This window comes from Aythya fuligula, chromosome 1, assembly GCF_009819795.1.
Source record: "Aythya fuligula isolate bAytFul2 chromosome 1, bAytFul2.pri, whole genome shotgun sequence".
Classification (NCBI taxonomy): domain Eukaryota; kingdom Metazoa; phylum Chordata; class Aves; order Anseriformes; family Anatidae; genus Aythya; species Aythya fuligula.
This window is the reverse complement of record NC_045559.1, coordinates 38,118,633-38,243,636: the sequence shown is the minus strand read 5'-3', so window position 1 is coordinate 38,243,636 and position 125,004 is coordinate 38,118,633. Positions and strand designations below refer to the sequence as shown.

The following is a 125,004-nucleotide window of genomic DNA, read 5'->3' as shown; positions in this document are numbered from 1 at the left end:
ACAATATTTAATTAGTAAACTAGAAAAAATATTATTAAAAAAATATATATACCAACCCATCTGACCTAGTTTGGGTCCCTCCGGGGGTGGATGGGACAGCTTGCGATGGGATTATCTGCCCTGGGGAGATTTGCTGCAGGAGCGCTGTGGCAGATTAGTGCCGAGCAGTGCACAAGGTGCGATGTCTAGAGGGGGGCTGGCGGGCGGGGGGCACATTGCTGGCCCCCTGCCCGCCTGTCTCCTCTAAGGCAGTGTCCCCCCATAGCCTGCTCGAGACCCAAATCCAGCATCCGTACAACCTTGGGGTCATTCGTCGATATCTGAAGACAGGTAAAACCAACGTAGGCTGTCGAATGACTTTGGGCAGGAATTGCTTTTTTCAGGAAGGTATCGGCCTTCATAAGGCAGCCCTAAAAGTGCCCTCTATCACAGAAGGGCTGTAGAAAGGATCCAAGAAAATGCACTCACTTCACAAATAGGGTTTGGTTATTACCCAGCACCACCCACCATGGCAGCTTCTGCAGCACCTCAGTGCCACAAGCGCCTGCCACGTCTTTATTCCGCAGTCGTTATTGCAGGCAGTTCCGCAGAACAAAGTGTGACAATTTCTGAGATGATAGCTGAGCCTGATGATACAGCAGGCAGGAAGGTACAGAAATAATAGAAAAATAAATAAGGCAAACAGCACTTTCCTCTGGCCGCACTTTTCAATCACTTTTCTGCTGTGGAGAGCAACGTCAAACTTTTAAAAATAAAGTTGATCCATAGGTTCTCCAACTGGAATATTGAGCATCGGTTGGCAGGACGGCTATTAAGCATCCACACTGTGACAGGAATATAAATGGATGCAAATGTTGTCCTCGGCTGCACCAGCGTGCTGCTGCTCTGTCCTCAGGCTAGCCGCTCTACGGCAGCCATTCCTAATGCTAGAGGTTTCTCTGGAAAAGTTTGCTGACTCCAAGCATGGGATTTATTTTTTGAACCTGCAATGGGTTTTTCTAGCAGCAGGATGCTAGGTGCAGTCTCTAGTGGAGAAGCTTCCAGCGTGGAGTTCCTAAATGACAAAAAATATCCTTGTGATCAGGTAGGTTTGCTGCTCGCCACCTTCATGATCCTGAAGGCAAGCTCCAGCCCCGATTCCCAATCGTCCCACCTTTAATTCAGATGGGCCGTGACCTCTTGGATACCTTCCCCTTGGAGCAGCTGGTGCCCAGTCTCTGTGTGTTTGTCACTTGGTTCAGCTCTTGGCTGGGCCCCGCACACAAAGTGCCGTCAGCCAAAAATTAACACTCTGGGTGACGCTGTAACCTTGAGAGCTGGCCTTCTGCGTGCATCAAACCCTGCGTCTGAGACCTGAGGAGACAGCGGGGCTGTTTTACCTGTATTTTCACAGTCCTGCACTGATAACTAACTCAGGACAAGTCTTTTTGGGTCAGTTGGAGGAGCAGCGGACCATTAGCACCCGGTTTGGAGGAGCACAAGGCTGGGTACCCGCAGCTTGGGCTAGGAGCAGTCTGGTCTTAGAAATTCAGGAGGAAGGCTGACATCTGTGTGACGGTGCCCAACGTCAGGAAAAGGCCGGTTCTGCAGCAAACACTGAAGCATGCGGCACTTGGAAAAGGTGACTTTCAGGAGACTTCTGAGCTGAAGCCCAGCAACCTTGCTGAAGGACGTGAGCACCTCCACAGCCACCTTGAGGCAGGCCAGGCCGGTTGCTGCCTGCTCGCTGTCAGCCCGTCCTTGTCCTACGACCAGCGTGCCGGCTGACCTATCGCCATTAGCGAAGGGCCCACACGCAACTACAGGCCAGCTTGTGTGGCACACGGCGGGGACGCCTCCATCTTGGGCACGTGTGGGACCTGAGGAGCCGTGTGAGCCTCCCTCGGCAGCAGAAGGCCCACCGCCAACCTGCCCCAGTGGCAGCCCACATTAACCAGCACCATCCAGCATGAAGGAGCAACAGGGCAGGTTCTCCACACCCATCTTTGTGGGAGGTTCTCCTGATGTGTGAACACACGCCGACAAGGAGAGTGGATGGGGAAGAGCTCTGTGAGGCCACGCGCGTGTCCATGTGGAAGCCTGGTGGTGGTGGTGCCGGTGATGTCTGTCAGGGAGCTCTTGCAGCCTTCCTCCATCACGGTGCCGGTAGCAAGCTGCTTTTCTGAACAGCCACGATGTGTATAAACACAACAACAAAACGCCTTTTCGAAAGCACCACCGTGACACCCAGCAGGAAGTAAAGCGGACTTCAAAGGGAGGAAGATGACAGCTGGCTGGTAGAAACACATCCTGGGGCGGGGGAAAAAAACACCACCAAAACGAACCCTTTATCCGAAAAAGAGCTGTGGAGAAAAACTGAAGGGCTTCCAAAAATTTTCAGCAAGGTCTGCATCAGACAGAGCAGCTCCAGGATGCTTCCCTGTGCTCCTTATCAGGATCGTTTTGCAGGCGATGCAGGATGTTGCAGATAACTGTGAAAATCGGCCAGTTTATTGCTGTACAGAAGCGTGGTGCAGAGTCATCTGTTTATTTAAACCAGAGGTGGTTGAAAGAAGTCTTCTTGCAGAAAATTCTGCCACAAACCTACACACAACACTGTCACGTTTATACTGGCAAGGCAGCATGAACTGCAAAAGATAAACCAGAGCCTAGGAAAATAAGATCCAAGAACAGTTAGCACTGCTAACCCTGAAGTGGCTTGAGTCAGTAATGTTCAAAACCACTGCTCAGTGGGTTTTAACACTGGTTTCAAAACATAAACTTCAACCCCAATAGCCTGGTTTGGAGAGGTAAGCGACCAAAGTCATTCAAACCACAGCTAGAAAACAATGCATCTACCTGCATTTCCTCTGGCCTTTCAAATGCACCAAAAGCACTCAGATCTGCAGAAATGAGAGCGTGCATGTTTACTGAGGGGGTGGAGGCATGTAAACAGCATGTTAACCCTGGTACTCTGTGAAAACGAAAGCATCAGCCAGCCAGCCACCCAGATGAGCTGCTCAACCCAACCGGCATGCTTCACCAACAGTCAAATTCCACTAGTGTAATTTTTAGGCAGCAGCAAGTTTTGAGAAACATGAAAGGGTATCATATCTGAAATGTAAGCACATTTAGACACCTTGGTTTAGTAGAAGCAATTGTTATAGTTAGCATCTTAAAACAAAAGCACTGCCCAGCTACCTCACATTCAGCATCCCAGCTGTGCCTTTGGAAGCTCTTCTGAGTGTGGCAAAGAGGAGCAAGCAAATTCTCTTCTTTATTTCAATCAACGTCCAGCCATGGAAATAGTTTCAATCAGAAATTACAGGAGTTATTTATTTAATTATTTTCCTTCTAGATGATATATACCCATATCTTTAAAACGATGTTATTTAGAAACCGAATACCCTTCTTCAAGAGCTGTTGCCACCTATGCACTGTGCAGGATCGAGCTGGCTGCCACACAGCCGATCCAAAGGTGGCTTCTGGTTTCTTTATAGGTAACAGAAAGAGCCTGCCAGCACACTGCAAGCATTCTCAGAAACCAATTTCATGTCTGACCACAATACACGTGTATTTTGTGCAGTTTCTCAAACTTTTTTTTTTTCGCCCCACGGAAACTAAAATGGAAAAAAAAAGTACAAAAAATACTGGCTTAGGTAGAGAGGATTTACAAACTTTAAGTAACAGAGCTCATAGTCACATGCAAAATAGATCAACAACGTGAGCATCTACAGGATTCCCACTAGGGTATTCATTTAGACTAATAAAGCACCTGAAGGTATTTAAGTGTGCATGGCACCAGGCACTAAGGCCTGAGTGTTTTCTTGGTTCTTTTTGAACACTAAGGTGGCTTGTCCTTACCTCCTTCCTCCGGGATGCCCTGGCAATTAGGTGGACTCACAAGCAGGGTGGGTTGAGTAACAGCTGTGAAAATACAAGCTATCGGTGCTCTCTGCAATACTGGTGATACTCAAGTGGGTAAAAACCATTTTAGCCCTGGAAATTAAGGGGAGCGGACTTCTAAAAGAAAAGCAGCTGTTTAATGATTCAAGAAATACTTAAAAACAACGTGCACTAAGAAGAGATGAAGCGAGTGTGTCTGTTCCACGGGCCAGTAGTGCTTCTAGTTGTCTTTTAGTTGTTTCCAAGAATGCTGATTTTATTACTCAGAACTTACCTTGCACAACATTTTAATTATGGGGGGAAACACAAGTAAATGTATTTTTAAAGTAGAATTCTATTCTCTGCCATTATTCATAGCAATAGTGAAAAAGACGTAACAAAAGCCTCAGACGGTAGCTGTCAGTATTAAAAATCTCCGGTTCAGTTCAGACACCCATTTGCCATGTGTAAATGAGTTTTTTCTTCCTTTCAGAAAAAAAAAGGGGGGGGGGGAGGGAGGCAGCATAGGGTTTTTCATTTTGATTCATTGATGTGGTATCAGGCTACCAAGCGCCTCTAATTTGATACCTTCTTTTATATCTAAAACTGTTATACCTGCTTCAGGTAACATGAAATTAGATCAGATTTTACAGTTTCTGTGTATTTAATGACACAAAATACAGGTGATGGATGGCTTGCGTTTCCCCTGGGAAGAGCAGATCACCAGTTCCTTGCTAACAGTTGAATCCCACATCTCACATGTCTGAAGTACGGGACAGTTGAATGTGACTATATCACTGCAGTAACCTGCTGAAAAACTTCTGTCTCAATTTCAGCTTGGTTTTGAAGTATCAAAGATATTTAGCTAATGAGATATTATTTTTAATGTAATTCGCCTTGGCCCCCTTATCACATCTGGCATTAAATTCCACGAGACTAGCTCTGTGGAGAAAACAAACCAAAAATCATAAGAAAAAAAAATAAGTGATTTGAAGCAGTATACATTATTTCCAGAAGCTTTCAAAAATGCTAAGGTCACAGAAAACCTCTGGCAGTAAAAAATAATAAATTAAAAAAAAAGCGTTTATCATGGAGTGATGAGCAAGACACTTTTAAAGAATATCCTTTTTAAAATTTAGAACTGTATGCTTGAGTAGGCAAATACATGCATACATATTCGTATCCACTCCGAGAGATGAAAAAGCTGCTATGTTTTCAGCTGTGTTAAACATCATCTGGATTGTAAACATCCCTTATTTCAAGTTGAAGAAGCAGTTCAGCTAAATAAAAAGATGATCATTGGCATTTTTATGTCTATCATCTTGAATTACACATAGAAGTGTAGAATTTAAAATTGCTACACATCTGAACGGTCAATTTCAGATGTTCACAGTTCAATAAATTCCATGAAGCTATTTTTTATTTTGCACTACACAGAAAAATAGGTTAAAACCTAGAAAGAAGAATAATTCAAAAAATTAATGACTTTTTTTTTGCTTGTATGGTAACTTCAGGTATTTTGAAACAGTTTGCACTACCAGAGGCAACTTAAGGAGAAAAATCAATCACATCAGGAGAAAGAAAACTATCCAAATGGTTCAGGTTTTTCTTCTTCCACTCTAAAGAAGAATTGTGCTTTTTCCACAAACAGTGCATATTCATGTTTGTTCAAGTCTGCAAGTTCAAGTACTAGTGATCATCTAATGAAATGTGTATCTAAAGTGGGAAAGTAGCAGATCAGAAGTAAGGTATGATCAGCTCTAAACCAAGCTTCTTCCAAGCTTTCCTTCTGTGATGAGTTCTTGAAGCATCTTTTTAGTAATATGAAATGCCACCAACCCCCCCATTGTACAAATGACAAATGATGTGTTTTGCTTGTTTGTTTTCTGAGGATTTCAAACCAAGATGACCAAACGTTACAGCCTACTGCAGAAAAAAAAACGTAAATTTCTCTCATAAAATTACTTGTCAGCAGCAAAAAGACTCTTCAACAAGTGCCTTAACCACTGTACAGCTTGATAGTTTTAATACTTCAATTTTTTTTTCCATTTTTCATTGTTGAAGAAATAATTTCACAATCTCAAATCAAAGTCAACACTGCAGTGAGGAGAGCTTTTCTACTTTATTACAAAGAGAAGAAGCCTTTATGTGGTCAGAAAATACAAGATTGATCTTTTTTTTTTTTTCTCTTCCTATGAAACGCTGCTGTTCAAACAGCCAGAGTGAATTGTCTCAGTTCACTTAAGTCCCATCACATTCACTTGGGTATGGATGTCCTTGGCTGCTGAAAATCTGGCCCTTTAGTGCACAGGGCGACAAAGTAGTCCCCTGACCAGCAGTTCCAGAATGTCCCGTTTTCATATATTGCATCCATGCACACCTCCTAAAAATGAGGTACAGCAGGGCAAACATTTTCCAAAATAGATGTCATATATATAATATATACACATTCGTACATACATACCTTTATTCATGTGATGTCCAAAAATTTAAAAAAAATGTACACATTTATTACAAAATCGTAACAAAGACTGGACAGTGTTTTGCTCATTCTGGAAAGATGAAGCTCAGTAATACACAACTCTGGAAACTAACCAGAGATTGTGGCAATATCTTTCTTCTAAACAGTCAGATATTCTTGCATTAAGCTTGGCGAAAACTGCCTTTCAAAAACAGAAGGGGAAGTAAAATGAAGGAAGCAAACCTTGCTCATCTTTCCAAATGAAATACGAGAAGGATCTTCACATAAAAATGCACAAACATTTTTATTACCAATAGTGCTACAATGAACAATGCAAATTTTGTTGTCTAATTTTTTGTCTTTTTTCTTTTTTTTTGTCTTTTTTCTTTTTTTTTTTTCCTCCTTTTTACATTTTGGAAAACTAAGTGGTAAACTTTTGTCAGTGTACTCGCTTGTCTTTACAGACCCAAGCTTGTCTGCTGGCAAAAAAATAAAACAAAAACAAAAATTCAGACCCTGCTCAAACTAAAGAAAAACAATTACAAATTTAGTTGTTGGGCAGCACATAATTAGTAAGGCAGGACCTCAAATGGTGACCCTTCGCATGAGCCAATTGCCAGATCCTCAAGGAATTAAAACCAGGATGCCTGAGCCACATCAGTTCTGCAGTTATGTTGAGTATTGTGCTGAGACAGCCATACCCCAAGAAAAGGGAAGTCTTTAGAAGGCTTGCTGAGCAGGGTTGTAGTTGAAGGTTGATGGCAGATGAGGCCTTTCTTCTAATTTGTCATATTCCAGATGGAACTCCTACAATTAAAAAGAAAAAAGAAAAAAAAAAAAGACAAAGCCAAATAAAACAACACATCATTTAACTGTAAAAAGCTGTTTGCTACAAGCCATGCTTGAACAGCACAAATACAGAAGAGATCAAGTCTTCATCTACCTTAAGGCAAAAAACTCATGATTTCTCTATCTGGGATTCTACATTTTAATTAGAAAAACTTTAACATCCTGAGCAATCACACCTGCAATGTATGGGCTCTTTCTCTCCTTTTAAAAATGAAACAATACGTTACTCTCGGAGCCTTTGGTATGATCACAAACAACCACACATATAGACATGTATACTCATAAAACACATACATACAATCATTGCATGAGCTGAATTATGAATAAAAGTGTACGTCTGAAATGTTGAAAGACAGAAGGAGTCTTACTTTGGATAATCTGAAGTTTTGAGATATTTTGTGGAACACTACCAGGCCCAAGCGTAAGTTAAACTAGCTAGATACAACGTTGTGAAACATGACCTAAAGTGCTAGGGACAAACTTCTGAAACCTACTTAAGCCAGAGTTGAACAAAATATTCCACCACGTTTCGTACTCAAAATTAAGCTTCAGACTTAGCCAACCCTCCTGCACTTGCTGAGTTCCTCGCTATTCTATCACAATTTCATGAGACATTCACCTGGCGTTTTATAAACAACCATATCAAATAGAAACCTTTCCCTATGTGTTCAGATGCCACACAAGCTACTGACGCATAAATAAGTAGCTTTAGTGTCTCACTGGCACAATCACCTGACTTTTGTCCGAGGGTGTCCGCATTGTGTAATTATAAAATCTCTCAGTGATCTAGCAGGAGTTTTTAATCAGACTACAGCAGTTACTACAAATCAGGCTGTAGCCAGCCCTGGTGTCTAAATGCCCCCTGATGACTACACTGAAAAAAAAAACAAAAACATTTTTTCCCCTCTGCGACCTTAATTTGTGCCCACAACCCTAATCAGTATGCTTTGACATGTGGTGCTCGTTACTTCATACATGCGAAAATGTACAAGGACTTACTGAAATCTTACATTTTCAGATCCTTTCAGCAGCTTAACTGTGTCTCCTCCCCATTTTATCTTCATTCAAGAAGCAGTGTAAGTGGAAGTTGCACAATTTTCTTTAAGGCTACTTCCTGTTAATTCAACAGCAGCTATACCTTGGGCACACACAGTCATTTATTCTGTCTAACTGCCTGGTGAACCTCAGCAGATCATCACCTGTATCTACAGAGAAAACTTATCCCACTCTTTTTATGCACCAGTAGAAACACTAAGAGTACCGAACAGATTACTACACTATTTAATCACTTGAGGGAGTGTTCTAAAGTATTGTAGTTTTTGCAGGTAGACGAACTAAGGAAAAAGTCAGTGCAAGATCAGAATTAACATCTAGGAAATCCAGCTCCCAGATCTCTCTTGCAAAAACAAGGTCTATCTAGCACAGAAGGTACACTGACCATGGTAATGAAATAAATCAGGGAAAAATGCTACGAAATCACTGTCTGTACTCCCCAGAGAATACTGTACCTAAACCTGGAAAATCCTAGCAAAGCCTATGTGAGGTTACAGCCATCTGCACTGAAGCGTTGCACGTCTACCTTGTTCTTGCTTCTCTGCTGTCTGCTCCAGACGGGTTTTTCTTTCCTTATTTTTTGCACTATGCCCTTTAAGTTACAGATACAGGTCAATTGCTTTTGACATTCCTGATTAAGACCATGTATCTGCTGGTGTGTGTTCTCCTCTTGTGCAAATCCATACCCATGTGCTGGTGCTGAAGAAATGCCTGCTCTCTCCTTTTGTCAGAGGCAAGATCAAGGCGTACAAATCTATGCAGGTATGAAGCTGGTTTATGTTGGGTGAGTCTTTAGTAAATCTGATATAATTTTATAATCGAAAAATACCTCGCAAACTTCTCTCCCATTCCTGGCTTCAAAGCTTTCATTGTGCACATAACCATGGAAGGGTCTGCGGATTACTAGCAATCTACTGTCAGCTGTTGGGGAATTGCTTCTTTATCAGAATTGTAAACAAAAGAAAGGGTTAATGATAAAAGCTTACATCGGTTACCCGAACCTTCACAGGCTCTGAAACACCCTTGAAATTACACATGGAAAAGACAGTACCAATTACCTAAAAAAGGGGATTTCCAAACTTACTGGGGTTGCATGCCACTGTTGGCAGTAGCTGCTCTGCGTGAGGTGTGTGTCTGAAGGAAATGCTCGGTAGCTTGAGCAGTGCTTTGTGTGCCACAAACAGAAAACCCTTCATTTAGAAGAAGGAATAGGATTTCCTACTGAAGTTGCTTTAGAAGTATGAGTTGATACTTCAAACTGCCATTGATTTTTAAAGTAAGAGGCTTAAAAGAGCCTTTTTCATTTGTATCCCTGCATCAGCAGTGCTGAAGCCCAATATCCAGCAGTGTTTAAGAATACCTAAAGTTATATCTGAGAATACCAAAAAAAAGAACTCATTCACCAAAATTTGTTGAAAACTAAAAGGTAATTATTTATTACATATAGAAAAATACTTATATTACATGTATTTTATGCTTTACTTTTGATTCCAGGGGCCACTATAGTTTAGGATGTGAACAGCAGCACTGATATTTTTGAATATAAACAGATACAAATAAGGTGTAGAAATGCCACTTATCCATGGACAAACATTTGCTAAATTGTTTTATTTTCCACATGGAAGTAATTATTAAAAATTAAATACCTTTTATTAACCAAGAATAATGACTAGTAAGTGCGTGTGGAAACTTCGAGCACATGTGCAACACTAAATAAGAAATTGTTCTGCGCAATGAAATCAATCACTTCTCGTGTCACTCTGAGAACTTATTTTGATGGCAAAGTTACATCAGCCTGCACATATACAAACGATAATAGAATACTAAAGATAAAAGAGAATTGGTTAAGGTGACCCATAGCATTAATAGAGTAAATCAAAACAAAGTTTGCTGAATAGGAAGTGTCCGAGCGTCCAGACAAAATATTCTGGACGGTGTAAATCCATCAAAGGAGATTGTTGACATTTCAAATGGGACCAGAAAAGCAGCATTTCTACTGGATTAAGGGTGGATGCAAAGACCCAAGGTTAAATTAGGGACTGAATTAAAATGCTATGGCACATTTCTATTATAAGAACAAATTTAACTTTCTAGCAATTATAGAAGTATGTAAATTAATATTGATCTTAAAATGATAGAAAGTAATTTAATACAGGCAGCAACCCTTACAAGCAAATAAACACTTGGAAATTTAATCTTCTCTCCCATAAAGAACTCCACGCGTTATAAATACAAAACCAAAGTAGAAGGTTTTAGATTTTTTTCCCTTTAACCAGGATTAATTCTCCTTACTTTTCAAAGGAGAACTTCCAGACAGTTCATACTGCAGACAATTTAAATCAGGATTTCAGTAAATGTGCAATTGTAGAAGGCATTTTTGGTCTCATATCCACTTCCCTTCCTCTCTCATTTGAGTGTCTTTCATGTCTCCTCAACAGCAGCAAACTACAAAGCCAAATCCTCAGTGAAAAATCAAAGTGTCTTTAACCATATTGTACTTTCCACATGCCCTAGGATGAAAAACCATATACAGAGACATATCTGTAGTCAGCATTTTCCTGGGTTTTGTTTGGCATTTAAGGTGAATTTGAAGTTAATTGTCATTCACATTTACAACCACGTATCAACGTGGAATTAATTAAAACTTAACAGTTTAGGAACTGTCTCCTTACTCAGCTATTTTGCTGCATTTCCTTCTTTTAGGAAATCGAATAGAACTAGGAATAGAAAACAAAGCCTATTCTTTAATATAAAAAAAATGTTTTTTTGAAAGAAGTTATGCAGTCTACCTTATTGGGCTTTGTTTTGACAGTATCTAGATTGTTTTTCCCAATCTGCTAAACTATGTTTTTTTTTTGCATTTTACAAACTTAGCTGTAAGATTTAGTAATATTATCCAAAGTAAACAGTTACATGTCACTGTATCAATTATAATGCAGTATAACTTTAAAAATTAAATGTTATTAATTTGTAGATAAATACGTAGGCTAATAATTGCACAATGTAGCTTCTGCAAAGCATAAGACATTAAAATCTGTTGCCCTATATTTGAGCACATACATTAAACAGCAGATGAATTGATAAAGCACCTTGAAAAATAATTTAATTTGCACATATAAATAAGAGAGAGTAATTTACCAGAAATAATTCTTGACTGACTGCTTCAAAAGAGCACTAATTAAACCACTAAAAGAGCAGTCACTCTTATGGCCTTCTAAGGAACGAATATTCCCAGTACTCACTAATAATATAGCTGTTACAGTAAAAAACTGCAATTTATCAGAATTCTCTTTTTTCCCATCTTCTCATATTTTTAATTTCCTGAAACATTAATAACTCCTGTGTTTGTTAGAAAAAATTACTTGGCCATATTTCCCCTCGCTTTAAAGGTCATCAAATATTGCCGCTCTTCTTGTATTATTCCTCTTAGGAAATGTCAATTCGAGAAATTATTATCAGAGGTATCATCATTACCATAGAAAGCCAAGAACACACTTGACGTACATTTATAGAAGTTCTTATTTCCTTATCATAGATGGCAGTCTCACAAAATTACTTCCAATAAGTGATTCTTTTTCCACGTAACAACATACCAATTTTTCCTCAAATCCTCTTCTAGCTTCCTACGATCAATACCCAACTCGTCTGGTGCACTTTGCACCAAACTAAAATCGAAAATACAAAATAACATTCCATTTCCAATTGTTATATTGAGAAATGTGCAAGCATAGAAGAAAAGATACTGGAATTGATATGGATATTGGAAAGAAATCACGTTTCCTGTTAGCTTACTGCAGCAGGTGAAAGACTAGAAAATTATATCCCTCCCCTTACTAGCTGTCAGTTGCTTTTTAATGTTAGGAAAACTATTTTCAGCATGGAAAATAAAGAGAAGAGAATCTGTATAGATCTCGGGCAAAATCATTTAGAGAATAACAATGTTTTGTGTACCTGTGTCACCACTACCTCCATGAATGCCTACTATATGAAGCAAGCTTGACTTTTTAACAGAGGAAGGGATGTAGAGGGCCAAAGAACAACTCAAGCACTGGCTGCTGAATTTCAGGACAGCTCTTACAAATCCAAATACAGAAAATACCATCTTCAAAAGCAGCACTTAAGCATCAAGTAGCTGCTTGGTACGTTTGCTACAGGTAGAGAAAGAAGCCACGCTAAGGGGTTACTATCCTTATACAATGGGCACCACTTCCATCTAATAGAAGAAATTTTTTGTTTCCAGATATGGTAAAAACTCAATCTGATCCTCTGCGTAGGTACCTACATGAGGCTCTTATTGTTCTTTAATAAACAGAACGTATTAAGTTGACTCCAAAGAAGCAATCTGTTCTTTCAAAAAGTAACTACTTCCTCTCTGAATATCTAAAGTAATAACAAAATAGTTTTAAACAGTGCCTTAGGAAACCTAAGTTTTACTTAGGGTATACCAAACAACAAGTAAATAATTAAAAAAAAAATAAAATTTTGCTTTTGTTTGTGTTCTCCTTTGAGGTGAGCAATGTCTGCTTAAAGGTCTTGGAATCACCTTGCACATACCCCCAAAAAGTTAAATAGGCAAGGCTGGGGCTATTAAAACCTTCCATTTGGAAATCTTAGCTTTGTTATGACCACTGGAAAAGTAGCAGAGACAACAAATCACATGTGCAAATGGATTGAAGAGCTCCCCACATCGTTTGAAACAATTAAAATGTAAATTTCTCAAGGGGTTGTACAGACTAAGAGAATTTATTGGGTGAAAAGAGATCCTACCTAGTTAATCTCTAGATGATGGCAAACTTCAACATACTGGGTAGGAAGAAATTTAATGCACTTAATGGAACAGGAATACTCAAGTGTAACCCATTCAATTTAAAGTTGATGTCTGAAAACACATCAACCAACGCACAAACAATTCAATGGAATATTTCATCATCTCAAAGCATGTAGATGCGATTTTATCACAGGAACGAAATGCTTTATCAGAGAGCAATGCAGAAGATAGGCTCCAGGTGAAAAGATTTCAATTTAAAAAAAAAAAAGACCTGAACATGCAGAACCACAATGCATAGTTCCAACATGTAGGAATCCCATCTGATGATTTCAAGGCTTCAAGATTAATTTAGTCTGGTTAGTGAATGACAATACTCCTGATCACTCAAAAAATGTTCTGGCACGTATCCTCATTAGAAAAATATTTGCTTTTGTGGAGTAAAGAAATCACAGAAATCGTGATCCAGCAAGGAAAAGACACTGTACAAGATTGCTTTAAAAGTTTGAAGATATTAAAATACTGAAAAAGAATTATCTTTGGGGGAAGGTGGAGAAAATCAAGCACAATTCCATACAATGCAAGTAAATGGTGAACATTATGGACAATATTTATGATCAGAAAGAAACAAATTATCACAAGTGGAAAAGGGAGAAGACCGTTGTTCTTTAGTGTTTTTTTAATGCCTCTTGGCCTAGAATACAGAAAACAATCATGAAAAATACACCTCCTCCCTAAAAGAAGTGATCTATTTCAAAATACTTGGACGTTCAAACAACAGAGCACCAAAGTCCTATGTTATGCTCAAGGATAGACAATATCCGGAAAACAAATATACAAAAAAGCCTCCTCCCATACCAAGCACCTATTTTTTTTAATTTATTTTTTTATTTTTTTTTACTTCCAAAGCGTGATATGGTAGCTTCCTATCCAATTTTCTAAAGAAAAATAATAAAGTATTTATTTGCATGCATAATTTCTAAAATGCCAAGTAATCCTTTATATTCTATAATTTTGTAGTTGGGGAAAAAAAAAAAAAAGCTTTCAATCTCAACATATTTTACAATGAAAATGACAAGTTCTAGCTCCTTGTACTTCCCAATGAAATCAGGACATGGAGAGAAGCTCCTCCTTCTCTACAATCAAGCCATTTGTTTTAGGCAATCTTTGTTCTTGCACACATCAGAAATTAAGATGATGAACTTAAACGATAGGAGGATGATAGGAGGTTAAAAAAAAACAACCACAGACTTTTGGGAGGAGCTTGGGTTTCTGTCCGTCTAAAAATACATGGTTGAGAGACTTAAAATATCCTCACAAGGGAAAAGAGGTACCTTAGCTACTTTCCTCCAGTTAAGACAGTCAAAGAAGTAATATGTTCCCCTCTCGTATGTATTGGTTTTCATTGTTGGCTCCATGCCGGGTGCCCTGGTGATCCATACTCGTTCTTCTTTGTGGTATCTCCAATCTCGGTTAAATCTTTTATTTTCAATAGGAAGGAAAAAATATTATTTAGTATTAGTTCAATTCGACCTCATAAACTAATTTTTTTTTTTGTAAAGTTTAAATCAAAATTATACAATGCATTTAAAATCAAAACAATATTTCTAAGATATCGCTATACCTGCTATCTCACACCTCTTCCATACAATTATTACACGTCAACCTAATCACACATGAAACTTCAAGAAGTTCAAGCAACAAACTCTTTTTATGCTAACTTATTGGTTTTCATTTTGCTAAAGATGGCTAATTTCAATGTTTAACAACTACTGGCATCTGCATACCACTTTTTCACGTTGTTTTATAAGAATACCAAATGTATGAGATAGACATTTGATTTCCACTATACGAATAAAAAAAGGTACAAAATGGAACCAATGTTGGAGGAGGTATTTTAAAAAAGAATTCCAGTTTTAGATTGTCTAAGCTTCTGTTTTCCATGTCTTCTGTTTTATTACACATACTACTTCATTACTGCAATAGATTAAATCAAATAAGACTGACAAAATAGTTTGAACGTACAGCTCTACTGCTGCTAATAGCTGTAATACATCTCCTCCATTCATGTAATAGAGATAAAACAGGAGATCTTCTCCATATCGGCCAAGTTTTATTGCAGCCAGCTGCAAAAGATTGAAGAAAATGAGGATGAAAAATCACAATAGATAAAAGTTTAAAGACATTACTATCCCACTTAAATAACACAAGGATACATCCAGAATGTGCTTCCACCCTAAGTGTGTTGCAAACAATAATCTAACACAGCAAGAGTAGCAGTTATTAGAACAATCATTTCTTCTTCACTTTGTTAACCTTTCCAACTAACAGGATACAGTAGGAAAATAAATAGAAAGAATGAATCAGCAAGATAGAATTTTAGCTCTGTACCTGTGCCCATCATCTACTTTTTTATTCTTATTTTTTTAAACCATTTGAATGTATTTGCTCACTTTACACTATATTAAGTACCACCACTACAATTTCTTACCATATTTCACAATAATCCCTCTTAAGGAACTACAGTACTTGAAAGAAAACATACCTAACAAAAATTCCTATTCAAATATACATGGGAAGCAACAGATAAACGTAAGAATATCTCGATTCACAATTCTGATCTTATCTCAAGAAGAAATGTCTCATTTTAATATGGCATCTGAATATTATTACAGTATATGGTTTATAACAAACTTGTTTTTTGCATGAAGGGAAGAGTTGTAAAAACATAATGCATTTGTTAACTAAGCATGCCCATTCTCAGTTTTATTTTCCCTTTTTCTACGGTGGAATGGGTACATGATACATATAATTAACTGGTTAACGCATCACTGATCTTAAAAAGATTGAGAACATCCATAAAATGCACTGATTTTGAAGAACATTACCTATCTGAAAGAAAATTCAGAAAATTACTGGTAATAAACAAACAAAAAAATATGCACACACACACACACGTACTCACCTTATCCCTAATGTGAATGTTAGTTAAGTATTCAGATGGAACATGGAAGTCTAAAAGAGAATCGGAATTGATGCAACTATTAAGACATGTAAATGAATATAATTTGCAAATATTAATATTGAACTGAATAGTCATTTCTCTCTTACCTATGTCTTGAGGTCGACAAGGTGATGATGCCCAGGGTGATGCAAATTTGGGATAAAGATTTCTGAAGAAAAAGAAAAATAGGAATTTACTATTTTTTTTTTAATGTAATAAACATACCACACAACCAACATCACTACACCTGGGGTGAGAAGTAAGGAGAGGGGGAAACTTCCAGCCCATTTTCCTAGAATAGCAATGTTTATTCATTTTTTTTAATATGGTTAATATGGTATTTTTCAATAAAGGTTGCATTTAAACTTCCTTAGGAATCTACAGGGCCAAGATTTCCTTCCTAATCTATCATTCCTTACTTATCATTCCAACTTCAGTGCCAGGGATCCCGGCCCTTTTTAGGGACCCATTTTTACCTGGTGTTTTAACTTGATCAGGAACAGTTCATTTATTTCTCCGACCACAAAAACGCACTGAACCCCATGCACAATATTAAAATAAATTTATGAAGACGTAATATTTTGCTTTCAAATAGATTTTACTAACATGTCATTAAAGTCATTAGTTCAATAAAGAGAATATTATGAATCTTCTAACTCTGCTACAATGACTGATGTACCACGGAATGGAGTTTTCCAATTAACAGGTAAAGGACTGAAAAAAGGACCAAGTAAAATACACTTTTGGCGTGCAGCTGCAATGTGCTTTGACTTATCCACAACTGCAGGCTATTATTGCATGTTGTGGAAATGAAACTTGTGTATGGTACGCTCTATTAAATCTTTGCTTCCTTCTTGTCAAAGGCTTAATAGTTGCTACAAAATAGCTGAAGCCTACAAAACTACCTGAGCAAAACCAACTCCCAGCTGAGCTACATGGGCCAAAAACTACACTGATAAAACTGTGTTAATCTTGTTCTAGGTTAACTAATCTTCGTGTTAGCTAAAGCTTGTGCTATAGAATTTGAAGGAGTGAAATTTGCAGATGTTGAAAATCACTAAAATATTCTGCAGGAAGCCTAGAGAGGCACTGCCCAAGAAGAGGAGTTTCCTGCAGCTCCATCACATCATGCATGCCCTAGAGATCTCATTTCCTAGGGTAAAGAATCCAGGATTGTTACAGACTCCAACTGCACTTAATACAATAAAAACTGCAGGGTCTGTGCACAGCGTTCCCTATGTGACATAAATAAAACTATACTAATTTAACATTTTTTAAGGAGGTATTGGACAGCATACAACCTATTTGATTAACATTTCAGAGTGCTTCTGAAAATGAGTGAACTACTACATGATCTCTAAAGAATTAAATGAAGTACTGCCATTTGTATTTTCAGTTTTGCTCATGCAGAATATTAATTTGTCTTAAGGAATGAAAAGCATTTCTCTTCACAAAGAAATCAGGACTGCACAGGCAATACATAACCATTCTTTCAACAACTGAATTGAGTGTTAACCTACCTGTACAGAAAACATTTATAGAACTAGGAGTTACAGGGGTTAATTCAAATAAAAATATATACAGAATTCTAGAATTGTGTTTCTAAAAGCACATTTATAAGTGTTTAAGTGGTATAGGTGGCTCTAACATCAGAAGTACGTCATAAGGCAGAAAAAAAATCCAAAAAACATGTAAAGCTTTTAGTTTTTCAAATGACAATTTGTTAACCAAACAAAGGATGTCTAACGTAAGAACATTTTCTAGAAATTATCATTGTTAAAAGTTATACCTCTAGAAAGAAATATGCAATTCAACGCCAATAATTTCAAGATAGCAAAGATCAGGAGCCATTTTTCCTGTGACTTCCCTCTCACCTTGATATCCCCATTCATGTCTTCCCTAAACTCACATATCCAGGGTGCAGCTGTGCATAAATTTATGAAACACAAACCGTGTATGTATGCTGTTAGGCCTTTGTTTATATATATATTATACAGAAACCCTAGGATGCACATACTACACTGCCAAAAAGCCTAATACAATGACAATCTCTGCTGAAATAAAACATCACAACTCTTTATCCAAGGCAACTAAGTATCTTGTTTTGTTTGTTGTTTTTTTTTTTTTTTTTCTCCCACAATTTGTGCAATTGCACAAATATGATCTCAGTGAAAGCTTGTAGCTGCACTACCATGGAAGTAAGGTAAGTGACTGAGTTCTGCTTTTTATTTGCCAAAAAAATGAAAAAATCCATTTACATAATTTAACACAGTAAATCAGGATACGGAAAGATTTTAGCAAAGGATATGGTAAGCACTAGGTGTGCTTCCTACCACTTGTATCTTCATAGATTAAAATAAGTCAGCAGCCTATAGTCTCCCTCAGAGACTCCCTCAAAGAGAAAGGTAAAAAATTCTTCAAGACTCTAAAAGAGTCATGACAGCACAGTCTTAGCTGAAAGGGTACCAGAAATTCAATTTATCTCACACAACTGCAGTCCCCAAGACAGGCATTTTTCCCGAAACTGATCATCTAAGTTCCATCTGTAACAGGTAGAGAAAAAGAAGCACTCTAGGCTGGTGATTCACCTTACTATCTTAAGAACTTCTCTTACCATCGTGCAGTCACCAATTGCTTTTCTCTCCACTGCCTCTAAAGGAAGCCTGGATGACTAAACTTAGGTGAACTGAATGACTGGAACTATAACACTACATTTTCATCTTTGGTGCAGAGTAAACACTGTAAATGTACTAATATTTACCCCAAAATTAATGACATCTAAATGCAGGTATCCTCAAGGAATAGTATTATTTGAAAAATAATGTATACATGAAATTTATTAACAATACACTGTTGTCAATTCCTTGAAGAAAGTCCTGAAGGAGTTAGGAGAATAAACAAAGCCACTAGGTTTATTGAAAGCTTGCAAAACAAGATCTCAGTATGCCTTGAAGCACAATTCTCTTGTTTATAAAAGTTTTATTTTACTGTCATTACATTTTCAAATTTCATTTGGCAAAATATCTTGTGGGTTTGATACTTATGTGAGCTAAGTGAGCCTATTATTATGAATGACAGCATAATAAAAACAAAACTGAAGAGAGTACTAAAAACCAGAAACTTACTCAGGAGAGTTGAGATTGAGACCTAGTGTTGTTAAATCACTTCCTAATGCAAGATGTACCATTCCTGGATCTGTCTCTGCTGCCCTGATGAATGTTAACAAGCCAATCATTCCAAACTGGTCCGTCACCATCCCTTGAGGAATGTTGGTAACCCGACCTGGGCAAGAAGAACAAATTAATTTTCTCCTTTCAAGAAGGGGAGAGATCAACATGATGTTCTAAAGGATTGCCAAAACCTCTGAAGAGGACAAAGTGGAACAATACGTACCGTCAGGTAACACCTGGATCCCTTTTTTCTGCTGGTTGTTGTTTTGCGTAGTTGAACTTTTATCTCCAGGAAACTTGGGCCCATCTGTGCTGGATGATGTTTTGCCTGATGTATTCAAATTCTATTAAAAATAATTGGTAGAGTTGGTATGATGGAAACAATCCAGAATGGAAAGACTGGTTAACTGTATCTTTTGGTCAGGAGCTCTGAACAGTAGAACATCAGGTCACTCTAACATATTAGGCACTAAAATGGAACAAAGCTGAAACTCCTGTGTTCTGCTGACAAACCTTATGAAATATTCAACACTTCCTAAAATATACCTCCCATTCAAAAAGGGCTATTAATGAGCCTATAGCTTGCAATATAAAAGGATAAGAAAATATTTTACACCTGTGTTTGAATACACAATGGATATCCCAAGTGCCTGTGGTTAGCAAGTATTTTGGACTCATCACATCATGTATTTTTCCGACAGTCTTGCTCCTGCAGTCCATTACACTCCACAATGTAGCAATAAACAGTAACTGAAGCCAATTTCAGGTGCAAACAACATACAGTTGGCACCTTTGCAACTATCAAGAAAGAGATGTAAACACTGTCTGGCAAGAAAACTCTCCCTGCTCTCCAGGAGCTCATATACTGACAAAAGGCATTTTCCATAACCCTGATTTCTTATTCTTTAATGTGCTTTAGAACAACTCTGCAGTAATACAGTATAATCACATCTACTCCCTTTTTCCTCACTGTATTCAACTCTAAGCATATCAGAATGTTTTCCATACCATAAAACTGGTGACAAAATTTGCGGACCAGGCTTCCCACCTGGTCCCCACCTTTTCTGAAGTCACATTTTTCAGTTTTCACAGGAGTTTGTAGTTGCATATAATATCTACTTATCGGTACTTTTGGCACCCTGATTAACATATTTTTGCAATTATAAACGATAAAACAATTGTAAACTAGAACATTTTGTTAAATTCGGTAGAACACTGTTCTCTGCCACCCAAATTTTAGTGTATTTACCTTTCATTTGTAATAAAAAGAAATTATTACACATTTTTCAGAGTACATAGTGAAAAAAACACAGTAATTGCAGCAATATTTAAGATATAATGTATCCAACTAGTCTACAACATACCCATGAATGCAGTGGTCTCTATTAAGAGAGCTTGTTCCCTGTGCTTTCATTTTCCCATCAAGACTTTTACCTTGACTAGATATTGTAACACCTAATATTTAAAGGATTTGACAGCTTTGAAAAAAGATGTTATAATGTGTAAATTACTACTACTGATGAGAGGCCTCAACGGTGAAAAATGAACTGGAATTGGTAGAAAAGGAAGTTATAAACTGCTCAACTTAAAAGAAGTTTATGTCAGTTATTGAAAACAAGTTTCTTGCAAGTTCCTCCCTGTCGAGCCCCGCTCCAAATACAAAAGGATACACAGAACTCTTATGAAGCTAAGACAGCAAGGTTACAGTGACTGTTGGAACAAAAGATCTTCCTGAGAAATACTATCTACATGGCCACAGATGAAAACCTGCTTATTTAAGATTTCTCGTTAATTTAGGGGAGCAAATTTGAAACTCTTATAAATTTCCACTGTGAATTCCACTAAGATTCCACTGTGCCTTTTGTAACATAGCCATCACGAAAAGCACAAACACTTGAAATAAGAGCAGCTTCATGGTTTACTTACAGATTTATTGTCATCGTTACTTGATGTTGGGTCTTTGTAGCTGGAGCCTGGTAATGCTGGAAAATCTTCATTGTGTATTGAAAAGTCCTGGGACTGCTCACTTGCTGGTTTTGTTACCATTCCAACTATCACCAAAATGAAAGCAGGAATAACATTAAATGACTGCTAAGAAAAGAATTTTCTGCTGTTGATCTTGCTTACTGCACATTTTCATTACGTGCACGTTGTACAGCAGCAATGACTTTCAAAGAAAACGGGTAAAACAAAACAAAGCATATTCGTTTACAACATCCACACAGATTAGACTAAAGCCTCTATTTAAGTGTGAGCTGAGAAACACTCTGGGTTAAATTCATAGACAAATTCACTGCTTTAAGAACGAAGCCCAAAACTTTTACCACAAAAAGCACCTATTTTGCATCTCTAAATAATTAAACAATCTTTACAGGCATTATTATAATGGTGTTTAAGGAAATCTACTGATGGAGGAAGGATGTACAGCCTTCGTGATTGCACATTTTTCCTCTATCCCCTAATTGTATGTAGAATTTCCTAGCATAATCTCTTTAGAAGCAGGTATTCTTAAGACGATGCCCAGCTGACTTGCAACAGAACATATCACCAATGAAATACTTGCCTGTGACATAAGACCGACTCCTACTTTCAGTATGAAAACTGAAAGCATTTAGCCTGCAACTCTCAGTGCTCTGACCCTAATTTAAAAAAAGTAGGCCAGTCACATTGGAACATGGATTCTGACTACTGAAAAGCAACATTTTTTCTATGCCAGTTCAAAACCAAACCAACCAAACAAACAAAAAACCCACACCAGGCACCCAAGGGCAAATACTCATTGCTGAGATAAGTGATACAGTGACTTGTTTGCAAACTACACGACGAGTAAGCAATGGCAGAGGGAAGTCCAGGGCCTGTTTTTCAGTATCTCTTAATAGATGGGTAAGATCTAAAATGGTTCAGCAGCTGACAATATGTGTGACTTTGTCTAGTATTCTTAAGTTAAAGGTCAAAGCTCCTTTAAGAAAAAAGAGTTAATCTTGTTTCTGCTGTAACCCCTTTTAATCCAGAGTTACTACAATTTTCTCCAGTGGGTGAGTAGAATAATGAATTAACTCTATTGCATTTTTTCCTTCTACATAAAAAGCGTTTGAAGGCTTATTTTCTTGAATAAGATAAGCATGACGAAATTATGCCTCTGCTCAGAGTTTCAAACCTTTTTCTTCACCACAACCAAAAGCACTCTCCACTTTTTGTTGGTGGAGACAGCGTCCAGTGCATCTCATATCCCTGTGTCTTAATTTTTTCTACGACACCTATCCCCTGCACTTAGCAGATGCTGAAGGAAACTTTTCAGACAGACTTTTATTGCCTGGTTCACCACACAGTCACGCAAACAGGTATGGTAGCACCAAAATGGGGAAATGCTGTAAGCAGAGGAGCAAGTGGTTATTTTTTTTTATTATTATTTTTTTTAATGCAGCAATGCTGCTAAATGTTAAACCCGAGACCCACGCTCCAAGTACACCTGCGTGGACCTCTCTCCTACTTTCCATCACTTTTCCAAGTAGAGGCTTCTCTTGAGGAAAGAGAAAATCGTGTGTAAGCTACGAGCCATATTAGCTCTCCACTTTCAGTATGACTTTCCAGAGCCTTTATTTGGGGAGTGACTGTTGCCTGTGTTCAGGAGCACTTCAGTTTAACTTGTTTAGCTGTTTCTCACAGCTATCTTAAGCAGAGGGCCTTGGTTACACCCAATCCATGAGGCTACTTTCTCCTGATAACGCAGTATCTATTATTTCTCTCCAATTAAAATTGGAGCTATCTCCTAAAAACACTAGCTTTTTTTAGATGGAAAAGACTTAGGTATTTTTAGTTGGAAATTTGACAAGTGTCACGAAAATAAGTTATAAATGCAACTTTTCAGAGCAGCTGATGCAACATGCATGTCAAAGTCTACTAAAGCAGTAACAAAAAAAAGTTTTGGCCTTCATGCTAAACTTACCTAAATTTTTTCCAGACCCAAATAGCAAGATTTGTATCCACCCTTAAGTTTTTCCTTTTATTATTTTTTAAGCTGTTCAGCAAGAGTTATATAAGACACAGATTTGGAATCTGACTGATAATAGTTGATGCTTACAGGCTATTTTTTTTGAAATCTGATTCTCATAAGAGTGACAGTGAACAGTGCTAGAGCAAGTACTATCAATAAACAATGAAAGTAAATGGTATGATTATAACTGCTACAAAAATATCTCTAATAATTATTATTTCTAAAACATACTATTCAGAATTCAACAGGTTTTGTATGCATGCAACTAGAAAACAACCTATTGCTCAAGACATTTCTTGAGGTTGAGCAGCTTTAGAGTTACCAAACAGACTGAAAACCCCAGCAGCCTCTATTGGTGGTGAATCTAAAACAAGTTAAGTCCTAATACTTCCAAAAAAAATGAGGGAAATCTCCAGTCATAGAGATATACTGATGGTTTATTTCAAAAAAAAAAAAAATCAGACTTTGGAGATGGCATTTTAGAAAAGGCTACCCATTGTCTTAAAACCCACAAAAGATGAAACAAGCAAATACATATTTCATTCAAAGAGTTTTCAAATATATAACCTTACCATAGGGAGCCCTTCCAGCTAAAGGGTTTATTAATGGAGTTGGATTGCCACTTCCTTCCCTTCTGTTTCTGTCTGCTAGCGCTGGAAAATCTGAGAGGTCCAGTCCTGTCACATTTTCACTTCCATCTATAATAAAAGCAGGCATTTTAAATTTCCATATTTATTTTTTTTACTCAAGGACTTCATTATACGCAATATAAATGTTAGATATAATTTCTTCTTTCAAATTCAACTTTTTTCTTACTATAATTATCACAAATAAATACAACTTCTGTGTTACGGGACTAGGTGAAAGAGCATCAAGTTTTTATTTAAACAATATCAAGTCTGTAGGATTTAGTAACAAGGTTTGCTCATTTTGAATTAAAAACTGAATGTGTAAAATCCAGGCAGACTAGCAAAACCACAGGACTCAGATAAGTAGCCCATTTAAAACGTAAGGAGCCGTCAAGGAAAGATTTCAGAGAAGATAATAACCCATATCAGCAACAGCATCAAGGAGCTCTTTTTTCCTTAGGAAAGGTAAGACACGATAAAGCTCAAGCAGGTACGGTGCCAACACAGGACAAGTAACATGGGAAACATTTTTGTAATGGCGAACACACGACATGGGCAAGGTGAGCAGGGCAGCTCCGTGGAGATATCAGAAGGTGCCGGGGACACCAAACCCCTCGGCTGAGCCTTCCGTGCTGTGACATCAGCGGTGCCCCCGGGTGGGTGGCCACCAACAAACTGCAGCACCCATGAGCCTATGGCACCATCGAGCAGGAGCATCTCCCTCTCTCAAATCATTAAAATCAGGTGAGAATGTAATTTCCTGGGAAAAATCACAACTGAAACAACTGATTGAAAGGATCACTTCATAAAGCAGCTGCTCAAAAGGAGTTTGAGGTCTCTAAAAGCGCTGTCCTGCTGTGTTTATCCTCTGTAATGCTTTCATAGGAACGTGAATCTTTTCTTCTCTGATTTCCTTTCTGATTCCGTAGGTTATTTTGGATTTGTAGCCAACCAGGTGTAACTTATAGTCACGTGAGGTACAGTGAGTATCTGCTCACAATCCATTGGCATGAAGTAGTGACACTGGGTGTCATAACACTGCTCTTATGTTGCGTTACGCCATGAGAAAAAACAAACCAACCATTAATACACTTGTATCTCCACTGAATCTTCAAACTAAAATAACAAAATACTTTTCCCACATTAACGTCAGGGTTACAGACTCTGCTGAAGATCACAGTGTTATTTTGTAAGGGCAGCGCTTCTGTGCAACAACTGCACTCCAAGTACTTCCAACCAGCCTTATCCAATAATAAATAAATAAATCTTTCTGCTGTACTTCAAAATCAGCATAAATGTGAGTAAACTCACCTGTTCCATTAAAAATGTTACTTGATAAGGAGTTATTCATTCCGAACGCCTGATTTCTGTTCATCCCAAATCCAGACATACTGTGAAAAAAAAAATCCAAGAAGTCAGAGAAAAAGGTATTGAGGCTTCCTAATTCCCAGCTGAAGGCATTATGGAAAAAAGCCTAAGACACTTAAATTATTTCAGCTAAAGCAACACCTACTAGCCTAAACTCATTTTTTAATTACTTTCCTTTATACTTTTGAAATTTCTGAGCAAGCACTGCTGAATCAATACAACCAGAAATGACTTCAAAACTTGATTTTTTTCAATAGCCACAATATCTTAGATATCTGTCAACCAACAAACTATGACAAACGTGATCATTACTGAAAAATTTCACGCTGAAAAACAAAACAGCAGGAAATAAACTAGCAAAAAGTCAGACTAAAGTATTCGCTTGCAGGTGGTAAGCTGGATCACAGAAGTGATCAAGTTCATAAAGACTCAATTAAAAGCTGGAAGTTATTATGTGCAATCACCACAATGTACACACGGCAGTATCAGGAACACTGGTGTGGTTTCTGCCACACAAGGACACCGGTTAAAATGAAGTTTCATACAGTCAAGCAAAAATGTTTGAAGACATCTAAGAATTAGATAGGTCTGACAAACAATCCGCTCCATCCTATGCAAGCTGAAGATGTTGAGAAGTTACAAGGTAGCCCAGAACTGAGTGAAATTTGGAATTTCTGCCCTATGGGAAACCCTAACACTCACTTCTCCCTGTAACAGGACGTAAGTTGATATTTTAGAAGTTTCCGTGCATAAAAGTGCCAAATGTTTTCCTAGTGGAAATTTTATCCATATGAGTTTTTCGCAATTCCAAATCTGCAGCATTTAATTTCAATTTGCAATAACCCTAAATGCTTCAATTTGGGCAGAGACATCAAGAAAGGGAACAGTTAGTCAGGAATGGTCCTATCCTGCTTTGCTCCAGCAAGATGGTGCATTTTTTTTTGAAGGATAAAGGACATTATCCTATCCATTTTGAAGGACATCCAGATCTCTGACATTTCATGCACTGGAAGGAATACATTGCTGGTATCCTCTGTGAATCTTAGACCTAGTGAGAGCACCAACTGGACACAATTTGATCTTGAGGGTATATAATCTAGCTTGATAGCAGACCATGTTTCTCATACAAGGTTTTTTTGTTTTTAAGGCAATTAGAAATAACCAGGTCAAGAATTTAAAGGGTAAGAAAGGGGTTAGGCCACAAGATGCGTACTTCCCTACAATTATTTGCAAACTGTTTGTTAACCCGCATCATCTCAGCTTCCAACATCTTTTACTGATAGCACTAAGAAAGGCAAAGTGAAGTATTTTATGTATTCAAAGTATTAAAAACATTCGTTGCTCCAACTAAGGCATTAATTCACAAAATACTTCATGGAAGTCACATAACTCATGCACATCTCACTAGGGAACAAACTTTTTGCTCCCTCCAAGTATCATTTCACCATTTAATCAAATTAACCATTGGATATATACTATTTTGACACTTGCAGACTAATAAATTGTGGAATAAGAACTTGTCATTGTTCCAGTGATATGTCCTTCTCTACTTGTAAAAGCTGTAGCAGCATTAACATGAACTATACAATGCAAACAGTGAAAGATGAGGATTTTAATTCAAACGCTCCTACACACTAGGATTTCATTATCTTTGTCCTACAGCTGGATGTTGTTTAAACAAGTACTTCCTCTATATACTTATCAATCCCCAAATTCATTATCCTCTTCATGTAGTTTTCAAATATATTACCATTTCAAACTTTTGTGATGCTCAAGTTTCAAAAATATCTTAAAATATAAAATTATCTTCTGAAATTATCATTTCCTTTGCTTGCTGCTACATTACAGGAAAGAAAAGGCAAAATGCAAAGTCTTCTCATGCTCCAAGAACACAAACTACTACCACCAAATCTCTATTACTTTGATTAAGAGAAGTTTTATTTAATGCCTATATCATAATGCAAAGCTCCAAAACTGAACAGATTGGCCAAGTTTCAGATAACTTTGACATTCATTTTTCTTCATCTGTTTTGAAAAATTCTAGATTGGGTAAGAGGTAGCATCTGACTGTAACGAGCACGTTTGTGCTCAGTGTAGCAGTCAGGCCCGCAGGTAGGACCTAAAGTGAGAAAAAGGAAGAAACTGAGAGCACAGGGATCACGAGGCTGGGGAATGAAACCTGGAAAATGGTCAGTTGTGTGAAGCTGTGACTACGTGATATGTAATTAGAATCAACACACTTTTTACTACAATGTAATCAATATAAATTAAGCATAACCATACCAACAAATCATAGTTTAAAGCCCAGTGATTTCTGATGCCAGAATCTTGCCCAAAGATAGAAAAAAAGATTGAGAAATTTCTAGCAGCAAATGAACACCAAATCCTTAAATGAGTGGTAAACCACTGCTCTCCATGTTATTCCAGAATTCAAAGAAGTAAAATACAATGTCCCTATTGTGTCCAACTCAGTTAACAATTCTTCCAGAATAACTATTATTGTTATTGTTAAGTAGTTATTCTGTATTATGTCTTGCCTTACTTCTTCCCAAACTCATAGATGAATAGTCTTAAAATGGAAGGATATACACAAAAATCAGGGTATGTTTCCAGAACAAACTCAGGAACCCAATAGAAACATCACATATTTTGTGTAAGTAGTGGTAGAAATTCAAAAGTCAGAAACAGAATTTAGCTGAAAGGCCTCAAAAAGTCTGTACGAGTATTAAAAGCAGCTTCAAAGCTTACTACTGACTGGAACACACAAAGCAGCACTTTCAAGTTTTCTTCTGATGGATAAGAATCAGACTTTGAGAGGAGTACTAAAGAATGAGGATGTCCATCCATGGCTGTAGAGGGATGGTCTGACCAAACAGCCTTACCTGTTCACAGTAAAAGGTTGTCGAGAGGGTTGCTGCTTTGGCATACATATTATGCTTGGAGAGCTTCTGTTGGGGCTGCCTAACCCTGAACTGCTCATGCTGTTTGTCCTGCTGGGAATTCCAATGCCCTGACCAACCTGGGAGTGGTTCATCATATTCCTAGGATTCATAGGCAATATCCCCCTGAAAGAGAAAAACCATCCATAGAGATGAATCTATACAATACTATTTGGTTACTCATTTAAATTACTAACATAGGATGGACTTCGAGCTGTTGCAACTTAATTTATGCTTAGATCAACACAGCTTGTTTGGGTTACTCTCTATAATTAACGTAGTTTGGGATTTCTTCAGAAACACCAGATGACCCATTGTGTACTAATCAAGTCCTCAGTCAGGTTTAGATAAATACTTAAGTATTATGCATTCGAAAAGGTGTTACAGCTCTGTATTAAAGAGCGCTTCAGACCTACTACCTTAATATTTTCAGACTGTATGACATCCATTTAAAAACTTTAACCATTCAATTTCCAGAATAGCCAAAAAATCCAGTCTCTTACATTCTGAAGCAGGATTTGCCAGCAAACTGTCCTTTACATACCGAAATACTGTTTTACAGTAAGCCTTATCTTACTGTTTTACAGTATTACTTACCTAACACAGACAGTGGTCAATAAAAACTATATATGTTTTAATTTAATCAGATTAAAGTAGCTGAGGCACAATATGCAGAACATTTAATAAGTGCTCTGCAGAAAGACACAATTGCAGAAACATTGGCTATCAATAAATACCTGCTCGGAGATGGAGGCGTGTGAAGTGACATTGTTGGTACCCCTGTTGTTGGCGTTACGTGGCTCGGTAACTGAGTGCCTTGTGATAAGCTGCGATTTAACTGAGGGGTATTGTTGCTCATTCCCCTCATTGGAAGGCCTAGTGCACCTATTGAAAAAAAATTCAGAGGGGTGGAGATATATAGCAATCCGGAACAAAGTCTTAGCCATCAGGTAGGTGTGGGTGGAAACAGTTTACGCTGACAACCTAAAAAAAGTGCAACGACTGAAGGAAAAGTGCAGTGTAAAAGCTAAGTCCTTCTTTGCATAGTAGAAGCCCCGTTATCACACAGATAGCCCTGTTTTTGTGAAATTTGAGCAATTTCAGCCTCTGAGTCACTAACAGCATTTTGTTGCCTTTGGGATGTATACTGAAGAGAACAGGATGAGTTTTGATTTGTTGATGAGGACATGGAGATCTATACATCATCTTTAAAAAAAAAGTACCGTTTTGCAAATATATAATAAAAAATAAAATTTTGAATTTTAAGTAACACTGCTTTCAGGACAACAAAATCAACCTTTCGGGAAACTTCTTCGTAAACTTTAAGTTTCCTTTAGATAAGAGTTATGGTCAAGTTAGATTTGATTTTTTGAGGAACGAAAGCAAGCAGGAATTTAACTGCCCTCAATTAGCAATTATAAGCATACAGCAGGGTTTTTGTTATTTTTTTTTTTTCTGCTTTTTGAACATTGTGATCAGGAGTATTTTCTACACAAGGATTTTGGTGCAATAAAGTTTGCACTTTATTAAATATATATACATATCCATATATACATATGTAAATCACCTTAACTCAGAACAACAAAAAATAGCCAGTTGGCTGCTCTGTCTCAAAATACCAGAAAACTTCATGAAGTTTGTCATCATTCTCACATTGCTTTTCTGTATTCATGAAGTTTCAGAGTGATGTCCAAAGACAAAAGAAGCCATTTAGTGCAACATATCAACAGAAGTACACTTGCATATAAACCCTGAGAGCTATAAATAACAGCCCTATCACCTTAGCATAAAGCTGCTGAGGTAGACTCGGAATTCAAAACCTTATGTGGTAGACAAAAGGAAAGAAAAATTAGGAGGGATCAGCACTCTCTGATGATAGATCACCCCTTCAGAAGAGCTGAATATGCCAGCGTACGACATGATGAAGTACGAGGAATGCAAAGAACGGACAGAGCATACGCTCAGGTTATTGGTACGGACGCGGTCTGAAGGAACCCCGCAGCTGTTCAGCTGCCATCCTTGCAGCACTGCCTGCCCAGTGTTTTACCCTACAATTTGCAGCCCAAAAAGCGTGCAATGAGGAATTTTGATACCACGAATTTCTCTCTCTACGCTCAGACTAAGAGGTAGCGTGACTCACTGTAACAAGCCTCGCAAGACTTCAGTAATTGCTGATTGTATCAAGGTGCTTGCTGTAAATATTTTGGCAATTTGCTGCATCAGAATAATTTCAATGAGCGTGTTATAAATATTTCACACTAATTAACAATTAGGTGGAATTTTAAAAATAAAATGGTAAAGAAAATACATTATTCGAAACTAGAGACAATACACTGAAAAACATAATTACTGCATTTAGGTTAATTTTGTCAAGTACTTGCTCCAACAAAGCCAGTTTTTCACTAATAACGTTTTTTTTTTTTTTTGATGTTGGCTTTCTTTAGATCAGATTTATTTTATTTTATGGATAGTATTGTTAATATATTTTTACGTCTGGCAAGTACGGGCAGTTGAAATATTCACCATTACAAAAAAAATCTTCCTTATGCTTCCCTTTTTCGCAATTTTTAATCTGAGACAAGAGATCTACACGGGCTACATCACAGCCTGATCAATGAAGTGGCTTGTTTTGTGCTTAGAAAATAAGTTTAATATTGTGCTAAATGATTGACACCTATGAATTTAAAAGCATATGGACATGAGCTGCTTTGTTTTTCCCCAAAATATTTAATCAGAAGCATTTACTCCCCCTTCTTTCTCAGTACTTGGAAGAAAATGAACCTTTACAATATTTACTTCCTAATTTTCAGCCATGCATGTCTCCACGTGAGATTAAGTCCTAGAAAGAACATACAACTGGCTGAACAGCCAAGTTTCATGAAAAAAAATATTTGCCAATAAAAATAATCAACAAATAACAGTGACAAACAGAATAAATCACTACTTCAGTATCTTTGAACAGCTGAGCCTGAAAGGTTCAGCAGTGCCACATTGAGGACCCAAGCCAAGATCCAAACCTGACCCTCAGACTGGCCAGAAACTGACTATAAGGTCTCAGTAGCATAATCAAAAACCACTTGGTGTAATGTGGTCACCCATCAACAGCCTCTGAGAGGGTCAAAAATCGCTATAAATTTTAAACTATTTGAAGAAAGCCTAAACAAAAACTTTTACCTCTGGTCATGTACCTAAGAGACAAAGCTTTTAGTTTGTCCTGATTAAAAAATCCACACTCTAAAATATCCTGAAGACACTTTTCCTTAGTATCTGAGTGGGAAGCACTTGGCTAGAAAGCTGCAAACATTCAAAAGCACAGTGATGAAAGGCGTTCACAAACCTGTTTTACTTGTGTAACTCTATCTAACTCAGGTGCTCTGACTCACTCTGCCTGTGCCCCTCTCAACTACAGGGAGGTTCAGTTCTTAACTCTGGCACTTAGGTCTGATCCAGCACTGCACACTGTGACTAATTCTCTGTATCTTCAGCAGCAACAGTATACACAAGACTGGCAGATATGGGAAAAAAAATCCTCAATAGATGGAAAGAAAACGAAACAGAAGGAAACAAAACTTACTGGCGTAATTCTTTGCCAAATGTGAGCTGCCAAACATATAGACAAGACTTAATTTGCTCCTGCAGAGCATCAAATATCAGTTATAATTTGTTTTCTTCTATTCCTTACGTGTTTTTCTGAAGCAGGCTCATTTTGGCCCAGCTCACCTTCCATCATTTTTTTTTCAGAGCCAGTTAAATCACAGACACTCTTAATAGGTTTACTGTACTTAGATATGTAACAGCTATATGGTGTCAATACATGACACTTTGCGTACTAAACACTGCAAAAAATGGATAATAATGCAAAAGTTTATCTCGCAAAAATAAATAAATAACCAAAAACCGCACACACTCAAGCAGACAGCCTTTACAATCAGCAAAAAAGCCTAAAGAGCTAGGAGTTATCTATCCAGAGTGTGTAACTAGAACATCTAATAAAATCAAGAAAAATAGTTCTTACTTTGTTGCCCGTATAAACTTGCCCCAAACTGAGACAGCTGACCTGATGTTGATGGTGATGCCAGCATCTAAAATTTAAAAGAAAGAACAAAAGGTTAAAGACACAAAGATATCATGTTACCTTGATCCGAAAGTTTGCAATAGCACATTCTTTTGCCAATCAAGCAAATGAAAACCCCCTCTTCTTCAATCATCAAGTTTTAGAAACTCCCTAAAATATCTGCACAATAAAAACTACACCAGTACATTACATGTCAATAAGAAAATCTATGACTTGGAATGTATAAAAACAGACTTTCTTTAACTTGCAACACTTAGCACAGAGGAGGAAGATAGAGAAATAATTTAGAAATAACGTGTATTACCAGGTATTTCCATTAAAACCTTTTTTTGCCCGCTTCCAGGCACTACACATGAAATGTGATAAACTACAGACTCTCAAGAGTAAGTATCTGAAAGGTAAGAGTAAGATCTAAAAATCCATGACCCATGAATAAAGACTGTGATTTGCACACTGACAAAAAGAAGGCAACTAAGGTAGGGACATGGACACCAGTCACAACTGTGAGAGAAAAAGAAGGAACTCTCCATCCTGCTGCAGAAGTGGAATGCATTGATAATATATTTGAGGAACAGGAGATTCAGGAAAAAACAAAACAAAACAAACACTTTGCAATCTTAAGGATAGTTAAGCATTAGAACAGATTACACAGCTTCCTTCAGCAAGCCGCCATTCCAGGATACATATATTATATAAATATATATATAAACATATATATATATACACATATGTATATTTATATAATATATATATATATAAAACAAAACAAAAAAAAAACAGGAATACCTGGATTCCTCCAGGTAATGGGATTTCAACCTTGCTCATCTTGAGAGAAAAAAATTCCAATCAAAATCACTTTCACTGTGATGAACTGCAAAGTGTTTTGTTGACTTAAACTAGACAGATGTAAAGCTGGAACAAACCTTAGAAACTGGATTTGTTAGCTAGCTGTCTATACCTGAGTCAAATCTAGATGGCAGAAATGAGAAGTAAAACTTGCAGGGTAGACACTGAATATCAGGAGTGGTTTTGATGTTTATAAATTACACAAAGTATTTATGATTTTTTGAATACATACATAGGCATGAGAGGAAAAGTTACAGTAGAAAATTCCTATAAGCTGTCAGAAAATATATTGGAAATATTACCTCAAACTTCTACACAATCACGTGTACTTTGAACACTGCGCACACATTTTGTAGGAATCAACCACAGCAATAAGCACACACGCTTGCACATATAAGAGGGCTGAACTACTAAGACAAAAACTTTCTGCAGAAAAACAATAACTGAAATACATGCCAGCGTGGATCTAAGCTCCTCCTTCTTAGTGAAAGACTGCCTGAAGGCCTAACATATATACTGTATACATTTCTAACTGGAGTTAGCCTTAATTAGAACACCTGATCCTGTGGACCAGTTGCCCATTAGTGAACGCAATATGACTGGTGCACCCCTGGAGCATCTCTTCCAGCTCACGTTGCTCCCAAAGGAATCAGACGGATTCACACCACGGCTGCTCTGCGACATGAACCGAGGTGTGGTGAAGTGGGGACACGGGGGAGACAGGCTCCAAAAGCACGCTCCCCGCCCAAGCTACCAAACTCACGTATGTTAAACACTGATAAAACAAGCTCTTACGCCAGTTTTACTTCTGCTTTCCTTTCTTAAAACACTTAGAAAAACAAACACATTAACATTTGACAAGTTGGAAAGCCTGGAATGTGCTGCAAGGGATGGCAAACTCTAATTCCACGGAAAAATAAGTTTGACAGACCTCAAAAGACAGACTGACCAAAAAAAAAAAACAAAAAAAAAAACACAACCTAACAGCCGATCAGGCACCAAGGCACAAGCAGCAGACCGAATTACTACCCGCTTTCAGAGAGATAAGCAAAACAGTTAGACCAAAAAGAAAATCCCGCAAGAATAGCTGCTTAGGTTAGTCCAAACTTGCAGTGATAGCATGTGATATAATAAGCAGAAGATGGTACAAATCTCAGCATAAAAATCTTGCAGTTATAACATCAGCTTGCATACATAAATAATCACAGACCTAGGAGGTACTAAACTATTCGAAAGAGAGGAACATAAAATCCCCTCTCTTCTATACTGAGTACTAATTTTTTTAAAAAAAAAACAGTTAAAAGAAAAGAAATGACGAATAACATTTAAGGAACAATGCTTATAACAAATTGGATTTCCTTTTGAAACACTGCAAAGTAGGTCACATGCGTTGCGCCATTTGCTGTTATAGGAAAAGTGAAATTCAAAAGGACTCAGAGAGCAACCCTCATGGAAGGCCAGAATAAAGGCCACGTATCAAATTCAGCACGTCAAGCAACTCGTTTTAAAGTCATGTTATCCTCCATGTCCTAAATATATTAATCCTCCAGAAGAAAGAAGAAATACAGCGGATCCCTAACGGGCTGATCAAAGTTCTCCAAGAGTGTACTAAAAGCAGTGGCTCTAAGTCACTCGTGAATTTCTTTTGGTCTATAACAACCAAAAGGCACCACAACCTTACCAAAGCTGAAGCAGTCTAACCCTTAGGGTCACTAAAGATCTTACCAAGTGCAAGAGAGGCTTTTGAACTTTACTGAAATCTGTCCGTATTTTAGGAACAGTGCTCAAAATTATACCTGCAACGACCTTTGGGAAAACAAGGAATCCTACCCAAATTACTGAAATCACACCAATGAGCAGCATATCCCAGCAGCAGGCACCCAACAAGCTCCTGACACCGTCAGCTTTTGCTGCACACGTACAGATAACCACCACTCCTCAAACTTTGGCATTATTACTTCTCTTCCACCTTAGGATGATACAACTAACCAAGCTATTGCAACGGGCTTTCCCCTACACGTTGGGAAGCAGGGCAGGAGGAGGCTCAGCAGCACCAGCAGTGCTTATGGGGTTTCTTTCCACCTCTCTCCTGTGCCGCAGCATCCTGCCTCCTCCCCGCAGCCTGCCACCCCACCGCGGGGACAGCTGGCTGTCACCATACCTGCCGTGGCACAAAGAAACCTGCCGTAGAGCAACACTCCTGCAAAGGGCACTGCGTTATGCAGTTACAGCCCGAAGCCACTTTAACACAAAGCCGACCTCAACCTGACTCTAGAAATGCAGTTCCTAAAAGCAAAAACACGTTAGAAGAAGCAAAGTGTGTGAGTAATATCTGGCTTGATAAATGATGGCTTTCTCACAGGTGCAAGCATCAGCATAATTTTGTATTTGCACTACTTTATTTCTGGTATCTGCCATCTGTGCTGCGCTGTTTAATAATAAAACAGCTGACCCACAGCCTCAAAAGGAGAAAGTGTTACAGTGATGCCCCAAAAAAACCCTACCCAACCCAACAAATAACTGATAAAAATGTGATTTTACATGCTCTTCCACTTTAATATTTAGAATTATCAGTCCTCCTCTATATTGCAAGCTGTTTTTTAATAGTGTTCACAAAATTCACACGTTGCAAAAAAATATTTATAAACCCGAAAATCAGAGAACAATGAGCAAACTTTGAGAGCCTGGTAACTGGAGGGAATTATTCATAAGTGAAAATTTTACTGATATCCGTTACTTGTGAAATATAAAAACAAATACAATAGCAAAAAAAAAATACATGAAATTGTATTCAGCCTTCCAGATTTCATCATTTAAGGTTGTGGCCTCCTGTCTCTGGCAGTGCTTGGGCAGCACACGGAGTGAGGAACGCGCGGTAAGCACCACCTTCTGCATTACGCTCAGCTGGAAGTTTTCTCTCGTTGGCAGCTGTATCTGAAGGTCTTAAAGGCAGGATATTGTCTTTGAGTGACAATGACATTATTAATTGTCATTAATTGTTAATGACAGAGGTTAACGCGGCTATTAAAGTAAAAGTTTTAAAACAAATTTTCTCTGTGTAAGACATTCAGTCCGATGTTGCAGTGCATTAATGAGCCAAGAGGTTACTAAAAACTTGTTGAAAGCTGCTACAAAAAATGTCGTAAGCCATTAAGAACTAGGACAACAAGCAAGTATTTTATTCTAATCAAATATCCAGTTGCATACTAAAAGCTAAAACCAACCACACAAAAAAAGAAAACCACCAGCACCACCCCCCACACACTGAGAATATCAAACACCAATAATTACAATGCAATCTGTTCCGTGAGATGAATCTTTGTGTAAGGGACCAGAACTTTTTCCTTTCAGAAGAGACGTGATTTTATGCATGGACGTAATCCGGTCCAAGGAACCACTTCAAATGCTGATGCTGACATGTGAAACCTATCTTATATCTTTGATTTAAGTGAAGATAAAATAAAATGTAACTTTTAGATAAAGCACAGAAACAATACTACCTACCACAGTGTAGTAAAGAATTAAATGCGAACTCAACAGTATAGAATCACAGAATCACAGAATTTCTAGGTTGGAAGAGACCTCAAGGTCATCGAGTCCAACCTCCAACCTAACACTAACAGCATAATGCTACAATCATCAACAGTGAAATTAATTTCTTTGTGACAATTTCAGATTGTAACGTAAGTGATGTGAAACAAACTAATTTGGATGTATGCTTCTTGCAAACCGTCAGGATATGTAAATCTATTTTCTTAACTAAATTACCTTATCATATATTGTTTGGTTTGATAACCCCAACCAAATACTAACTTACAGGTGAAACGGAAAAAGGGGGTTTTGCACTTTGAACTTTTGATACTTCCTTCATAGGCCATAACTTAAGTTATGTCGTATGAAGTTAAAACAAAAATGCAAGCTGTAAGCAGAATGATGATGGATTCTGAAAAGGTGCACTGCATTAAAACTAACAACAAGTTGAGGGAGTTTCTTCTATCTCATCCCATGGAAACCATCCCAACTGTTTTCAAGTTAAGGCATTGCACCTTTAATCTGTTCACAATGTGTTTTGTTAAAATACATTATGCACCCACTAAAAGATGCCAGGCATGTCAATCACTCTTCAGGAAGGTAAAATGCAAGCCCATTGCTTTGCATCTCACACTTCAAGGAATATATCTCACAAAGCAAGGCAAATGAACCCCCTATTCAGTCAAATCTACGAGTACATTTACATGCAATATAACGCATATAAAAATACTCATTTTCCATTTATAATAGAAGACATTACTTTATTTTCTCCTAAAACAAGCCTTTCTTTTTCTTTTGTCCACAAATGGATCAAAGCTATTCCAAATATGAAAGTTATCTTCACATAAACCAGCTCAATTAAACCCGTCAGCATTAGCTTCAGCGCTTCGACTGCTCCTTCTGATACAAGGGGATTGCATGGGAATTTTTAAACACAACAACTCCAAGTGCAGCATCTGAAGTTGAATTACGACTGACTAAGCTAACAAATTCTCATGCAATGACTAAGGCGAATGCCAAGCAAGATGCTTCTGGAAAAAAAGACACCACAGGATTCCTCAAAATCCTCAAGAATTGCATGAAAAAGTCCAGAGTCAAGCTAGAACAACGTGCGGTGGTGCTCAGCAACCCTAAACCAAATCCTGAAGAGTGATAAACCCTTCCACATTTAGTTTCCCAAATCTAGCAAGATTCTGGATCTCAATCTCCATGGTAACCTTAATCTTGTTTCAGTGCTTTCACCTATGGTAAAAGTACCACATATTTCTAAGGCTGTGTTTCTGACAACACAGTAAGTTATGTAAAGGTTCTGCAAGTTACTTTAAAGTAAAGTTACTTTAAAGTAAAGTTTGCAGGAAATAGCTTTGACAAAAATCTTCTGACCACCCCTTTGTAATATTATCCTCTCCACTACAAGACAACAATACCAACACCTCCCTTCATGCCACTGGGTCTGCAATTGTCTCATGAGAGAGGAACACCTGAATTTAATCCATGGTGAATGTGCTTCTGCTATGCAAGGAGGACAGAACCCTCTGGAAAGCAGGTTCCCAGAATCAATAATCCATTTCACCTAGCTCAGGATCCAAATCAGAGGGCTTTCTACTTCAGGAAAATTCAGGAAAGTGGTGTCACGGAGCCATATTAATACTTGCCATGAGCCAAATCTAATCTGCAGGCTTGATGTTACTTGCTCCAGTTGTTAAAATATATTTGTTTTCACAAGAAGCCGCATTTTGAAAGAACTGCGCTGCAAAAGAACATCAGGTCTCAACTGAGAAAGCCCCAAATCAGTTAAAATATTGATTTTTTATTTTTATTTTTTATTATTTTTTACACAAGGGAATGAGCTCTGCAAACTTTCCCATTGGAAGTGCAAATCAGAATTATTACTATACTGCTACGAGCCCTTTATCATCTGTTGAGCAACTAGGAGAAAAAATGAACAAGAAAGCATGGGAGAAGAAACAAGGAAAAGCATTCGCTGCAAAAAATCTAACTTTCCTCACAGTTTGTGCAGACCTTCATTAAAAGGCATGACTGTGCACAATCAGACTTGTACCTGCAATTAAGAACAAAAGAAGATACTTCTTGACATAAAGCATATTTTAGTTCTAGCACTCCCTACCCCAGGAAGAGGTGGTTGATAAAACTGCTTCAAATGCGAATGGTCGAAATCAATGGAAGATAAGTCTACCACAGGTCTTTGCAGGTAAGCTGCCCCTTCTTTTTCACAAGTCCCTGAGCTGCCAGACTTTCCAGGGCAAAATGCTGCCCTCTTCTTATATTAGGCATCCTCAATGGATTGGACCAGACTGGTCAAACCCTGCAGGGGCAATGCCTTGCATTCTCATGCATGAGAAATCAAAGAAATTCACATCGAATGGGTCCCAAGTTTGTTGTCATTCTTCCCTTTGTTTGAGGACATTAGTTCAAAAGTATATGAAATCTTTGAATGACCAATTTCTGTCATTCTCTCTCTATCCAAATAAAAATACACGGAACCCCGTCCTTAAAATGATCTTACTGAGTACAGAGCCAGCTCAATTAGCTTTGCGACACCAGCCACAAATAAGCTGGGTGATTATTTTGTGGGCACAGCATGCCCCTTCTTAGCAATTCAAGCTACAGTACCACGTTTGCTTCACTCCAAGTCTTAAACTGTTTTATTTTATACAAGTCCAATAAAATATGCCATTTCTTGTATTTTTGACCCAGTTATCTCATACTAAGTGCAGCAGAATTCAAAGAATGAGCATTCAGGGCTACGCTGTGTTCCACTTGCCTACTTATCACAGCAAGGCTGCGATGACTCATGGCAAAGCCACCCATAAAAGTCGCTTTTTTAGTAAAGAGGAAGTGTTAGATAGCTTGAATAAAATCTAAGGAACTGCTCTTTTGTTCTCAAAACAATAGACCCTTGCAGCACCCATATGATTTTAGAAGCAATTGTGTAGATAAGCAACATGCAACTTTCCCATTTCAAATGGCATATAAATCCCGACTGTCTAGAACAGTATTCCCTAGTGAAAAAAAGGCAAATTAGGGGAAAGCTTTTCATTTTTTAGCTAGAATAAGGCTCTGAAGCAAAAATATCTGCTAAACTATTTGCTGCTACTTGTTGCCACTTGGCAGAAGCCCTCAAAATTTAAGATGAGTTTAGAAGCCTTTACTTAGTTCACTTTACCTTCAGGTAAAGAAAATTCTTTTAAAAATTGAACTAGCCAAAGCAACAAGTCACAAGAATACCAAATCAGTAAGTGCCATAAAAAGAGTTCATTAAAAGGCATAAAATGTTTTTTTTTCACATCTTTTTCAGACAGTCTCCTAGTGTTTTTTCTATCCTAGCAAGCGAAGAACTATTTCCTAGCACAATTTGAAAAAAAAAATAAAAAATCTCTAACTAAAGGAGTTCTTTCAACCTTGTTTTAATATGTAAAAAAACTCCCAACCCTGTAAAATTGCGTGCAAGGCATCACTGTACTCAGCCTGAAGGCAATGCCACTTCACAAGAAAAAACTCTGACGTCAAAAGTAAAGTGAAAAATCAGCTCTGCTCTGGGCTGAGCAAACCAAGGGGCCTCAGCTGCTCCACATACATCTTGTCCTCTAGACCCTTCTTCACCATCTTTGCAGCCCTCCTTCGGAGGCCCTCTAATAGTTTTATGTCCTTCACCCAAAACTTCACACAATACTCGAGTCACAGAATCATTAAGGTTGGAAAAGACCTCCAAGATCATCTGGTCCAACCATCCTTATTCTACTCAAAATTTGAGGAAGGTTTCAGTATGTTCCTCTGCTTTGAATGCACACGTTGAACTCAGTAACAACCTCTTGGAAAGTAGTAACTTTTACTGTGCCTCAATTCATCACTTCGATAAAGGCGTACCAAGTTAAAAAGACCACCACCTACTCACTTCAGTGCAATGGCAAATTCCAACCAAGGTTTAGCCTTTCCCAAAGAGCAGTATTTAAGGAGGCCACATGCAGTGAGCTTCCCTCAGAGCTACTCTTTCAGGTTGAAGAGCCCCACAGGATACATGAAGCATGTATTGATCAGGGATTTGTATGTATAAATGATACACTGGAGAAAAACAAACAAACAAACAAACAAAACAAAACAAAAAAACTATTTCAAACCCATTTTCTACACACTTGTATCTAAAACCTGTAGTACATTATATAAAGCTTTACCTGCTCTGAGTAAAGACACGCAAGAAACTGAAGATTAAAAGACATGGACATGGAATAATTTAAATTGCATAAAACTGCATAATGTTTAGACAACTCTACTACAAAAAGACAATTTTTTCAATTACTGTTGCAAACAGATTGTGTGCGCTAAGTTTTAGTCATTTTATTGCCAGTTGCAGTTTCTGAATATAAAAAGTGATCATTGACTTATTTGCCCAAAATTTCCTCTAAGTTTTTCCCCCCCACATTTTAATATACTCTATTTCAATGTGTCAAATCAGAAAGACTGACAAATGTTTCAAGATCCAGAATGTTGGAAGGTTTTCCCACCAGGTGTTCATAACTCTGGATCTAGGTTCTGAACATGATCCTTTATTAGTTTACTCATTGAAAATTCTGAGAAAACTTATTTTTGTCTGTCAGTAGTAAGTGTTATCCAAATAACAACACAATCAATATGTTTATTGTGCCTTCATACACAGAACACCATCTTACATAAAACTCCAGGTGAAAAAGTATTTAAAAGGGTAATTAACTTTGGTTAGAAAAAGTTTTCAAAGCTGCAAAATTGGTGGGACAGTATCAAGAAAAGACAACCACCTTTGCAGATGTTCTCAACTGTTGTGAGCCATATGAGACACCAAAACAAGTAATACATAAAATACATTTAAGCTGTACATAAGTGATCAAAGGTGTACCAGAGAGTCTCAATATCACCACCACATATTTATTTTGATCAACTTTTTAAGAAGTTGTTACAATAGCATGTAATATTTTAAGATTTCATAAGCATAAACTCAAAGTTGTAATGATCAATAGTGAAGCTACACAGAAAAAAAAAATCCCTTAACAATGATTTTGAAATGAAACTTTGAAAAGCTTTTACAAAAATCACTTTTCCATTTCCTTTTGGTACGCCATCACTCTTCTCTGCCAACTACAGCAGCTTCTATGCCCCATTTTGTCCACTTCTCCCACAAGCTTTCAGGATTTCTTATTCCTGGTGACTGGAACACCCACCTTCCTTCTCTTGAAGTCCCATCCTAAGATCCACTTCTGCAACATTGCCTACAGAAAGAGTAGGCAACTAAAACACTCATTCACCATGTCAACAGCGTGCCAAGCATCAGCTTTCATCGTGTAGACTGTGCAGCATGGTGTCTCACTTTACCTTTCTTACCATATCTCAATGATTTCTCCCTAAATGTATTAAATCTAGAAGTGGGGATTTAATATCCGAGAATCACTTTGGAGCAATAGCATCTATGGTTTCTGAGAGTACTCGTTGCACCTTTACGTAAAGGTGCAAATCTTTTCTATGTGTGTCAATCATTTGCTAACTCACCTGAAGTTCCTCAAACTCATCAGAATAACTTGTGAAACAGAATTGGAAAGCTTCATTTAAACATTTTTTGCACACCCAGTAACCTAAATATTTTCTATAGGTCGTTTATGAAATTTACACAGGTGAAGGTCTATCAGGATTATGATCAGTTTGCTATTAAACCATATGAATTTCTGGAGAGCCATTTCACATGCTTTAAACTACCTCGCTGTTGAAAGGTGAAAAACAATCTTATTTGACTTACATCTTTTTCTGACCGATGTGGGAACATCGATGATTGGCTGTAGTACATGTTTTCATCATGGTAGTCACCATCAACCCCCTCTACAAACTTCTTCCTTGAAGCACCAAACATGCTGTTTGTCACCTAAAGAATAAGAAAAAAAAAAGATTCTATGTTACATATGGTTTGGTTTGCTACGTACTTGAATACTATACATTTTAACTGCCATGTCTCAACATCACAGCTTTGTAGAGGACAAAAAAAACAACAAAACCTTTCTATTTGACCCCGCCGTCAGATCTATGATGAAGTAAGAGCGAGTTGAGCTTAACCACACTTAACAGTGACATCAAGATTGGCAAAATTACTGCATCCATCCATAAAAAAATACACTAATGTTATTTTGCCCTTACTCCCAGAGGCACACACACACAGCTGCTAAGTCAGGAACTTGAAACTGAAGAAACAGCAACCAGGCAGCTGTTCACAGAGCCATAATTCATGAGAAAATTTCATCCCACAGTAAGGTCATACAATGTCGCTACAGGATCTGCTACATAACAGTGCATATTTATGCACCTGACTTTTTATTTATGTAAAAACACGCACTGCTGTCAGATTGCTAATCCGCCTGGCTACAAAACACTAAGAGCACCGTGCAGATGTTCAAAACACCCAGACAACACACACTGGCCAGCACCGTGTGGCTGGCCCAGTTTCTTGTAGGGTACAGAAGACGGGAGGGAGTGCAACGAGCAGGAGGCAATCAAACACGGACTGCTGTGCACCTTCCCACGGATCTTTAACATCTTGTGAGATAAGGAAGGCAAATTGCAGTTAGCTTACGAAATGCTCTGAGCCATAAGATTCACTACCACTACTGACAGCATCGGCTAAACTTCAAAAACACAAGACCTTAAAAGCCTCCTTTTGCACTACCTCGGGCTCATGCTTGACACTGACCGAATTTCAAAACATTTTTCTGGTCAGCTGCGCCAGGAGTTACTTTCAGCTCAAAATCCTCTTATCCCTACTGCCACAAATTTCCTCCGCTACTCCTCGCAGAGCGTGGCTTATTCAAATTTCACTGACTCAGATTTCTAGGCAGTGTTTGATAACACGAGTGCTCCTACACTATTAACAACTCGTCCCCGCGATTTCAGAGTCACTGCACTTCTGAGTAAGCGTGGAGCGAACACGTCGGATGCGTGCAATATGGCTGTGATCGCAGAAATCCTCCAAATTGCTCAGCTAAACAGCAGCCTACTCCACTATTCCTACACGAGATTTTCAGTTATTTAGACTACTGATGCCTCCAAAAATATATATAATCTATTAAAGACACGTAAAGGCAAGTAGAGGCACTGTGCATCTTCTCCAGATGCATCTTCTCCTTCTTGCACATTTTTGTCAACACCATAAAACACAAACGTGAAGTCCCAAACTGCTTGAATGTATCCAGCTGACTTTCACACTTATAGGGGAGCTTTCATTACACTATAAGCATATCCCACTATGCTAATCCCCTTACAATGCAATTATCACCTACCAGCTGGAATGGAGCATTTAACAGGCTAAGGGGATTATCTTGTCCTTTGCTCTGCCTGAGTAAAGTGCGGAGAGAAGAGTAGCTGGCTCTCACCACTGTGCAAACGATAATGAAATGTTTTGGTGAAGCTGTCCCCTAGCAATGATGAGAAGCTCAGCTTATCAGCCAACTACAGCTCTTGGAAAGGTAAAAATGCGGGATCGCACAAGTCCCTGAGAATTTTTCAGTACTCTTTACAATACCTGGGATAAGAGAAGACTTTTTTTTTTTTCCAAGTAGCCTTGTCTTGTAATACACCCTTTCATCATCATCATAAAAAATTACTTGTATTTTTGTGATAATATTTTAAAACTTGTGACTGAAAGCAAGTCACTGAGGCATACACCCTAAGGTACACACACACACAGAGTAAAGATTTCTAAGTCAGTGGGATAAGGTCAGAGAACTTGGAGTCTCAAAACATGCTTAAAGCTGCCACGAGAAAGCTGGTAACGCCAGCAGATGAAGTCTACACATTGAAAAGCTGGGAGATACTGCAGCACTCTGCCCCAAATTAAAAATGTCTGAAAGATTATGCTCCATGCTGATAACTGTGTAAGAAAGTGGCCCAAAAACTAATCAAGATTCTGCCCAGAAGACTGATGGAACACACTGATATTAATATGGAGTCTTCCACGTGCACGGTTATTAACAGAGAAGAAAGCTTTTAATAGATAGATAGATTAAATACTGCTGGTTTTATTGGCAACCCCTGTTTCTACTAACCCAGGCACCCTGACAAATCGCAGGGAGCAGAGCAAAGTTATCAGGATGCATCTGAGGGGATAGGGCCAGCCCGAAGGAACCACACTGCAGCCAGCTGCTCTTGAGTCCTTCACAAACCGGGTAAGACCCCTACGTTTTTTGGGGGTATCAACACATCTTCACTGTGGCCTTTTTGTAAGTGATCGTGTTGTTCGAGGCTGCCAGGTGCAGTGGCTGTGCATGGGCCTCGAGCTGCCCCTACTGTTCCTGGGACGTGGCACCTCGCTTACCTGGGGCTTCCTCGTAGGCGAGGGTCAACAGCCCGTCCAGCTGCCCCCCAGCAGCAAACTGGGTTTGCACCTCTCCTTCATTAATCCCTCATGCTCCGAGGGTGCCTGCAGATACTGAGAAAAGGCTCCTGCAGCACTGCTCCAGCCCAGCTGGAACTTGGTTGCTTCTTTTTGCTGACAAGAAGCCACCAGGCAGCCTCCTTGTGTACCAAGACCACTGCTTCTTTTTATTACGGATCGATAGATCAGCATCCAATCAGCTGCAGAATAAACACCAGCAAAGTTCACACAGCACCTTAAAACACGTTTTAGATCATTTTGAAAGTAACAGTGATGTCAGTGTTGGTACCTTCCCAGGCTCCAGAAGGATGAGGTGAGAGGCAGCAGTCAGTCCTCCACACACACACACACGTACACTCACACTTATGCCAACACCACCTTACCGAAGTGGTACTCCAGCTGCATGGCATTTTTATTAAGTAAAGAACTCCCATCTACTCGGCTTAATTTCATGAACATCTCTCTTACAATCTTGCAACAAGACTACTATTTTACTTCGTGAACCAGTCCTCCATCACACAGAACACACGGGCAGAGCAACCACTCACTAGGGAAAGATAAAAAAAGGTTAAAATGGTGACAAACTGCCATCAGTTTGTCCTCCACTATATCATTCGTAGCTTCAAGTCAATGCTAACCAACCCAAACACAGACCCACACCCGACAAGACCTTTAAATACACCTGTTGACCATTTCCTACCACTAACCATTAGGTGTGACCTAAAAGCATCTCATGAGAAGGCGGCTGCTGTCGTTGACCTTTACCCTTCAGATCAGCACCTAACACACGACAACCAACAAAGCTTAATTGCATTGACACCACGGGATGCTTGTGGCTGAGAATCAGTGTTCTGACAGTGTACAGAATTAAAAAAAATAAAAATAAAATCAGATTTCAAGAAACACTGTAGTGTAGCATATTTCAGCACACACAAAAACTTGTTTGTTGGCAATAACTTCAACTACATCACTGGCACAGAATTTGTCTACGGAAAAATTACTAAGAACTTTTCCTTAAGCTGCAAAAAGATCTTCTTTACAATCATTTTTAAAACAGTGCTATGATTGCATATGGCATTACTTTAGCAGCTTGAAGCAAATGTATTATCATTCTGAAATACGAAAGCTAATTACACTGCTGCTTCGCTGTGTTACTATAGGTAGTGCCCAAGGACAGCTCACTCCCAACGTTGACACAGGAAAGTCAGAACTAAGAGGATACTATAAAATCCCCCTGGAGAATGAATATTTTTAATTTTGCACAGAGCAGGAAAATTGATCATTGAGTTATAACTGATTAAACTCCTCATTATCTTTATAAGAACTGAGAACTTTAAGATAATACGAATTTTAAAAATAAACCATTTTAGGAGTTTGGGCAGCCTGTGCTGCTCCTCAAATGCCTAGGGAGAGCATTGTCAGCACGCACACTACCATCATGCCAGGGAGCAATTGCAAGTTACAGTCTCTGTGCGATGTTTGGCAGCTTCCACCACCCTCCAGCCTGGGGCTTCTGATATTGCCGTTTAGCTCTTCGGAAGCCAAGTCAGTAGTTTACTCAATTTTTGTTTCCTGTTCAATTCAGTGTTTTTATGTAAGGTAACGTACCTGCGTATCTGAAGTAGCTACAAAAGAAAGCCTCAATGAGCCTTTCAGTGAAATGCAGGTGTCAACTCACAAGTCACACACTGGTAACCACGAAACTGATCTGCAACTTAAGTCAAAACATGGAATTTGGAATTCCACCAGTTGGTATTTTTGCAAGACAGTATAAGTGTTATTTATAGGAAAAGCTGCTATCATTTATGAACCTACTTCTCAGTGTCAAAGATTATTCCAATCTGGCACAAAGTGGAACTGTACTACAATAGAATATGAACTGCCAGCTTGCCTCATGCAAGAGCAACCTCAAACCCCAACCCTTTAGTGGGATATGTTATAGCTATTAAAAAAATGTACATGAGTACAAATTAAGAAAAAAAAAAAACTTCTCATTTTCAGTATGGAAGAAAAACAAAACTTGAAGTTGAAACACTTCATTCCCTCATTTAATTTCACAATCCCGGCCACTCCAGTTCTCCAAGGTGACTTATAACCTCTACCAGAGCTTACTCAGTGCTTACACCATGGTTACCCTTCAGATAACAGCTCTGTACTATCAACTTGGCATAAACATGGAAAAAGAAACATTTCACTTTTTGTTTGTATTACTTTTATTTATTGTTTGTTTGCATTACTTTTTGGTGTTGCTGTTAATGTTTTTTTCCTTGATGAACTTAGTACTAGCACAGATTTGTGCTCACTGTAAGCATGCAATAGTAAGACATGGCTTTTGTCCATCTTCATCACAGCTTTTATCATCTTTTAACTTTCATTTACAGGCTGCCTTAAGTCTCCAAGTACTTCAAGATACAACCTGTCTCCTTCAAACACTGCATGGTTCTTCCTTTCAGAAAGGAAACCATATGCCAGATGGCATATACACAGTGACTTCTATGCAGCAACTCAAGAGCATGAGAGAGATAAAGGACATTTAGTTACGATTTCAAGCTATCCTCCACTCGCATTCCCAAGAACAGACATCTAAAAGCTAGTTTTCCAAGTGTTTAGGGAGAACAGTAAAGCTTTCAAAAGCTACATTAAAGCTGTGAATCTGTGCTGTATGCAAACTGTGTCAGTTAAGTGCAAAAGTCACTGACATCAAACAAGCCACAGCAAAGCCACAGACATTCCCCTGACAAAGACCTACAAGCTAACTGCTTCAAACCTTTAACCATGCTTAACTACTATGAAATTAACGTTTTCAAACTCTCCCGAAACAAAAAAAACATTGCAGGAAAAACAACAGAAACCATCCCTCATTAAAATGAAATCATCATCATCAAAATTACTAAAGCTAAACTTGAAAATTTAGATCATAGGAAGCCCCACTTGGTTTCCTAACAGCGTTGACACCGTGTCCGTTCTGGGAGCGGGTTCTGCTCCCACTCATCACTGGCACAGGATTTGGAAGATGCAAGGAGCCAAAATGTGGCTGGGGCTATGACTGTTCCCTGAGCTGTGTGGATGCTTTTTATGAATCTGATCGATGAGGTGTACTCACAAAAAGAAGGCGCAGGCCAGGAAATACTCCTTGGACAAGCCATTCAACAGAATCCAAAGATAGAAGAGACATTTCAAAGATGTGAAAGATAGCCAGCAAAAGAAGAGCAAATGAACTAGCACTCCATCTGGATCAGCCACAGAGAGAAAGCCAGAAGCTGCCAAAGTCATTCTACCTTATTTAGCAAAGTGACCCAAGCAGAAGCAGGAGCGTGTCCCTCTGTAGACATGGCAATGAAGTCACACGTTGGCACTGGAACAGGCTGCCCAGGGAGGTGGTGGAGTCACCATCCCTGGGGGTGTTCGAGGAAAGGCTACACCTGGTGCTTAGGGACATGGTTTAGTGGCTGATGGTGGTACAGGGATGGTTGGACCACAAGATCCTGGAGGGCTTTTCCAACTTTAGTCATGATTCTAAGTTCTGACTAACTGGACATACACCCATGCACCGACACACACACTGCAGAATTTGCAGCTGGATCATCTGCTGAAGAAACATTTTAAGGATTTTGTCAATCAATGGGGGACAGTGGTTACTTGTCTGATATTATAAACCTGGTGTTACTCAGCCAGCAACAAGAAAAAACTAAACCAATATACCATCTTCAACAGACTGTATAAAATATGAGTATGTTTACCCACTTCCTCTCTTCCGATGCTTCCAGTCCTTTGGAGTATGTACAGTTCATTTAAGACTGAGATTGGCCCTAGGCTGGATTTAACGTAGCATTGTACAACATTAAGCCAGAAGTACTATACACTGGACTGCGAAATGCCCTTCAACTTAAATGCATTGCCATAAAAATGATAGTTTAGAAGGAAGTGACAATTGTGCCAGTAACTTAAGTATCCTATATGCTGGGGGATAGAAGTCAACTTCAGTATTATTTTAGGTATGCATGCAGAGGAAAAACAGCAAGAACCTTTTTTAAAAAATTTAAAAAATTACATACCAGCATACTGTTACCTACTTACATAACTCTCACAGAATTTTATTTATTTATAAATTGAGCTAATATTGTTGTGTTTTGTTTTGTTTTGTTTTCCCAACTTTTAAAGTGTGCTTTCAGTTGATGGCCCATCAAGAAAGCTATCAGCTTTTAAATATGCACTGTGTATCACATTTACTTTTTTTTTTCTGGGAATACCATATCATCTGAAATCAGATATACTAGGAAACCAAACTTAAGCAAAATTAACTTCAGAAAACAAACACGCTTCTGGAGTACCTATGTTGTCAAGGGAAAACAACCCTCCAAAAACAAAACACATAAAAAAAAAGGAACTGATACACAAATTTGAAGTTCTAGAAAACTATTACAGTAAATGTGTCCATGAAAAATGGTTATTTTTTAATATAGAATTGAGTCAGCCTTAAAAAGGAGAAATTCAGCTGCTGAATTTGCAAATAAAAATAATTTTAAAGATCTATACCTCAGTTTCAGTTTACAGGCCACCTGAGTCTTTCAGCCTAGCCAGACCAGGAACAATCCCTTTTTTTTCGTAGGGACAATAAAAAACTGTGCTAATCAAAATGCCAAGAAAAATTACTGAGGTCATAAAACGGTGCAAAATCATAGCATCACCTGAGTTCTGGAAAGATAATCACATTTGCTTCAAATATTCTCATAATGACTGTACTTCTACAGAGGCACTTCTAGCCCCTAAAAGCTTGTTATGTGAGTTTCTTTCTACTGGTATTTAAACTCCAGCCATAAGAAAAGATCTCATTGGAAGACATTTCACCCTTTTTTGTGTTCAATAACCTTAAATTTGTCCCACTATGTAATTCAGAAATGCACTGATTAAGAACTGCTTGCAGCTTTGACTAAAAATTGATTTCACAATTAAACATTTCATTTTGTCACATGGACTGCATTAGTGCTTTACAGTATTTTGCTGTAGACGCAACTTTTGCTGTATTTCAGAAATTAGCTTTTCATAAGAGATTAAAGATATCCTCCAATTCAACAAGTTTATCTCTTTGAATTCTATCTCAAGTTTTCTGCCTGAGCTTGACTTTCTATTAAAAAAAAAAAAAAAAAAAAAAAAAGGCAGAAAAAGGTACTTCACCCATTTGGAAGTTCTAGATCCCCTCAGATGTACCCTAAAGAGTTCCTTAATAGGGCATACATAATAGTAACGCCCAACTTTAAAGGATTAAGAAATAAGCTACTGCAGTACATTCTTTAGAAATAACTAAATCCTATCCTTTCCTCCAGTCCTCAAATAAGCTGGAATACAGCATTTTCTGAAATATTACAATACTCAGAGCTAATAGATAAAAGTGCAGTTTCTGTATTCATAATTCTGATTAAAAAAAAAAAAAAAAAAAACAAGTAATAATAATAATAATAATAATAATAATAATAATAATAATAAAATCCACTAGTTTCTCTCTTACCAAGCTTTAAACCTTGAGGTGCTTCAAGCTAGTTCAGTTTCAGTCCTAAGATGCTCCCAGCTACACGTGCCATGGTAGCTGAAGCACCTTTACTTTAGAGCTTGTTCACATCCTCTCAGCTTGGAAAGGAGCAGAGTAGGCACAGATATTCATAAAATACCTGCAACACTGTATTCAGCCATGAGCATCCCATGGTGTCAAGGCAAGTATACGGTAACTCCTGCTCCCTAAGGAGGAGATGGGGGAAACACAACACTGAAGTAAAAAAATGTAGCCTTTATCTAAATGTGGGTAGTACTAGGCTACCTAAATGAGTGACAACCCTGTGACAGCCTCCCTGTGACCTCAGCCTTCCTGGCTGTGCACCATTCAGCCCACCAAGCTCCAAAGAACTCAGACAGGTGTGGGTAGCAGAGTCGCTGCTCTTAATGTGCAAACCTGGGATAATATTTACCTTCCTCAGATGACTCACAGTTCCTGTCTTTTTGGCTACTGCAGAGCAAGTTCTTGACTTAACCTTACTCATTTGTCAACTGCTAGAATACACTGAAGAAAAAAACCCAAAATGTTAGCGCTTGAGAGTCAACTATTTAACCTGCATCAGGAATCACACACCAATTCATTCTGTCACTACATGGACACAAGTTTGGCGTTGTTTATTTGGGGTGGGGGGAATTGCTTTTTGCATAAGGAAGATGACATTGAAAAGCATCCCATCCCAGTGCCCGAGCACCCTCTGGGTGCAGAACCTTTCCCTAACCCCCAGCCTGACCCTCCCCTGTCCCAGCTCCATGCCGTCCCCTCGGGTCCTGTCGCTGTCCCCAGAGAGCAGAGCTCAGCGCCTGCCCCTCCGCTCCCCTCGTGAGGGAGCTGCAGGCCGCCATGAGGCCTCCCCTCAGCCTGCTCTGCTCGGGGCTGAGCAAACCAAGGGGCCTCAGCTGCTCCTCATATGTCTTCCCCTCTAGACCCTTCCGCATCTTTGTAGCCCTCCTTTGGACACTGTCTAATATTTTTATGCACTTCTTATACTGTGGCACCCAAACCGCACACGGTGCTGGAGGTGAGGCCGCCCAGCGCAGAGCAGAGCGGGACAATCCCTTCCCTCGCCCGGCTGGCAGTGCTGAGCCTGATGCACCCCAGGGTGCGGTTGGCCTCCTGGCTGCCAGGGCACGCTGCTGATTTATATTCATTTTGCTGTCAACCAAAAACAAAACATATAATCAAGAATTGAAAAATGCCAGCAGTAAGGTGTTCAAACAGGCCTTAAGTATTCTGAGCCTTAACTGCAGGATCTCAGCTTAATTTATCCATGGGACACCTGCAGCTAGATGAACAAAATAAAATTGTTAAATGTGTGGTCTTGCCCCACATATGTCCTTAAGCCCAATTCTAAGGAGACAAACAACCAGTAAGTTCTCAACAGTACTTCTCTCCTGTTAGGAATTGCAATATCCAAGTGCTGTACCCAGACACACTTTCACAGCATCGCTTCAGCAGCGTATTTCAGTCTACTCTTACACTTCAGTCTGGAATTTGCCTCTCCTTCCCTGTCTCAGAGCTTTCCTTCCAAAACATGCCATCTCAACCACTACCTGCCCTCAGTCTGCTCTCTTCTAATCACAACATGCTCCCATTCGTTTTGCTTAACAGCCAAGAACAGCAAACTTTTAGAAAATAACCATTTCTTACACAAAAAAGTGGAGCATACATAATTCAAATAATTGGAGAAATGAACCCCTTAAAAAAAATAATCACACCAAGCACATGCAAATTGCTCTTCTCAACGGCCTGCTGGAACTGCGACAGATTCTATGCATTTCTCATGGAAACAATAAAAGGTTATTGTGACAAAAAAAACTACGAATAGACAAGTTGAGTTGGAAGGGACCTTCAGAGATCATCCGGTCCAACCGTCTGACCGCACAGGGCCTAGCCAAAAGTTAAAGCGCATTACTGAAGCAAAGGGCACAACCTGAACCATAGGAGGTTCTGACTGGATATGAGGGGGCACTTCTTTACTGTGGGGGTGACAGAGCACTGGCACAGGTTGCTCTGGGAGGTTGTGGAGTCTTCTTCTCTGGACATATTCAAAACCCACCTGGATGCCGTTCTGCACAATGTGCTTTAGGTGCTCCCCTGGGTTGGGCCAGATGATCTGCACAGGTCCCTTCCAACCTGGACCACTCTGTGACTGAGGGCACTGTCCAAACGCCCCTTGAACACTGGCAGGCACAGGGCATCAACCACCCTGTTAGGAAGCCTGTTCCAGTGTTTGGCCACGCTCACATTAAAGAAATTTTCCTTATATGTTGTCTGAAGCCCCCCGGCGCAGCTCTGGGCCATCCCCACGTGTCCCGGGGAGCAGAAGCCGGCACCTCACTCCCTGCTTGCCCTCCTCAGGGCTGCCAGTCCAGCTTTGTCATCCTCCTCTGGATGATTTCAAGCACCTTAACATCCTTTTTATATTGTGGAGCCCAGGAGGGCACACAGCATTCAAGGTAAGACCACATCAACGCTAAACACAGCAGAAGAGTCACCCCTTCCAACTAGCTCTGCTGTTGTTAAAGCATCCCAAGATGCAGTTTGGCCACCTGGCTGACATGGCACACTGCTTTCTCATGAAATGAAATTAGTGTTAGAACTACTTATACAATAATTTATGTAATATCAGCTGAAAACTCAAAGAGGGAGGTGGTGCAAGACAAGGAGGCAAAGGAGGTGTCGGGAACAAAGACATTTCAGCATGAAAAAAAAAAATGAAATTTGCATAAGCAACTGAAAACAGGATATTTCAACAGGGAAATGTCAGCCCACTGCTGAAGTACCCATAGTAACAGTTCTCTTGTTACTGTATTCCTCCTCTGCCAGGATGCACTGCAACAGGACAAACACTTAACCAGTACGTGTTCAGTGGTCTGCATATGGGCATGAAGAAGAAAAAAAACTCAAGGGACAAAGGCACTCCTGTAACTAGAATTAAGCAAGTCAAGGAACAGCGAGATACGCAGCAAGCCAGGTCTGAATTCTAACATCTTAGGTTGGACGTCTGCTTCAACATAAAGAGACCCCACCAGGCTGAAATGTCTTCTGTAACGGTTACAGCCTCAGTACCAACACAAACACTTTACCATCTCTGAAGTTTAGTGTCACTCTAGCCAGCCAACACCTTTTTCTACAAACAGACAACTCAGATGACGCAGACATGGTCTAAGAGTTTAACCCAGAAAACGACCCGGGTGCTAACCCAGTCCAAGTTGGCCAATTACTCTCACTAAGGTTCCACTTGGGAAGCACAGATAACTGCTCCCAGTACTACAGCAATGATATGAAGGTTTCATTGAAAGGTTTCTACGTTGCACCTTATTAGACTGAGTCCCCAAAAAGCTGCAATGAAAGCCTTGCAGGACTAATATGCAACACTAATTTTATACCGAAAGAAGATGCTAACCTTTTTCAGTATTATGCCCACTCTGAGCAGTATGTTACCAGCCGATACCCTTCGCAAGAGTCCATCGATGTCCTGGAAGCCGGCCGTCTACAAGTACAACTTACTGAGGGCAAGAAAAGCCATTTGCCCATGCAGAAGACAGATATCTACTTGATTTCCAGCTTCACTGCAAATAAGTGGTCCACTTTTCAGTGCTTCAAAAACAGATAGCTGTGTGGTACTCCACAAATTAATGTCAGCTTCATTATACCTCCCTTTTAAACATATTTACATTTATTTACATACCAGCCAAGGGTGACATTATAACTAATTAAATATATATATATACACACACACACACACAAACACACACTTAAGCCTCTAAAATAGTAAGACGGTTAAAATAAGATAACCTCAAGTAAAAGCTGCACACCTTACAAACAAGTTTGTGTACCGACAGCCTAACACCTTGCTAGTTCTGTGCAACTAAAAACTCTTTAATTCACATGTGAACTATAACCCACTGCTTCAAAAAAACTTCTACATTTCTTCTATTTGCAAAATCAGAAACTTTCCCAAGAGAAAGTCGGTGGTGAGCAGAGAGAAAAACACCACTCAGAAGTGTTGGAGGCATCCAGGGGACAAACAGTGAAGGAGACCAGCAGCAACAGCACTGGCAGGGCAGAGGAGTGTGGAGAGGAGAGGGGACGAGGAGGAAACTCACGTCAGCTGTGGCTCACAGCCAAGGGAAGATGGTTGCTGATACCACAGCTGAGCTGAGAAGCGACTCAGAGGTTAGGAGGACAGCACTGATATGCTTGTCAGTAAGCACCCGCTCCGTGCCACTGGGAAAATGTTCTTCCCCTTTCTCTTAATATCCTGATGTGGTCTCTTGCATCACATCTGAGCCAAGCAGCTATCATCTCATCTGCCAGCTTTCTCTGTACAGTCACTACTGTAAAGTCATACGCTTCCAGCAGTATTTCTTAACAGTTTCTACATACCCTACTCAGCTGAAGCCAAAAACAAAGCTTTCTAAACCAGTATATTACAGCTTCTGTAATATATTAAGATTTATTAAGTTATGTATCTTACAATAACTATTATTAGGTAGTCTAACTGCTCACTGGCCACTATCTTTTGTTAGTTCATTTACTATTTAAAAACTTTTGCATTATATATCAAAGAGGTAAAGCTTACAAACAGAGGGAAAAAACAGACTTTAAAGTAATTCAAAATTGGGTCATATCCTTAAGATATATTATGTCACAGAAACATTGATATCTACTGTGGGAGAAGAATAAAAGATTAATGAACAGGAACTTTTGACTTTTTATCTGCTTTCTAACTTAAAAAAAAAAAAAAAAAAAAAAAAAAAAAAAAAAAAAAGCAGTAACTGCCTACCTATTACTTCCTGGACACAGCCAAAGCTTTCAAGTTTAAGCATTGTATTTGACATAAGTCCTAGCTCCCTAAATATTTCCTACAGTTATAGTACTATATAGTAAGATGTAGATCATGGTTAGTGGAGTATCAGCAATAATGCTTTTTTTCTCCTTTTATTAGTTGGATGGAGTTTGTTGACATGCACTAATTCAGAACTAGGCCCATTATCACTCTAGCTTTTGCCAGGAAAAATAAAGTTTTGTTGTCATAGTCATCACAATATATACAAGACAACTGAAAGAGAGCACAGCTAATTTTTAAGGTATATCTAGCAGTACATTCACACATACAGCATTAAAGTAAGCTGCAGACTACCTGTTTGAAGCATTGTCAAGAAAGAGGTAATGCCACTGTTTTTATTTTATATCCAATTTTAGGAAAGTGTTTCTTTTGGTCTGGTCATCAGAGAAATAACTCGGAATATTCTGGCCAGAGAAAATCACTCTGCACACAGAACACATCAAACATCTTGTCTTACCTTAAAATACAACTGGAAAATTCAAAACACTAAGAATGTTTAATATATTGAATTTTTGAAGGAAAAATATTTACGAGCTGCCACAGCTTCCTGGCAGCATACTTGCTTCTCAGTGACTCTCCTTCTCCAGACACCGCACGCACAATAAAAGCGCACTCTGCAAAGGCAGGCACGTTTCCCAAGAGCACAGGCAGGTTAAAGTTAAATGCATGTACGCCTTTTTAGCACATCCTCCTAAAATATACCTCAGGGAGTCTGTGACTTTTCAGGGGAAACCCAAAAATGCAAAGTTAACCAAAGGATAGAGGTATTTTATTTTATTTTTAAATGAAAGCATTAAGTTGCTTTAGGAAGCACGTTTCTTAAAATATTCCAGGGCCTGTTTCTTGTAACCTCCTGACTACAAAGCCAGGCTGTGTTGTGATTACAACTGTGCAGGGTTCAGCCATAAAGTAAAGTATCACAAAACAACTCCGATGTTTTTACACCGTATCTAAAGAACAAGGACACAAGCAGTCTTCAAAATTAAAAGAATTACTGAATTTATTTTAAAGATAGTGAAAAAGTAGTAGACTTGTTTTACACTTTAACTTGCTGAACTGCAGTTGTGCACTGATTTTTTTTAATTTTTTTTTTTTAAAGCATTAAATGCTTTTCAGAAAGAATTTGCAGAGTTGGATACCGTTCCATGCTGGGAGAGAAAAATTACAGACTCAGTGAGATCCCTAGCAAGGCAAACCAAACACAAGCACCAAGTAAAATTAAGAAAGTAGTTGAGTAGAAAGGCGTGATAGATGCATTTACTGATCTTCCACGTGTTTAATTTAAACCTATTCAATCACTCTGTTCACCATTAAGGCTGTCGAGAAATGAATTAATTAGCTGTTGCGCTCCCTCATTTAAGCAGGTGGACTTCAGTCAGACTGCCATCCTGTAAAACTTTGGCTCGGCGTGCACTGTGAAGCGTTCAAAATACCAAAACCCGAAATAACGTGTCATTTTTCATTCTCAAGCAATTCTCCTTTGGAGTGACAGACTTGATGCCACAACATTTTAAAACAGAGCTACCCCAAATTGGCAGCCTGAGCTCAGGCTGCCAATGCTGCTTAGACCTGGCCCAAGTCCCAGACATGGGATGTCCCCTGCATCTCGTACCTTCCTCCCAGCGTCTCTGCAAGCACTGCCGCACGTACTTCGAGCACTAGGACAAGATGGCAATGTTCAGTGCCTCAACAGCATGGTAAAAACAGCAGCAATACAGCACTTTCTGCTATTCTGCTCTCATTAAAGGAAAAAAAAAAAATGCTTTCTTGAAAATAGGACTACTCAGCCTTCTACTCGGATGTATAGTCTTGCTCACAATGAAAGTTTTGTCTTCAGTGAACTGTTTGCAAAAGCAAGCCCTTGACTTTCAGTTTTTCTACATCTGGTTTCATAAAATTCAAACCTTATTCCTGGCCAGCAATATTACACTTTCATCTAGAGTTGCAATAGCAAAGCACTCAAATCATTTTTAGTCTCAACCCATTTTCCCAGTATTGCAGAAGGGGGAAAATGCAAGAATTTAAATTATGACACTAGAATCTGATGCCAAATTCTTTCAAGTCTTCTCAGGGTCAGCCAAATCCTGGAAGACATTTCTACTTCTTAAATGACCCAATCCTTCCCCCCCCTGCAGTGTTGAAGCAGGAATCTTAAAAGTTTTGCTTTTAAAAAGAGACACAGCTCCAGCATTAAATCTTGTTAAGGAAAGATAACTGGGTGGAGAACGAGTAATTTATTTGACACATCTCAGACTGTAAAATAATTCCAGAGAACTCCATCCAATATACCCATGTATTAAATACAAAAAAGAAATTAAGATTTGCACTCAAAATCCAAATTAATACTTCAAAGGCAACAATATATCTCCTCCGAGCATCGGGCTAGTAAAAACACAAAAGGTGATATATTTCATCAGGAATCTATATGCTGGATAACTGGAGGCACTTACAAGTTACATGAATTGGTAACGTAACTATTTTTAAATTAAACAAAACATCACCCACATAATACAGCTCCTTTCAACAACAGGGAGTGTACAATAATTAGCTCCCAAGATCTAGAGGCGGCAAAAAAGCATTCACAAATACGGGAGCATTCTGCTTTTCATCCCCTTTGCTGCTGTCATCATTTTTAAAACTTTGTTTCTGAATCTCTGTGGTGCCACACTTTGGTACTGTACAGTTAATGAAGTGTATTCTTTGCCACTTTTCTTAACCCTTCCCCCCTTTTTGAAAAGGAAGTCATCAAAACGCTCACTGCTACAACAGAAAATGTTCCTGGAGGCAGCATACATAAACAGCCTACTGAGAAGCACTGTGCAGGATTTACAACTGCCAAGACCTGATCATAAACAAAGTGGTTTTCTAGCTCTGTTCTTGCTGCACAGCGTTTATCTTCAAAAAGCTAATTTAGAAACAACACTACTTTTAATGTATACGGGTAAGAATAAAATAGCTAAAAAAAAAAATCCTTATATTGTCTGGATATACATGTTACATCAAAGCCTAAAGCTTATTAACAGGGGGAAAAAATAGCAAGATTGCTGGATCACCCACATTTAAGTAAAAGGCAGGAAAAAAAAAGTCAAACAATTTCTTGGAAACTGAATTTATACAATTCTCAAGCAAATCCTGTTGCAGGCAAACTCTTTGTCTCCAAATTCGGCGATTCCTGGAAGGAACAACACTTCAGATCTCACTGCTTCTAATGCACCGGTCAGAATTTTGTTAAAGAACTGCAAAGAGAAGTCCAGATGACTCACTCAACTGAATACCTGATGAAAGCTTTGAAAGCAGGAGGAGGAAGAACAGATTTGTTACTGATGGTTGGTCGAAAGCAGTAAACTTCAGACTCAGAAGTGCCGTCTGAGGATAGGAATGTTGCTCAGGGTGTTCCAAAATCAGCCGTTAAGTGATAGCAAGTCAGCTGGGCGGGTAACAAATGCATAACCGTGATCTGCTACAGTGAAATACAGATACACTGAAATCCACACAGGGTTTGCTACACGTCCTGTCCAACCTGTGGCTGGCACGAGGATCTCTGGGACAGGAGCAGGAGGGGAGCCGCTGGTGGCTCTCGCTTCAGCCACTGCTTTCACTCCACAGGGCACAAACTGCCCTGCAGCACCCTCACGTCTCCTTTTCCTTACCTGTCCAAGTGCCCCCGCATGGGAAAAGGGCAGCAACAGCCTATAGAGGATCCTAAAAGATCTTAGCTGTGAGCCTTCACGCTTCTCAATAAAGTACAAACCCTCAATCTAAAATTGCAACTGGAAGAACTCAAAATATTGACCAGTGCCAGCTAATTTGTGCTGCAGGTACTAAAATAAGCCTGCTAAGAGAAAATAGTCCTAAAGGAACAGAATCTGTCAGCAAGCCATGAAGAACATACAGAGAAGAAAGACACGGCTTGAAGGTCTGTGGCTTGTTTTTCTGTTTTTTAAGGAGATAAATTTGCTAAATTTTAGATTAAATGCTTTGATAGCTGGTTTGGGCATAGGCCTAGTTAAGCAGAAAAAAACCTGAAGGACTGAATATTTTCTTTTAAGTTGAAAGCTTCTACTTCATGGGTTACTTTGGAACAAATTAATCCAACAGATTTTTAGTACGTTGTGGCTCTGAACTCTAAAAGAGCTCTCTGTATCCCCTAAGCATTCATTTTTCTGGACTTCTTGTGAAGTCTATAGTCAAATTAATTGACGAAAGACTGAAATGAAGCTGCTTAAGCTTTTTACTTTTGGGGTATGAAGTGCAGCCTTGGTCCCTTGTTTTCCTCCTTTTATCACTGTTTTCCAATTTAACAGCCTTCTTACCACAGTTCTGATCCCTTTAAATAATTGAGATTTGAAAAAACTTCTTAAATTGATCCAACAGATTTCAAGGGGAGAAAAGACGAGGTTTAACTTAAAAATTCAGAAAAGATATGAGTTCCTTTAGGACGTTAGTGACTTCTAGCATTTCTTATCTGATCTATCACTCTGTACTGATGATACTTGCTAATTTCTTCTGATCAAGAGATGAGCAGGTGTGCTGTTGTCTCTATGAGAACAGCTCCTCGTACAGCACTCCACGTTCTCCAGTGCCTTTCTTTAAAAAACTACTAACTGTTATAATAGGTCTTGTCCCTTATGTGAAAGTTGAATTTTACAGTTTTTCTCCCTACCCCAGCATGTATTCATATGGACTACTACATCCTCTAAATCAGTGTCTCTGAATTGCAACTACCTCATTCTTCAAAACGGTGTAGATTTGTTCTCAATGACTTAATTCAAACAAAAATCCACGTTTGAAAACATTCTCATAAAAAGCATCCCTCTGTTTTAAGTTCTGCTCTAAAATACCTACTTCTAAGGGAAACAAAACATACATTGTATACAGCCTTCTATGAGAGGATTCTGTAAAAGCCCTTGTCATCAATACATTAGGCTGGAAAAGAGAACAGAAAGAAAAGAGCACACAACCAAAGCAGGTTTCTTTTACAAGATGAAATCATGTTAACACTACGGAAAGACGAGAGCTGAAGATTACACGCCGTGAATTAATGACTTTCCATCTACGAATCCCGTATTTCAAAACAGGTCTGTCTGGTACTACTTCATAAAGCATCAGATCTAGCCCAAATTTAAATAAGTAGGGCTGAGCAGCCACTCCTGAATCACATGAGGAGGAGCGCACAAGCTCTACCAGTCCTTAATCCCCATGCCCTGTATCCATCTCAACAGCTTCTGACTAGAAGAAGTGACTCTATTGCTGGATTCAGAGCAAGTAAATTCATAAACAAGGCAAGCCACCTAACTGTCGTGATAAGGAAGACAAGTCAGGATGGGTCTCGTCTTCCTGATACCACGGGTACCTTGAACTACAATTTCCATGCTCCTCGTTACCAACCTGCATGCTCTGTTGTGCTTCAAATGTTGGCTCACAAAACGGAGCCCTCACCTGGACATGGAACTGTAATCCCACACCACAGCTGCTCCAGCCTCAGCTTTTTTCAAGCAAGTCGCAGAAACTACTTGTTAACAGGCATGCTCTCTGCTGGGGAGGCAAACTACACATCCCAGCTCGGCTTTAGGAAAGGCAAAACAACCCAGAGAGTGCCTCGGAAGCACAAACAACACACTGATAAACTATTCCAAGGCACAAGAAACCAACCTGGGCCAAGCATAGTTTTTTCCCAACCCGTTTGTAATGCTGGGACAAAGGCTTGGAGCACGCAGGAGGGGAGCCCGTGGCCAAATTCAAATCCCCGAACTGAAGGCTAGCTGAGCATAACAAACAACCCACGGCAAATGGAAGGGAAAAAAAAAAAAAAAACCTCCTCAAAATGACTTCTGGGACTTTCCGCGGTACAGCATTAAATTCAAACACGCATGTGCCAAAATGTAAAACAAAGTAATCACAAAAACAAGCTGTTCTTGAGGTTTACTGACTCTTCTACGCTCATCTTATTTTAATGAGTCTTAAACTTGTCATGACATGTCACTGGGAACGTGCCCGTGCTCCTTTCACTCGGTATTTGGCAAAACCCAGAAGCTAACTCATACGTTTTCAGCTTTGTATCTTTATACCATGTTCATTTTTATTTTTTTTTTATTCCCAATAAACTGTAGGCTCTAATTAGCTTGCAATCTGCTGAAATTCTTTCCCAACCCAGAGCTACTCAACAAATTCTACTTTTTGCATGGCACAACACCTCCTTAGAAATGGTTGTTCCTGCCTTCTCTACTTTTTAGGTCATAAACATGAGAACTGGTCACACCATACAGCATATCCTGATGCGTGACTTCCAATAACAAACTGAAAGCACTGACTTTTTAACTCAATGATCTCAAGAGGCAACAAAAAAAAAGTTGTGAGGCTGACCTTCCCATCTCCACAGACAGACGTACTGAATTCAATGCAATTCTATCCCAAAATAGCCTATGCTGGTAACATACATTTCGGGATAAACAACTAAAAGTTGGTTTATGGGATTATTTTTTTTTTTTAGTCTTTTCCATTTCAACTGAAGGAACACTAGGGATTCCAAAAAACATCTATTTACAGAGCATACTATATTCATATGAAAACCTTACACAAGCAGCTTTCTTTTTTTTTTAAATAAATAAATAAAATCCAATTGTGATCCATATGCCAAAGTGGGGAACTCCCCTACCCACTGTACAGTGCTACCACTGCAAAGTTACAAACACGCCACCTTGGCTCATTTTTATTATGATTACAGAATACTACAAAAGAAGAGAATTTACTGAAGTGTTAACTGCTATTGCACTGAACTTTGATGCGTTAAATGTAGCAAGACACCGACAGCCACTAAAATAGAGATGTCCATGCCCAATCCCTTCTTACCTTTGTAAAGTCACATTCAAGTTTGGAAAAACTGTCAGAAAGAGCACTTTGTAAATCTAAAGTAAAGTATTTGTAGCATTTTTTAAAAGCACATATGAAAAGTAAACACAGTTGTTTCAATTCCTCTCTCACACGCATACATCATTCCACTACTTAAATGAAATCTCATTATAAAGGTGTTACACTTTTTAATACACTTCCAAGTTACTTCCTTCAACACCTCCTTGTTCAATCCACCGCCTGAGTATTTTAAAGAGCAAAATGTTATGTTCCGATGGCTATCCCACTCCCTTTGAAAGGATTCTCCTTGAGGAGCCTTAAGTGCACTAAAAATAGCTACCTACCTACAGACTGCACTTTTGCCCATTAATTTTTTGTCTCTGCTGAGGTAAGCAAATTTTGACCGGTGAACGCTTCCTGTAAATGAAGTAGATTAATAAAACATTATTAGTAAAAATACATTGTTGCCTTCTAAACTTCATACAATTCTTATTGTTCCATATTCTGAAAAACTAATCCATTTTAAAACACTTAACACACTGAAAACAATTCAAGCTTAAAATAATAAGCTTAAAATAAAAGATTTCTAAATAGTTTTAAAGCAAAATGTAAATGCATTAAAAAGCGATAATCACACGTACTAAAGTGAGTCATTAACCACCAAAACTTCACTTTTAAAATGAATTTAATAGCATTAATACTATTAATTAATAGTATTAATAGTAGAGTCTTAAGGGAAAAATGAATCAGCAGTAAGCTTTTTAAAAAAAAAAAAAAAATCACGTTCACAGCATGAACTAAATGACTACAGAGACCTAACGTATCTACGTGTCCTTTGTCAAAGCAGAAAGGCTCAGATTCCTTGATCCCGTAAAGGCAAATGAATCTAAAAACACTACAGAAAACCACATAAGACATCACAAACACTCCCCAAATTATTTTTAACCATGCCTATCTTTCTTTGTTAACCCCAGCTACACCTGAATGCTGGCTGACGCTTTCTGTTACACACCTTAAAGGCAATTTTGCCTCCCTATAAGAAATACAGAAATGATCCCAAGCCACCCTGAGACAGCACGGGAGCAAGTACAGATTCCTGCCTCTACGGTTTTCAGAGATAACCAGAAAACAAAACCCAAAACTGGAGACTTTGACCTTTTGGGATCTTCAGAACCAGCGCGCTCTGGCTGCAGCTGGTAGGGGAAATAAACAACGGCATCAGAGAAAAACCACATCACGGGAGTCCTCAGCGTGGAGTGCTATTCCAGGAGCTGAGGCTGGTGGGGGAGACCCAGCACTGGGAGACATCAAGCTTTAAGTCTCCAAGACTATTAGAAGTTCAGTCACAGCATAAACAGATGCTTTTAGGGTGCAATCAGTGAACAGAGTATCAAATATCAACACGTTTCCCTTGAAGGAGAGAAGGGACTTGGGCTGCAAAGCCTCTCCAGGCAGCTCCAGAGGTAGCTGAGCTTCAGCTTCTCCCTCTGGTCTCTGAACAGCATCAGCCAAGGACACCAAAGCAGCTCCATGTCCAGCTCCAGTGTGAGGGAGATGCCTCATGCCACTGCAACACAGACTGAATAAAACAGCACTGATGAAATTCGGTAACGCTCCAGCCTTGCCCTGCCAGGGATGGCAATTAAGAAAGCCCATATTCAAGTACCAAAATACGTCTTCAGAGAGCTCCATTAAAAACAAAAGGAATACATTCTGAATGAGAAACTGCCCTCATTTTGTTACGTATGTATGTGATGTTATATTGAGACTGCATCTTGCTAACACAAATATTGGCCTGTTTGAGATACGCACAGGAATTCTGGTCAGAATCACTACTTCCACCCCATTTCAGGGCTTTTGTTCTCCACCTCTCGTGAGAAATGAGAAGCCTTGTGGCCCAAAGGCTGTGCAACAAGCTGTATTCGTCTTTCCCAAACTAGATGTTACCTCGGTAATGAGGAATTTGTGCAGGATGAGAAATTCTGCCCCTCAAAGACAGACCTGATACTCCAGAGGGGCTGGCAGCTGCCGTCTCCTGGAGATGACAACCAGCAGGTTTTGGTTCCTACCAAGCTTTGACTTCTGCAGCAGGTGGGAGCCGGTATCTACTGGGTAAAAACCAGCAGCTGCCAGTCCTACTAGAGACCTCACACGACCTCCCGGGGGAATCTATTCTGCTCTCACCACAGCTCCCCCCGACCTTCTAAAACCCCTTTGTACAAACATCATGACGATCTTATCTCTTCCCTGAGGGCAGAGAGCAGCTTCTCCTCTCCCTTTCCCTTTTTACTCTGGAGGCACAGTCCCTCCTTTGTGCTCTCGCTCCCTGAGGAAAACAGCTTGAGTTCTTCTCTCATCTTCTGGGCCCTCTCTTCTAGACCCGTGTTCCTCTCTGGTGCTTTTAGTGGTTACTGTACTTCTGTAAGTACAATACTCCACGTGAGCTCCTCCCATCTTTTATCACAGCACTAGTATTTCACGATGCCTTGCAGACAGGCACTCAGACAGCCCGGAATGGCGTCTGCTTCCTCCTGCCCTCACCAGCCCAGCGCGGAGCCGGACGGCTCGCTGCGCACCACACGCTCTGCTCGACTCAATAAGACAAACACGAAACCTTCACCGGGATGCAATCCCCAGGGTTTCACAATGAGGTATTTATACCATGGTTTTCACAGAATTGTGGAAGGGCTGAGGCTGGCAGGGCCCTCTGGAGCCCACCAGGTCCAACCCCTGCCCAAGCAGGGCCACCCCGAGCAGGCTGCCCAGGGCCACGTCCAGGTGGGTTTTGAAGATCCCCAAGGAGGAGACCCCACAGCCTCTGTGAGCAGCCTGGGCCACGCTCAGGTACTTGCACAGCCAAATGCAACCCACAACACAGGGTTAGTTCTTCCACAGTCTTAACCGTGTGCCTGACTTTCTTCTATTTTTTTCAGAAATACCATGCCCCATCTGTATCGACCCACTCTGACTTCCAGACAATGTAACTTCGAACATCTGCCTCCGTACCACCCAATCCTAGTTCAGCAACCCAAACGAAACACCAAAAACTCACACAAAACAAGAAAACCCAAAGCCATCACCTGCCAGCAAAACAGGAAAGTACTTCACGCATTCCTAAGCAAAGCCAGCACAAAGGTGCCTCTGATGTTAAGCCCTTACATACAGTAAGGACAAAATGAATTATTTAAATAATGAAACCCTGTCAATACTGAATATACAAATCCCAGTAAAAATGTCAAAACAGTGTTTATACTGAAATAACATGACCATATACACATCATTTTTGCGTAACGTTTCCTCTCTGCCACGCTGAGAACACAGAGCCTGCTTCCACTCGCGATCGGGCAGTGCAATATCTGCATTTTACATACTGGAGAAGGATGCCTGCGCTTTTCCCTGTAGGAGAATTACTCTGGAAGATATTTCCTCTGTAGTCGCATACTCATTAGTCACTGGCCTTGCACTCATTAGCCTGGACTGACTTACAGTTTCATTATTTTCAGTGTTGGTTTGCTGTTGCTACAGTCAGAAGATTAACCTATTTCAGCATCTTCCCTCACGTTCAGATAACCTGATGCTGCTCAGGCTTCGCATACTTGAGAAACCTTCGAGTGATCGGTGGTCCTAACTAATCCCAGCCACTTCGGGTCCTTTTCAGGAACAAACCTCATACAAAGAAGCCTCTCTCCACCAGTCCGTACTAATGCAGGGAAAAAAGAAAAAGTTCCTCTAGGTAATGAGGCTCTTTGATGCGCCCCGCTAAACCACACGGATCTGCATCATGGGGTCTTGGGCAGCAACGTGAGAGCTCACAAGCAGACAGCTGCGTGAAGGAGCCTGCTTTCAAAAGCCACACTGAAGTTCACTTTAGAGTCAGTCGAGGGAAGTATTGGGGAGGAATTGCTCTCTGGAGTGACCTCTCCCCAGTGACTACAACGGAGCCCAAGCAGGTAGGTGAGCCAGACCTCCACCTTGCAGGTAATTAAACACAAGCAAGAGAGATCTAGTCACCGAGACTCTTCATCTCCTGTGATCTTACCAGCTGGAGCAAACTCAATATCCTACATTTGTTACCCCAGAATATGAATGGGTTGCGGTAAAGAGAACACCATCATTTTATTTGTTACACTGCAACGCAACAGCATTTAAAATGAGCGATTAGCCACATGTGACAAACTAAACCCGAGCTTGCCTCGCATTGTGTTTATCTGCAGCACATTTCCTTAGGCTCTCACACACTGTTTCAGCTGCATCTCCTCCTCCTCTAAGGCAGCTCCAGCTCGCTCTGAGTAACTCAGGATGCAGCCCTTGAAGCAGAGCAGACACCAATGAGCCGCGCTTAAAACAATCAAAAATGATTTAGAAAGCGCTCAAACACACTGAACTTTGGCAGGGGCTCAAAACATCTCCACAAAAGGTAGTTAAGAGAAAACAAACATTAAACACAAAGGAGCTGTAATCTTGCCTCACCTCTCACCAGCCACCACCACTGCGATGTTCAGCAGGAGGCAGCTGCCCGAGCACAGCCTCCGCTGCCTCACGGGCAAATTCACCTGCGTGAGCCATGTCATGCCTGGCGAGGACAGAAACAGATAAAATTCCAAAAAAAAAGGCTTCTAAAATTTCCTATTGTGGAGGTAAAATGAAGTAGGAAAAAAAAGAAATACTTGACATTTGTTCTACGAGCCGTTTCCTCTTTTTCATTCTTCAAGTGGTTAAAGACCTTTCCTTCCACATAGAAGTCCAAAATGCAGCAGTATTTTCCATGCAGAAAACAAATAAAACCTAACTTTCATGAAGAAAAATAATGCAGGGAAGTTTTCATGAATAGCTTTAAGATATTACCGGGAAGGTTATCCTGAAGTATTCACCTTTCTGTCCAGTTGACCTGAAAGAAATAAGCCTCACTCTGGGGCACCTCACAGCCACAGCTGTGCTCACTCCCACCCAGCAGATGACACAACAGCCCTAGCAGAAGACCTTGGTAGGACCAAGGTTAAGGGGTGGGAGGTACAAGCACCCATATAGGACAGAAATTCTTGTGTTATCTCTACCAAAAGGCCTCCCTGTGGACCACAGATTCCAAAAGCTTTGAGCTGGCAGCACCCACAGGTTTCTACTTCTACTTTTTGAACTCTATAATATTAGGTTCCTGATTCTATCTCTCGCCCCCCAAAAGCTCACCAAGGAGTAAGGGCAGGGTACTCAAAGCCATCAGACCCCAAGCAGGTATTCAGTTTCTGGCTGACAGTACTCACAGCCAGCAACATTTTTCAAGTTGCTCAAATTTCTGCATTAGCCTGTGTGGTCTGACAGCTCCTTCTCATCTTCCTGCTAATCCCTGCTCATATTGCGCCTCAGATAACGTAACGTGTAGCTCCCCATCTATCTGTGCACAGACCCATGTCTTCCTCGGTACCCAGGGCGTGTATACACATTGAAGATTTCACCTGAGTGGTGAATATTGCACGGGAAGACCACTTACATCCAATGAAGATGACTAAAAATGGTAAAGCGCTCGGTTTCCAGACTGTCAAAGAACTTCCAAAAGGGTTTTAAAAGCTGAAGCAAATCTCACCGCAAACCCACACAAAATTGTGCTGTTCCAAAGACACCAACTCGGGTCCACGTTGAGCAGACATCCCAAAGGCTGCCTGCTGTGACCCACAGCAGGAACGAGCCAGAAGCCTCTCTGGACAACGTTCTGGTAAAAAAAACTTCACAAGGTGTGCAGGGAAAAGTGTGAAGAGTTCCACCTTCGCTGTCCTGTTGAAGATCCACGTCTCCCAGTTCTGCAGGCTGATCTTGGGGTGGCTGGGTTGGTGGGGGCATCCCAATTTCTTACCCAGCACTGCTTAGGGTCTCTTCTAATAGAATAAACACTAATAACCTCCTCGTCTCCGCTGATCATGCCCAGAGGGAAGCCTCTCTCTAGAGAAACTGTCAGAGAGCAGATTCCAAGGAATATTTTTCCAAAACATTTCATTCCAGAGGCTTAATTGCCATCGCTGTAAGACGCCATTAAAACCATACTGAGCATATTTCCAGTGCTAAAATAACCCCAAGCGAGAATCAACATGCATATAAAAGGAACTTCAGATGGCTACATGGTCAGACAGGTACATATATAAAAGGGAACTACCTGGTTTGGGCCAGTAAAGGTAAATATTTACAACGTCAACGGAAATACAGAATTTCCTGTTGTTACATGCTTGTATGGTCTCACAGATTTGGTCTGTTACCTAGAAGGTACAGGTACCCAAAACATTACAGCTGTTTTTCCAGTGGTTCTCCTAGTAAAAAGGAGATTTCAAAATACCCACTGTAGGCAATCACTATTCTAATCCCAAATATTCACTTAATGTTTCTTGAATGAAAATTATCTTAAACATCTGAAAACATTACTGCTGGTAACAGGGAACTATAAAGCATCTCCAGGTTCCCGAGAAGGTGCTGAGGCAGCTCCAAACAGTAGTGTGGGTAGCACTTTCTCACTGGCTTTAGGCAAATTTTGGCCTTGCAGCAGCGCTCTCTGAGGGGTTCAGATCCCAACGCACCACTGCAGTGCCAAAATCAATGGAATTGCCATTGCAAGAATTTTTCTCTGAATGGATAACAGAGCTGACAAAGCTCCATCTGTTGACATCCATCTCTAAAATGACAGTCTGAATTTCCCATTCAGACCCAAAACCATGAGACAACTCCGTCTTTTCCTACAGTTCTCAAAGCACACAGAAATCTACGGCTAAACCCAAACCTTGACACATTAATTTATCTGGCCCTGGTAAGGAGTGGGTGACTTCACAATATTGTCTTCTTTGATACTGATACACATCCCCACTATCACCCAAAGGCACTCTGATTTACTCAGAGGTTCCTGAAAACTGATGAGACATTTCTGCTTCCTCAGGAAAAGCAACTCCAAGCAGCAAGACCAGCGCACCCTATCTTAGATTAAATAAAATCAACTCAAATTGTAAGGAGCAACACATTACAAAGACAATCCTGAGGGATATCACAACGTAAAGACTTATCAAATATAGATAGGTTTAGGTATTTGCTAAATATCTTAATGCTGAGACTTAACAGTCCTAAACCCACCAAGGCAGAAGAGCCTTCACAGGTGATGTGTCCACAACCACCCCGGTCAGCTGCATCAACCTGATAGGATGTACATAAAATTTCTGGGTGCTTAGCATGCAGTTTGGTTCTCCAGTGAGACAAAAAGATGCTTCAAGTTAGTAAACAGTTTTCTGAGTCCCTTAAAAGACCCCTGTTTCATTATTACGAAGAGAAAGGGGTAACACCAGCACGAGAGAGTTGACCAAGCGGATATTTACAGTTAGCAGATTTGCATCGCTACAAAACACAGAGCACAGACACTTCCTCTGCCATGCTCACTGCCGTGTTTCCACCGTGGTGCCCTGCAGTGACAAATCCTTCCCCTCTGCAGTGCAACACAACTTCCCTAGCGCACAGGGAAAGTCCACGGGCAGACTCCTGAAGGGAAAGGCTGGGGCATGCCTGCTGAAACTCCTGGCTACTGTATCAGGAACAGGACAGAGGTCAGAAAATAAAATGTTACAAGACAAGGTTACAAGTTTCCTTGTAGAAAAGGGAAACTGCAGGCAGGGGACACAGCCCCTGAGCTGAAGCTGCTGGGACACCTGGAGTGATACCCAGAGAAAGCAGCTGGGCTGAAGGGCTAAGGCTGGCAGCACCTCTTGGCAGGTTTGAACAGAGGTGAAGGGAAAACCAAAGCTGAAGTCTTCAAGCTCTGTAAAACATGTATTGGTTGGAAAAAAAGTACAGAGGGACAAGAAGTGACTGAACCATCAGGCTGAACCCCTGACAGAATGAAAGACCTGCACAGGCCAAGCTGCCCAGGTTTACTAAAAGGCTCTACAATACCTACAAGCATTTTACCCAAAGCAGATATATTTTTGCACATCCTGGGTGTTTTACAACAGCTACCCCTGACCTCAAGCTATTAAAACTTCTCTGTTTGTCTCAAGGAAGCTGTACAGGAAGGTAATACACAGAAATTCTTCCCCGGAGCTCCTTGGCCTTCCTTTGCACCGGCAGAGGAAGCAGAGGGCTGCGGCAAAGCAGAGCTGTGTCCACGAAGGCCACACCGGCAGGCAAGGCCACCTCGGCTACTGCAGAACATCCCTGGGGTTGTGGGATGCCTCCCTTCCTCCTTCTGTGTGAAACCCCAGACCTGCAGCCAGCGGCTGTGGCCAGAGCCCTCTCTGAAGTAGACCTGGCAGAGGAGCTGTTGTACAAAAAGCTGCTCCGCTCCCAGAGGAGCTGGGGGTGACAGATCCACTGACGTAGTGCACAAACCTGCAGCCCGGAGTGTAAGCCCAGGAACATCAAGAAAACAGCAGATGAGATGAATGCCTGTTAAAGAAAAGGGCAAACAGAAGCTTTTGCCATCTTTTGGCCCTATGCACACAGCTTGAAGAGATGGCCAGGCCACTGAAACCAACGACAGGTAGGGAGGGTAGATTTAAAGGCCAGAAGCCCAGGGTGAAAAACTGCAGCTTGGGGAAACACAAAAATGGTAAAATGTCAGTAAACAGGGGATGGCACCAGGAATACTCCACCTGAACACCAATTTCAGAGGGAAAGGGCCGTCTGGTTCACGTCGCTGTGGGCACACAAGGACCTGTGTGAACAAATGTAATGATTTTTCTCTTTCCTTTGAGGCACGAGCCACATCTCTGAGACACCTGCAACAAACGCCCATTTTGGCAGTGCTGAAGGAGCATCCCAATCAATGCAACGTTTGCAGTTCACTTGTGATACATCTCTGTGTGTCTCAGCCTGCTGGATGCAGTGTTCCTGCCCAGCAATGGCCGTGTTGGGCCCCATGGCTGTGGGAACAACCCGGGACCCCCTCAAAACCGACAATTTGGCTGGAGCAGGCGGGGAGTGAGGAAGGGCCGAGCCCTGCCCACCAAACCGTGCACGCCCTGCAGCACACACGCAGCATCACGGCTCTCGTTTGAAGGTCTTGGGTACACATCACAGCAACCAAAGCAAGTTTTACATTGGATTTGGATTTCCTTCTGCTTCCTCTAAGAGATCAGGATTTCTCCAGGTTTCCTTCTCCTTAATTCCTCAAGCACCGCGTGCTGACGTGGAGCTGCAGACACTTAGCTGTGCTAGCCTGGTGTAGTCAAACACTTGCGCCGTCATTTTGCTTCGTCTTCTCACACAACACAGCCCAGAAACTACCATCACTAAGACAGAGCTGCACCTTTCCACTCTTTTTTTCCAGCTTTTTCATTTAACCCAGCACCACAGTCTCATCTCCTGTGAATGTTTCAAGCATTTTATCCATCACGAAGCTCACAGAATACAATAGATAGGAGATAATCCCCAGTTGAGACAGACTCGAGCACACAGCTTCAACAACCATACCTGCTGTGGGCTTGGTTAAAACCACCAAGCACTGACTCGGGCTCTCGTCAGCTCTGCCTGCGAGCACATGCCTCCTCACCAGCGAAAGTTACTGAAAATATTTTTACTATTTTTGTTTACCGGGTTTCAGAGCGCTCTGCAGGGACTGGTTTCATTCTTAGTGGTGCTGCCGGGGCCGTACGGGACCGCCGTGAGCTGCTCAGCCTCTCTGCTCACAGCTCCAAACAAAGGGCAGAAACTCTGACCCCACAGAGCCAGAAGGCACCGAAGAGGGCATATGGAGGAGAACAAACCAGCAAGGTACCTCTGCTGATGTGCAAAAGGGTTTTGTATCAAAGTGCTGATCAACAACAGAGATGCAAAGGGGTAAACGGACTCCAATAAATGAAAAGGCTTCATGGTAAAATATTTAAAATGTCTTATTAGAAAACACCAACTCTAAGCAGTCAGCAATGCCCCTTCAAGCACTGTTTTCTTTTTATACAACCTACTCCTCAACTTGAAACACGACACGCACAGCTCGCCTCGCTGAAGTCCGACGACAAACTCGTGTGTCTTAAATCAAGCCCAGTTGGCACTGCCTTCGGTGCTGTGACACGGTGACACACTGATCCCACTGACACCACCACAGGCCAGTCTGTGCCAAAATTAAGATCTGGAGGTTATGATGCTGGAGAGAGAAAGGGCTGTGGAAGAGCTCTTTTCTCTTTCCTCCTCTAAATAGAAAACAAGGAAGAAAAATCCAAGGGGAGAAAAGCCCCAAAACAACAACAAAAAGCAAGAAAGGCATCGTGGTCTACAACTCCCTGGTGATAACACACCCTTCGTACAGGACTTACAAGAAAAGCTGGTTTTCACATTAAATAAAAGAGCATAAATAACATAAACACCATAGTTTTTCCTAACGGAAAGCTCACCTCCACAGCTGGCTTGGGCCAGGTACACCAAAATTTGTGCTTCTTCACTTTCAACACTGAGAAACTGACGACAGCTTACTTAAATTCCTCACCAAATATTGCAGCCTTTGCAGAGCACCTCTAATTATCAAGCAAAATTACTAAAATCTAATTGCATTGAACATGTAAACGTACTGCAATTGTTTCTTGTAAGGCTCACCCAGATATTACAGCCCTTTATAGGAAGGAGCACACCAATTTGCACGCCTCTTCCAGCTGCTCATGTTCACGTTATTCTGCCATTGATCAGAAAACTCCATAATGGATAAAAAAAAAAACAAAGTAACTAGGAATCACAGAATCATTAAGGTTGGAAAAGCCCTCCAAGATCATCTGGTGCAACCACTCCCCTACCACCAACGTCACCCACTAAACCACGTCCCTAATCACCAGGTCCAACAAGAAGTTTATTTATCTTCCCTCTGGTAAACATGCTTTGCTCTCAAATCAGAAAACCATTCAGCCTTTTGCTCTTTAAATTGTAAATATCTAAATGGCAAACTTTTTTTTTAATGTGTTGCAGATGATAATGCAAGAGCTCTTGGTGTCAAATCATTGTTTCAGCAGTGCCGATGCCATTCCACGCACTTAATTTTGATGCTGGACCAGAATAGTATTCTGCTCATCAGTCTTCAAGAGGCACTAATAATATTTAATGACAGCTGAAGAAAGCAGCTCTCTTTCTAAGGGAAGCACGGATACGTCTGAAAGCATGTGTCTGGTAATGAAAAATGTGTCATTACACAGGTACTTCCCCAAACAGACCCACACTGAGACTGATTAGTTGCTGTTATATTAAGACCAATTCTTTTAAGGGAGGGTACATCCGAGCACTTCGGGTTTCCCATCAAATTTCATTAGTACAAATCTTACTACGCACGCTAAGCCCTTCTCCTGAAGTATTTTACTCAAAATTAATTACGAGCTGCTAGCAACTAGCACCCAGAGATCTTGACTGACAACACGTAACTACAATTCAAAGTTGCCTGCATAATAAAACAGCCAAAAAAATGATCCAAAGTTAATGTTGAGGATAATATGTTTACATAAAATATGCTACAGAAACACTATATATATTTCTAAAGTTTTCTCAATAGCATCATCCCTAGACTGCCTCGTATTCAAATTCCTCTTGCTAAATATTTGCTGGCATTTGTCCCTTACAAACAGCTCCTGTAGCAACATAGGAAGAAAAAAGAATGCATTTGAAAGCCTTCCATAACAAATCAATCAAAACATAATGACATTATCATCTCTGGTCTCATACAAATCTTGTTTCCTGAATATACTTTAAGTTAAAAAATCAATATGCAAAATGTTTTTTGCACAATGCAGTCTCATAACAACTTATTTGGAAACAAAGCATAATAAAGAAGATTTAGATACAAAATAAAGACATTTAGATACAAAAATGTCTAAACATCAGTTGTCTTTCAGAGCTTGTTTTGGGTTGCGTTGGACAAGCCCTATCCCCATTTTTTCACTCACTTCTGAAAGAAGCATAAAGATCAGCTGTGACCAGCAAAAAAAAAAGCCACAGGTCTCAGCTAATACTACCAAATGCCAGAAGAAACAGGTAAGGAAAAGGGAGCTGATGGTACTACTAAAGACTGGCAACCAATTAAGTGGGTATGAGCTTTTCCCACCTCTCCTTCATATCATCAAGGAGTCTCTAAAGTTAAAATTTCACTCTAAATACCTGTTAGTACGAGACGGCCCATAACCAGCTGAGCACAGTAACACCAAGGAAGTTATCAGGAATTATTAGCACATTTTGTTACCATCCAGAAAGGCAAATCTCAGCCTTCTGCTCTCCACTGAAAGGCACAGCTCCCCTCCTTCACTGGCTCCCTATGGATACAACGTAAGGAATGCAGCCTCTGTTTCTCTGTCTGAAGTTTGAGAAGTGAGACAAATAAAGCTTAGCATAAAAACTGTTATTCCCAGAGACATAAATCCTGTAAACCTATTAGAATGGATACTCAGCCTCCAGCAGCCAACAGCCAGACTTACGACTTGCTAATGGGAAGGGGCACAGCCTGGCTCCTGCAAACAGACAGACTCCCAGAAGCTGAGCAAGTATCTGACTGCTAGGAAAACGTCTGACAGCTAATTTGGGGAAAGGCAGGTATAAGGATGAAAACAACAAAAGTGGACAAAAGAGACGAGTCTACAGCAATGCAAGAGGACAGACTTTGTTTCTGCTCCCTACCTCATTTGGCAGATCGATCCCACCAGAACTTCATTATTTTGAGTTTGCTGCTTATCAAGTGACTTCTGAAAAAGTTCATACTGCCATGGAAAACACCAGGCTCCTTCTGCCCATTTGCTTATGGCATCGCGCTCACCTTTACATCGGCACCAAAGGAGAACAAAAACGCAGAAGTTCTTCTGGAAATGTTGTGCAGAAGTATCCTTTCTGCAGATACAGAAAGGAGGCATCCTATACAAAAAGTCTTGGACTTCACCTCAACTCATGCAATTTCAGGCAGATCCTCAGTGAAGTATCAGTCACATCATAACCCAATGCACAACATCTTACTTCAGGGACACGTTTAAATTAGTTTGCGACCCAGGATCTTGCTCTGTCTCTGAAATATTCCATCTGTGACCTCCACAATCAAATTTTCTTGAGAAGGACCGGCAACAGCAATAGCCTCCTCCACGAGGTTATGCTGGTGAAGAGCCCAGCAAACTACCTGAAGGGTCTCTTTAGAAACTTGCTTCTGCCTTTCCCCGATGCAGCAGTCCTCTTTAATTCAACCGCCTTGCTGGAAATCAGAGATAATTGTTACAGCCTAAGGCAAGGTTTGCAAGCTTGTCGAGCAAGGAACAGCGAAAAAATGACTCTCCAGCTTTCCAGAGCAGGCTCTGCCAACCAACCTATCCCCTCGCTCTCCCAGTAACTGCGCAGCCAGCTCAGGGACTGGCAGGATCTCCTCATTTATGGGCTCGCTTCCCTGCCATACACATACCTGTGCTGGCAGGCCGCTGTTTGCCAGGAAGCTTTTATGAATGAAGGGAAAAAAAAGAGCAAAGTGCTTTACAGCAGCAAGGATCATAAATCATCTGTTCAAACGACTGCTTCAAAGCTGTTCCCTTCCAGGCTGGCACAGTGCTCGGGCGGCTGGCAGCAGAGGTGAGGTGCAGTAGGTTCGGGTCGCTCTTCCCAACGTCTTCCTCGGGGGAAGCTGGCACCTCGTGCCAACTGCTTCTGTCTTCTGCTTCAGAAAATTAAAAAAGCATACTGCTTTCCTGAACAGCCTGTGTCATCTTAGACCTTCAGGTCTTTTTATATTCCCAAGTTGTTGTTGTTTCCCCAGATCTCCCTAACACCCTGTGCTTCCTATGCAGAACACCTTTCACAGGCATACTCAGGCAGTGCAGAGAGGGGCAAGAAAAAAAAGACAAAAATTTATTTCTCTATGCCCATGGACTGGCGAGCTGCAAGAGCAGCTGTCAGAAATCACTGAAATCATATAAACAAAGAACAGTTTAATGACTTGTATTTAAAAATCCTTGAAGAGCATTTCGGGAGACACCCTCCTACTGTATTGATCCTTTAGTGGCATCTCCCAAAGCACTTTATCTACAAGAGAGAAACAGCTGATCCTAGATTCCCTGACTTGGCAGCAGCAGGGGAGTCTCTGGACATGAAGGCAGGGGGCCAAGGAAGGTCCTTTGAAGGAACAGACAGAGCCCACCTCAGTGCCAGCTCAGGGGCTAACAAGGGCATCACTTGGGAAGCGCCTCGAGTAGTTTTAAGCCCCCCCAACAACAGTGTTTGCTTAACAAATGTGTATTTGGAACAGATAAAACACAGCACTGTCAGCCTCCTACCTGGCCACCAACTAGAGATCCGTTTAAGTGGATACAATGCTTTTAATTTCTGCATCTCCTGTACTCACCTCCCTGATCCTGAGGTCAGGCTCAGAGCCCTCTGCGATAGCCAGCGGCAGCGCAGGCATTGCTCTGCACAGCATCAGGCTGCTGCGGTGTGATTTGGTATTTCTCAGAAAAACAAAAACTTCAACTCTCTAAAGAAGAGCATGTAACAAAGTTCACTTGAGGACTATCTACTGAAGTCAACAAGAATGCAAAACACAGTAAGAGAACTTCAGTATAGCCACAATCTCGTGGTACATTATCCCTCAGAACAAGTCTGCATGTCAAACCATTGCCTGGTTTTGTAACATGTATCTGATGGCATCACAGCAGTTTTGGAGAGTGTCTTTACCATTACTCATGTTTGCAAATCAAGAAGAAAAGTGCAATTCTCACTGCAGAATTGAAAAATTGGAAGTACTCCAGAAGTCTCTAGACTTCTCTCTAACATGGGAAAGAAATAAAAAGCAAACATTAAAGGTGTCCTCCGCAATACTGAGAAACTACAGGTTTTAATACTGAACTGAAATCTAGGGAGGCTGATTCCTAACACAAGAAATTTTGCTTTTTAAGAGAACAGGCCCATCAAGAACCTTCAAAACCACATGAAACATGAAGTTGAAAGTTTTCAATAAAGCATGAAAGATCATCTTTTCTAATTGGCATGGTTACCGTTTAATGTCATTTACTATGGCTCCAGTGTAAAAAAAAAACAAAACAAAACAATGCTTTAAGTTTTCAATTAAATACTATTAAACTCCTTATACCTTTTTTTCAGAATAAAGTATTCCTAAATTATGACCAAACAGCCCAAGATAAAAGCGTAAACAAAAGGAATTGTTTCAGTAGTTTACTCCTTTGAAGTGCATCACGATTAACATGTGTCAGTAACACGATGTACATGGGACTAATATGCAGCTGCTGCATTAGGGGAGGCCCCCTTAACCACTTCCACATCTACCTCTCCTCAGAAAATTAGACCTCTACTATTAGATTTTGTATTGATCTGGAATTATTTAAAAAAAAAAAAGTTTTCATAGTAAAAGTTTATAGTGGTTTTATCAGTATCAAGCACGTTCCTATGGTTGTAGGATCTCAAAGCTCATTTAAGGCGTACGTGGACATCAGAAAGACAAAATTTAACACCATCACAGCTCTGTGATTGTTTAGTATGCTACAGAGGACTTGATATAGACAAATGAAACTTCAATTATAGATTTCTGAAAAAAAATGAGTTGTTTTTTTTCGCTGTGTGGCAACATAGGCTGATTTAGCCCTTTGCTAGGACCCAGAAGAGCCACGAGAACTCTACCTCATATTTTAAGGCAATTTTTATAAGCAAGACCAGCACCTTAAGTTAACTTAACACCATCGGTATTCGGGCCCAGTAAGGGATTTTTCATGATAGATATAAAGATAAGTGCATTAGAGTACACTGAATCATTTACTGAACAGAAATTACACAGCTCACAAACTTTTTATCCTGCTTATTTTACACCTACGCCAATTTACACCGTTCTGATTCTCTATAAGTAAGCACAAAACTGTAACTTCTGAATATTTATAGTCCAAACTGGGAATGATTTATATACGCATCTGCAGGGGGGGAAATACACATTAAGTGTCTGCAAAATTAACAGAAGTATGCACTAACACTGCTCCGCATCGTTATAAAGTTAGACATTAAAATTTTATTGCACTTTTCAGCCTAAGGAATCTAAGTCAATGTTATAAACTAGAGACTATCGTTTTCCGAGACAAAGGAGGCTGAAGAGGAAAGATCCCCGAGGCGCTGCGCCTGAGGTAGGAGCAGCCAGTAAACAAACCCTAATTCGAGGCAGGCCCCTCGCTGCAGAGGACGACGACCACAACACAGGCCTGACGGAGTGAAAAGAAGAAAGTAAGAATCCAGAACTGATCCGTTACAGGAAAATATGCTAACCACAGGCTAATTTGTAATCTCAATAAACACTACTTGCACAGTCACACAGAGGCACTGCTCACAAATGCAGAATCCCACAAGATTTCTAGTGGCTATACATCGGGGGTTGTTGTTTTTTTCCCCTTTTGATTTGAAGGCTTCACAATTGTTAATAAATTATGCTCTAATTGCTGTAGTGATGCAAGATGTATTCAGGCTGTTACGCCTTAGCACAAGGCTAGCACTGCTGCTGCCTATTTATAGGGTGAGATTTTAACCAAAGCCCTGGGTTATGGGCAGGACACGCGTCATAAGAAAACAATCCCTCTACCTGAAAGTTGAGGCGTAAGGGCGAAAAGTTTCTCTCCACCAACTCACAACATCACACTGCAAGTCCTAGCGAAGACTAGTGATTATTTGTTACCTGCAGCATATCTGCATGGCAGATTTCATCTTCATATTGCCATAAGAACAGTCTGGAGAGGAGACAACGGGTTCAGCACCACTTACACCGGCGTTACCCACGCAGGCGTTGCAGTGACACCCATACTGTGATCAGTTATCTTATCCATCCCGAGAGCACACGCTCACTCCTGGTACACACATATCTTCAAGGATGCTCACGATGTTCTTCCCTTTCTTTCACTGGGCTTTCAGAGGCACAGATTTCTACCTTGTGGCCAGCTAAAGCCAGAGAGAGAAATTTCACCTCAAGCAATGAAATTAAGTGGAGGACGATACGTGGGAGAAATCTGGATCTTAAGCTGATACCAGATTTATAGTCAAGTCTGGACGTTAACTGCTTCGCTTATAAAACACGAAGAGAAATAGAAGATGAGTCACCTATTACTTGAGCATATATCTTCATTATTTTCATGATAGTTTTAGTGTAAGTGAACACACCCAATAAAAGCCAAACTTTCCTCTTATTGAGAACACTCGCTCCTACTCTAACACACACTTTCTCTTTCAATTGCATCACCTTTCTTCCTCCTACGTAACCCTCTCTTACCCATACAACTCAAGTATCTTCACATGCAATGGAATCAGAAAAAAGCATCTATACAAAACAATCCGGTAATTCGATGTTTATCCAACACTTTGGGACTAGAGATTTTCTAGGAGTTTCCTACAGCCCTTCTTATATTCCGCACATATTTCAGATTTGGAGAACTGCACAAAAACTTGAATGCATATGAAACACACTTTATTCTGGACCATCTTTAAGTTGCCTTCAAATACACTGCTTTGGAAAAAGACACTGAAAACGTACAGATTTATCTGGTTTTACTACCTTTAAAAGCAATTGCACTGTTACAGACAGCACGGGCAGTAATACTCTGTTGGGCAGTCTTAGTCCTTGCTTGCAAGGCCCCACATTTGTTTGCTTTGCCTACAGAAAGTGAGGGCCTCAGATGTTCAAACTGGTCCTTTAGCCATCTCTGAGACTGAACTGATCAGATTTATTTTTATATGTGGTTAAGATATCCCGTTTAAAAACACTCAGAAGTGATGGGACTGACACTCCACACTCTCCCTGCTTCCATTTTAAATGCTCCCTCTTTCATTTCTTTGCATTGGATTTCTGTGCCACGGCACAGAGGGCAGCCTGGCCACAGCTAAGGGTGCTTCATCCCAGGGCCGAGCTGGATTCATTCTCTTTAAAGCCTTTTGGATGCCATCAAGGGCAGAGCTAGGACGCAGGCGAGGGGCAAACCAAAAGCGGAATTAGGAGTTCAGAACAGGAACAGAAAGAGAAACTGCAGAGAGCCAGAGGCAGGCGTGCGCGGTGCTATCAGCGGGCAGCCCCGAGGATGCAGCCGCCGCAGCGCCAGCAGCCTCAGGGCCGTGCCCACCACTCCTGGGCTTCCTCCTTCTCCTGGTGGACGGCCAGGGACCACTGTCAGGACGTGCCTCTCCCCTCCTGTAGTTACTGAGGACCACAGAGAGAAAACACGCCTGGCTAAGATGTTTCAATGTCACACGTGTAAACTGATTTTATGCCCGTCTCTTAAGACTCGGCCTTTTTTTTTTTTTTTTTTAAATAACATTTGGAGAGCCACACACAGATGTCCCTAAGTGCTTTCTGCTCGAAACATTTCAAGAGGCTGTGCAGAAGCATTAACCTTTCACAACTGCAAATTAAGTGAAAGGTATTTCTGTTATGAAATATTAAGCAGCACCCACGGTAAGCTGATACCTCAGTTCCTCTATTTGTAACGCGGGGCTGTCACACCAGTGAGGGAACGTGAAAACACAACTTTTTCCAAAACCTATTATAAAGCACTTCTATGAAACCACAGTGAAAAAAAAAAAAAAAAAAAAATCAGGAAGGAAATGCTAATCCTGAATTTACTTCTGATTTTGGATACCGTGACCTGAGTGAAGGAATTTCAAAAACTCAGTGTCTATGCAGTGAGCGCCATGCATCTTGTTCAACAAATGAGGCCAAAGTCCCTTGGGAAAAAGCAGCATTTGATCAAAAAACCTGTGTAATAATGATATGCAGATGGAACATGACTCAAGACGGGAAAGAAAACCTTCACTCGAGCATTTCTTAAGTTCAGAGAGCCTTGAGTCTGCAATTTTAACATTCATTTAGGTGGGGTTTTATGTACCGACTAAGGGAGAGAGTTGTTTGTGACAGAAGTTTAAATGCTTATATAAACGCTGACCTACATCCCTCCCAGTTCACGAGTTGAAACTGAGACGAGCTTACCACATGGCAATACAAAGACTAAGCATCAGGAAGAACAATGGGGATAATCCAAAACTTTGCTTTCTGATCTTAAATTACAGTTAAGGACAGTGGAAGCAAAGAAAGAGAGAAAAGAGATGAAAAGGCAAGAAATTTACAGGGATGGAAAAAACAAATATTAAAAAAAACAACCACACATAAGACTACAGAAGGTAGAAAAAGGATGCTTTCTGAGAACACAGGAGACAAAAAAAGGCTAGCCAAAGTCTTTCATGTTTATCCAAAACCCTGTCTTCAGACACAAATTAAGTTCACAGCCCCATATGCATATGCTAACACCTGGAATGCCCTCATCACGCTTGAAGGAGCGTAGCTCACGCTCTCAATTTATACAGCAACGCAATTTAGAGCTTCTTGCTCTAAGTGGGGAAAAAAATGCAAACCTTTAATAGCTAAAATTTCAAAGCATATTTGATATTACTTTAAGAAACGTAAAGGAAACATTACAAAGTGAATATGTAATGGCTATGAGCACTTCAGCAGCGTTACACAGATTTTTTTTACCTCTACCATGCCATACATCAACCCGGAATTCAAATCAGGGCCTCGTAACCCAGGTGTAATTACAAGGTATCACTACAAGTCTCAGTTTTACTCAAGGGTCACGTTTGCTCTAGCAATTCAGTCATTTGTAGCGCTGAGTTTTGCCAATTTTATTTTGCAGGTTTTGCAGTGGCCGCAGAGGTCAGAGTGCTAACACGAGGAGGAGCTGGGGAGGGCTGCAGCGAGTGACAGCGACTTGCCCGAGCCCACCTCAGCGCAGCCTGTGATCTTCTCCAGGACAGGGCTGGGCTGTCACTTACCAGAGAAAGACACCGAGTGGTTCTTCAGAGGAAGAAAAGAAAGTACTAATAATCAGAACCATAATAACGCGGGCAGAGCAGCAGTAGCTGCGTTCAGAGATGAAACACAACACTGAACGGATCTGTGCTTGGTTAAACAAGTCAGAGCTCGGTGTTTTCTGGGTTTGACACTACAAAGCACGAGGGCAACTGGTTAGGCAAGACCACCATTCACTTTTTTCTGTTTCAGCATTCGTGCTTACCATTAACAACTGCATTGTTTTTGAATGCCTGTAATGTGCACCCATTTCAGAGGCTTGCCTTCCAAGTGAAAGCTGCCACTCTCACGGTTCCTCCTTCCCAGCACGAACGGTGATAGATATTTTAAGGTGTCACTACAGCTATTAGTGACAAAGTTTTCACAGAAAACACGTTCACCACCAAAACACCCATACCTCGTAAGGATCAAAACACAGCCACACAGTTTTATGGGCAGCATCAGATGGATGTGAGCTCATTTCAGCCCCGCGTTTTTCAGTGAGGAGCCAATTTGTCCATTCTGCACGTCGCAATTTTACATGGCAGCCACTGCAGTCACCTGACACAACATCTGATGGTTTTACTCCATCAGCAGGCTGTCACCTCCCCTCTCCCACCAAACAACCCGAGGACAAGGTAGAAGCCAGGCCTATCCATGCAGAAGTGGCCCGTGCCTACCCACCCCAATACATAAATACGGTGTTTGGCCTCACGAAGGACAAAGCTTGGCCATAAGTCACCAGGGGCAACCCTCGTAGTGAAGCGTGGGCTACTGGTGTAATGACAAATCACACCACGCATGGCAGATTTTTATTTTTTATTCTTGGTCTTTCCCGATGCCATCTGTGCTTCACAAGGAAGTCTGATGGCTGACGGCATTTCCCCAGCCCCCAAATTCTGGATCACTGATCTAGACGCTGCTAGGAAATCACCAAAATCATATACAATACCTCATTTATTCTTAAAACTGGGAGCTGCTGAAGAAACCGTGTGTGCTTAATTTACACGTGTGTATTCCTTCAGCCCTCAGATCCCCCTGAATCTGCCCCTCATCGAGCCACAGGATCCCTCGGGGAAGGAAAGGGACCTTATGAAATGAAGCGCCTGGGATGTCTCTAAACAACACCACAGAAAATTAATTTGTATAAGGACAATACCAGAACAAATAATAAACACCTCCCTGTTCTGGCCTTGTGTTTTCAGTCTCACAACTTTTGATCCTCTACTCTGAAGCTTCAGTTGTGCCCTCAGCATAAAAATATAGCACCTACTTCAAGAAGCGGTGAAATATGAGGACCAAGTTACTCTGCTGAAGCTATAATTCTTGATAAATCCAATTCCCGTCCCTTAAATTATCCACGTATGACAAGTCTGCTCCGTACAGATGCCACCCGACCAGCAGGACGTAATGCACTCCATCCCTTAATTTAACAAGGCGTTATTTGCAGCCTGAATTCAAGTTTAGTTGCCAACAGGGCAGCAGTGCAAAAAGCAGGAGGAAAGGCACATTGAAGAGCTCAGACAATCGCTACGACTGTAGCAAGAGGCATAAAACAGCTGAGAGAAGGTATCACCTGATTGTCACCTAAAATACTGGAAAAGTGAGGATTATTTCGGAGCATATTTTTTAAGTTTGCCATCAAAGCTGCATTAATATGATGAACATCTTTTCACACCTGCAGCATCCACATGTTTTCCTAACTATTACACTTAGGCTGCAGACAGATGATGTGAGAAGTCTCCCAGAAAGTGTAACTTATGAAGAGCGTGCACCTGTGAGCAGGAAGGCTCTGTGCTTCTTCAAATGATAGAAACAAGTGTCTGAAGAACTATTACAGCTCTGTCAAACTGTTGGGTCTCCCAGATCTGCCAAAATAACGCCGTAAAATCATGCAAACGGAGAGGAGTAGCTCACCTCACTGCGCAAAGAAGGTATTTGATAATCCTAAAACACAAGCAAAAACGCTGTTTGGCCACAGCCATTGACAGGGAAACCAGTTCAGCTGTCAATACCCACACTCAGACGCGAGGCAGGATGCAATTGTATCCCGCTCCACACCAGCGGGGATGGCACCTCTAGGTGCTAACAATGCAAGAGGCGTTACATAAGACCACGCGCTTATTTTTAGAAGCACATTACAAAATCAAGTACTGCACTCGAAGCTGGTGCCGAGTCGCGGACAGTCCCATCAGCGTGCACAAAGGACAACTGCTCGGCTCAGATCAGATTCAGATTAGAGCTCTCTCCCGCCAATCCCCCAAATAAATACCCAACAATCAGAGACTACGAAAGTCAATTCGGGTTCACTGCAAAAACACCACTCCTCATAAACACAAATGCGTTCTTTTCTAGGAGCCACAGAACTGACAACAACTGGTTTCCTACCGCTTTCTTCTTTTGTTGCCTAATACTTCTGCACGGTGATGACCCCAAACTTCCCTCTTTTCCATGTCTCTTCATGACTCTCTCTCCTGCCCCAGGGAAAGGAGAGCTGTGGCACAGACCCCGTGGAAGTCTGTGTGTGCTGAGGGCTGCCTGGCAGCTGCCATCCCGCAGGACACACGCTCCAGCTCTGAGCATCTCTTCCCGGTGGGTGCAGTAATTTGGACACGCTTCCTCTACCTCGTCACGATTTTATGAGGCTTGGTGGACCATAATTTGAGATTTAATTCTTCCTTCCAATTTCTGTTTCCACATATATACTTTATATGTATAAAGTGCAAGTTAAATGCTTAACTTCTGAGCTAGAAGTTAACTATATGAACTTTCCGTATATGTTTGTACACACACATAGACACGCTGGTGAGTGGGAGGGCCAGACAAACCAAATCATCTCATAAATCACATTTCCTGAGAAACTGAACCCAAGATTAAATGTTTGCCTTTTTTTGTTTTCGAGCTGCAGTGTGACCTGCAGTAGCACTGCAGAACGAACCCAGCGTGCACCTCCCCAGATGAAACTTTGCTCTTTCCTCACCATCTCTGATGATCAATTTTCCTCTCATTTTTACCCAATTAATAAATAAATTTCCACCTAACTTCACGGTCATGTATCACACTGTTCTTCAGACCAACCCTACCTGAACACTGCTTCCCCTAGTTCCTGCAGACAGACATGAAACAACCCATTAAGCGCATCCCACTACCAACAGATTTTACTACCACTGTTTCTTCCCTCGCAGCCTACGCTATTCCCCTCCAGGCTCTTTGCTAAGCACATTAATAGCACGGCCTGCAGACTACGCTTCGTCTACCCAGTTGGAAAAAACACCTCACAAAAAGGTTTTGTTTTCAAAACCAGACTCGGCAGACGCAGGTATGCCCCGGCCCCGAGAAGTCCAGCAGCGCGGCAGGCTGGAGGAGAGGCGTGCTGCTAGGAAGGCAGAGTTAAGGATGACTCCTCTCGGTGACTCACTCCTGTTTGCCAACGAGGCCCACACTGGGCATCCCAGTTTTCAAGACTTATCGAGCTGTTGATATCAAAACAAATTCGGTTTAGCAGCACGCTTGTTTAAAAAAGGGATGGCTGGAATTGAATCTATGCTTAGGACCCTAAAACAACTTCCAGATTCATAAAAAAAAATGGCACTTAAACTAGCTGTATGTCTTTCGAAGAAAAAAAATGAAGAGATTAGGATCGTGGCTAATATCAACATTTTGCAGATTCCTAATTAAACTGTTATGGAAAATACTACTCGCCATCAAGTGTATGCTGCTGCTAGTCACAATATACACGTACCTGAGACACAGAGAGCTCAGAAGAACACCAATCTCTTTAAAATTACATTTTATCCTTCCAAAAAATTCGGAATACTTCTTGCTTCCTCCCAGATGTCCCATAATATATATGTTTTATATAACCAAGCTTCCTTAAACTGGGGGGTGGGGCAGAAATATTTATTGCCCAAAACACACCGTTCTGAAAGTGCCAGAAAGTTTCCTTAAAACAACACCAAAAACTCCATATCCCAATTGAACAGGATTGCTTCAACTTCCACCATGAAACAAAAAGAGACACCAACCTATTCTTGTGTATAATGCTGATCTTAATCAATTTGATCTCGAGGAACACACTTACTAGAAACGTGTATCCACATAAGCCAACAAATTCAGACTGCAGTACAAGATGCCTTTCGACTTTATGATGAGACTTTGCTGTGTGCTGTACTTTTTCAACGTGTCGAAGGCATCAAGAACAGCACTGGTATTCCAAGAAATTAATCAAGTTACTTATTTATATATATGGCCTGTTGTTGTTTTTACTGCGAACAGCTTTACAGGTGGACACAATATTACAAGACCCTCCTAATGTTCAGAATTGCTCTTTTTCTATCTTTCACGTATTGGTGCTGTGCTCAGTTTAGATTTCTTTCTGAAAACCTTACAGATTTCCTGTTCTCCACACTAACAAGCACAGTACGTGCTCTCCAGATGAGAGAAGACCCTCTTCTACATACTTTTTTTAACCTACTTAGTCACTACATAAAATATGCTGTTTCACAGCTATTTTCCTCCTTTATGCATTTTTAATATATTTATATGCAACGAGTGCTTTCCCACAAATTGCAGCACTGATGAATGAAATTTCCCCAGTGTGAATGGTGAAAGACACCAAGCATGTACCCAAATCAGCCCCCTACACACCAGGGCATCGGAAGGAAGCCTGGTGTATCTTCTCCCCATCATTCTACTTCCCCAACAACACTTGCTTTGCAAAAATAGTTTTCACAATTAGAACATAGAAATGCACTAAAAATAAAGAGTAATCAGCGCCTCAAACAATGCAAGGTTTTAATAAGCTGAAAAGGGGAAAATGCTATTCTACTGTGACACAAAGAAAAAGGTCATAGTCCTACAGACTGTATGACAAGTGCACAGTCCACCACCAGCAGCGTTATTTTGAACTGTTTGGTATGAAGATTCCCATCTTCATGCAATCCTTAGAGAAGATAACGTATGCTGATATTATATTATCATTACCCGTGTTACAGGGACACAGACGGAAGAACTTTGCCGAGAAGTTGCCTACAAAACTAAACCTTAAGAGTTTATAATTTGAAACTGCTGTGGTTGTTTGCATGTAATTAGCCATACCGCTCCTTTTTGGTGCCTGGAAACTCCTTGCTGTTGTTTTCAAATACACGTGTATACAGATTGTAATGAACGAAAAGGTGATGGACATCAGATTCTGAAACATGGAATGACGAGCAATACCACTGCCACCGACCGAGTATGGTATAGAACCAGCCGGGTCCTAGCACCAAGCAAGCAGAACATGGGAAAGTATTATCCCAAGACTACAGACTGGAACGTGGCTATAAACTGGTTCAATGACTTACCAGTCACACACCACTTCAGTGGACCGAAGAGGAAGCATCCTCTGACTCTTATGCTCATGCTCAACCCTTGCAGTACTGTCTGCTCAGCGGGAATAACACCAAGTAGGAGTTCCCGTTTTATCTCCCACAAATATACCTGTAATTTTACACGAGTTTTCATCTTTAATAAACTATCCATTTTCACAGGTAATGACCTCGTCTGTATACAGTCACCCATCACTGATTTCAAATGCACAAAGAATTTGAACGTAGAGCCTTGAAAACACCTTAAAAGTTCATTAAACTGCTTGCTGCAACCAAAAAGAATCACGAGTGATGTGGGGCACAAGAAGATGCTTAAAAAAAAGACACACACACACCCATAAAGGAAACCAGGAGGAAATAATGGTTTACTTATTAATGAATTTCAGCCCTACAACCCTGGCACTGTAACTCACCAAGAGAAAGATGTCTCTGAAAATAATTATGATCACGTTTTAAACACATCAGAAGTGTAAAAAGAGCAGTCAGGTGACAGTGAAAGCAAGTCAAGAGGAAAAAATACCGCCCACTTTCCTGTAACCCTGCTGATAACCAGTGCTACCTCAAAACAAAGCGGTGGCAGCAAAGGGGGAGCTCAGGAACCTCTTTGGGCGAGGGTCATTTCCATCTTGATTTGGGATCTGAACCAGACCAGCAGCTGAGCTCGTACAAACTATCACAACGCAAGTACTCAGTTTTCAGCACAGTAGTGTAAGTGAAAGATAGAAGAGAAATTAAAAGCAAGCTGAAAATTGCACAGTCTTTAATCTTGCTGATAATAAAAGCACACAAAGATTTTACCTCCTATGTAAAATCTCTTACTGGTTAGCTCAGAAATGTCTATGTTGTATACAAACATCTCTAAAAACAAAATAATTCCTTAAGGGCAACTTGAAACACGCTGCAGTGCAATAACGTCATTTGACACAACCCTTCCTGTGCTGTTCTGATGTTCAACACAAGCAGACTTGGTCTTAAAGCTCTTAATGCAAGAAGTTAACTGTCAACACGTGAGCGGTGCTTTTAAGTCAATGAGACTACCCACAAACTTTCAGTTGTTCATATGTTTTTACAGGAACCCGGGTCAGGAGAGCAAGACAACACACAAACACTGAATGTAGGTGCTAAAACACATGAAAAATGAAAAAAAAAAAAAGGTCAGCTCTATTCCAGAAACACCAACTGAAGCAGGTTGTTTTGAGTTACTCAGTACAGGCTGAGACATCAGGATAAGTTTCAAGAAAAAAAAAAAAAAGCTTTCTGTTGCGTAGAAAAATGTTTACATATTTTTTCAAAAAAAAAAAAAAATTATTTACTTGTAGCTCAAAAACCCAGATGAGGCAAAGTTAACCTGACTTGAATTTCTTGGCTTTTGTCAAGGACTACTGTAATTTGCGTATAAATTGCATTAATAACAATAAAAGAAAAACTATAATTTAGAGAGCAATCCCTTAAATTTGTGGCAAAAATACTGTTTTGATGTAATATGGTCCTGACCTTCTATATAAACTGGCACACAGCTCCTATCTAAGCTAACATTTAGAAATAGACAACAAATATGGCAAGCATTCTGCCACAAATTTGAGATTTTTATTTACTTTTTTTTGAAGTGGGCTTCAAACCTGTATTCAACCACGCTGCTATAGCTTTACACGAAGAGATAATCCAAAAAAAAAAAAAAAAGAAAAGTTAAATAGCAGAATCTACTTACTTCAGAACAAAATGCTGCACTGGGAAGCTCAACTGTACTTTCTATACTGCCTCAGAAGAAAGCAAGCAAGTCAACATTTATCATAAGTTTCCAGACCAAGTCAGAAAGTGAGGTGCAAGAAACGCCTCTTAACTAAACTGCTGGGATTTTAGGTTATATTCACTTCTGGAGTCTCTAAAAACAGGGAGGTGCAAGCCACTTTTGAGTAAATAAAGTTATGGTAAGCGGCTGGTTTAAAACTACAGCGAGGCTACAAATCTTGCAGTGTCTACAGAACAGACAAACAGATTTTTTTTATACAAACAAAAAAAAAAAAGCACACAACGAGTTCTAAAAATGCAATAAAGTTTCTAATTCCAGAGCTAAGTTCTGCCTTGACAGAAATACCTTTAGAAGTACAACCACTACAGCGGAAATCCTTGATGAGAGCTGCCACTCCACGACAGGCATGCACCATGCACAACTTTTTCATTGTGGGGACAAGGTAAGGACCAGGTGCAAACACCTAGTTATGGGACCAGTTTGTAGCATCAAACTTCAGGACATGTCTTTCTGTCCCATTTTTCACAGTGAATACCACTTCTCTTAGGTTAGAAAGAATTAGGATCTTTTAAAGATAATTCAATTCTTTTTTTTTTTTTTTTTTTTAAATTGCAAGTGTTAACAGCGGAGTTGTTTCAGTTCTTAGGGCTTTTGCTTTCGTTTGCTGGCAGAACTGACACACAAATAGGCAACAGTGACTACTCTGACAACAGTATTACGTTGCTAAAAGAACTGTGTAGACAAGGTTTATCTCCTACTACACTCTTAGCTTTATCAACAGCTTCCTGAAAGTGAAACGGAAATACACTTGCAAGTCAAGTCAGTCAGCTCATGATATCAAGTATTCAAATCCCTTCCTAAGATCAGAAGCAGCTGACACCTTGAAGTTTTTTAAGCCAGCTGAATTCTCAACGTAAACAATAGCAAGGGGGGAGAAAAAAAGGCACTGAACACATCCCTAGTCTTCAGTATCACGCAACTGGCTCTTGCGAGTTATGTTGTATTAAAACGCCATTATAAGAGGACTCAAAGTACAACAACATTCACCTGACAAATCTTCTAGATCCAAGCAAAGACGCCTTTTTAATGCAAACCCAAACAATTAGTTGGCTTTTGCAGGTCTTCACAAGTTTCGACAGCCTGAAACAAATCCAAGTTTCCAGAACCGTAAGGATTTCTGCTAAGCGAGGTGACAGCAGGTTTGATCATCCTCAACTCCCTTCCCCCAGCTGAGGAGCGAGGGGAGCAGGCAGCCACCAGCACCAGATGTTACTGCCGTGCAGGCAGGCAGGAATGTTTCCTCCACACACTCGAGTCGCACACGCACGCGTACGTGCATGCACATACACGAACGAGACATTAAAAAAAAAAAAAAAAAAGTTTGTGTCTTCCCCTGGGGATAAAACAGTGCAAAGTTGGAGATGAGTTCTTGTCTGATAAAGCAGACTTACGACAAGCAGGAGCTGCCAACGTGCATCTAACACGAGTGCGTTTCCTTTCGCTCGGATTACAAAACCTCCAAAACAAAGTTACCTGCAGCTGCACTGAGGGAAATTGGAGGGAAAAAAACAAAACAAGAAGGCAACAGCAACAACAACACTGACAACAGAGCCTGTGGTGTCTGCAGGGAAACCCTCGCTCCCGTCAGGGGCACAGCAGCTGCAGGGTGACGGCCACATCTCGGCCCAGCGTGGCGGTGCCCCCCTGTCCCCCCCTGTCCCCCTCATCCCCCCGGGCCTGTCCCGTCCCTGCCCCAGGCCGGCTCCAAGTTTGCTCCACAGGCACGGGCTGGGGAACGCCGGGACCTGTTTACACAGCGCCTCAACCGCCGCCAGGAGGAGAGCGGACCAGGCGCTCGTCAAAAAAAAAAAAAATAAATAAAAATACGATAAAATAAAGAAATAAACCGGGTCGGTTGAGGAGCGGGGGGGGAGGCAAGGAGCCGGCGCTATCCCCGGCTCACCCGGGGCCTGGCGGAGCAGGCCGCGAGGCCGCCCCGGCGCCGCCCGGGAGCGGGGCCCGGAGGCTGGGGGAGGCCGAAGGGGGACCGGGAGGGGACCGGGAGGAGGCCGGGGGCGGCGGGGGGCGGCGGGGGGCAGCGGGACGGGGCCGTCCCGGCCGGGCCGCGGCGGCGGAGCGGAGGCCGCGGGGCCCAGGCCTCGGCCCCGCAGCGGCGCCCGGCGGGGGGAGGGCGGCGGGGCCGGGCCGGGCCGGGCCGCGGCGGGGCCGGGGCCGCGTCTCGGTGGCCGCGCGTCCCCCCCCCCTCCCTTCCTCCTCCTCCTCCTCCTCCTCCTTCCCCCGCTCCCCTCGGAGACAAAAGCAAACGGGAAGCCGCCGGGACGCGGCCCCGGGGCCCCGGGGGGGCTCCGCTGCGGGCAGCGCCGCCGCCCGGGCCTCCCTCAGCGCGGCTCGGGCGGGCGGCGGCGGGCGGCGGGGGCCGGGGCGGGGGCGGCCGGGTCCGGACTCACCGCATGAATTTTCTTGTCCCGCGGATCCAAGATGGCTGAGTATCCAGCACGGAGGATGCTGGGGGAGCAACCTTTACCCTCTGACCCGCCCGCCGCCGTGACCCGGCCGCCGCCGCCACCGCCACCGCTCGGCCTGGCAGCGGCGCTGAGGGGCGGGGAGAGGCGGCGACAGCGCTCGGATGGGCCCCGGGGGGACGGCGAGGAGGAGGAGGAGGAGGAGGAAGAGGAGGAGGAGGAGGAGGAGGAGGAGGGGGAGGAAGCAGCGCCGCGATCCCGCCGCCCGCGGGGCGCCTAGGCCGCGGGGCCGCCGCCGCAGCGGGGCTCGGGCTGAGGGGGGCTGGGTTTGGGGCTGCCCTCCCGGGCACCGAAATTGTGGGAAAGTGTGTGATTTTGGCACCAACACACATACAGGCCTCGCTACCTGCTTTATGATTAAAATGGACGAAGTGACACGACTGGACTTGTGTGTTTTTTTTTAATTCATCTCCATGAACGTGCGTGTGGTACAATGCCACAGCAGCTGCAGACGCACAAAACATGATGCAAACAAACCCCCTGAATTCAACAGGACGATAAAACGCTACAAAGGCTGGGCCTGCACGCCAGTGTGTACAGGACGGAGGCCAACGTTTGTGAACTGGCATCGCTGCTCCATCAGGGAAAACACTCATGGTGATGCTTCTTTGATTTTGTTATGAGATAGGTAGAGAAATTCAGACAAAAAATGAACATGCAATATTTTGCCAGGAACAGACAAATTTCACATATGTTTCCTTATCAGTCAGGTCTGATTTTGGAGCTACAAACACAGCTTAAAAATAAGCATTCAGTAGATTATACAACACTAATATTTCACAGAAACATTAAGACCTACAGTAACATGCCTGACAACATTAACGTGTTTTGAAGATCAATGAACAGGCTTCCATGTACGCTGGAAGACCAGCTTCTTAATGCCACTGCTGAGCACAGCTACGTGCCAAGCATGGGTGTTATATCACTTTAATAAACGTCTGTACACTTTGTCCAGGAAAATACTGTATTATTCTAGTATCTTAGCCTTTCTGTCACAAATATTCATGCATTTGCTGTAAACAAATAACCGTATAGCACTGTAAGTAGCATCCAGTCGTAGGGATGGTATCTGAAGTTCTGGAGTACTTCTGTTATATCAAAAAAAAGGATTTCATAACACCCCGTGACCCGATATAAAGGCAGTTCTTTGAGACTGAATAACTTAATGAACCTTCCTCGTCTTCACTGTTGCTGAATAAACTTTTCTTTTGTCTTACCAACCCTTTTACATCCATTTGTAAGCATTTTACTACATTAGGTTAAATTTTACACTTTTATGGTGTCTTTTCCCAAAGCTATTTTTTTTTTGTATTTCCTCAAAGTCATTTAAGACTTAAGGTACCACAGAATATGTGGTAAGTAAACAAAGCATCTGATGCTGTCGTTGCATCTCTGTGGACCCATCTCTGTGTCCATCACAAGATTGAAGTTTACACACAAATCAATTAGCATTTAGACAAAAAGAAGCCTGTGGGGTTCGACAGAGCCAGGAAATAAATAAATAAATAAAATATTTTCATGTCCTAGGCTGGTTAGCTTAATATAATAGCCAATGTGCAATCACAGGGGGTGTAAATTGTGATTTAAATTTTGTTAATGAAACTAACCTGCCTTTCTGCCTAAAATTGTGTGTTTAGTTGTGGGATATTGTCAAGGTGACTGCAGTCAGCGTGTATTTGACTTCCTTGTTTTCTTAAAATGAATGTTGTTAGCACTTTAATGCTTCAGAATAATCTCTGAAGCTGATAAAAGAAAATGTGTGTTGTGTTCATATATTTGCTACTTTCAGCGTGGCTCAATATACATTTTTATACAAAGGTGAGGCCTATTTCTCATTGCTGCACCTGCTTGATTTAAGGTGTTCTGAGCTCATTTCATTAAGTGGCTGCTAATCACCGTGTGAACACTCCAAATCCATGTTGAACCTCATATGGTACAATTTGACCTCTTTGTCTAAATCTTTGTCTTTTTTATTTTGTTATTTTTAATCCCAGTTAATAAAAGGTCTCTTTTCTGTGTTTTTGGCTGGTTGTCTGGTTTTGTGTTTTTTATTTATTTATTATTATTTTTTCTTGACCTATTTCATAGACACCCACCTAGCCATTTGAATTTCCAGCTGGCTGTTGCTCCTGCTAAGACCCAGAGAGAGCTAAAAACATTCAGCATCTGTCTGGAGCACCTGAAAAATTTGGAAAGAGGGCATCAAGAGAGACAGATGTACTCAGAACCTCAAGATGCTTTCTTACCCTGGCTCTTTAGCGTTCCCTGGCAAGCCTCTGTACTGTTACTTCACCCCTGCTCCAGGAAGTTTTTAGATGCTCTTTGGCCCCATTCAGCATCACTGATAGAGGTGGATGATGCAGTCACAGATGTGGGAGGAAAAGGAATCACCCAAAGTATGCAGAGGATACCATTAGGGTGTTTTATTTGCTTCGCCAAAATGTAGAATTAAATTTGCTGTCGTAAGACCACCGTCCTCGGTTGTGAGTGGAGGCAGAACGCGACGAATAGCCAGTTGTATAAGTCATTTTCAGACACAACCACAAAGTGCATTGGAGTGCACTAAAGGTCTTTCCTTCTCCAACCTACAGAAGTCCTCAGGAACAGCAAATACAGAGCAATTGCCAAGAGCAAGGGTGAGCAGTTTTTCAGTGATAGCAAAAAGGCTGTATTTATTTTATTTTATTTTATTTTATTTTATTTTATTTTATTTTATTTTATTTTATTTTATTTTATTTTATTTTATTTTATTTTATTTTATTTATTTTATTTTTCATAAACAGGGTTTAAGCTCCTTGGTAGAAACAGCTGGAACCAGCAGGTAGTGCCCTTTGACTACGGGGTGTATTTGAAAAAAAAGCTAAAACAGTGAAATTCTGCTTCTGAAGAAGGCAGAGGTTTCTGGTTTCTGCTGAACTCAGAGCTGTGTAACGCTTGTGAATTGGGAGCAGCAGCTTCTCGCAGATGTCTTTCTTGCTGCATGATGTTCAAAAGTCTGTCAGTTTGCTTTCTTTGGAGCAAGGCTGGAGGGTTACTGCACAGCTACGCATCAATCTTTGCCCTAGAAGAACATGGCAGATTCTTTTTTTCATAAATACAGCTATTTGTTTTTTAAATATTTCTTTAACACAAGGGTAGAGGTGTGTCAAAGTGTATCTTACACCAAATCTGATAGTAGAGATCTCACCACCAAGGCACGTTAAAACATTTTTTCAAGAGTTAAAAACACAAAGAGCTCTCATTTTCTTACTGTATTCTCCTGATTCCTAAGTATTCCACTGAAATAGAGCACAAAATAGTCAGATTTAGGGGAATTTGGTTGGTTAGGTTGACTTCTGTGAGTTAGCCTCCAATTTCTAGTTTATTTAAGGAAGGGAAGGGAAGGGAAGGGAAGGGAAGGGAAGGGAAGGGAAGGGAAGGGAAGGGAAGGGAAGGGAAGGGAAGGGAAGGGAAGGGAAGGGAAGGGAAGGGAAGGGAAGGGAAGGGAAGGGAAGGGAAGGGAAGGGAAGGGAAGGGAAGGGAAGGGAAGGGAAGGGAAGGGTCAGCTGTTTCCATGACAATGTCCTTATCTATCCTTTCACATCTACAGGGATTTCCAGGGATGGCTGCTGGCAAGGGAAGCCCTAGAAGTGCAGCTCTGTTACTGTTTTAGTGTTAAAATGCATCACAAGTTATCCACACAGATGGCCTCTCATCTGCTGGATTTGTAGTTTCCAGGAGGGAATATTGGGAGCAGAGGTATCTTTATCTCAGTCTCTCATATTTTCACTGTCAGGAAACCCTAGCTCAGCCTTCTGCAGTGGTCGCTTCAGTGTTTGTTTCAGTGTTAATTACACTTGACCATCAGGACAAAATAAAATGCAAAGTTCAAAATGAAATCTGTCAGTTCTGTAAAATATTATGACCTCAATCAGGCGATGAAATGGAAGATTTTCCAAAAGTAAGATGCTTCATGCTGCTGTGTAGCAACTCAGAGGTCTGCCGAGTACTGGTAAATGAAAGGATAAATGAAGAATTAGAGATACCTGATTTTTTTGTTAAGGAGAAAAGAAACAAAAAAAAAAAAAAAAAAAAAAAAAACAACTACAGATGGAAATATGTTTTCCAAAGGAAAGAAAGTATTAAAGAAACAGAAGTCTGTGCCCAAGAAGGTGCTGACTGACATCCCCAAGCAAGATTATCTCTGGAGAGACGGGATGTGCTGCAGTGGTGACAGGGGAACCCTTCCTATCTCCGCTCTCAAGAGTGCAGCCAGCAGTGCTTTTGCTGGTGGTCCTTGGAGAGCTGCTTGGTCAGAAGGTCTGCTTCTCATTTGAAACTCTTAAACCATATTAGAAGACAGATGGTATTTTGTTTGGGGTGGGGGTTTTGTGTTTTGTTTTCTCTGTGTGTGGTGGGATTTTTTTGGCATGACTTTTCCATGTCATTCTCTTATTTAGTTAATATGAGCATGTGTGACATAGGACAGTCCCTCCATTATGCTTCAGTCCTATTGATAGAGAACATTAACTTACATACTGAAGGCTGTCATAATGAAAAGTGAATTTTAATCTTGGAAGTAAGAGCTATTACAATGGCTTTGCAAAAAAATGTTCAGTAAATATATAACCAGCAGCCCAGGGGCAGTAATTGCAATATCTAAGATAAAAGGAGAATTATTTTCACTCATGACAGGCCTCAGCTAGGCAAGGAAACAGAGCTTGGGGATCTGGAAAGTGCTGAATTCTCGTTCTTGTGTTTTGACAGTGGTTCATGTTTGACAGTTGGGCCTATTTCCAAAAAGGTGTTCTCCCCTAAATTAGTGTTAATGAGCACAAGTGAACCCTAGCTCCAGCAGATGACAATGTTATGGGACAAAGCTGTTTTCTTCTCCTTTTTGCCAGAGGTTGCCTCCTCCACAGCAGAACTGTCAGAAGTGAGTATGTATGTGCTTGCACCTCAGCGGTTTGCATTCAGCTTGTCAGGATAAAATTGCACCAGAAAAAGTAGTGGTGTCTTGCTGCCCACATGGTGAGTCACTGAAAGCCAGCAGCAGGTAACTCAGAAGCTGACCAAATTCACGCAGCCCCTAGCTAGATTTCAGGACATTAAGTCCTGTTATGTATAAGGACTGGAAGCAAGCTGGCTGTGTATATACAGCCTGGCCCACTCAAGCTTGTGCTGGTTCTCACTTCTGCCTGTTTAGGTGTGGTTCTTGGGGTCCGTACACCTACTTCCTTTAGCCTGATTTTTCTTCCAATGTCATGCCACTCTCCTAGCTTGTTATAACATGTATCACCATAGTCTGCCATCCCACCAGCAGCCAGAGGACTCCAGTATCATATAATCATACAATCATTTAGGTTGGAGAAGGCCTCCACAAGATCATCAAGTCTAACCATGAACCTGATGTACCAAGTCCCATCACTAAACGATGTCCCTTGGTGCCACAACCACGTGTTAAATACCTCCAGAGATGGGGACTCCGCCACTTCCCTGGGCAGCCCATTTCAATGCTTGATCACCCTCTCTGTGAAGAAATTATTTGTCACGGTCCCAGTGGGCAGAGTGCAGGGAACATGGCCCAGTCCCTGTTCAAACAAGGTGCCAAGCATGCAGAACAGAAGATCCAGAGGAGCACAGCTGCCTGGGCAGCCAAGGTGGGGCCAGTTCATAGCACTTTGCAGAAGTTTGGTGATGCAGGCTGAATCCCCAGATCCTAAGTCCAAAGCTGCTGTTTACCTTCCGAGCCAACTCAAGCAGTGACATGTCACTAAGCTGATGAGAGAGGGAACTTAGTGCACCTAAACTAATCTGTATCTGCAGCCAGGACACTGAAATCAGTTTCTTTTCATTCTGTCTTGCATCCCTGGTGTGCCTGGGAAACTCCAACACCCATTGCCTTCACAGGGTCAAGGCTGTGTGATCTTAGCTGAGTCACAAAACCCACTGTATCATGGACTATAACGTCTCTGTAACAGAGCAACAGAGACTACTTTTGTGCCCTTTGCCTTCATGACACTGCTCAGCTGGAGATGTAACTACACGCACATGTCAGCGTGAACCATCCAGAGGTTTCCTGGGTCTCAGCTTTGCAACAGCTGATAGGATGCTGTTTTATCACAAAACTGCCCCCAACACCCTGGATACCACCCATGATTCCCTAATCCTGTCCTTTCACAGCCATAAATTCAAACTTTTGTTTACAGAGTGGCCAAGCTGTATATGAAAGCTTGTCATGCACAAATTCAACTGTAAACATTGCATCCTCAAACACTTAAATCTCTCCCCCACGAATCCTGCTCATCACTTCCCATGCTCTTTGTTAAGGAGCTATCTCTGAGGGAAACAGAACTGTTCTGCATGGGGAGACCGACGGCCAGAGGCCACCTGCTTCTCCCCCAGGCAGACGTGCCTCTCAGCAGAAAGAAGATGAACTGCATGTATAGTGAGTGGCTGCCATGTCCCTGCACCCCCAGCAGCACCCACGATTCCTGTTTCTGCCCTACTCCTCTTCAGGATCTGCTTTTTGCTTGGGCCAGCAGGTGGAGAAAATGGCAATAGCTTCAGAGAGGCAAAGTAAGGCTTCCTTCCTTCCTTCTTCCTTCCCTCCTTCCCTCTCTCTCCCTCTCTTCTCACTGTCCTTTTTGAATCACGCACACAGTGACACATATTCTTGCAGTAAGCAGCTAAATTATTTTTGTACAACAGGCTGACCCCGCTCTTGCTGAGGCTCCTTCTCAAACAGACTGCCCTGCCTGTCGAGGAGCCCCATGGATTTTGGTAAGGGCCTGAAACACGCAGATCATATTCTGCAAAACTTGTAATTATGATTTCCACTTCCAAGATGTTTCCTATTTAATTACGGGTTGTGGCAGCCACAAATGGAAGCGTTGAAGCCCCTGTCCTGCAGCTCTTCCTCAGGCAGGTGTGAGCCTGGGCTAGGCACAGGGCCAGACCCGCAGAGACAGCTCCCAGCATTGCAGAGCCACTTTTTGCAGGTATGGTGCCAGCAAGCCCATGTTCACAGGAGGTCCATGGGATATGCATGTTTCCCTTATAACCAAGCAGTGGTGTAACACTGATTCCCACTGGTAACTGAAAGGATACACTGTCAGGAGCCTTGCCGATCTGATACTCAAATATATTATACTTTTTTTTTTTCCTTTGATGTTAAGTCAGATAAGTTTGAAGTCCTATGGATAAAATCATTATCCCAGCTATCTAAACATTCAGCACCCACACTAACCCCTTCCTGTGGCTCTTCTGCAAGTCAGAGGAGACAACGAAATACTTATGGCCCAAGGTGGGAGTCTGGAGTCTGCAGGGAGCCCCACAGGTGGGGTGTGAGGTGCTGGGATGGCCTATGCAAGCCAGGGGCACCTTGCCTTACACTGCTCTCTTCATGGGTAGCCCATTGTATGTATTCGGGAGGTGCTTACTAGAAAGTAAGTTTGTGCACAATTATGAACATTTTCTTCTCAGGGTCTCTGGAAAAAATACAGGAAGGTCTCTATTTTGTGCACTGTATGATAGACCTGGTTATGAAATGTTATTTTGGCATTAGAGAAAGGGAAATATGCTCTCAATTGCAATATTTAATCTAATAGGAAGATCCTAGACATGAAACCATGAAATCCTAATGTGTATTTCTAAAAATAATTCCAGAAGGACCCTGCATTGTTCAGTGCTGGACAAATCATCTGCACAAAACCAATTTTTAACACAAAATTGTTGTTAGTGATTAAAGTGCAAATAGTAGTTACAACATCCTCTGTCTTCATGCTGATTACATTATGTCTGTTTCGTTAGTAACAAGTCATGTTTATTTCCAATTCAGTGGCATGAAGAGCTGTTACGAGCTTTGGAGATCAAGGTTTCAAGAGACAGTCCTTTGTGCTCACTGCCATAACAGACCAGACACAAATGGAGGAGAGGATGAGGAAGAGCTGATGTGACTTGCTAAAATCCATGGCAGCTGTGCCTCCCAAACCCCAGCACAGGGGTAAATCTGCTGCCCTGAACCATGGATGAAGTTGCGCTGTGTTGGGTGAGGATGAGCTGTGGAGGGGCCTCATGTCTGACCAGGACGCATGGCACAGGCCTGTGCTGGCAGCAATGCCCATGGCAGGCCCTGTGGGCAGCATGGCACCAGGCCCATCAGCATTCGCACTGCTTCCCCGCTGACACGCCTGGTCTTTGGGATGCACGGATGGCGTTCCCCTCTCCTCTGGTGTGGGTGAGGGTCTTGCCACCCCATCACCCATCTCGGCTGCCTGGAAGCAATTCCTGTGTCCACCGCTTCTGGTTGTTGAAGCGTTACAGCAATAAAAGAAAGCACAGCATAGGGCAGTCGATGCCAAAACCATCCGGTTCTGAGCTGGAACAGAAACGCTGCTTACCAAGAGTGAAACCCTGCTGGCTTAACTCTTCCACAGTGAGCTCATGCTTCACAAGTGGCTTTATGTACTCCCTGTTGATTCCCATAGGTGCCCATAAGCAGGATTTGGGGAGACGCATTTCAATGTTCCTATTGGTATTGTCATTGTTGTCGATGCTAATTACTTGTAGAGCTATTGTGTGAGCCCCAACTTTTTGTTCCACCATCTGTTGCTGTTGTAAATAAAGAAATATATGTCGACCAAATTTTCATCAGTTATCAGGAAATAAATATCTTAATTCAAGTCTACTGTGAAGAGACCTCCATGCCTTGGCTGAGCGGTAGTTTCAGTAGAACATCTTCCTGGTGCTGTAGATGAAAATTGTGTTGGAGGGAAGGAAGTAACCCTAGTGCTAAAAACATATGTTACTAAGCTTACCATTGAGCGTTTTCATAAGTTTAATTATACCTAATGCATTAAAGAATTTATCATTTGTAACATATAGTTAAAATCCCAGTGGCAGTCAAAAGCACAGTGCAGCAGTAACTTGAACAGATTCATCTGGAGAAGTGCAAGCAATAATTTTTGTTTTACAATATTATCAAATATTTTGTGTTTTATGGCAGTTTGGGGAGAAGAAAAGCTATTGAATTAGTTCAGAATAATTCCTCATTTGTATTCTCTAAACTGGGCAAACAGTCTTTCACTTCTCCTTTATAAGAGACATTTTATGAGCACTGGGGCTTCACCCACCCACAGCAAGGAAAATAACTAACAATTGTATTTTAAGGGCTGTGTCACATGCATGTGTGTCGTGTGTGTGAATACTGTACTGTTACAGCTCTCCAGAGAGAAACAGAGCATTTGTGGATCCTACTTTCTAAATCCATCTCCTGGAATGAAAATAAAAGATCGTCAGTCATCCCTGCCACTACATATCGCATGACTTTCTTTTTCACTGGGGTTTCATGAGAAAAAAAAAAAAGATGCCCAGTTATAATTTTCATGCAAGCATCCCCTCCCTTAAGTCCTCATATAAAAATAATAGTTAAAAACAAAATAGTTTTGCATGTATTCTGATGTCTCTTGTCTGTCAGATGTAACCAACACTGGCACTCAGCTGCCAACTTAACTACTTCTCAAGTACTAATGCACATTTATTTAGAGCGGGGACTTTTCCAGAGGGGATATACCCTGCTTATTGTATGTCAGTGGTGGAAGTATTGAAACACTATTGCTACACCAAACCAAAATTGCCAGAAGAATGAGATTTTCTTCACACATGAAAGGAACAAAAAATATCATAAAACAATACAAATATCACAGATTCACCTTCCTACTTCATTTCTATTGTAGTGATATTTCTACTTTGCTTATAACTTGTATAATAATTTTCCGTTTCCTTTTGCAGAAGAGTTATCTGCACTGACATTCTCTTCACCTCCTTAAAAAGGAACGTCTTTGATCCGTCAATACTTTATAAATCATATTAATGCAATCAGCATTAAATTATTTTAAATCTACCTTCTGAAAGGAAATTCTGATCTTGTATGAAATACCATGGGAGTATCATAACCTAAGTCAAATGTCCCTGCTGGACATTTACTGCATAGCTATATGCTGGAGGCCAGCATTGACCTACATGCTTGTGAGCCTCTTCTGGGCCAGGCAACCTGCAGCCTCTGCTGTTGGTACCTCCCACTCACTCCCTTTATCCACATACCAGTATAGATTGTATAGACCTATAGATACACAGTGTATATCATGATCCTCTACCTATATATGAGATGCTTCGGTACAGCTGTGGAGAACACCTCTGAACTAGTGATAACCACTGAAACCAACCTATTAGTTCATCTGGTGTTATCCAGAACCCAAATCCTATGGGAAACCTCATTCTGAAGTAAATTCCTTCTACTGAATTTTGTTTTAAGCTACCTAAGAAATCCAGCATATAAATCTCTGCTTGCTTTCCCTACCACATTCAGCATTCTTTGGGATTTAGGTCAGTAAGTTCTTATTGTTCATAAAATCCCTCCTCCTACCTCCTCACCCTTCCTTTGGTATTTCCTTCTTGGTTACTCTCTTCATCTCATCAGTGTCTATTTCTGCCTTTGTCTCTCCCCACTCTTTCTCTCTGACCTTTGAAGTACAATTTCTTCAATTCCATTTGATCCATCAGTGGAAAAGGGCATTTTTGCCCACAATACCTGCCTTTTAGCCTCTTCCCAGCTTTTGGCAAGCACTTTGATGTCCTGGATACTTGTTTGGGCCTTTTTGTTTGTTTCATGGTCCCTGGTTGTTACACATCTGCAGTCTACACGTGCCTCTATCCATCTCCCTGGGACAAAGAGGCTTTTTCCAGCTAATGCACACTCTTCAGCATCCCCACTCTCAGAGTGAAGTCGTTACTGACTTCTTTTTCTCCCCTTTCCTGTTTCTGTTTGCATGACAGGATGCTTACAAGCTATTTTGCTGCTCTTGTAGGGAAGGGATTGTACATGGGTATCTTCAGCTCCATTAAAGCACATTGCACCCAGAAACACCATCTGGGCTGGAACTGCCTCTTTCCAACCTCGGTGCATCACAGAGGGTCACCTCTGAGGCCAAGGATGTGGCAGCCACAGGGCATCTTCAGCTGGGGATGTGTCTGTGCCTTGCTGCTGCAGGCACTGTTATGTCCTGTACCTTTTATCTTGGAAAAAAGACAGAAAAGACTGAGTCCACTGCAGTAGGCTCTTTTACATGGATTTTCTACTGCATAGAGCTTTCTCTGTCTGGAAGAACCTCAACAGAGGGGTCTGGTCTAAATAGCTGCAACCTAGCTCAATAACGTGACACCTCCTTTCCTGGCAATGAACTTTGTGCACCTCAGCTTCAAACTCTAATAACCCTCTTAGCCAGCTAGAAATACGGTGTTCATGTTTAAAAGATAGATAAAAGGTTTGGCTTTTCTGAAATGTGCTTCTAATTATGAACAGGCTAGATGACTTTTTTTTTTTTTCCTTGAAAGATGCATTTCTCTAGATGTTTTGGTTTGAATGCATAAAATTGTTCAAGAAGCTGATGAAAATTCAGATAGCAGTCATGCAAGTCACCCTCTAGTATGAAGAATTCAAACAGATTTTCTAATCTGATGAGTCTGAAATGCAACCCCCCCTCTCAAAGACAAAACCAACAGCATGAAAACTCCCCAGAAGACAACCCCCCCCAACCACCACCCAAACAGACAGAAGCAATGAACTTTTCAAATAATTGTTTCCTCTTCACCCATTGAAAAATTCAGTCCAATAAGCATGGCCATTTAGTGTAGCCACTAAACTTATCTGAAGTTTCAGGGTAATCTGTTTGTGGCTTGCAGTGACACTCACATACTCCTTTAACCACCTGGCACCACAGATGTAACCTCAGCTTGAAATGTTTAGCCCAGCTCATCGGCACCAAGAGCCACTGCCCCCTGTGCCTTGGCTCCCTGGTGAAGGCAGCCAGTCCTTTTACAAAAGGGAAAGGGGGTTTTGAAGCTTTGTACTACATGAACAACCTGGAAAAGGCCATAAGGTCTTGACCACCACCTGCAACTGCCCTGGTTCCCTCACATTTACCAGCTAGACTTTTTTTATCCTACAGACCCACCTCTGAAGAAAGATAAACAAATGTCAGTAAATGCCTCTCTTCTAATTGAAAATAAGTTCTGTTTAATCCTAATATTTTTTAGCAAGACACACAAAGTACAGTTGTAAGAGAGTTGTGGTGGACGGTATGTAAGTTGTATCTACATGTTTTTTAAGATGTACAGTAAAATTTTTAAGACCATCCAACTTTCCCAGATGTATTGTACACTGATGGACAACCAATACACGTCTATGTTTGTCTTCTGAAAATGTCCTCTGTAGTTAACTCAGAAATATCTCACAATATAGTTACAAAATTGAAAACATTAGATTGTGGTGTGATTGGCTCGGGAGCAGGATAATGGCCAACTTGTCAGATAATTTATTTGCAATGAATAATTTAGTCTTAATTATAATCAGCTGAAGTTTTAATCCCTTATATCTTTCACTAATCAACCTCACTTAGCATATGGAGAATCAAGATAAATTCACCCTTTTAATTAGAAAATCAGAAGCCTTTACATGCTTGTTGGTTGATGATAGGTCTCATAAACACACGTCACTGAACTGCTGATGTTTCAGAAATTCTGCCTCATACAATGCAGCTCCTTGATTGCAGGAGGTGTTTTTAATCATGAGGTTTGACTCTGCAAGGAAGCCCGATGTCAGAATAGCACTTCTGATCATGCTTTTTGACCCCAGCCTTCTTTTAGACACCATCAGTCTCTGCTCAGTGGCACCCAGGATGTGGCATGAAGTGACAAGGCAAAGGCCCCATGGCACCTTATGGCAGGATCTCATTTTTCTGGTGCCCTGGATGGACTTGGTGGCCTTTCAGATGACAAAGAGATTTAAGATGCTCAGGAGAATATGATCCACTTTTGATAAAAGATGCAAAAGAAAAAAGGTTTTAGAATACTTTATTACTAGTGTCAGCTTTTAGAGAAGTATCTTCTCCTTGACAGTGTATAATTTTCTTGTATTTTCTGAGTAGCCAGACTAAAGAAGGCAAGGTGATTATTACAAATATTAGCAAAGGCTAACAAATAAGAGTCCGGGCTCTCAGGTGATGAAAAAGCAAGTGATTTTTTTATTATTATTATTTTTCTTTTTATGGCGATATATTGGTTCTGCTAACAGGTAAATTAATGGGATTATAAGTGGTGAGAGAGCCACTGATAGTCCCCCCTAACCTTATAGAGAATAGCTTCAACAGTAGGGAGGTAAGGAAGGAAACGGCTTTTGCAGATGGTTTCTTTCCCACTGGAAAGGCACTCTCATAGGAGTAAAAGTTCTTCTTCCCTTTTCCCCCAATTTCTCTTCCTCTTTTCCTATTCTAAATTAAGAGGAGTATGGCAAAGGTTGCACCATAGCCACACATCTCTCCCTCCCTAGGCTGCCCCGCAACCTCTGTTCCTTTTTCAGACTTATCCTGAAGACAGTGCTAATACAGAGCAACTCATCTGCTGTCCCGGACCCCCAGAGACAGAAATCTGCCCTTCATTAAAACTCAAAACCTTTATCCAAATCAGAGATACTTATTTAGGAAATGGAAACAAAATGAGGGATGTTTTACCGCATTAGATCTTCTCCAAAAGAGAGTTTTGTTTTGTTTTGTTTGGGGGGACAGAAATGACACAGTTTCCTTTGATAGCCCAGGCTTCTTCATTTCCAGTTGTCTCTGTACGTGAACTCTTTCTTCCTTGCAGTAATATTTTTAATAGATTAAAAAGCAAGAAGAAAGAAAGGGACACATGATTTTCCAATTTTTCCCCAGCTGCGGATCACAGTTAGATACCCATAGTCTGAAGTAATGCAGTGTTCATAAACACAATTGATCTTTATCAGGATAATGGCACCAATGTAATGTAAATACTATCCTAGCTTTTCATTTCTTGAAAGCTGACACCGTACCTTAAGCAGCTGTCCATTCCTATCAAAACCAAAAATGACGAGTACAAAGGGCTTTAAAGGTCACACTGAGAGCAGTAGCTGAACCATCTCCACTGTTTTTTTTTGCCTCCTAATGATGGCATCTGCTGCCTCCACCTTCCCAGGACCCACAAGTAGGATGAGGTGACTGTCAGCTCTCAGATGGGAGACCTAAATTACTAGACCAGAGGTGCTGGAGGTGGTGATGCTGTTGACTCATTTTGTGACACATTTCCTTCTGAGTCACGGCTGAATCAGGGTCCCGTCGGGATGCTGAGCAGCATCAGTAGAGGCTGTTTCTGTCTCCTGAAACCAAGAAAGCTGCCTGTAAACAGTGAGGTTCTTCAGCGATTTTTGTCTGACCTGGAGAGAAATCACAGTGATTTTTCATTTATTTATTTATTTATCCTCTCAGAACAGGCTGTGATTATTCTTCACACTGTGCTTAGGTTCCTACTGGTCTCTGATCTCAGCAAATCACATCAGGGTCCTGTGTTTGCTACGCGAGCAGAAGTCCTGAGCTGGGATGCTGATCCTGTACAGTAATTTGTGATTAACATGTAGGCACCTTCCACACCTCGCCTGTGCTGAAGTTTATCCAAGAATATTTGCTGCTGAATCTTTGACAATAACTTATATTATGCCATAGATTTTTAGATCACACTACTTAAATAAAATATTTCGTAAAAGGAAGGACAATGAAATTCACCGGGGGCTATCAACTTAATTCTCAGAAACAAAAAGAATTTTCCCACTTAAAAAAAATATAAAGTAATAAAACTCCACTGCATGCTCCTTTGAGGATATAAGCAAGAAAATTAATATTTTACTGCTAGTGAAACAAAAATAATCAATAATGAGTAAAAAAAATCTATTTTAAATTAATACTTAGTGCAAGAGACGTTAAGTGACAAAAAATCAATGCTACAGCAAATACTTGTTATAGTATGTTTGTTATGTTTCAATTATGATGTGCCAAAATATAGGATGAACAACAGTTATAGAAAGAGGTAACGCTTTTACTACACCATCTCCAAAAATTGAAGAGGCTCCTGAACACACAGCATCTCTATTAGTTCTGACAAAGAAGCGTCAAAATCCCAAGGTTAGACACATTTATTTTTGATATAATTCTGTTAGACTGATGTAGGAATTGTTTGTCTGAAAGTGTGTTAATTTAATTCAACTACATCAGCTGATTTAATAAAAAATATTATGCCTGCCAACAAATGTTATAGCGAGAAGTGAAATGTAAGCCATCACACATCTCATTGTTCACTTTATTTTATGGGCTGCAATATTAGATCACATTACTTATGCTGGTAAACTCAGTTTCCTTGACATTATTTAACTGCGTGCCATCTTCATAATAAAGCTAGATTTAGGAAAAAAAATTGTTTTATATTTAAAATCAAAATGAGCACAAGCACCCCGTCTTCAAAATTAAGCAATGATTTGGTGATGCCTAACCAATGCTTTGTTTTGTAAGTGGGTAGCTAACAATGAGGAAAAAAAAAAAAAGTTGAAAAGGTGAACTCCATATTTTAAAAGGAGCACATCAGGCCATACAGCCTGTTTATGTGAGACCTTTTAGCATTTAGAGGTATATCACTTCACATTATTTTGTGTTTGATCTCACAAACTCAGCAGATGAGAGCCCAGGAAGTATCACAGAAAAGCAGACACGCTATTGCAGTTGTAATAATTCACTGGGTGATGTTCTGTCGGAGCCACTGGGCTAATAACCATCATCGAAATTAAATGTTTGATATAAGGAAATCTTGTGACAAACTTATACTTTATCCAATATTTTGTTGAACTTGCAATGCTCCTTCAAAATTATTTTAATGAATCAATTTTCTGACAGAACCCAGTTCAGCAAAAATGATGACTAGATTTTCACATACTACTTTAAAAAAATAATGCAGAAATTAGTAATTTAAATGAAAGCAACAGCTTATCTTTTTACTCAGTAATCTAGCAACACAGATAAACTGTAATCTCAATCTGTAACATCTGTCTGTTATATTAACTTTGAAGTATTCAGTATATTGAGTATATTGTTACTTTTTTTTTTTTTTTTTCAGTAAGATGTAAGCCATAACAATTACAAAATTGGAAATCTCCCGCAGGTGGGAATTTGGAATTCATCCACTCCTTTTATAATTGCTTTAAACTTCAAAAAAAAGTCAGTTTCATTGATGATTAATGTCCTGCATTTGCAAATAGGACTCGATGGTGCTGAGATGCACCGTTGAGTGAATGCGCTGATATATGGAGCCCATGAGAAGATATTTTGCAGATGTTGTTTCCTCATGGTAGTGGTAAATGAAGTAAGCGCTGTGGTAAATCACACACGTGCATGCTGTGGCGATGACTGAATCCCAACAGGAGGCCACCTGTGGGAGATGCTGTCTCCAGCCAGCAGTTTATGAGCCCTCTAGTGGCCCTCCCCGTGCCTCACTAGCCACTGGGGAAGCTGCACGTGTGCTTAGGTGGACTCTCCTCAGTACATTGGGCCAGGGGGACAAAATCTACATTTCCTTTCTGTTCCATGGTATGAGAACAAAGAGCGTGGACAGAACACACGTCCCTGCTGCTTCACATCACATCCATCCCAGCAGCCTGGGAGCATGCACAGTTGTATGGAAGTGGGATGCTGCCTGTCACAACCACCCCTCCTGCAGGTTTCCAGCCAATTCAGTAGCTCTGGGCATTTTCTCCTTCAAATTCATGCTGAGCCTCCATTCATGTCGCTTCCCCTCCAGGAGCATGTTGGTGAAAGCAGGAGGTGAGGTTGGGAGTATAAACTGAGACTGGCCGGCTTTAGGCTCTCCAGCTTGGTTCTGTCTCCGAGAGCACACAACCACTGCTTTATCTGCTAAATCACACCAACTGCCTCAAAATGACTCGTTTGTCTGTCCTTAATCATTAATGTCCAAATGATTAGTTCTTTTTCATGTTCCTTGAAAGTCTTGAATCCAGAAACAGCCTGAGTACTTCTCCCTGTACATGTAAAACAATTTCTGTGGCTCCCCACCAGCCAGCTATAAATAATCCCCGTCCCCTGCGATCACCACGTTATAGTGGGATGCGTTAGTGAGATAATTTCAGGCACACAGCCAGCTCTGAACAGCACTGTACATCTCTGTCCCATCACACACACCTCTTCTAATATCTCCTTGTGAAAGTTACCACCAGAAAATAAATGCTTGCTCTTCTAATTCTGTGACAGTGAATGTTACAGCACGGCAATGCCGAATATATGCACTCCATCATGCAGCACATGGGATGAACACAGCTAAACTTGGCTGTTCCTGATGCGGCCTACAGGCACCAGAGCTTGGTGGCAAAACCTCGGTGCTATCACAAAAGACCTTTGACGAACCTGTGTCCGGGGCATCAGTGAAGGTTCAGCAAAGACGGAGCAGAGCTCAGAAGTATGAAAATGGAAAATGTCATCTGTCATGTTGGATTTAAGGGTCCATTTGCCAAGCAAGAACATGCCACACGGCTGACTGAGCGGCGGTGTGACAACCTGGGAGGACACGAGCTGAAAATCCCGGGTGCTGCCTTCCCCACGCTCAGCTTCCCAACCCCAACAGGACACAGCACACAGTGAGCAGAAGGGACTGTGCCACGTTCAATCCTGAGACAAAACATCCATCTGTTTTTGACCTGGGATGTCCTCCCTGATCCCAAAACAGAGGCTGACCCTCTACAGTTAGGCACCTGCATGACACAGACTAAGCTCCCCATCTCCCCTCTAGTTCCGCACATCAGCGTGGTGTTTGCTTTTTTCACCTGCTGGAATCTGTAAAAGCAAACTCCACAAGCACTTCATGGCAGTACATACAGTATTTCCAGCAGAAAATAAATAGCTACACTCTTTGCCTTCCCACAGTCCTTGGCTTTTTCACTTTCCTCTGTCTTTTTCTATCTTTTTAAAAGGGAAAAACAAAGAAAATAGAAGTTTTTCTCCCTTCCTTTCCATTTTAATTCTTAATTTATTTCAATAAAAGTCCTGTCAATAAAATTTAATCAACATCCTCTTAATTTTTTTGAAGTTCTACACCAGAAAAGTAGTGATGCAGCTGCTGTCATATGGATTACATAAAGCAGTTCATCCCATAAACAAAACAATACAGTCACAAATGCTAATGCACTGTAACAGAAATGCCATGTAGTGACACGTTTTCCTGACAAATTAAAAGACCCTTGAAATACTCCATAACAAATCATAGGATATTGGTGAAAACTTCTCCCTCATATACACAGAAGCTTGTTAAAAGCAAAGAAAGAGGTAGACAAAAATATGCATAACTTCAAAACATGAGAATATTTTTCAGTTATGTTGTTAGCATTTTGTAAACTGTGGAAATTATTTGACTAAGTCACATAAAACTTAAGCAAGTTTAAAAATCCAGAGCATCAGTCAAGGGATTTTATTTCATCATGCCTTGCTTAGCTTCAAAATGATTTTCTACTTCAGTGGACTTTGTGGAAGGAAGAGTTTTATGGTGCATATCTGTATCCTCATTTTGAATTTAACACTAAACTGCAATTATATACTGTGATATAAATATTCATAAACTGCTGTCTCCATGGGGAAAATATTCATTTAAAAGTAAACTTCAGTAAAAACTGACTTGATAAAACTCTTGTACATCTGAACTGGCTTTTTGGGGTGTCTGAAGCAGTGTGTTATTGGGTGATGCTAATGAAATTATATTAAAACTAATACAAATTTTCTGGTGGATTTCATTGCAGAAGAAAGCAGCGGAGAAGTGACAGAGTTCAGATGAACAGAGAGACAGAGAGTATGGAACCCAACCAAACAACCTTTGAAATCCTAAAAGCAGCCATGAATCAGTGATTTTGTCTGCAAAAATCTGGGCAGACAATACACATTTATTGTAATTACTTTGACCTGCTGAATACATTATACAAGAAATTAAGTGTTAACATTTTATACTTTATAGACCTCTTTCTGTGGAGAGCATAGATTTTAGCTGATTCATGAAGACTGATGAAAGTCTTTTAAAAAGTTTTGTAAGTGCTTGATTAGTATTGCTTTTGGAAAAAAAAATGCAAATGTTGTATCCTTACTTTAGATGTGTCTGGTTGTATAAACAAATATGATTTAATAAACTCTAGAAAGGAATGGAAGCAAATAACCCTTGTAAAAAAAAAAAATAAAATAAATTATGCATTCAGATCACACCACAGTACATAGTGTTCTTGCATGTTTAATGAAAATAAAATTTTCAACAACTTCCAGATACCGCTGGTGAATAAAATATAAGTATTTTCAAACATCCATCTACTCTTTACATTCATGAATGCTATAGGCTGCATGTATAGAGCACCCGCAGCTATACTGTGGTTGAAACTCCAAGGTGCTGACAGCACAGACAGGCCTCTCTAAGCCATTACAGGCAGTCCTCAATGAGTTATATTGAAAATGTTCATTCAAAAAAGGAAAATATTAGCCTAAGAGGTCTGACTGAAACACAACATTACTAAAGTGGCTTTCTGTACATGTGGTCAGCTGTGTACCAGCAGTGGAGGTATGGAGTTTTGCCATAATGAAGACATCCTGATACCTCCACAAAGCTGTAAGGAGATGACAAGACAAAACATCTGCTGCTCACCCCAGACTTTTTCCTTTTTTTTTTTTTTTTTTTTTTTTTTTTTTTCTGCTGGAGAGGAGCAGGCTCTGCCAGAGGGCAATTTGTCTTATCTAGTCGGGTCAGATAAATCAACCTCCATGAGTATTTACTTCACTGTACCAGCTAGAAAAAAAAAAAAAAAAAAAAAAAAGAGAGTCAACTGTCTTAGACCTAATTTTTAGGCCAATACAATTTTTAGCTCCCAGCCAGGTCCCACATTCAGTTATTCAAGGAAGGATTGATTCAGCCAGGTGGTTTCTAGCCCACCAAAAGCTGTCTTGAAGGTTACAATGGCTGTCCAGGGTTGCTCCACAGAGGAAAAGCAGATGCCCAGGAGGAGGAGGTCCTCTACAGCCCTTGGGGCTGAACCGCCCGCTAGGTCGAGTCCCAAGCTGCAAACATAGACTATTGCAAGTGTCTCTTCCTGAAAAGCTTAAGCAAGAGGAAATCTACCCATAGCTGCAGCTTTTAGAAAGTCTAAGACAAACATTAGGAAGTACCCAAGAGGTTTGCCAAGTGAGCCACTGTATTTGCCTGCTTGTGGCAAAGCCTGATGAGGGAGGTATCTGTATCTCCACGGTGCTTTTTGTCATGAAAGTGGTTCCCTCCAGATTTCATTGAACTCAAAATGCCTTTGTGTTTTGTTACAGACCATGTTGTGCCCCCGATCACCTAGAACTGACTCAAACCCCATAAAGAAAAAAAAAACAACCTCCAAATCTGGGCTTTGCATTCTGTATTGGCAACTTTCTCAGGTATTGCAGTGCAGAGCAGGCACTGTGGAGACCTTCATGAACAAGCAAGAGGGTGTTTAATCCACATCTCTTTTATTCTCCTGCACTCACAAAATTTCACATAGTTTTCTTCTTTTATTAGCACAATTCTCTAATCTTCCCTGGCTACATTCTGAAATGCAATATAAAAAAGCATCTGAGTAACAGTAACAAAATGCACATTTTGAAACCGTAAAGTTCTTCTTAATTCCACAGATGGAGCTGTATTGTTGTATACTAATCCCTTTTTATTCCAATAATTTCTCAGTACTTGGATGTTTCATATAGTTATCCCAGAACTTCCCCCCACCGCCTCCCCACCCTTCACCCCCCCTCCCCCCCCAAGAAAAAAAGAAAGAAAAAAAGAAAAAGAGCAAAAGAAATGAAGTAAAACCCAGCTTCCTAGAGATCTTCCACAAATTCTCATTCCAAGATTATCGTATTAGCCTGGTAGATTAGCTTGATAAATGGAATATAATGCTCTCTCATTTTAGCTAATGCTGCTTTACTAAAGTGGCTAACAAACTTAATTCTATGCAGGGCAGGATTACCTGACAGAGTAACGGAGTGATTTTGTGTATTTACAGATGGGATGAAACAGATCAACTCATTTCTTTGCTCTATTTGTATTGCTTACTTGGAGATTATTTGTCCTTGGACGTGATCTGAAGGCCCTCATTGCTATTGGCAGCAGGCTGTGGTGATCTCTCACTGCCCAGAAGGTTTCACCACTGGGTCTGGCAGCTGGAGGTCCAGCCTTTGGGCATTTCAACCAAACCTCTGGCCACAGGCCCCTGCTGCCTATGCTTACCTGTCCCTGAACAAAGCAGGACAGCCGCTGGCAGGATGCCCTGCACGAGAAGTGCTCACCATCAGCTTGCCCAGATCATGGAGACCCAGAGACCTCAGCCTCCCAATTTTTGGGGTTATCCAGATGGCATCTGGATGCTTTTAGGTCTCACCTGCCTTCTTGAATCACCATTCAAACCCCTTGGGGAAGGGGCAAACCTGCCTCTCAGTTCGTGCAGACTCCAGTGTCCCTGGGCAGCTTCCCAGCTGGGACATCCCAGGGTTGCTCCAGGAAGCATCGCTCTGCCTGCATAATCTCACGTTTCCTCCACAGCAGAGAGCTGCAGGTTAGCAGGCCTGTGCCTAGGCTGTGCCAGGACACAAGAGACAGATCCCTCTGGGAACCAATAACAGCACAGTCACTGGGTGAGCAGCAGGGCTATATTTGGCCCAACCTGTAGTAAAACAGAAGCCAGTGTGGGGGCAACTTCCTCTGAAAAGACAAACAAACTCCAGACCTTGTCATCTCTTTAATTATATGGTCGCTACCAACAGTTTAAACAAACAGTTCTTTTTTTATTTTATTTTATGCTCATCATTACTTTGACCATGCTGTGGAGCCTCATGTATTTCAAAACCTTTCTCTGCTAGCAGAGTCTTGAGCAGCCACAGCAACTCTGCTTTGAAGAAGAAATGCCAGCAATGAAAAACTTACGCAGCTTGCTGCTGGCTTCAGACAATCTCCACAATGTTAAAAATCAAGGGGGGACATGAAAGAGGGAAGTTTCAGGCCACAAGAAGGGACTAATGGGAGATCAAATTACTTAGCCTAAAAAAGTTCGGGGAAGGGGGGGGATGCTAAGGATAAGCAAAGAAAGGAATCTCATTCTCAGGGAGTTTAAATTATTAAAGTCCTAGTAAAGAATCCACTGCAAAATCTCTTCTACTCTCAAGTGTAGTCAAAACCAAGTCATATATGAGAAAGAGCTGAAGAACAAGCTAATGATGGCAGTCTACATGACAGCACAGCAGTCTCATTGGGAAGGAATAAAATTCTTTATTGAGAGCTAAGTCTTACACCACTTAAAACTTGCTGTGTTGTGCTTTTGTCCACGGATTTTAAATCAGTTTGCTAAAGAGCCCAAGTTCCCCTCTTTTACTAGGGAAGGAGCAGAGAGAAGACAAACCTTAGAAGTGTAATCACTAGTTTTATTCGCCCAGTTTGACATCTCTGCAGCCTGCTTCTTAAAAGGTGGAGGACACCACAGATTTCATCTGATTAATTTGTTTTGGAAGAATCTGAGCCTGACTGGCATGACCAAATTCACCCAAAGTAACAGGAGAAGAGCGTGAAATAACAAGTGTCTTTCACAGTTCATCTTGGCATCCCTCCCTAAGGAATATGTGCGAGACATTAGTTCTAGTCAAGCCATTAAAAAAAAAAAAAAAAAAAAAAAAAAAAAAAAAAAAAGGAGCTAACATATGCAATGGGAAAAATAAGAATCTGAACGTTGAAATCCAACTCTGTCTGTCTGTCTTAAAATAGCCTGCCCTACAATAACAACGCTGCTGTGTTTATATAACTGACAGTGGGAACATCAGGCAGATTTGAAACACGACCATTTTTGAGACTATTAGGTGTTCTTATACTTTGGCCACTGTCCCCTTCCGAGCAGCCTCTCTTCTCTTTGGGAACTGGGATGTGCAACCTGAGCAAGCCAAACCCAGGCTGTAGCTGGACCAGGCAGTGAGGCTCCTGGTGCCAGACCCAAATCACACCAAGCACGAGCATGGGTCCTGTGTAACACACTGGTAGCTCGGCCTTCACGCTGCACCAGCAGTGCTGAGGTGCAGCCGTGTGTTGTCTCCCCACACCACTTGTAGTTTTTCTGTCAGGAACTGCGGTCTGGGGAGACCAGAGGTGTTCTCCTCCAGGCTTCAGCACTGATACAGCAGTAGTGAATGAGGAACTCCAGGCCCCCTGGCAGGACAGCGTAAAGGACTAAGCCCCAGCGAAACAGCTGTGTCCAACCCTGAGAAGCCATCTCTGTCAGCCTTTGGTTTGAGTTAAAAACACACACTTCCTTTCCCAAATGACACTTCGATCTTGTGAAGGCTGTTGTACTGACAACCGGCTTTGATCAGCAATAAACCCAGAGTGAAGACTGCAAAATATGCAGCCCTGGCAGCCTGCCTAAAGCCTGTTTTGCTGTAAGTTGCCTTGAAGAGGAGATATGCAAGTATCCATACCCCTCATGGTGAGCCTGCCATAGAGACAGGCCCAAGGACCATGAGACACACTCAGTAGGGTGGGCATGGGGTAGGGAGCCAGGGCATGGATGCTGGCAGTGGGCTCTGGGACCAGAGCTACAGGAGCAGCTGGAGGCTGGAAAAAGAGATACCAGCAGGTTGTTGCAGACTCCAAATGGATCAGGCAAGGTCTGGTGAGGGAGGTCTGTAGAGGTAGAAGGTGAGTGGATTGATCTGGAGCAGGTGGAGGCAGGGCTCATGCACGCTGACCTCTCTTTCTGCTGAAACTGTGAGAAACAAGAGGTTAATGCAAATTCCATTGAATGTAGCTTTCTAGACAGGCAACTCATTTCACTGATGAAAGGCTATATAATAAAACAACTGTCAAGTGATAAGCCATTATCAGATTGCTGATTTGCTCTCATTACCTGTTCACCATTCCAGACTCTCTGCAGATCATTCATATCAAACTGTTCTACTTCTTTATATCAACACTGTAAAACAGAAATAAACACATGCTTCACATTTCAGAGGTTTAATCTCTAGGTTGCTATCGTGTTTGGTGACTATGTTGATTTTTCCTATCGGAAGAAACTACCTCAGCTCCTCTGAGTCTGTCCTGACAAGTCTCCCTTTAAAAAAAGGAGAGGAAGCTTGTGTACAGGACTATTTTTCAGCTCTAGGTATAGAGGCTTATTATTATCATTTCCTGGCACCTTTAATAAATGGAACAGTTTCTATGCTCTGATTCACGTGCATCAGTTTCTCCTCTTGGAGTCTTACTTCGTTGCAGGGAGTTCCCAGGATCAAAGTCCAGCCAGTATGAAGACGTTATCTGATTAACTCCACGCTGTTAGTGATTGAAATAGAAATTTAGTACTGCAGGAAAAGAATGTAGTAGTTCCTGCTATAAACCTATTTCATAATACCAGCCGACGGATCTGGCATTTTAAATACTGGTTAGCATACCATCTTATACTAGTTGGTTCCAGCTGCAGCAAGTAACCTGATACGTCATGGCCAGGAGCAGCTCCAAGAATAATGCAAATATTGCCAGATGCTGGTAGTCCATACTTGGAGAAGTGTTGCTTTGTCCTTCAGCATCAGCTGTTTTTATGCTTTTTCCTTCTAAGAGTACCTTTTTTTCTTATCCATTCATAAATCAGCCTGCTGTGGGTTTCTGATTCACTTGTCAGTGGGTATGTGCTGGTCTTCCAGTTGGGGGGAAGAAAGCAAGCCTCACTTTTAATTTTCCTAAACCAAAAATTTGTCACCTTCACGTATAAACATAGTTCCTATTGACATCAATAAATGCTAGGTCTGGGAGAATATTGGGCATTTCCACACAGCAGATGGTTGCATTATTACTCCTGAAGAGGTGCGTGCACCTGTGCCAATATGTAGATGGGGGTGTTTTTTTGCACATGTAACAGATCCCCATGTACTATCAATATGATCAGAGGGAAAGAGAACACTTTTGATTAAAAGTCAAAAACATGAGAGCAGTCCAGGGCAAAATCAATATTTAAATAGTTGATTTTAATTCTTTCTACCATCTCCAACATCTTATATTTTCCATTCTTTTCACTGACTAAAAGTAGATACAAATGGCAATACTTCTACATATTGCCAATGGAAAGAAAAGACAGGATTAGGTATTTCATCTGTACATAAATATTTTATCCAACATTTTAAGGACTTTATTATCTGTTTGAAAACACCTTTCCAAATTATTTGGGATATGGATTTAAAAAAAAAAAAAAAAAAAAAAAAAAAAAAAACACGTATAGAGAGCCAACAATATAAAATTCAAAACACATATGAAGATTTTTCTCACAAGCAACTCGATGCTGCTAGGAGACTTTTCAAAAACATTAAAAGTTTTGGTGAATGCTCTGCATACCCACAGAAATGTCCTTCTTGCTTTAGTTTATTTTTAAAAATCAAATAATGGCTTTGTATGTTTAGCTTAGAGGAAACTCTGCCTTTCTTTTTGCAATCTGCCATCAATTTTGGGGATACCTGTTTTATTGGAGATGTTTTTACTGATTGTCGTAGTTGGAGTTTTTCACTTGCATAATATTGCTCTGTTGGTTTTTTTGGGGGGGGGTGGAGGAGGAGGATGTAGCTGACCTCTGCAAATGGCGCTATTAAATTTTATGAACTTGGCCTATTCTATAAGCATTAAATGAAAGAAATATTATGTGCAATACTCAGACAGGAACTTTTGAAGACTGCACAATGAAAGTCTGCCAGTCAGGAAATCCATAAAACAACTGGCTCAGGCATGAGAATCAACTTCACTCTAACCCCGAGACTGGTTGATTTAGAGGTATTAGAAGACTAGATCTGCTCACCTCTGGATTGCCAAACATAACCTGCCCCAGAGAGGAAATGGCAGAAGATTCTTGGAAAATGGTGACTACGAGTCATTAGTGGGGACTGCAATCCAGCTCTGCATTAAGACAAAGCTGCATCACAAAACACAAACCTTACTATATATTAATTGACAAACACAAGCCTCACTATATATCAATTGACAACCTGTCAATCACAAGAGAGGACAAGGAGCAGAGACATCTCTGCCCGAGCTTGTGACTGACATTAAGAGATGAAAATGATGTGTGCCACCTCCCGGGCTGTATCCTGCCCAGCTCTCGTGTTGGGTGTGCAGACTTTTCCGGCTGTTAGGGCCACCAAGGCCATGCTTCTCCTTAAGACAGATTGTTTCCTCCTTGGACAAAGGGAATACGCCATATCCCAAAGCCTCATATTGTGGAAAGGACTTGGAGTCAGTGGGGTGCCTCAATACAATTGCTTGTGAAAGACTGACCTGACAGACAAGGATACACTGAGCAGAAGAGTACTTCATCGATGCATTGACCAAGCTTTATTTATCAAGTGAAGCATTATTTTTTTATTTTTCTGCCAGCAGTATCATCCTTTGCATGTTATTAACTCTTGGTGAAAGTTTCCAGCACAAGCTGAGTCTCTTTTATTCATGCAGGTTTTTCTCTTTCCTATCTGTCAGGTTCTAGTGAAAAGTGCTACTTCTAGATGCACCAGGTGATCACTGATGCAATGCTGACATCCTCCCTTGAAAGAGCACACTCAAGGTTTTCATACTATGACCTGGTTCCTGACTGTGCTCTCTGAGATAAAACTGCATGTGTTCTCCCCTCATCAGTAAAATAGGAATTCAAAATTCACAAGTGATTATAACTTTTAATTTAGATTTATAAGAAACAAGTAAAACAAAGAATGAAGAATATGTATAGCAGTCTGTTACCAATGCCACCTGTGTGGGGAGCAACATGAGAAAAAACAAACCCCAACTTCAATCTATTGTCTTTTTCACAAGAAAGACACTGAATTTTTAACTGTTGTATTGAGTACTCTCTGACTGGATTTGTGAACATATCAATATTCTGCAAGTGAACTGTTCAAAATAGTAAGGGCTGTGGTCCATCCTAAGGTATACATGTATAAGGACATCTGAGGTTGATAGCCCAGATTCATCTCACCTGTTTCAGGGTCTGATCATGCTGCACATGCTCTGTCATCAGTAAGGGACACAGGCATCTTCCAGTTGGCTAATTAGTCCACTGAAGTCTCTCTCTGTTGACTGGAAAGGAAATCAGGGTAAGTACATGTTTCACTTAATTAGATGCCTCATTTCAGCAAGATGCAGTAAGTGCCAGCTAGCTTGAAATTATAAACCCAAGAGCAGAGTTTGGCACTGCTTGTGCATGGTATTAAACCATAAGACAGGCATCCAAGTTCATTCAGCAGAAAACCTCACATTACTTAAAGAGTTAATTAAATTACATGTCGAAGTAACATATCTTTACCACTACAAAGGAAAGGTTTACATTTTTCTATGAATACTGGTTGGAATACTCATGCCTAAGAATTGATAGCCTTATATATGGGATCCATCAATAGCTGTAAGTAGCAAATGACACTAAAAGCAGTAACTTTTTGTTGCAGCTTTAAACTTAGTGAAGCTATCAAACTATTCACTGCATTGAAAGCTCATGTCTTAATGCAGCAGCAGTACATTTGGATACAGATCAAACAGCTCTGCAAGTAGCACAGTTAGAAGCTTTAATTTATAAGTCTTAACTCACAAGAAGTCATAATTACAACCAGTCCTTATCAACGATCTGTCCAGTCCTTGCTTAAAATTAAAATAATCTTTTGTGCACCTGATTAAGTTCTGAACTAAGAACTACAGATTACTGATCTCTTCACTGCTACATGCCTCTTTTCTTGTTCTAATCTCCTTACCCTTACTTTTTTTTTTTTTTTTTTTTTTTTTTCTCTCATTGCTCTTGTGCAGAGATCCATAACAATTTGGGCTAAGGAGGTATTTGCATCAATATTATATCTGTGTGTTTTCAGTCACTTCCATCTTGTGTAGGCAACCAAGAGCACTACATAGTCCTTAAGGCCAAATGCTCATCTCTTTACTTGTGCTCTCCATCACTTTACCTCCTGATGTGCAACAAAGAAGCCAGTAGGATTGCCCCTGTGGGAAGGCTGTACTGATGGTCTGAAACCATACAAGAATCTGGCCTCCATGATTATATAAGATGTGTATATAAAGACAATTTTGAGGTAATGATGATTTGACAAATGTAGACTGCTGCTAATAGAGCTACTAATTACATTCTGCAACTGTACTATTAGATCAGATGGATACATGGCGGTCATGAAAATTCCTATTTGATAGCTATCATGCATTAATTTACTTAACTCTTCATACATCCCTGTGGTCAAGTGAAACAAGGAATTAGTGGCTCATCAAGGACATAAATAATGCCAGTGCTTAGGAGGCTCTTTCCCTCTAAGTTCCTGACATCTTTGCTTCTTCATATTATTTTTCTTTGGTATTTACATTTGTGGTTCAAGAGTAGAATTTCAAACCTTCAGCTGTGAAAACTAGTGCGGTGCTTATTGCAAGTAACGAGGTGGCAAGAACAAATATAGGCCCAGCACTTGAGCACACACCTACACTGAGAGCCCAAGTGATCTTCTCTGTCACCACTCCCAACTTGCAGGAACCATCTCCAAAAGGAACAGAATAATCTAGGCTACATGCCTATTTACTACACAGTCTTTCAAATGGGATTACCAGTAAGGATACAGTTTTTTACAATTTTCATGAGGTAGACACAAGTTCTTGTGGAATTATGATGTCAGGACCAGAGTCACTTGTTACCTTTTCAGGCTTTAGCCTGGAAAAGAGAAGACTGAGGGGAGACCTCATCAATGCATATACTTGTCTGAAGGGAGGGTATCAAGAGGTTGCAACCAGACTCTTTTCAGTGGTGCCCAGTGACAGGATGAGAGGCAACTGGCACAAACTGAAGCACGAGAAGTTCCATATGAATATGAGAGGGCATTTCGTTTCTGTGAGGGTGACAGAGTCCTGGCATGGGTTGCCCAGAGAGGTCGTGGCGTCTCTTTCTCTGGAGATACTCAGAACCTACCTGGATGCTTTGGTCAACTGCCTGCAGAGAGCTGAAAGATTCTCTAAATACCAGAAGCCACCCAAGACATCTAGACTGAGGTAAATATTGTTTAAAAAATAATGAAAAGTTTCTGAATGATTAAGCTTATGGAACATATACTGCAACTTTCTTGCTGCTGCAGTTTCAGCACAAACTATCTTTAGTGATCTGTCTGGTTGAGACTCCAGGCTCTGACATTCTTTTGAGAAGACTCCTCATTTTTCTAAAGAACAGCTCCTAGTCCTCTAAAGGCAATTTTAGCAATAGCAGATGCTGCTGTTTCCATGATGAGAGTGTCTTTATAGGAGGCCAAGGCCTGATCCTCCTTTCCTCCAAGATCACCATATAGGCAGGGAGTAGTTTCACTGAAGTGAGAGGAAACCTGCAAGGGCAGAACTAATGCAAGTCAGGGGGGAAACCAAGGCTCTGCAGAGGAGTCATTTTTAGCATTAGCTGTGACAGATGTGAGTCTGAAAGTTGCCTCCCTGCCGCCATGCATCACCCAGCAGGCTGAGGCAGGGACCCTGCCGAGGTGGAAGCAGATGTTTCGGTGACAGCTTCGCGGCTTCGCCTTCTCCTTAAAGACAACTGATCCTTAAGGAATGAATACTGAACTTCTCTAGAAATGATCTTTCTTGTTCCTTTGCCAGCTCTTCCATTTTCCCAGATCCCTCAAATGTGAAAGTTTTCTACCCAGGGAAATGCAGAGCTTCATAATACGGGACACCCTTAGGGAGAGTCATAGCTAGATGCGGAGACATGGACATCCTTCAAGCTCTTTGGAAGTCATAAGGGGCACAAGAAAGGAGAATCCCTCCGTCCTCCACATGGTCCCAGGAGGCTGTTTGGCAGGGCTCCCACAGGACGGGGCCAGCTGGGCAGGCGCTCTGCGGCCAGTGTGCATGACGTGCTAGGGAAACAATTCATCTTCGTTCCAAATTATCTGCCATTAGTCACTGTGTACATGTACTCGGCAATTAATCCTCTCTCTTGCTGGAGGGCTGGTTTGCTGTGATATTACACAAATTTCTCCATCTGCCTTTGTCTGCTACCATCAGCAGCTTCGCTTGCGCTTTCTCCCTATCACACTCTTTCCTTCTCTCCTCCTGATGTGATGTGCAAGAGCCATAGTGGAAAGTCAGACACTAACCAAGACCGAATCTCTTGGATGAGGTCAATTTATAATCACCCAGTTGTGAAAATCTGTTGAAGATGACAATGCATCCTGTTTCTGTACCCCATGGTATAGTGATACTTCTGGCAAAAAGATCAACGATGCAGGCAGCTGTGGTTACAAGAGCAGCCATTAACAAACTCATGGAGTGAGAGGTCAAAGTACGTGACTTTCTGTCCATTTACCTTCAGATGAGTGATTCTGTTCTTGCGTTCAGGAACATGTGGTGACAGAAGGTGAGCTGGCATCAAACCCTCCATCCAAACACCTCAAAGTAATTCAGACATAGGCTGATGCTGCTTGTATTTTGATTTGCAGGTAGTCATCAGCCCCCTGATGTGAGATGCAAGACAATTTCCAGAATGTTTGGGTTTCTTTGTGCATATTTATTGCTATGTAGGATTGGAGATATGTTGCCTTGATATTATTTGTTTGGCTTTTTTTCATAAACTGATGTGGGAAACATGTTTTTGAATGACAATTTTTGAAAAACAAATGTATTTGTTGCACAGATGTATCTCATTTGTACTGTTTTTAAGTACAAAACTTTAAAAAAATGATTTTTTTCCACACATTTCAAAGGAAATATTTCTAGTTATTTAATTCAAAATTATTTTTTGCTTCAAAATTTGCGATTTTATTTTTATTTTTGTTTTTATTTCCTTCTGATCTTTTAGAAAACTATTAGAACTAATGTATGTTTGGAGTAAAATAGTTACGTATGGACTAATTATTTATGTACTCATTACCTCAATTCAAACCCGGATTGTCAAAAATGTGGCAGTCTCTTTCAAAATTAGCACGAGTCAGTAATTTCTGTGTGCAGAACACAATTAGCACAGCCTAACTGCTACAGCCAAGAGTCTTGCAAGCATTACAGTTGGATGACTGGAGGAGAATATAGACGAGGAAGTCCACACAATTAGAGAGGCCAGATTTTCCTTTCAAAACCTCTGTAGCATTTGCATAATTAAGCAAAGTGGATGTAATATTAAGGAATGCCACCTGGGGAGGGATCTCTCTGAAATTACACTTTGTGCCACATGATGCTATTCTGCACGCAGCGGCTTGGATTCAGCCAGCCCCACGCACAGCGTTGTGTTGATGTCTGCCACTGTGGCCTGGTTAATTATAAAGCTAATACAGAGGAACGCAGACGTGACCATGGGGTCTGCAATGTCCCTGGGATGCATTTTTTTGCAATTCAGCTGTTAAGGGAATCTCACACTGCAGTTTTGCATTTCCTAGGCTTATTTCCCCAGCACATAAATTTTCTGAAAACTTCCATCTTCTTTTATCTCTAAATACTATCTCATACTCAGGCGAAATAATGATTCTAAATTAACTGTCATTAAGCTTTTCAGCCTAACCGTTCTCTTTGTGTTATTATGCAAGCTTGAAACTGTGAGCCAATTTCATCTGTCCTCAAACATTTTTTTAAACATTTTCAGCTTTGCCGGAAAGGGAAAACAGTTTGAAACATCTTAAAAATGAACTTTTTTTTTTTCTTTTTTTTTTTTTCTCCCCTACATTTTTGGTTGATTTGCCAATAAACTGAAAAATCAACCTGTCACATAACATTTCCCATACTTCACTAAGGAAGGAATATTTTTGGTATTTGTTAAACAAGCAACTTAGGGGAGGGAAAGCAAAATCTTTAAAACATTGAAAGAAAGTCAGTAAGCCTCATGTTTCTTCTGTTTCTCTGTAGTTCAGTCAAGTGGAGTTATTTGGAGTGATGCTGAAGATGCCCAAAAAGCTGTGTGTTTAGCTCATCTGGGATTTAGCAGGAACCTCCTCCGTACATCTTTCTCTGTCTGGGACATGCTCGTTGTAAACATCGGCAGAGTATGGGTAAAATATTGTTTAAACTGAGCTGCCTTTGTAGGGCAACACAAACAACTGCACAAAGCACGCCAGAGAGGGAACAGCCAAGCGTAAGCCAGCTCCCGTGTCTGACGTCTGCAGATCATATGGTGCATGACCCAATTCACCACCCTTGATCTCAGATCTGTTCCCCTGGCACTAAAAAGACTTTGGCTATGTTACTATTGTTTTCTCCTGGCAGGACTGTGGGAGGAAAGCATTTTATTGAGAGATTAAATTGGCTCCAGATGGCTAAGCTGGCCTTTCAGACCAAACTCCTGTTTGGGCTCTCATCATCTCCGATCTTGGGCACTGCAGCGTGCTCCTCCTTGGCCTTGGCAAACCTCTTCTCCCCAGCACAGATGCTTCTCTTTGCTGGTGTAGCTCCTCAGTGCTCACTCCCCTTCCCTATTGCCACTTCCCCCATCACCTGGCAAACTTTGCTCTCCCCTTAGGTGTCAGCAGGGAACCTTCTCCATCCCCTTGACCCACACTGTTAACCTCTGTTGCTCACTTGATAATTTTGAAGCCAACTCCCAGCTAGCCAATTCTCTGAAAAAATACGCTCTGAGAAGGGCATTTCAGAATATGTCTGGTTTTAACCTGCATTTGCACCAAGATTTACTGTGCACCCAGTGGCAATGGTTTCATTCAGAAAGAGGAGTATCCTGCCTAAACGTACCAGCAATCAGCTCATTCCCACTGTTTGGAAGGGAGAGCCAGGCCCCTTTCCTCCCTCTTCTGCTGTCACCCAGGCCACAAGGATGGGAGCACACAGGCACGCTACCTCTGTGTCACGTCAGCTCTCTCGAGCAGTCAAACATCTTTCCTGGACAGTAACTGCTTTTGAATAATGGATCACCACAGCGAGGCATGCTGATGATCTATTATTCAAATGACAGCATTACCCAAAAAAGAAAATGCCACAATTGGCTTCTGTGTAATCATAGGATAGCAATCAAACTCCAGGCACACGGGTGGCTGCATCCCTGGCACCACACGTCTGGTAGAAGAATGCCAGCCTTGCAACCTTTAATTAGTACTTAATAAACTGAAAAGGTGCAATTTACACTTCTGATTTACCTCGAGGAGCAAGCTGTATTCCTCTTGCTGCCTCTGCCTTTGCAGACTTCAGTCCTTCCTGTTTTCCTTCTGCTCTAAGCAGCAGCCAGGCGAAAATACAATGGCATCTCTCAGCTGGGCAAGACAGTCCGTTTATTATGATTGCTAGCACTGTTCTTGCAGCAAGCTAGCAAAGCCAGTCACATGCCTTTTTACATATAACACCAAGCTGAACTGATTTAAAAGCAGTATTTCAGTGAAATGTGTAAGCAAAGGAAAGTTCTAGGATGGTGCAGAAAAAGCCCTCCCACTGAAGTGTGTCTTCATTTAGCTGCATTTAACCTGGTAAGAACATGGTCTTTGTACACTTC

General features: G+C 40.9%; 1 protein-coding gene across 3 annotated transcripts; it reads right to left on the bottom strand.

Annotated features, from left to right (window-relative positions):
- Positions 1 to 5,967: 5,967 nt before the first annotated feature.
- Positions 5,968 to 91,625, bottom strand: CNOT2 (CCR4-NOT transcription complex subunit 2). Of its 3 annotated transcripts, XM_032193703.1 has the most exons (16): positions 91,554 to 91,602; positions 62,546 to 62,618; positions 42,331 to 42,453; positions 32,112 to 32,178; positions 28,834 to 28,981; positions 28,040 to 28,222; positions 25,101 to 25,180; positions 23,733 to 23,858; positions 21,093 to 21,217; positions 19,390 to 19,510; positions 19,122 to 19,278; positions 16,104 to 16,165; positions 15,958 to 16,007; positions 15,018 to 15,118; positions 14,327 to 14,471; positions 5,968 to 7,132 (listed from the first exon to the last, which is right to left on the bottom strand). In XM_032193703.1, the coding sequence occupies exons 3-16, from the start codon at positions 42,439 to 42,441 to the stop codon at positions 7,046 to 7,048; spliced, it is 1,563 nt and encodes a 520-aa protein (XP_032049594.1). In that variant the 5' UTR covers positions 42,442 to 42,453; positions 62,546 to 62,618; positions 91,554 to 91,602; the 3' UTR covers positions 5,968 to 7,045. The 3 variants fall into 3 exon arrangements, with proteins under 3 accessions (XP_032049594.1, XP_032049603.1, XP_032049612.1); XM_032193712.1 differs by lacking the exon at positions 62,546 to 62,618 and having other exon boundaries at positions 91,554 to 91,625; XM_032193721.1 differs by lacking the exons at positions 62,546 to 62,618; positions 91,554 to 91,602 and adding an exon at positions 90,537 to 90,582.
- Positions 91,626 to 125,004: the final 33,379 nt, after the last annotated feature.

Bases quoted from the DNA above. Each gene is read 5' to 3' on its own strand.
- CNOT2 (XM_032193712.1), bottom strand. From the start codon at position 42,441: ATGTTTGGTGCTTCAAGGAAGAAGTTTGTAGAGGGGGTTGATGGTGAC. The intron at 21,218-23,732 runs GTAAGGTTATAT...TTTTGGTGATAG, and splicing joins AGCTGGAAGGGCTCCCTATG to TTGGAATGGTAACAAAACCA. The intron at 16,008-16,103 runs GTAAGAGAGAAA...ATTCTCTTTTAG, and splicing joins TTGTCGACCTCAAGACATAG to ACTTCCATGTTCCATCTGAA.